At 35.7% G+C, this 144,179-nt stretch overlaps 7 protein-coding genes, 1 non-coding gene and 1 pseudogene across 11 annotated transcripts; 2 read left to right on the top strand and 7 right to left on the bottom strand.

The window, feature by feature from the left end:
- Positions 1-10,363: 10,363 nt before the first annotated feature.
- Positions 10,364-13,481, bottom strand: LOC117931890 (probable carboxylesterase 8). The gene is made up of 3 exons (XM_034852965.1): positions 13,437-13,481; positions 11,638-11,731; positions 10,364-11,519 (listed from the first exon to the last, which is right to left on the bottom strand). The coding sequence occupies exons 1-3, from the start codon at positions 13,479-13,481 to the stop codon at positions 10,480-10,482; spliced, it is 1,179 nt and encodes a 392-aa protein (XP_034708856.1). The 3' UTR covers positions 10,364-10,479.
- A 7,883-nt stretch (positions 13,482-21,364) lies between these two features.
- Positions 21,365-21,437, bottom strand: TRNAK-UUU. The gene has a single exon. It is a non-coding gene; the product is annotated as a tRNA-Lys (tRNA).
- A 9,104-nt stretch (positions 21,438-30,541) lies between these two features.
- Positions 30,542-31,835, bottom strand: LOC117932749 (probable carboxylesterase 8). Its single transcript, XM_034854042.1, has one exon. The coding sequence runs from the start codon at positions 31,670-31,672 to the stop codon at positions 30,692-30,694; it is 981 nt and encodes a 326-aa protein (XP_034709933.1). The 5' UTR covers positions 31,673-31,835; the 3' UTR covers positions 30,542-30,691.
- A 30,306-nt stretch (positions 31,836-62,141) lies between these two features.
- On the bottom strand, positions 62,142-63,361 carry LOC117931613 (probable carboxylesterase 8). Its single transcript, XM_034852598.1, has one exon. It carries the CDS (start codon positions 63,295-63,297, stop codon positions 62,296-62,298), a length of 1,002 nt encoding a protein of 333 aa, XP_034708489.1. The 5' UTR covers positions 63,298-63,361; the 3' UTR covers positions 62,142-62,295.
- Positions 63,362-75,407: 12,046 nt separating this feature from the next.
- LOC117932499 (receptor-like serine/threonine-protein kinase At2g45590) lies at positions 75,408-80,547 on the bottom strand. Its single transcript, XM_034853769.1, has one exon. It carries the CDS (start codon positions 80,386-80,388, stop codon positions 78,394-78,396), a length of 1,995 nt encoding a protein of 664 aa, XP_034709660.1. The 5' UTR covers positions 80,389-80,547; the 3' UTR covers positions 75,408-78,393.
- A 1,940-nt stretch (positions 80,548-82,487) lies between these two features.
- LOC117932150 (synaptotagmin-5) lies at positions 82,488-100,701 on the bottom strand. Of its 4 annotated transcripts, none has more exons than XM_034853235.1 (12): positions 100,565-100,698; positions 100,323-100,441; positions 98,910-99,011; positions 97,220-97,270; positions 91,422-91,542; positions 89,547-89,668; positions 89,331-89,429; positions 87,874-87,954; positions 87,694-87,779; positions 85,818-86,043; positions 84,389-84,553; positions 82,488-83,129 (listed from the first exon to the last, which is right to left on the bottom strand). In XM_034853235.1, the coding sequence occupies exons 1-12, from the start codon at positions 100,689-100,691 to the stop codon at positions 82,746-82,748; spliced, it is 1,683 nt and encodes a 560-aa protein (XP_034709126.1). In that variant the 5' UTR covers positions 100,692-100,698; the 3' UTR covers positions 82,488-82,745. The 4 variants fall into 4 exon arrangements, with proteins under 4 accessions (XP_034709126.1, XP_034709128.1, XP_034709127.1 ...); XM_034853237.1 differs by having other exon boundaries at positions 100,323-100,431; XM_034853238.1 differs by lacking the exon at positions 82,488-83,129 and adding an exon at positions 84,156-84,212 and having other exon boundaries at positions 100,565-100,701.
- Positions 100,702-103,733: 3,032 nt separating this feature from the next.
- On the bottom strand, positions 103,734-105,145 carry LOC117932758 (cucumber peeling cupredoxin-like). The gene is made up of 2 exons (XM_034854086.1): positions 104,853-105,145; positions 103,734-104,391 (listed from the first exon to the last, which is right to left on the bottom strand). The coding sequence occupies exons 1-2, from the start codon at positions 105,037-105,039 to the stop codon at positions 103,961-103,963; spliced, it is 618 nt and encodes a 205-aa protein (XP_034709977.1). The 5' UTR covers positions 105,040-105,145; the 3' UTR covers positions 103,734-103,960.
- A 25-nt stretch (positions 105,146-105,170) lies between these two features.
- Positions 105,171-133,381, top strand: LOC117932757 (annotated as a pseudogene).
- Positions 133,382-134,326: 945 nt separating this feature from the next.
- Positions 134,327-136,680, top strand: LOC117931889 (cytochrome P450 76T24-like). The gene is made up of 2 exons (XM_034852964.1): positions 134,327-135,220; positions 136,028-136,680. The coding sequence occupies exons 1-2, from the start codon at positions 134,327-134,329 to the stop codon at positions 136,631-136,633; spliced, it is 1,500 nt and encodes a 499-aa protein (XP_034708855.1). The 3' UTR covers positions 136,634-136,680.
- Positions 136,681-144,179: the final 7,499 nt, after the last annotated feature.

Here is a 144,179-nt window from a genome sequence, read left to right as displayed (position 1 = left end):
AATCAACCCAACATCCAGAACCAAACTCCAGCAACTTATTTTTTGGAATTCCAATAATATTTATTTATCTGAGAACCCATAAAAATTGGCTTCCGTCTTCAAAAACCTAAGCCATAACCTCTCATAAGCTTCCACCCACCAAATTAAGTGAGTCTCCAGTACCTTCAAAAATGTTGTCTCTGCCATGTGTCCAATACCTACTTTTGATCTCAAAAATATATTCACATCTCCATCTATATATCTAATATATACAACTTGGAATGAAATTTTCAAATATGACACAATATCCGTAGATATAACATTGAGATTCTCAAAATTATCAACACATCAACACATTCACTTTGCTTAGTGACAGACACAAATAATTATCAGTAATTCGATATCTTTAATGTTTCTTTATGAATTAAAATTCATATTGGCACTGAGGAAACAATTTCTACTACTTTATGGAAGAGACTTGATATTATAAAATGTTTATATCCAATATCAGAAAATGAAAATACCATTACTATTGCTTAAATGGAGTGCATGCTATTGCCACCTCTTCTATATTGTATTCTTGTGTATCTTTATCCTTAAAAATGATTTATTATCTAAATAATATAATTGAGATATCAATTATTTATGCATTTGATGAGTTTCAACCCATTTTTAAAACTTAAATCTATAGGAGAATTCAAACTAACATGTTGCTAACAACGTCGATTTCAAGTAACCTATTACTAAAAAAGCTAAAGAAAAGCATAATGCTCTCATATTCTACAATTGTTTTAAGTTATTAATTTGCTTCAAGCTATTTCCCACAACTCTGATAGTTAGACAATCCCTATAAATGCATCTCATAGTGTAAAACCCGGATCAAAGAAGCTATCTTCTCCATATTTGCAACATTTTTAGATGCCCCAACTTGAAGATCCTTTTAATCATTTTCTTCTTTTGGTGCTTGATCCTATTTTATTGGTTCCCAATACCATCCATATCAGATCCACTCCCACTCAGGCCAAAAAAATAATCTCTTTAGTATAGATATGTTCAAAAGCAAGTAATTTCTTGTGTTCATGTACTTATAGTGTATGGCTTAATAATAATGTGTATTTCTGTCCCCTTAGGTAATGAAAACTTTAACTCTATACAAACTCCAAGTGGCATCAATTGGGTTAAGCAACAATTTGCTTGACTTATATTTGGGTATGGTAGATGAATGTTTTGGTGGAATGATGATTTCTTCATATACCACACGGTGCTTAAAGCATTCAAACTCGAATTGCTTATTGTAGTTCCAATAAACATGCTTTTATAAAAAAAAAATAGAATAAGATCACATATATAAAGAAGGAATATACAAAGAAGGATGAGAAAATACTCAAAGGAGAGCTAAAAGTTTTCTTAATTGCTTTATATATGGTTTAAAATAAAAAGAATTATTAATATTAAACAGATTTATTAAATGTTTATTTGTTTTCATTTTTAAAATGTTTATATATAAACATATTATTTAATTTTAATATTAAAATAATGTTTGAAATTTTTTAAAAAGATGATTTTTTTTTTAAAGTTTGTTAAATGTGTTTTTTAAATTAAAATTAAAATTAAATAGATTTGTAAAATGTTTATTTGTTTTCATTTTTAATATGTTTATATATAAACATATTACTTATTTTTAATATTGAAATAATGTTTATATATATATATATATAAATGATTTTTTTTCTATAATTGTGTATTTGATATTTTATTAATATATTTTTTTAGTGGTGAGTTATCTTTTATTTGATTTTGAGATTTAAATTTTTTTTCTACTTTTAGATTTAATCAAATATCAAGTGATTTATGAATAACAACATAATTATTTAAATTAAATATTATTTAATGGTTGATAATATTTAATTTTATTTTAATATATGATATTTTATATAAAATAAAAAAAATATTGGTGGATTATTTTTTATTTAATTTTGAGATTCTTGTAATTGTTTAGCCTTTTAGGTTTCACTAAACATTTATTGATTTATAGCCCACTATCTAAGTTTTAAATAAAAATTTAATCAAACATTTATCTATGAATATATTTATATCATAGATAACTATTTAAATAAAAAATTTATTATTATGAAGTGATTTATATTTTTCCCCATAATGTGTAAGAAGGTGTTTTATTATACAATTGTGTATTCACGTGATAAAAGATTATACACAATTTCTCTTGAACATTCTTGTATGTGTGTTTTTGTAATTATTTTAATAAACAAGTATGTTAAGTTCAAAACACAAAGACTTGCTATTATTTTCATTGATTATTAAACCATTTGATATTGTATTTTTTGTAGGTAAATCATGTCTGAATCTATTGTTCCTATGATTTGATTTTGTAAATGAAAAATGTTGAGGATAGAAACAAATGTAAAATATGTTGGTGATCAAGCTGTAATTGTGTCTTTGGATGTGCCTGTTAGTTCAACATATGAACACTTGTTATCTATGATGTACTCAAGAACTAGCATTGACAAAAAATAATTTCAATTAGTCCTCAACTGTAGGTATCATTTAAAAAGGGAAAATAGGTTTCAACCTTATCCAATATGGGATGATAATACTTTATCCCAAATGTTGAAATTGGTTAACACATTTGGAATGGACGAAATTGAATTATATATTGAACAAGTGCCAGTACAACCATGAGTGAGAGGGCAATTATTGGGTAACTTGACACATTTATTACTTGGAGAAAATGATAATGTTGAGGAATTTGAGTATGGTTGTGGACCTATTAGTGCCCTAATTGCAATGACTTATGAGTGTAGAGAAGATGAAGATGAAGAAGAATGTGAATCCCAAGAAGGTGATGATGAAAGTGAGGGAGCAGAAGATGTTCAACATGATGGCAATGAGACATTCAAATTTATGGATGAGGAAAACGATAATGTTAATGTTGTTTCATCTTTCTTAGCTCTTCACGAAGCAATGGAAAATGAACAAGGGAGATATGTCTTCGTGGATAGGGAAGGTTTTGATGTGTCAAATAACCTAGATCCTGAGGACCCAATGGAGTTTTCCCCTGTTCAATATCACTCAACACCATCTTTGCAGTTTGAAAATGTAGAAAACATTAGTAATGTCGTTTCAAGTGACTAGACCCCATGGGGGAACACTAATATTGGAAACTCAGGTGGAGAGTTCATGGTTGACCAAGTTTTTAATTCAAAAGTAGGTTTAGAACATGCTGTGAAGTTGTACTCTTTTAGTGCACACCAAGAGTATGTTGTTGTTTCATTAACTAAAAAGTTGTTCGTCTTAAGATGCAATAAGACTGAACAATCTCAATTTCCATGGAAGCTTCGTGTTATGGTTGTAAAAGGTACATTTTTATTTGCAATCAATAAATACAATGGTCCGCACAAATGTGTAAATCATTGCTTGAATCGGGACCATTGACAATTAGATTTCAACTTGATTGCTGCTCGTATCAAAGGAATGATTAAGGCACAATTCACATTGTCAGTGGTTGCTATTCAAACAAGTATTATGGAGATATTCAAATATCAAATATCATACAAGAAGACATCTAAAGTGAAGCTTAAAGCACTTACAAACTTATTTGGTGATTTTTATAAGTCATATACAAAGCTGCCACGTTTTTTCATTGGCTTAGAGCAGGCAAATTCAGGATGTGTTGTAATTTCAAAAACATTTCCTGGTATTATGGAGAATATAGAGATATTTTAGTGAGTTTTTTTGAACATTTCATCTATCTATTGAAGGTTTCAAGCATTGTTGGCCCGTACTTAGTATTGAAGGTACACATTTGTATGGGAAATATACAAACACTTTAATGATTGCTATGGCTTGTGATGGAAATAATCAGTTATTCCCATTGGCTTTTGCTCTAACAGAGGGTGAGAATATTGATAGTTGGGGATGGCTTTTGGCATGCATTAGAACTAGAGTAACTCATAGGAGGGGACTGTGTGTTATATCATATCGACATTTAGGCATTATGGTTGCAATGAGCGATGTTCAGCTTGGTTGGTCTGAGCCATACGCATATCATAGGGTTTGTATGCATCATCTTGCTAGCAATTTTATGACTCAATTCAACGATAAAATATTGAAAAATATGATGTGCAAAGCAGCCTTAAACCAAGATTGAAAAATTCAATAAACATATAGACACAATTGGAAGGATTAATGCAGCCACACAACAATGGTTGGAAGCAATCCCTTTTGAGAAATAGGCTCTCTCTCATGACAGATGTTGAAGATACGACATCATGACTACAAACATGTCGGAGGTGTTCAATAGTGTGCTTAAAACGACTCGTAGCTTACCCGTAACTGCTTTGGTTCAATTGATATTTTTTCGGCTAAATAGTTACTTTGTTGTGAAAAGGGAACAAGGTGTTAATTAACTTGCTTTGAATGAGGAATACACTCCATATGTCGATACTAAGATTAAGGCAAATGTGGTTAAGGCGGGATTCATGAGATTGTTTTATATGATCACATCCAAGGATGATTCCATGTGAAGACTAGTAAGGGTACTAAGAGTAGCTCAACTGGTGGTTGAACATATCACTTCAACTTACATGAGCATGCATGCATGTATGGTAAAACACTCATATATGGATTCCCATGTAGCCATATTCTAGTAGCATATCATTTTTGTTTAGTTGATTTTAGACCACTTGTTCAACACTACTACAGTACACAATCATACTATAATACTTAAGCACCTTTGTTCCATCCCATTTTCAATGTATATATATGAGTGACCTCCTTATGATGGTCCGATTATCGTGCCTTCTAAGTTGATGAAACGTGCATCAAGTGGACGACCTAAATCAAGTCATTTACATAATGAAATGGATTTTAGAGAGGGCAAGACTTCTATTACATGTGGGTAGTGTAAACAAAGTGGCCACAATCGCCGCTCTTGTCAAAATAGTAATAGAGTTGATTAGACCATGTGATGTATGCATGTAATTTTCTTGGATATTGTGATGTAAGCTACTACGATACTATTTTTATGCAATTATTGGCTTTGGTTTGATTATAAATATTGATGTTATTTGTATAATTAGGTGATTTGTATTTGGGATAATTTCCATACTATAGGGGAAACTCTATCAAAATTTTGAAATTTTCTATTAAAAATGTTAACAAAATGCTCCATTGTATTTGTATCTTTAATTTTAATTTAGACTAGTATGACTTGTTTATTGGTCATAACTGAATTGATCTACTTAAATTTATTAAATCGATATATACTCAATATAAGGGAAACTCCATAATTTTTTAAAACTTTTTCATTATAAATATTTTTATTTAAAAAAAATAAGTATTATTTAGTTATTTTCACAATTTTGTTATAGATATGGAGTATAGAGGACATAGTTTTGATCCAGATCCATTGTATACATCTGTTTTGGTTCTATAGGATAGACATAGGTCTTATTTAGTTGACTTTGGTTAGGTATGTATATGAAAGCATATAATATATTTTTAAAGAATGAAAAAAAATTGAAGTTTATTATCTAAATGATTTATTTGTATTTTTATAGCTTGTTATAGTCTTAACTTGTCGACAACATATATCTAGGTTTATGTGAGATTGGGAGATGGATCCTCGTCTTCAACCTTATATTATCCGATCTGGATTTTATGGTGTATGTCGTATTGGACACATTACACTAGATTGGGGACTAATCACTAATCTAGTTGAGATATGGCGTCCTGAGACACATACATTTCACCTACTTATTGGAGATATGACCATTACTTTATAGGATGTTGATATCATATTAGGACTTCGTATTCATGAGCATCCCATCACTGACACATGTGACATAGATTGGTCACTGCTATGTTATGAACTTTTAGGTGTGACTCTCCTTACATATGAGATTAAAAGGTCAACGATATCAACACGATGGCTATGTCACCAATTCTCTCATCCACTGATTGATTCAGATAATGCCATATTAGAGCGGTATGCATGAGCTTTCATATTAGCACCACTAGGCTCAACACTATTTACAAACAAGAAGGGTACCCACATCGATATGTGTTATCTCCCACTGCTTAGAGACTTAACTCAAATATCTATTTATAGTTGGGGTAGTGCAGTATTAGCACATCTATATAGGGAGTTGTGTCGAGAGAGTTTGGATGGTGCCACTGATATTGCTGGATGTGTCCCACTATTACAAGTATAATTAATTATTCACATTAGATTAAAATTTCTAGTTGCTTCAAGTTTATAATTTAAGTCAAATTTGAATGTTACATTTTATTTAGTTGTGGTCTTGGGAGAGACTCCACGTGGGTCGACCCGATTTTGGTCAACCACCAGCCCTTCCAGTAGCTCAGCAGTTAGATCATGATGTAGCCAATGATTTACCAGCTGAGGGTCCTATTGGGGTACACCATGGATTATTGGATAAGGACCATGGATTATACGATAAGACATTGTTAGACGAGGGTTTACCAATTGATCCGTTGGGATGTAGGTGGAAAATACCTTTATCATGGGCTTAGAACCCATCACGTGTGTTGACATTTTATCGAGACCAATAAGATGTAATGTGATATTATTAATCATATAAACATTAACATTATTAATGTCAAATGTTGATTTTAACAAGTTTTATGGGAACCTTACATGAGAGACTTAGTTACCCATCTTCCAGCCATATCTCTAGCAGACTAGGAGATTTGGCGGATGATTTCACCTCTTATCTACTTTGACATTGTCGAGTGGTATCAACCAGAGCGAGTATTGCCACAGTTTGGCCTCCAATAAGGGATACCTCCATCTTGTTCCATAGAACATGACCTTTATTTTGTGGATAGGCGAGGATGACATAAGTACATTCCATGCACAATATATTACCTTATGGGTTAGTAGTGTAGAGCGTATTGAGACGGAACCACCTATGGAGGGTGCTATGCAGTTTCATGATCCATATATGGAGTGGTATTGATGTATTACATGACATTTGATCACACCCTCTCTCTATAGAGATCAGATGCGGTATCATAATATAGCAACAACTATTCAGTTGTTGGTAAGATTTTTTAATTTAGAAATGGTTTATTAAATTATAATTAATAAAAAATCATATTTGTCTGTTTTACGTTTTTTTTTTAGATCACTGGGATGGTTGAGATTGCTAGTCGATCTGCTGGGCTTACTTTAGGTGCATTAGGTGACATTCATCGGATTGCTATTGATATTTTGCATGTTATTGGAGATGAGCATCGCATATATTCAGTTCGTCAGTCACCTACATCATTAGACCCATCCATGAGACCACCTGTGTCAGCCATTAGATTTAGGATGCAGCCTATTCGAGGTCAATGGAGAGGTGGTAGGCGAGTTGGTTTACAACCTCAACGATCTATGCATTCACCCGAGACCATGTTAGCACCATCCACATCATCTACCCCATTTGCACCTGAGACTTCCACACTTACCCCTACCATCACATTCACCCAAACCTTCTCCCTCAGAGCATGTCGTATTAGATACCACCATACCATCATTTGTATTTCTTCCCATAGAGGCCATTATACCTAATGTCACTACACCAGAGACTACTTCACTATCTACTAATCTACCATCACCAATACCTTCTCTTGAGGATACCACTATACCACATGTCACCTCGCTATCATCACTTATATCTTCTCTCCTTAAGCACACTATATCAGATGTTATTGCACCAGCTAGCACTACACTAGATGTCATTCTTCCATCTCCTATATCACCTCTCCTAGATGCTACCATATTAGATATCACTGTACCTGAGATCGCCCCACCATCTACCACTTTACCATCACCTACACATCTTCCCATAGAGACTATCATGCATCATACCCTTACACATGTTACACAATTAGATGTATGCCCACCTAGGCGACGTCATGGTCCATGTAGATGTCGAGTCTTGCCTCCATCAACTCCATCTCAACCTATACATACTGAGACATGATAGATTGCACAGATTCAACAAAGATGTCTTTGTATCGTAGGCGTTCGCTGAGAAAGAGGAAGGCTCCATCATGTGGCACTCATTGATGACTGTTTTTTAGTTGTTGTTTTATTTTCATTTGTATTATATTGTTTACTTTTTTATTAAGAACAAATTATTATAAATTTAAATGAAAATATGATAAATTTTAAACTTAAATTGACCTTATATATATATGATATTATATACCACTTACATATAGCAATCCGACAATCAAAACCTCCAACCAAAATAATTCTTAAACTAATTATATTTATAACTAATTAGTTACATACAATAGCTACACTATATTGATATAGAAAAAAATTATAATGCATTCAAAAAAATTTACAATCTAAACCTCCAACCAAAATAATTTTTAAACTAATACTACTTACTAACTTGAACATTCACATGATTTGAAATTTAAACTTAAAAAGTTGGTTTTAAGTTTAAATTTAAAGTTATGATCACCAACTACTGTTTTGATTATTTTTTTTTAAAATTCAAAAACCATGATTACCGATTACGGTTTTATGATGTGAATACCCACATGAATAAGACATGTCACTTTGAAAATTATTTTGAGAGTAAAATTAATTTATGAATTTGTTGTTTTAAAGAAATCATTTTTGGCCAAAACTCTTGTTAGTACCTGATAAGGAACATTTTTCTTATTCTCAATGAATTTACAAAAATATTCCAAAAACATTTTCATATATTTATCAAAACAATTAAACTAAATAGTGAATTGATTGGAAAAACAAAGATATTTTCTTTCTAGAATTCTATATTTTAAGAAGTGGAAGAACAAATTCTATTAGGTTACATGGTATTTTAAGTTTAAAATTTCAAGCCTTTCCATTTCATTTTGATCCCATTTTGAAAGGAAAAAAATGGGAAAAAAAAAATATTTTTGTTGTATTTAAGTCATTTTCCAATCGTATAATATGACTTCACTTAAATCAACGAAGAAATAGTTTTTTTTTTTTTATAAAGATAATTGCACATCTATTTTTTTTCTTGTAAAATAGAAAAGAGATCCCCAATTTGTACAAAATTTTAATTTAAAACTTCTTGAACATCGTTGTATACTTATTTAATTAATTTTTTTCCTCATAAAATAGAAGATAAAATCAAGGATGATAATGTGACAAATTCATGACGGGTTGCACCCATCCCAACTTTGCCTTATTAATTGAAAAAAACTCTCATCCCTATCTCGTTAAAAAAATTAAATAGGCGGGGTGAGGATGCAAATTTCCCATACCCGTCCCACCTTGTTTCATTTAACTTTTTATGAAGTTTTTTTTTAATTATTTAAAAAAATTAATTACATTAAAATCAATATTTTATAAATAATTAAAATATTATAATTTTTTTTATAACTTATTGTTTTATTATTATTATTGATTTTATAACTTATATTAAAAATAGGTAAATTAAAATTAATTTTATTTATAATTAGGGGTAAGACAAGACAATACCTGAATCCACCCCGAACCTGTCTCAAGTTTTAAAAATGATCACAAATTTAAGAGTATGAAAAGTACCCGAAAAAACTTGACTTATTGTCATCCCTAAGAGAGATCCTCTATTTATTGAAAATTTTAACTTAAAAGCTTGTTAAAGCTTATGATATGCTTATTTTCTTCTCTTTCTCATAAAAGGATCCTCTATTTTTTAGAATTTTTTTTAATAAATAGATAATTCTCTCTAACACTTAGATTATGTTTGGCTAAAAAAAAAAAAATACTAAGAATGCAAATAAAAGGTAAGGAAAAAAAATACCGAAAAGATGAAGCTAAATATTTTAATGTGTAATTTAATTTTCTCTCCATTAATTATTCCATCGATTATCAAATAAGAGAAAATTTTTTAAAAAATTTTCTTATTTATTTATTTTGGTTATGTTTTTCTTATTTATTTATTTATTTATTTATTTCTTTAGGTTATGTTGGGTTTATAAAAGATTTAAGAAATAAAATAAAAAAAAAACGTAAAAGAAAATAAAAAATAGATTTATTAGAGACATGAAGATTCGCAAGAATATTATGAGGGCTTTGGTTAGGTTGCCAAGTCGGGATCGAAAGCTCCTGTACACCCACCAACTCCAAAACGTTAGAAGTGCTTAAAGGTATGTAGTGAGGCAGTGGGTAGATTTTCAAATTAATCAAAAACAAACTTTTTTGGCCAAGTGTTTTTTCGAGATCCATCCAAATTTATGTAAGATGGACCCATATCATTTTTCAACCATGTGGACCACACCGGCAACTGTGCTCCTCTCCCCTTCAAAGTATAGGTGTGTTTGTTTCCCAAGAAAATGATGTTTTTTTCTCTATTGGTGATATAACTTCGTGAAAATGCCATTTTAATATGTTGTATTAAAATAGAGATAAACAAATAATTAATACACTCCATGACCCTTCTGTCTCAAAATTTGTTTGATATAAAATGAAAATCCAATTTATTAATGCTTTGGGTCAAAATTATGGAGCGTGGAGTCAATGAAATCCTTGACATCATTATCCATGGCTTCAGCGTGTGAGGGATCATAGCACTCTATGCCATGGTGGCCGCCATCTTTGAATTTCGCCACCACGTGCACCCCACGCGCCTCCATCATCTCCACAACCCTTCTCTGTCTGTCAACCAGTGGATCTCCACCGTACCCTATCACCAGACACTTCTGTAGCCGTCCGATCTTCTCCTGGTAGGACCCTCCCGCCAGTGGATTACTGTACTCATGATCACGATCAGCGCCGTCGGGCAATGCAAGTGCCCATAGCAGATCGGTCGCCGGCAACGGCAAGATCCGATCGTCCGCCAGTCTCAGTTCCGATTCGGTCCTCTCCACCCCACCGAAGTAGGGCTGATTCAGTACCAGCCCTTGGATCTTCATCGCCCCAAGATCAGCATCAAGTGCACGTACACCTGCGTGGAACACCATGTTTGCTCCTGCACTGCCCCCCATCAAAAAGCACTTGGAAAAATCAGCGTACTCTCTCAACCACGGCTCACCGCCGTCAATCTCCGCAGCCGCCTGGCTCCGGACCCACATGATGGCTTCGGCGGCGTCTTCGTAGGCCGCCGGGAGACGGTGCTCCGGCGCGAGACGGTACTCGAGGGACAGGACCAGAGCTGGAAGCTTAGCCGCCATGGAGTTGCAAGTTTCATGGAAAGGCAGAGTAGAGACGCTGGCGACAACGAACCCACCTCCATGAAAGTACAAGATGACGGGAAGCTTGGTGTTTGGAGGAAGAAGACGAGGCCGGAAGAGGCGAAGAAAGGTGTTATTGGCGGGGTTGAGAGGCACATCTTTGGAAAAAGCCACGGCGGAGTCGGAGGCGGCGGGTTCATCAGTAGCAGCTACGGAGAGATGTGAGCTACGGCGAGTGAGAGAGCCATCTGGGTTAGGGACGAGGCCGATGTACTTATAAGCGTCCATGGAGGATGGTGGTGGCGCAGAGTCTGGCTGTTTGAGCGGTGAGAGTTTGTTTTGAAGAAGATATACAAAGAAGGAGTCTGGCTGGGTAGCCGTATAGGATATTAATGGAGCTATGGTTGGTGTATAATTTATATAAGGAGAATGGCTGTTTGAGTGGTGAGAGTTTGTTTTGATGAAGATATACAAAGAAGGAGTCTGGCTGGGTAGCCGTATAGGATATTAATGGAGTTATGGTTGGTGTATAATTTATATAAGGAGAGGAGGTGAGCAAATTCTAGTTTTGGGATCGATCGATGGATCGACCGAGAGCAAAGTTTTTATCAGAATTCTTTAGGTCGAATACTTGACCAATTTTGGCGGCTATACAATTAAAATCAATAATCTTCCTACGCAAGTAATGATTTTGTTGCATGTTTTCAAATCTTAACTGCACTTTTTTTAAAAAGTACAAAAAAATCTTCAACATGGGTTGTTTTGTCGGTCAACAAATATAGTTTCTAATGGCTTGCAACTTAAAGGAAAATTATTGGAGTTTTGACTTAAAATAGGATATTTAAAAAAAGAAAAAATCAAAAAGTAAATTGACTTTCAAAATAATGTCCAATTTAGTGTGTCTGTACCACGTAGAAGTCTAGGTCATGAAATCGTAGTCACTAATTATGGTTTTGAATTTTTTTTTAAATAAGTCAAAACCATAGTTACTAACTACGATTTTGAATAATTTTCAGTTCCTTTCTCTTTTCGTTTAGGTTTCTTACCTTTAGATTTTTGCCTTCTTATTTGTCTTTTCCATTGTCTCTCATTGCATTTGGTTGTCTTTAGTTCATCATTGGCTGAAATTCAATATTTTCCAAATTTTCATCTTGTTCTATCATTGGTCAAGTAAGATTTATGAGTTTTTTTAGTTTACGTAAATTTTAATTTTTTTATTTTTGTAAATCTATTTGGCTTTCACATATTTTAGTTTGTTGTTGAAGATGTGTTGGTTTATGATTTTATTTTCATCTTGAGTTTGGTAGAGATGTGTTTGGTTTTTTATTTTATTTTTATTGTGAGTTTGGCAGAGAAAAAAAGTTTTTTTTTTTTTTTTAAAAAAGAAAACTGATATGGAATAGAGGGCCACCATGGATTTTTTTTGTTAAAGATACATAAAATGGAGAAGACCACTGTTAAGAACTCCAAAATTGTAGGGGACCACAATTAAGAACTCCAAAAATGTAAAGGACTACCGTTAAGAACTCCAAATATGTAGGGGACCACAGTTAAAAACTCAAAAAATGAAGGAGACCACTCTTAAGAACTCTAAAAATTAAGGGGATGAGCATTGATTTTTGTTATAGGAACAGAAAAAATTAGAGTCCATGAGAATGGTGGTGGCGCAGAGTCTGCCATGGCTGTTTGAGTGGTAAGAGTTTGTTTGGAAGAGGATATACAAAGGAGTCTGGTTGGGTAGCTGTATAGGATATTCATAGAGCTACAAGGAGAGGAGTGAGCAACTTTTAGTTTTGGGATCGATGGATCAACCGAGAGTTAAGTTTTCATCACAATTCTTTAGGTTGAATACTTGACTAGTTTCGGCGGCTATTCGATTAAAATCAATAATCTTCCTGCGCACGTAATGATTTTGTTGCATGTTTTCAAATCTTAACTGCACTTTTTTGAATAAGTACAAAAGAATCTTCAACATGGGCTGTTTTGACAGTCAACAAATATAGTTTCTAATGGCTTGCAACTTAAAGGAAAATTATCGGAGTTTTGACTTAAAATCAGATATTTAAAAAAAGAAAAAATCAAAAAGTAAATTGACTTTCAAAATAATGTCCAATTTAGTGTGTCTGTGCCACGTAGGAGTCTAGGTCATGAAATCGTAGTCACTAATTATGGTTTTGAATTTTTTTTTAAATAAGTCAAAACCATAGTTATTAACTACGATTTTGAATAATTTTCAATTCCTTTCTCTTTTCGTTTAGGTTTCTTACCTTTAGATTTTTGCCTTCTGATTTGTCTTTTCCATTGTCTCCCATTGCATTTGGTCGTCTTTAGTTCATCCTTGGCTGAAATTCAATATTTTCCAAATTTTCATCTTGTTCTATCATTGGTCAAGTAAGATTTATGAGTTTTTTTAGTTTACTTAAATTTTATTTTTTTTTTCTTTTTGTAAATCTATTTGGCTTTCACATATTTTAGTTTGTTGTTGTAGATGTGTTTGGTTTATGATTTTATTTTCATCTTTAGCTTGGTAGAGATGTGTTTGGTTTATTTATTTTATTTTTATTGTAAGTTTGGCAGAGAAAAAAAAGTTTTGTTTTGGAAAAGAAAACTGATATGGAATAGAGGGCCACCATGAATTATTTTTGTTAAAGATACCAAAAATGGAGGGGACCACTGTTAAGAACTCCAAAAATGTAGGGGACCACAATTAAAAATTCCAAAAATTTAAAGGACTACCGTTAAGAACTCCAAATATGTAGGGGACCATAGTTAAAAACACAAAAAATGAAAAGGACCACTCTTAAGAACTCAAAAAATGAAAGAGATGAGGGTTGATTTTTGTTACAGGAACAGAAAAAATCAAAGTCCATGGAGAATGGTGGTGGTGCAGAGTCTGCCATGGCTATTTGAGTGGTAAGAGTTTGTTTTGAAGATGATGTACAAAGGAGTCTGGTTGGGTAGTTGTATAGGATATTAATGGAGCTACAAGGAAAGGAGTGAGCAACTTCTAGTTCTAGGATCGATGGATCGACCGAGAGTTTAGTTTTTATCACAATTCTTTAGGTTGAATACTTGACCAGTTTTGGGGGTTATTCGATTAAAATCAATAATCTTCCTGCGCAAGTAATGATTTTGTTGCATGTTTTCAAATCTTAACTACACTTTTTTGAATAAGTACAAAAGAATCTTCAACATGGGTTGTTCTGCCAGTCAACAAATATAGTTTCTAATGCCTTGCCACTAAAAGGAAAATTATCAGAGTTTTGACTTAAAATAGGATATTAAAAAAAGAAAAAAATCAAAAAGTAAATTGACTTTCAAAATAATGTCAAATTTAGTGTTTTTATGCCACGTAGGAGTCTAGGTCATGAAATCGTAGTCACTAATTATGGTTTTAATTTTTTTTTTAAATAAGTCAAAACCATAGTTACTAACTACGATTTTGAATATTTTTAAGTTCCTTTCTCTTTTCGTTTAGGTTTCTTACCTTTAGATTTTTGCCTTCTTATTTGTCTTTTCCATTGTCTCCCACTCCAATTGGTTGTCTTTAGTTCATCCTTGGCTGAAATTCAATAGTTTTCAACTTTTCACCTTGTTCTATCATTGGTCAAGTAAGATTTATGAGTTTTTTTAGTTTACGTAAATTTTAATTTTTTTTTTATTTTTTATAAATCTATTTGGCTTTCACATATTTTAGTTCGTTGTTGTAGATGTGTTTGGTTTCTGATTTTATTTTCATCCTTAGCTTGGTAGAGATGTGTTTGGTTTTTAATTTTATTTTTATTGTGAATCTGGCAGAGAATTTTGGAAAAGAAAACTGATACAAAATAGAGGGCCACAATTGGATTTTTTTTGTTAAAGATTCCAAACATGGAGGGGACCACTGTTAAGAACTTCAAACATGTAGGGAACCGCAATTAAGAACTCCAAAAATGTAAAGGACTACAGTTAAAAACTCCAAATATGTAGGGGACCACAGTTAAAAACTCAAAAAATGAAGGGGACCACTCTTAAGAACTCCCAAAATGAAGGGGATGAGGGTTGCCTTTTGTTATAGGAACATAAAAAATCAGAGTCCATGGAGGATGGTGGTGGCGTAGAGTCTGCCATGGCTATTTGAGTTGTAAGAGTTTGTTTTGAAGATGATATACAAAGGAGTCTGGTTGGGTAGCTGTATAGGATATAAATGGAGCTACAAGGAGAGGAGTGAGTAACTTCTAGTTCTAGGATTGATGGATCGACCGAGAGTTAAGTTTTTATCACAATTCTTTAGGTTGAATACTTGACCAGTTTTGGTGGCTCTTCGATTAAAATCAATAATCTTCTTGCGCAAGTAATGATTTTGTTGCATGTTTTCAAATCTTAACTGCATTTTTTTGAATAAGTACAAAAAAATCTTCCATATGGGTTGTTCTGACAGTCACCAAATATAGTTTCTAATGCCTTGCAACTTAAAGGAAAATTATCGGAGTTTTGACTTAAAATAGGATATTTTAAAAAAGAAAAAAATCAAAAAGTAAATTGACTTTCAAAATAATGTCAAATTTAGTGTTTCTGTGCCACATAGGATCATGAAATCGTAGTTTCTAATCATGGTTTTGAATTTTTTTTTAAATAAGTCAAAACCATAGTTACTAACTACGATTTTGAACAATTTTTAGTTCATTTCTCTTTTCATTTAGGTTTCTTACCTTTAGATTTTTGCCTTCTTATTTGTCTTTTCCATTGTCTCCCATTGCATTTGGTTGTCTTTAGTTCATCCTTGGCTGAAATTCAATATTTTTCAAATTTTCACCTTGTTCTATCATTGGTCAAGTAAGATTTATGTGTTTTTTTAGTTTACGTAAATTTTAATTTTTTTTATTTTTGTAAATCTATTTGGCTTTCACATATTTTAGTTTGTTGTTTTAGATGTGTTTGGTTTCTGATTTTATTTTCATCTTGAGCTTGGTAGAGATGTGTTTGGCAGAGAAATAAAAGTTTTGTTTTGGAAAAGAAAATTGATAAGGAATAGAGGGCTACCTTGGATTTTTTTTTGTTAAAGATACCAAAAATGGAGGGGACCACTGTTAAGAACTCCAAAAATGTAGGGGACCACAATTAAAAACTCCAAAAATGAAAATGACTACCTTTAAGAACTCTAAATATGTAGAGGACCACAATTAAAAACTCAAAAAATGAAGGGGACCACTCTTAAGAACTCCCAAAATGAAGGGGATGAGGGGTTGCTTTTTGTTATAGGAACATAAAAAATCAGAGTCCATGGAGGATGGTGGTGGCGCAGAGTCTGCCATGGCTATTTGAGTTGTAAGAGTTTGTTTTGAAGAGGATATACAAAGGAGTCTGGTTGGGTAGCTGTATAGGATATAAATTGACCTACAAGGAGAGGAGTGAACAACTTCTAGTTCTAGGATCGATGGATCGACTGAGAGTTATGTTTTTATCACAATTTTTTAGGTTCAATACTTGACCAGTTTTGGTGGCTCTTCGATTAAAATCAATAATCTGCCTGCGCAAGTAATGATTTTGTTGCATGTTTTCAAATCTTAACTGCACTTTTTTTAATAAGTACAAAAAAATCATCAACATGGGTTGTTCTGACAGTCAACAAATATAGTTTCTAATGCCTTGCAACTTAAAGAAAAATTATCTGAGTTTTGACTTAAAATAGGATATTTTAAAAAAGAAAAAAAATCAAAAAGTAAATTGACTTTCAAAATAATGTCAAATTTAGTGTTTCTGTGCCACGTAGGATCTTGAAATCGTAGTTACTAATTATGGTTTTGAATTTTTTTTAAATAAGTCAAAACCATAGTTATTAACTACGATTTTGAATAATTTTCAGTTCATTTCTCTTTTCATTTAGGTTTCTTACCTTTAGATTTTTGCCTTCTTATTTGTCTTTTCCATTGTCTACCATTGCATTTGGTTGTCTTTAGTTCATCCTTGGCTGAAATTCAATAATTTTCAAATTTTCATCTTGTTCTATCATTGGCCAAGTAAGATTTATGTGTTTTTTTAGTTTACGTAAATTTTAATTTTTTTATTTTTGTAAATCTATTTGGCTTTCACATATTTTAGTTTGTTGTTTTAGATGTGTTTGGTTTCTGATTTTATTTTCATCTTGAGCTTGGTAGAGATGTGTTTGGCAGAGAAATAAAAGTTTTGTTTTGGAAAAGAAAATTGATAAGGAATAGAGGGCCACCTTAGATTTTTTTTTGTTAAAGATACCAAAAATGGAGGGGACCACTGTTAAGAACTCCAAAAATGTAGGGGACCACAATTAAAAACTCCAAAAATGAAAATGACTACCTTTAAGAACTCCAAATATGTAGGGGACCACAGTTAAAAACTCAAAAAATGAAGGGGACCACTCTTAAGAACTCCCAAAATGAAGGGAATGAGGGTTGTTTTTTGTTATAGGAACATAAAAAATCAGAGTCCATGGAGGATGGTGGTAGCGCAACGTCTGCCATGACTATTTGAGTTGTAAGAGTTTGTTTTGAAGAGGATGTACAAAGGAGTCTGGTTGGGTAGCTATATAGGATATAAATTGAGCTACAAGGAGAGGAGTGAGTAACTTCTAGTTCTAGGATCGATGGATCGACCGAGAGTTAAGTTTTTATCACAATTCTTTAGGTTGAATACTTGACCAGTTTTGGTGGCTCTTCAATGAAAATCAATAATCTTCCTGCGCAAATAATGATTTTGTTGCATATTTTCAAATCTTAACAACACTTTTTTGAATAAGTACAAAAAAATCATCAACATGGGTTGTTCTGACAGTCAACAAATATAGTTTCTAATGCCTTGCAACTTCAAGGAAAATTATTGGAGTTTTGACTTAAAACAGGATATTTAAAAAAAGAAAAAAATCAAAAAGTAAATTGACTTTCAAAATAATGTCAAATTTAGTGTTTCTGTGCCACGTAGGATCATGAAATCGTAGTCACTAATTATGGTTTTGAATTTTTTTTTAAATAAGTCAAAACCATAGTTATTAACTACGATTTTGAATCATTTTCAGTTCATTTCTCTTTTCGTTTAGGTTTCTTACCTTTAGATTTTTGCCATCTTATTTGTCTTTTCCATTGTCTCTCATTGCATTTGGTTGTCTTTAGTTCATCCTTGGATGAAATTCAATAATTTTCAAATTTTAATCTTGTTCTATCATTGGTCAAGTAAGATTTATGAGTTTTTTTAGTTTACGTAAATTTTAATTATTTTTATTTTTGTAAATCTATTTGGCTTTCACATATTTTAGTTTGTTGTTTTAGATGTGTTTGGTTTCTAATTTTATTTTCATCTTGAGCTTGGTAGAGATGTGTTTGGCAGAGAAATAAAAGTTTTGTTTTGGAAAAGAAAATTGATAAGGAATAGAGGGCTACCTTGGATTTTTTTTTGTTAAAGATACCAAAAATGGAGGAGACCACTGTTAAGAACTCCAAAAATGTAGGGGACCACAATTAAAAACTCCAAAAATGAAAATGACTACCTTTAAGAACTCCAAATATGTAGGGGACCACAATTAAAAACTCTAAAAATGAAGGGAACACTCTTAAGAACTCTAAAAATGAAGGGAATGAGGGTTTATTTTTGTTATAGGAATATAAAAAATCAAAGTCCATGGAGGATGGTGGTGGCGCAGAGTCTGCCATGGCTATTTGAGTTGTAAGAGTTTGTTTTGAAGAGGATATACAAAGGAGTCTAGTTGGGTAGCTGTATAGGATATAAATTGACCTACAAGGAGAGGAGTGAGCAACTTCTAGTTCTAGGATCGATGGATCGACCGAGAGGTGAGTTTTTATCACAATTCTTTAGGTTGAATACTTGACCAGTTTTAGCGGCTCTTCGACTAAAATCAATAATCTTCTTGCGCAAGTAATGATTTTGTTGCATGTTTCCAAATCTTAACTATGATTACCAATTACGGTTTTATGATGTGAATACCCACATGAATAAGACATCACTTTGAAAATTATTTTTTGAGAATAAAATTAATTTATGAATTTGTTGTTTTAAAGAAATCGTTTTTTGCCCAAAACTCTCGTTAGTACCCAATAAGGAACATTTTTCTTATTCTCAATGAATTTACAAAAATATTCCAAAAACATTTTCATCTATTTATCAAAACAATTAAACTAAATAGTGAATTGATTGGATAAACAAAAGTATTTTCTTTCTAGAATTCTATATTTTAAGAAGTGAAAAAACAAATTCTATTAGGTTGGTATTTTAAGTTTAAAATTTTAAACCTTTCCATTCCATTTTGATCCCATTTTGAAAGGAAAAAAATGGAAAAAAAAAATATTTTTGTTGTATTTAGGTCATTTTCCAATCATATAATATGACTTCACTTAAATCAACAAAGAAATAGTTTTTTTTTAAAGATAATTGCACATCTATTTTCTTCTCTTTTTTTTCTTGTAAAATAGAAAGGAGATCCCCAATTTGTACAAAATTTTAACTTAAAACTTGTTGAACATCGTTGTATACTTATTTAATTAATTTTTTTCCCCTCATAAAATAGAAGAAAAAATCAAGGATGATAATGTGGCATATTCAAGACGGGTTGCACCCATCCCAACCCTGTCTTGTTTATTGAAAATAATTTTCATCCCTATCCCATTAAAAAAATTAAACAGGCGTGGTGGGGATGCAAATTTCCCATACCCGCCCCACCTTGCCTCATTTAACTTTTTATGAAGTTTTTTTAAATTATTTAAAAAAAATTAATTACATTAAAATCAATATTTTTTATAAATAATTTAAATATTATAATTTTTTATAACTTATTGTTTTATTATTATTATTGATTTTATAACTTATATTAAAAATAGGTAAATTAAAATTAATTTTATCTATAATTAGGGGTAAGACAAGACAATGCCTAAACCCCCCTCCCGAACCTGTCCCAAGTTTTAAAAAAGATCACAAATTTAAGAGTATGAAAAGTGCCCGAAAAAACTTTACTTATTGTCATCCCTAAGAGAGATCCTCTACTTATAGAAAATGTTAACTTAAAAGCTTGTTAAAGCTCATGATATGCTTATTTTCTTCTCTTTCTCATAAAAGGATCCCCTATTTTTGAGAGCAAAAAAAAAATTGAATAAATAGATAATTCTCTCTAACAGTTAGATTATGTTTGGCTAAAAAAAATAAATACTAAGAATGCAAATAAAAGGTGAGGAAAAAAATACAGAAAAGATGGAGCTAAGTATTTTAATGTGTAATTTAATTTTCTCTCCATTAATTATTCCATCAATAATCAAATAAGAGAAATTTTTTTAAAAAAATTCTTATTTATTTATTATTTATTTCTTTTGGTTATGTTTTTCTTATTTATTTATTTTGGTTATATTGGGTTTATAAAAGATTTAAGAAATAAAATAAAAATAAAACGTAAAAGAAATGAAAAAATTAAAAGAAAATAAAAGATAGATTTATTAGAGACATGAAGATTCACAAGAATATTATGAGGGCTTGTCTCTTGAAGATACTATTTCCCTGCTTTTCCATACCAAACTTACTCTTTACTCTAAAATCTTCTCATTGTTTAACATTATAACATCAGGACTTTTGTTCAAAGCTAATCACACTCTAAAGACTCACTCCTTTCTTCCCACTGTCTGCACTCCATACTTCTGTACTCTCTGTTTAGCTCATTTCTTTCCATCCACCCTGAATCTTCTCCACACCAATCTCATATTCTCAACCTCTATAGTCTATATATATATATATATATATTCCATTTTCCACATTTCTTGATTTTCTCAATCAATATAGTCTCACAAAAAAAAAAAAAAAAAAAATCCACCAATTTGCTAATTTTTGTTTTGGTGGAAATTGTAAGACGATTTCCAATTATTATTATTTTTTTGAAAATAGGCAATTTCTACTTAATTTCTTGTTTTTAGGAAATCATTTTTTTCAAGAGACAATTTCAAATTTGCTTAATTTTTTTTTTTTTTGGAAATTGTCTTTTTAACAAACGATTTCTGAGTGGTTAATTATATATATATATATAATGAATAAGGGGAGGCCTATCGATGACCGAACCACTCTTATACTACTCCTTACCTCACACCCCTTCACACTTAAAGGGCGAAGTTGCTAAAGCGAGTCTAAAGGCCGAAGAGTGTGATCTTTGAACACTACTACGCATCCTTATGAAGACTATAGTGTAAGGTAGGTTTGGGTATAGCAGGACTTGAACCTGCGACCATTAGGTTAAAAGCCCAATGCTCTACCAACTGAGCTATACACCCCAAAAAAGATGTAGTAGTAAATAAGGATTGGTGCAGAAAATAAAAGAGGACGACCTCTCTTCTTCTCATCATATTAGCCAATCTGGTACATCAATACATGTTCCTATGCCCATTCCAATCTTGTATAACTTTGCTAACTCCCCATTCTCAACTCGTATCTTGTTCGTTCTGGAAACACATCTTCCTATTCTTTTTTTTCCCTAATCTAATTTAACGGAAGAAATAGAAGTTTTAGAAGGAATACCAAAACCTAGTTCACTTGCTGAGTCTTTTTGCATCCATGGCAGAATGGTTAAAGCGCCCAACCTATACTAACCTAATAAAGGGGCAAATTCGTAGGTTTGATTCCTGTTGGATGCAAAGACGATTTCCAACTTGATAAAGAAAACAAATATCATTTCCTTCTACCTAACAAAAACTATTGTAGATTTGAAATTATTTTTTCTATTACGGTAATTTAAGAATTATTTTTTAAAATTACTGTACTCTTATAAAAAATCTTAAGGAAATGAGTGAGCAAATTCTAGTTTTGGGATCGATGGATTGATCGAGAGCAGAGTTTTTATCAAAATTCTTTAGGTTGAATACTTGACCAGTTTTGGCGGCTATTCGATTGAAATCAATAATCTTGTCGTGCAAGTAATGATTTTGTTGCATATTATCAAATCTTAACTGCATTCTTTTGAATAAGTACAAAAAGAATCTTCCATATGGGCGGTTTTTGACAATCAACAAATATAGTGTATAATGGCTTGCAACTTAAGGAAAATTCTAAGGTACCTCCTTCGGTACCGTACTGAAAAGTTTTTAAGCCATTGGATGTCCAAGATTACATCTTGGCCATCCATTTTAAATTTGAAAAAAAAAAATCCACTTAATCGGTTAAAGGAAGAAAGAAGAACCGGTTGTGGCCTTCCACTCTCTTCTTTAATTTCATCTTCCTCCATTCTCAACAATTTTGGGTTTAAATAAAATAAATATGAGATAAATATTGATATAAAATTAGAATTGAAAAAAAATAAAATGAAATTGATATAAAATTTGAAAACATATTTATTAACAAAAAAAAAATCATCATGTATCATAAATACATTATTTCATTTTTAACAAATTATTAATCATTTTAAATTCGACATAAAAATGAATATGATAATATTTTAATATGAAATGAATATTTATATTAAAATTCAGCATTTTGATGATCATATGTAAAGATTAGGTAATTAGATTGCCTTAATATTTTTCACTCTCCAAATTTTACATTATTTGAATTTAAGGTTTTTAAATTAAAATTACAATAAAATAAATTACTAATAATCTTTTGAGTTACTAATGATAATATTTTTGAAAATAAATTTGTAATTTCAAAAAATAAAAAAATAAAAATTGATATGAAAATTTTGATAAAGGTACCAAACATGTATTTATCACATTTTTCATACCATTCTTATCTTTTTTGTATCCTAAATTATTTATATTTATAAATTTCAGATTTAACTTGAAATGACAATAAAATAGTTTAATAATATTTTTTGAGTTATTATTGATAGAATTGTTAAAAAAATAAGAATGAAAAAAAATTTAAAATGGAAATGATGTAAATTATCTTTAAAAAAATTAAAAAATTAAAAAACTAAAAAATTGGGAAGAATACAAAGAATGCAAGGAAAAGTATGAAGAATATAAGAAATCCTAACATTTTTTGTATCATTCTTCATTATAATATTGTCTATTGATAGTAATTAACCTTAGTGATACTAATTAAGCTTAGAAATGATGGAAATTGTTTTAAAAAAAAATTAAAATACTAAATAATTGTAAAGGGTATGCGAGCAAAATTTAACAACTTTTTGAATTTTTAAAAATTTTTTGCCACTTAGAAATACAAATAATATTGTATATTAATACTAATCAAGCTTAGAAATGATGAAAATTATTCTCAAATTATAGAAGGTACGAAGAATTCCCTCACATTCTTTATACCGTTCATCACATTTTCTTTATTCTCGAAAATTTTACAATTTTTTTTAAAAAAATTTCCACATGGAGGAAATTTTACAATTTTTCAAATTTCCACTTAAAAATACAATAATATTGTTTATTGATAATAATTAAGCTTAGAAATGATGAAAATTATCCTTTAAAAAATTAAAAATTAAAAAAATTAAAAAATTGGAGAGTACAAAGAATGTGAGAAAAGGTACAAAGAATGTGAGGAATCTTCATATTCCTCATATACTTCTTCACATTATTCGTACCTTTAAAATTTTACGATTTTTCAATTTTTTCAAAAAAAAAAATTCTACTTGAAAATACAATAATATTGTTTATTTATATTAATTAAGTTCAGAAATTATGAAAATTATTCTTTAAAAAAAATTAAAACACTAAGTAATTATAAAATGTACAAAGAATGTAAGGTTACGAAGAATATGAGTAAGAATATGAAGAATGTGAGAAAATCCTTACATTCTTCATACTCTTCCTCACATTCTTCATACCTTGAAAATTTGACAAATTTTCATTTTTTTTTTAAATTTTGTTTTCACTTTGAAATATAATAATATTGTTTATTGATACTAATTAAGGTTAGAAATGGTGGAAATTATACTTCAAAAAAAAAAAATGCTAAAAAAATTGAGAAAGTACAAAGAATGTGAGGAAGGGTATGGAAAATGGAAATTCCTCACATTCTTTGTACCCTTTAAATTTTATAATTTTTTGAATTTTTGAATTTTTTTTCCAACTTGATGGAATTTTTCATTATTTTCTAGTAAAAGCAAGTAAAAATTATTTTTTATAGTCAAATTGAAATTTTATAATAAATTCTTTTGATAGAATAAGTGCGAATAATTTTCTTGAAAATAAAAATTGAATACTACTAAAATTGAATAACTCCTTTATTGGAAATAAATTGACTCTTTTGTAAATAAATAAATTGAAATCATTAATTTGAAATTGTTTTTAATAAACTTTTTTGAAATTTCTTGAAAAAATAATTTTTGAAATATTTTTTTAACCAATTCAATAAATTAATTTACATAATTCTCATATCATTTTTGTATATATTGATTTATGTCCTTAATCTCGGTACATATGATTACTTAATTAATTGTCACCGTTCCTTCAATTCATTTAGTAGAGATCCTAGATATACAAACTTTGAGGGATACGACGGTTCATCGTTATACTTTCCTGATAAGTAACCTGATCTCGATAAGTAAATTCAAACTCGGTTTTCGCAAACATGTCTTTTCTAAATAGGGAGTCACACATGGTTTTTTTTTTTTTTTTCCTTATTTTGTTTTCCCTTGAAAAAAATAAAGACCAAAATAAATTACGATTCTAAGTCTTTTTTAAAAATCAATTTTTTTTACCAATAAAAAGTAAGTCTCGTCGTTTGAGTGAGAACACACGTGAAAAATGTGAATCCATAACATGATTATTGAAATTTTATAATTTTAAGAATTTTTTCACTTGGAAATTCAATAATATGGTTTATTATACTAATTAAGCTTTGAAATGATGAAAATTATCCTAAAAAAAAACATTAAAAAATCTTTTTCCAATTTTAAGATTTTTTTTCTTAAAAATATAATAATATTGGTTATCCATACTAATTACCCAATTGATGAAAAATATCCTTCAAAAAATTTAAAAAAATGATACACTACAAAACTAGAGAGAGCTCAAATTATGCTTAGAATTAATTGAAATTATGCAATTTCTTTTTTAGCTTCAATTAGCCATTGTATTGTTTTTCCTAGTTTCAATATTTCATCCAATCTTGTCCAGAAAAAAAAAATTACAATAAAAAATTAATAATATAATTTTCAATTACTAATTAACAATAAATACTTGTTTTAATTTATTTAAAAAAAATTATGACTCCAAATAGTTATAATATTCTTTAAAAAGGCTACTTACACTCACATTTTTCCTACCTTCTAATTTTTTTAATTTTAAAATTTTGTTTGTTACTTCTAAGAGCATCAATATTGCTTACACATACCAATCATATGATGGAAGTTAGGCACAAAAAAATTGAAATTAAAAACATAGAAAAATTTCCTAGCATTTTTGTACTATTCCCACATTTTGGTACTCTCCAAAATTCTCAAATTTTTTATTTAAAGAATTTTTTTTCCACTTCCAAAAAATGCTTTCAATATTTAATCCCATCTTCTCCACACACAAAAAAAAAAAAAAAAAAAAAAAAAAACCGATTAATAAAAAAAAATATTACAATTTTTAATTAATAATTGTATTATTACTTGTAATTTATTTATTTTTATGGAGAAGATTGGATTAAATATTGAAGACATATTTTGGAAGTGGAAAAAAATTCTTAAAATAAAAAAAAAAATGAGAATTTTGGAGACTAACAAGAATGTGAGAATGGTACAAAATTGTGAGGAAAATTTTCCGTATTTTTAATATAGAACTTTTTTTGTGCCTAACTTCCATCTAAAGATGATTAGTATGCCTAACCAATATTGATGCGATTAGAAGTGGCAAAAATTAATTAATTAATTAAAAAATAGAAAAATTAGAGGATACAAAAAATGTGAGTGTAATTAGTCTTTTTAAACAATATTATAACTATTTGGAATTGATTTCTTTTTAAATAAATAAAAATAAATATTGAAATAAGTATTTATTGTTAATTAGTAATTGAAAATTGTATTATTAATTTTTTATTTTAAATTTGATTTGATTTTATTATTATTTTTTGGGGGGAAAAGATTGGATGAAATATTGAAAGTATGAAAACAATGCAATGGCTAATTGAAGTGGAAAAAAAAATTGCTTGATTTCAATTAATTCTAAGTGTAAATTGAGCCCTTTCCAATTTTTAGTGTATCAATTTTTAAATTTTTTGGAGAATATTTTTCATCATTTCTAAGCTTAATTAGTATAAATAAACAATATTATTACATTTTCAAGCAAAAAAAAGTCTCAAAATTGGAAAAAGATTTTTTAATGTTTTAATTTTTAATTTTTTTAAGGATAATTTTCATCATTTGTAACCAAATTTCAAAGTGAAAAAGATTCTTAAAATTATAAATTTCAATCCTCATATTCTTAGTATATTCTAGAATTACTTAGTGTTTAAAGTTTTTAATTTTTTTAAGGATAATTTTCATCATTTTTAAGCTTAATTAACATGGATAAACAATATTATTGCATTTCTAAATGAAAAAATATATATTAAAATTAGAACAAAAAAATGTAAAAATTTAAGGGTACGAAGAATGTGGAAGATAATAAAAATAATGTGAGGAGGGTACAACTTTTATAATTTTTTGAATTTTAAGAATTTTTTTTTCCACTTGGAAATACAATAATATTGTTTATTGATATTAATTATGCTTAGAAATGATGGAAATTATTCTAAGAAAAATTAAAAATTAAAACACTAAAAAAATTTGAGAAGGTTCTCACATTCTCTATACTTTCCTCATATTCTTCGTGCTCTTTCCAATTCTGTTTTAATTTTTTTAGGATAAGTTACATCATTTTTAAGCTTAATTAATATCAATAAACAATATTATTGTATTTCTAAGTGAAACAAAAATTTTAAAAAATTCAAAAAAAATTGTAAAATTCCGAAGGTACGAAAAATGTGAGGATTTCTCACATTCTTTGTACCATTTCTAATTTTTTAATGTTTAAATTTTTAATTTTTTTTAAAAAATAATTTTCATCATTTCTAAGCTTAATTAGTATCAATAAACAATATTATTGTATTTTTAAGTGGAAAAAAACTTTGAAAATTTGTAAAATTTAGAGAGTACAATCCTTATATTCTTTGTACCATCTCCAATTTTTTAGTGTTTTAATTTTCAATTTTTTTAAGGATAATTTATATCATCTCTAAGCTTAATTAATATCAATAAACAATATTATTGTATTTCTAAGTGGAAAAAAAATTAGAAAAAATGTAAAATTTTAATAGTACAAGAAATGTGAGGAAGGGTATGAAAAATGCGAAGATTTTTCATATTCTTCGTACCCTTTGTTACATTCTTTGTACCCTCTCAAAATTTTTAGTGTTTAAATTTTAAATTTTTTTAAAGATAATTTCCATCATTTTTTAACTTAATTAGTACCAATAAATAATATTATTGTATTTCTAAGTGGAAAAAAAAATTCAAAAAATTGTAAACTTTTGAGGGTATAAAGAATGTGAGGATTAATTAGTAAATCATTTTCTATACATTTATTAACATTGAATATTTCTTGACTGACTTCTTCCTATGCCCAAGGTTGTCTATCTTAATTTGATGGTCAATCTTTGCCATCAAATTAAAAACATGTTTCAGTAGAATTGTCTAATATCACTTTAAGTTGAATAAAAGAACAAAAATGAATTCATGAATGATTTATCTTTTCTAATAATATGTTTCGAGGTTCTTTAGATAATTGAGATCTTATTTTAGGTTATATTTGAGGTAAGAACATAGTATTATACCTATTTTATTACACTATAGAGTTCAAATTGAAGTAAGTGTTGAGATTTAATTGAGCGTTTTTATAATTTATAGATTTCACAAGATGGGTAAGGAAAAAAGTAATCAAATCATGAAAAATGTGACTAAGATATAAAAAAGTTATTGAAGTATAAAAAATAGAAATAAAAAATCAATCATGATTTTAGAAGTACTTGCTTAGGTAATTGAAATAATTGAGATACGAAAACACATCATGCATGTATTTATTAATTTACTTGCTCGTGATATTATCATAAGTTTGATTCCATTAATTTTAGCATTTTATGCTACATATTTTTGTGTACATGATTTCACATCATATAATAGAGTATGGTATCATATGGTTATATGGGCCCTGGTCCGTCCATGGGCCTAGGTGGCAAGGCCCAGCAAGTTGCCACCTTTTCCTGCTATGCCACAAGGAACAAGCTCATCTACATTCCATGTGTTAGGAAGTGTCCCAAATTCCTAATTAGTATAGATTCCTTTTTGTAAAGAATATTATATAGAATATTTCTAGATTGATATATTATTGTAATATTAGACTTCCTTATAGAATAAGGAAGGTTGTTGGAAATATCTCTATAAATATTCTAGGTCATGAGGGGAAAAAGTTATGAGATGGAGATGGGCCTGTAGAGACTATACAAGGTGGATAGAGATGTGAGGAAGAACGGGAGGTACCCGGTGGAGCGAGATGGCTCGTAGTAAGGTATGGATACAAGGAGTGGGGAAACATGGGATGTTTCGGGAACCCAATAGTTGTATCTGGTTCTGTCCTCTGTAATATTCTCTATTGTATAGTGGAATCATTATCTCTCATCCGTGGACGTAGGCATGGTTGGCCGAACCACGTTAAAACCTCGTGTACCGTATGTGTGATTGTTTAATCTTTGTGTTCTTGAACTAACATTGTTGGCATCAAAGCTTTCGTTGGCACTACACCATAGCATGTCCTCCAAAAGTAAAGAACAAGAAAAATAGTGCCCAAAATCAATTTCTAACCATTTGAAAAATCTTAAGGTGTGGGTATGATCTTTTATACATTCTAATTAGAATTTTCAAGTTTGTCTTAATGGTTGGATGAGAACCATATATACTTGAATCAACAACCAATTAAGAGTTAATTAGATTTGGTTTCAATTATGTTAATGTAAGTTTGATGTTTGATTAAGGATGGTAACCATATGTTTTTTAATCTAGGGTGTAGGCCAACACAACTAGGCTTCATTTTGATTTTTTGTCATGTTGAATTTGGTCTTGGTCTCGAGAAATATATGAAGGGTATTTGTTTTTTCGCTTAGAAGACTACACTTCAAATCAACAAGAAATACTTATAGTTTGTTGAAGTAATTGCACTTTTATTTTCTTCTCTTTCTTGAAAAATGGAAAAGTGATATTCTATTTATAGAAAATTTCAACTTAAGTTTATTGAAGATCATTGCATGTTTATTTTCTTTTCTTTCTTATAAAATAAAAGATAGATTAGGTATTACAACTAGTTGGGTTTGGGACAGGTTGTACCCATCTCAACCCTATCCTATTTATTGAAAAATAATTCTCATCTTCATCCTATTAAAAAAAATTAAATAGGACTTGATGAGGTGGGATGAGTATGCAAATTTTTCATACCCATCCCACCTTATCCTATTTAACTTTGTTTTGAAAATTTTTATAATTTTTTTAATTACATTAAAATAAATATATTTTATAAATAATTAAAATATTATAATTAACTTATTTTATTGAAAAATATTTATTATTATTACTATTATCATTATTATTATTATATTAATAATAGGTTAAAAAAAATTATATATAATTAGGGTGGAGTAGAGCAAGACAAGACAATGCTCGAACTGACCCCGCACATGTCTCGGGTTTTAAAAAAAATCTCAAACGTGCCTCAAACCCGTTTATTTAAATTTCAAACACATTCCATTATGAAAAGGGTGGGTACCCAAAAAACTTATCTCATTGTCATCTTTAAGAGAGATCCTCTATTTATGGAAAATTTTAACTTAAAAAGCTTGTTGAAGCTCATTTTATACTTTTTTTTCTTCTCTTTCTCATAAAAAGATCCTCTATTGTTTAGAAAAAAAAAATTAATAAATAGATCATTCTCTCTCACACTTGGTGTATGTTTGGCTAAAAAAAATACTACGAAAAATGTTGTTCCTAAGGTGGTTTGGTTACTATAAATAATAGGTAAGGAAAAAAATACCGAAAATATGGAGCTAAATATTTTAATGTGTAATTTAGTTTTCTCTTCATAAAAAAATAATAATAATAAAGAGAAAAATTAGAAGAAATAAAAATAAAAAACAAAAAATAAATAAAAAATAGATTTATTAAAGACTTGAATAATAACATGAAGATTCACAAGAATATTATAAATGCTTTGGTTAGGTTGACAAGTCCGGATGGAAAGCCCCTCAATGTACTCCCAACTCAGATCCTTCAAATCCTCTCTTGTATTATTTGTCTAATGAAGAACTTCAAAACGTTAAAAAGTGCTTAAATGCTATGTAATGAGGTAATGGATTGACGAAACCATGTGGAGAACACCATCAGCCACTGTGAGAGATACCTATCGTGATTCCTCTCCCCTTCAAAGTATAGGTGTGTTTGTTTCCCAAGAAAATGATGTTAAACATATAATTAATACATTCCACGACCCTTCTGTCTGAAAATTTATTTAATCTAAACTGATGTTTGGTTCCCGTGAAATCCAATTTATTAATGTTTTGGGTCAACACATCACATGGTTGATTTTGAAGCGGTGGAGTAGATGAAATTCTTGACATCATTATACAAACCTTCAGCCTGTGAGGGATCAAAGGCCTCCACGCCATGGTGACCGCCATCATTGAATTTAGCCACCACGTGCACCCCACGCGCCTCCATCATCTCCGCAACCCTCCTCTGTCTGTCAACCAGTGGATCCCCACCGTACCCTCTCACCAGACACTTCTGCAGCCGTCCGATCTTCTCCTGGTGGGACTGGGACCCTCCCGCCATTGGATTACTATACTCATGATCACGATCAGCGCCGTTGGGCAATGCAAGTGCCCATAGCAGATCGCTCGCCGGCAACGGCAAGATCCGATCGTCCGCCAGTCTCAGTTCCGATTCGGTCCTCTCCACCCCACCGAAGTAGGGCTGATTCAGTACCAGCCCTTGGATCTTCATCGCCCCAAGATCAGCATCAAGTGCACGCACACCTGCGTGGAACACCATGTTTGCTCCTGCACTGCCCCCCATCAAAAAGCACTTGGAAAAATCAGCGTACTCTCTCAGCCACGGCTCACCACCGTCGATCTCCTCAGCCGCCTGGCTCCGGATCCACATGATGGCTTCGAAGGCGTCCTCGTAGGCAGCCGGGAGACGGTGCTCCGGCGCGAGACGGTACTCGAGGGACAGGACCAGAGCTGGAAGCTTAGCTGCCATGGAGTTGCAAGATTTGTGGAAAGGCAGAGTAGAGACGCTGAAGAGAACGAACCCACCTCCATGAAAGTACAAGATGACGGGAAGCTTGGTGTTTGGAGGAAGAAGACTAGGCAGGAAGATGCGGAGAAAGGTGTTGTTGGCGGGGTTGAGGGGCACGTCTTTGGAAAAAGCCACAGCGCTGTCGGTGGCGGCGGTGGTTTCATCAGTAGCGGGTACAGAGGGAAATGGGCTACTGCGAGTGAGAGAGCCATCTGGGTTAGGGACGAGGCCGAGGGACTTATAAGCGTCCATGGAAGATGGTGGTGGCGCAGAAAGAAGATATATAAAGATGGCGTCTGGTTGGGTAGCTTTATAGGATATTAATGGAGCTATGGTTGGTGTATATTAATACGAGGAGAGGAGTTAAGCAAATTCTAGTTCTAGTTGTCACAGTGCTCAATATCCTACGTTTTGGTTGTTGGGAAAATGATTTAGAAAATGATTTATTTGGATCAATGGATGGACTAATAGCAGAGTTTTTATCAAGTGGCAGGACTTCTTTAGGTTGAATCCTTCACGAGTTCTGGTGGCTATTCAATTCAAATCGATAATCTTCCAGTGCAATTAATGACTCTTGTTGCATATTATCAAATCTTTTGAATACCTACTCTTCCGCATGGGCGGCTCTGACAGTCAACAAATATATTAATATATTTTCTAGATGGCTTGCAACTTAATTATAATGATGTTGTAAATGAAAAGGTAGTGAATGACCACATTGATGGTCATTATGAACTCCATTTACTCATCTTTAAGATGAGTAATGGGAGTTCATATTATGAAGCCTATAAAAGGCTTCTTACCCCCCATGTAAAAGCATCCCGAGAAAAAAAGAAAGCTCTTCCTCTCATTCTCTCTCTCTCTCTCTCTTTCTTTCACTTTCTCAATTCTCTTCTTTAATTCCTTCTTCTATATTATATATCAAAGTAAGATATATTTTATCTCTACTACTTTGATTTGCATTATATTTGTCTTTATTTTACAACACATTATCAGCATGAATTGCTCTGAAGGTAATTCTCGTATCTTAAACTTGAAGTTATTTATATAGAATACAATTTTGCATATTTATATTATTGTTGATTTGTTTTGTTACATATTGTTAAAAGTTATAAACAAATTATTTGATTTTGTTTATAATCAAAGTTATACCAATGCTATCAAGTTATTATAACTGATTTTAATAATATTGTTTTGTCATATATATGAAGTTATTTGACAATGTCGAATATCACAAAACTCGAATTTGTGGCACTTGACATTTCGGGAAAGAACTATCTATCTTGGATCCTTGATGCTGAATTACATCTTGATGCAATGAACCTTGGAGCTACGATCAAACAAGGAAATCAAGCATCCCTGCAGGATCGCGCAAAAGCATTGATTTTCCTTCGCCATCACCTCCATGAAGGTTTAAAAAATGAGTATCTTACGGTAAATGACCCATTTACTCTATGGAGTAATTTGAAATAAAGATATGACCACTAGAAAACTGTGATTCTCCCAAAAGCTCGATATGATTGGATGCACCTAAGGTTGCAAGATTTTAAAACTGTTAGTGAATACAACTCTGCACTTTTCAAAATCAGCTCTCAATTAAAGCTGTGTGGAGAAAAAATCACAGAGGAAGACATGTTAGAGAAAACTTTTACTATGTTTCATGCCTCGAATGTGTTCCTGCAGCAGCAATATCGAGAGCGTAGATTTACAAAATATTCTGAATTAATATCATGTCTTCTTGTTGCTAAACAAAATAATGAGCTTTTGATGAGAAATCACCAGTCTCGTCCAACTGGATCTAAACCATTCCCTGAAGTGAATGCAATATCGTCCCAAACTCGTGGACGTGGACGAGGACGAGGAAGTGGTCGTGGTCGTGGAAGACATCCCCGATACCATGGTTCTTATAGAAATAATTCTCAGAAAATGAAAGCCTCATTGCACCACCAGAAGTGGAACAATACTGAGACAATACAAGAAAATGGGAAGCGTATACAAGATAAACCTCCTAAGAACCATGAGAATAATTGTTATAGATGTGGTATGAAGGGGCATTGGTCGCGTACCTGTCATACGCCCAAACATTTGGTCGACCTTTACCAAGCATCAATAAAAGCTAAAGGAAAAGAGATAGAGATGAACTTTACCGATGGTGATGGATTGGACCTAACCTACTATGACATTGATTTCTTTGGAGGTCCAAATGAAAAAACAGACCATTTGATAAATGATGAAAAAATTAACATTGATTAATGTTACTTTATATATAAAATAATATATTATTATGTCTTATATTTACATCTGATTTACTTTGTTATTTACATTATGCCCTGTTTTTTTGTTATATCTGAAATCCATGTGTTATTTGGTCTCAAGATGAATGAGGATGATGTATGTCTCGCGGACTGTGCGACCACGCACACAATTCTTCGAGATAAAAGATATTTCCTCGAATTGACATTAATAAAAGCTAATGTAAGTACCATATCTGGTACTACAAACTTAGTTGAAGGCTCTGGAAGAGCAAACATAACGTTGTCAAATGGAACTAGATTCCATATAAATGACGCGTTATATTCTAGCAAATCCAGAAGAAATTTGCTCAGTTTTAAAGATATCCGCAGAAATGGATATCATATTGAAACTATGAATGAAGATAATGTAGAATATTTTTACATTACTTCCATTATATCTGGCCAGAAGCTTATAATGGAAAAACTCCCGGCTTTCTCCTCTGGGTTGTATCATACAACTATAAAGCCTATTGAATCATATGTTGTCGTAAACCAGAAGTTCAACGACCCAAAAGTTTTTGTCCTTTGGCATGACAGGCTAGGTCACCCAGGGTCTTCAATGATGCGTCGAATAATCGAACACTCACATGGGCATCCACTAAAGAACCAGAAGATTCTTTCGCCCACTGAATACTCATGTGCTGCCTGCTCACAAGGTAAATTGATAATCAGACCATCTTTTACTAAAGTCATATATGAGTCACCAATCTTTTTAGAAAGAATACATGGGGACATATGTGGGCCTATCCATCCACCATGTGGACCATTCCGTTATTTTATGATCTTAATAGATGCTTCCATTAGGTGGTTACATGTTTGTCTCCTTTCTACACGTAACGTTGCCTTTGCTAGACTCCTTGCACAAATAATCAGATTACGAGCACAATTTCCAGATTATTCAATTAAGACAATATGTCTTGATAATGCTGGCGAATTTACTTCTCAAACATTCATTGACTATTGCATGTCAGTAGGGATAAATATTGGGCATCTTGTTGCTCATACTCATACACAAAATGGTTTAGCAGAATCCTTCATCAAACGTCTCTAGTTAATGGCTCGACCATTACTAATGAAAACCAAATTACCTATTTCCTCCTAGGGTCATGCTATTATGAATGCTGCAGCTTTAGTCCGTATTCGACTTACAACTTACCATGAATACTCTCCTTCACAACTTGTGCTTGGAAAACAACCAAATATCTTTCACTTACAAATCTTTGGTTGTGCAGTAATTGCACCTACACAACGCACTAAAATGGGTCCCCAACGAAGACTTGGGATTTATGTAGGTTTTGATTCTCCATCTATCATAAGATATCTTGAATCTTTGACAGACAATGTTTTTATAGCCCGCTTTGCGGATTGTCATTTTAATGAGAGTGTTTTCCCGTCATTAGGGGGAGAAAAGTCAATTCCTGAAGAACGACGAGAAATTAGTTGGAAAACATCTACTATGACCCATCTTGATCCTCGTACAAATCAATGTGAACTAGAAGTTCAAAGGATCATTCATTTTCAAAATCTTGCAAATTAATTACCAGATGCATTCATTGATACAAAGAAAGTGACAAAGTCACATATCCCGACTGTAAATACTCTAGCACGGATTGATGTCCCTGTAGGACAATTAACAAATGAATCTAAGATACGCCTGAAGCGTGGTATACCTATCGTCTCAAAGGATGTAACTCCCCGGAAGAGGAGAACCCAAGAAAAACTTGGCACTCTAGAAGAGGTTATCAAAATGACTGATCAGTTTAAAATTGATAAATCTATAACCCTAGAAGAGGCACAAATAACGCAGAAAGCCCCTAAAGAGACACATATTGAACAAAAAGCCCCCGAAGAGGCACATATTGAACAAGAAACCCTTGAAGATCCACATATTGAACGAGAAGCCCCCTGAAGAGGCATAGGTACCTAAAAATTGTGAGATCTCAGTAAGTTATGTACACACGAGGGAAAAATGGGATCGAAATAATATTGTTATTAACAATATTTTTGCTTTCCAAGTGGCCTCTAATATCATAAGAAATTATGAAGATCCCGAACCACGAAATGTGGAAGAATGTCGACATAGAAATGATTGGCCAAAATGGAAAGAAGCTATACAGGCAGAGTTAAACTCATTAACAAAACGAGAAGTTTTTGGACCTGTAGTCCAAATACCTGAAGATGTAAAGCCTGTTGGGTACAAATGGGTATTTGTACGAAAGCGCAATGATAATAATGAGATCATAAGATATAAAGCGCGATTAGTAGCACAAGGTTTCTCGTAGAGACCTAGTATTGACTATGAGGAAACGTATTCTCTAGTCATGGATGCAATCACATTTCGTTTCTTAATTAGTTTGGTAGTCTCAGAAGGACTGGATATGCGTCTCATGGATGTTATTACAACATATTTATACTGATCCATGGATAATGATATATACATGAAAATCCCTGAAGGATTTAAATTGCCTGAAGCAAATAATACAAAGCCTCATAGCATGTACTCAATCAAGTTACAACGATCCTTGTATGGATTAAAGCAATCTGGACGCATGTGGTACAATCGTCTTAGCGAATACTTACTAAAAGAAGGGTATGTGAATAACCCTATATGCCCATGCATCTTCATTAAGAAATTAGAAACCGGATTTGCAATTATTGCAGTGTATGTTGATGACTTAAATCTTGTTGGAACTCCTGAAGAGCTCACAAGAACAACAAATTACTTGAAAAAGGAATTTGAGATGAAAGATCTTAGAAAACAAAATTTTGTCTTGGCCTGCAGATCGAGTATTTTCCAAATGGAGTTTTAATACATCAATCAACATACATAAAGAAAGTTTTGAAGTGTTTTTATATGGATAAAGTGCATCCTTTAAGTTCTCCAATGGTTGTCTGATCACTTGATGTGAAAAAGGACTCATTTCATCCTTGCGAAAAGGATGAAGAGTTACTTAGTCCTGAAGTACCATATCTTAGTGTTATTGGTGCACTTATGTATCTTGACAATTGTACACATCCAGACATTGCCTTTTCTATCAATTTATTAGCAAGATACAGTTCCACTCAAACTCGAAGACATTGGAATGGTATCAAACATATATTGCGTTATCTTCGCGGAACTACTGATATGGGTTTATTTTACTTAAGGGAATCAAAGCAACAATTGCTTGGATATGCAGATGCAGGATATCTTTCAGATCCACATAAAGGCAGGTCACAAACAGGGTATGTGTTTAATTGCAATGGTACTACTATTTCATGGAGATCTGTCAAACAAACAATGGTAGCCGCATCATCAAATCATTCAGAAATACTGGCAATTCATGAAGCAAGTCGTGAATGTATATGGCTAAAATCTATGATCTAGCATATTCGGGAATCATGTGGACTCTCCTCTATCAAAGGTGACCCGACAACATTATTTGAAGATAATGCTGCATGCATTGCACAAATAACAGGGGGTTATATTAAAGGAGATAGAACTAAACACATTTCACCAAAATTCTTTTATACACATGAACTCCAGAAGAGTGGTGAAATTAATGTGCAACAAATACGCTCAAGTGATAATCTAGCAAATTTATTCACAAAATCATTGCCAACCTCAACATTCAAGAAGTTAATACACAGGATTGGAATGCGTCAACTCAAGGATATCGACATGAGGGGGAGTATGCTTGTAAAAGGGTGTTAGTGTACTGTACTCTTTTTTTCCTTCGTCCAGGTTTTGTCCTACTGGGTTTTACTGGCAAGGTTTTTAATGAGACAGTCCTAATATACCAAGAAAAGAATATTGTACTCTTTTTCCTTCGCTAGGTTTTTCCTATAGGGTTTTTTACTAGCAAGGTTTTAATGAGGCATATTCTTTTAATATGGTGGTCATCCAAGGGGGAGTGTTGTAAATGAAAGGGTAGTGAATGACCACATTGATGGTCATTATGAACTTCATTTACTCATCTTTAAGATGAGTAATGGGAGTTCATATTATGAAGCCCATAAAAGGCTTCTTACCCCCCCCCCCCCCCCCCATGTAAAAGCATCCCGAGAAAGAAAGAAAGCTCTTCCTCTCATTCTCTCTCTCTCTCTCTCTCTTTCTTTCACTTTCTCAATTCTCTTCTTTGATTCCTTCTTCCATATTATATATCAAAGTAAGATATATTTTATCTCTACTACTTTGATTTGCATTATATTTGTCTTTGTTTTACAACAAATGACATGTTTTAGAAGTTATTAGTTACTTCAACATTTGAAGTGTTGGCATTCAACATTATAAAAACATTATATTTTTTTCTTCCTCACATTACGTGACATCTCATATGCTAGCGCTATAAATTCTTTTCAACTATCTAGAAGTGTTTTACAGTCGTGAGAACCTTACTAAGCTCGAAATAGACAATATCTACATGATTAAGTTCGAGTTATTATAAATAGTACCAAACTGATTATCAACCTTGATGTGAAAATTAATTTAACCCCGTGAGAGATATCTATTTATTTGGTTTTACAATTCCATGATATACAATGAAAATAACGTGTCTATATGAAAAGATGATTGTGATATCCCATATCAAATATTGGAAAAAGTTCTTTAACACTATATAAGTATGAACTCATATTCACTATACAAATGTTTGTTAAAATAATGAGGACTTTATTAGATTTAGAATAGACAATATTCACATAATTGAGTGCAAGTTATTACACCGTTTAATAAATATTCAGTATAAGCATTAAACATTAATGATTCTATATAGTGCGGAGGATGAACTAAATTTATTGAATTCAAATGCGGTCTATGTGTTCTCCCTCCACCATATTTATTGCAGACGAGATTTTACAAGAAAAAAAGACGAGTGGAGAGAGGGATGGAACCTTTTTGGGGGTCTTCATTTATAGAAATCCTACTCAATAATTGTAGAATTGTTGGAAATAGCTTTATCATAACTATGATGGAATGTCTCCATGTCATGAATAAGTAAAAATAAACATTTTTTTAATAAAAAATTATTAAGATACCGCTATAGGTGGTAGTTTGGTGTGATCATCAAATTTTAAATAGGGAAAATTTCCCTAATAATTAACTAGTTCCAATATGAAGAATTTTTAGTGGATAATTTTATCCTTAAATATGTTTTTTATATTATCTATAAACAATTTTGAGATCATCAATAATACGAGACTCACAAATGATAGTAGTTACTGTTAATCAATAGTACATATCTTGTCCCAAAAAATTGTTTTTCACCTTTAAACAATCAACATATTGTATAATAAAGTTTTACTTATAAAAGTTAATGATAAGAATAATTTTATTATTTACTTGAATGACTTGGAAATGAGAAGTCCAATTGAAAGTTAGATTTTTTATAAAAAATAATTTAATGAACATAGCATTATCAATCTAGTTTATTATTTTGAATTAATTATAAATTATTTATATTTTCACATCAATATGATATATTTAATGAATTTGTTTTTTTTTTTTTTACTTTTATAGCAACGTGGGGTTGAATGAAAAAAAGAATACATATGTATATATAAAATAATTTTCAATATCTTATAAATCAGAACTCTGAGGTTATTATGTGGTTTTATATATATAACATATAATTAAAAACTTTATTAACCTAATGGAATGAATAGTTATTTTTCATGAGCACTCATCAATTGAATAATATACAAATATTCAATTGAATAATACAACTATTTAATGGAATAACATGCAACTATTCATTGGGTAATATAGCACATGAAAAAATTAAACAAAAATAAATTAAATTATGTTGTAATATATTGTAAAGTTAGTGTATTTGTATTGTAAGTATAATACATTTATGTTGTACTTATATTTCATTATAAAATTAATAATTTTATAAATGCTTATCGGGTCTTATGAATTCAAATTAGTATTTCATTTGTTTTTAAAAATGATTCATAATATAAGTATGTTATGAAATACGGTATGATGGTATAAAACTATCACTTTCATAAAAAAGTTCAAAATTTTCCCAATTAGGTTTTATTGTAATGTATTGTAATATAAGTCTATTTATATTGTAATTATAACATATTTTTGTCGTACCTGTATTTTATAATAAAAGTAATAATCTTAGAGATCACTTTTTATGCATCATTAATATTAAACATTAAAACACTAAAAAATTTGAGAAGGTTCTCACATTCTCTATACCCTTCCTCATATTCTTCATGCCCTTTCCAATTTTGTTTTAATTTTTTTTAGGATAAGTTACATCATTTTTAAGCTTAATTAATATAGATAAACAATATTATTGTATTTCTAAGTGGAACAAAAATTCAAAAAAATTCAAAAATTTGTAAAATTTCGAGGGTACGAAAAATGTGAGGAAGGGTATGAAGAATGTGAGGATTTCTTACATTCTTTGTACCCTTTCGAATTTTTTAGTGTTTTAATTTTTAATTTTTAATTTTTTTAAAAAATAATTTTCATCATTTCTAAGCTTAATTAGTATCAATAAACAATATTATTATATTTTTATGTGAAAAAAAATTTCGAAAATTTTGAAAAATTGTAAAATTTCGAGGGTACAATCCTTATATTCTTCATACCATCTCCAATTTTTTAGTGTTTTAATTTTCAATTTTTTTTAAGGATAATTTACATCATTTCTAAACTTAATTAATATCAATAAACAATATCATTGTATTTCTAAGTGGACAAAAATTAGAAAAAATGTAAAATTTCGATAGTATAAGAAATGTGAGGAAGGGTATGAACAATGCAAAGATTTTTCATATTCTTTGTACCCTTTATCACATTCTTTGTACCCTCTCAAAATTTTTAGTGTTTAAATTTTTTAATTTTTTAAAGATAATTTCCATAATTTTTAAACTTAATTAGTATTAATAAATAATATTATTGTATTTCTAAGTGGAAAAAAAATTCAAAAAATTGTAAATTTTCGAGGGTATGAAAAATGTGAGGATTAATTAGTAAATCATTTTCTATACATTTATTAACGTTGAATATTTCTTGACTGACTTCTTCCTATGCCCAATGTTATCTGTCTTACTTTGATGGTCAATCTTTGCCATCAAATTAAAAACACGTTTCACTAGAATTGTCTAATATCACTTTAAGTGGAATAAAAGAACAAAAATGAATTCATGAATGATTTATCTTTTCTAATAATATGTTTCAAGGTTGTTTAGATAATTGAGATCTTATTTTAGGTTATATTTGAGGTAAGAACATAGTATTATACCTATTTTATTACACTATAGAGTTCAAATTGAAGTAAGTGTTGCGAGTGTTTTTATAATTTATAGATTTCACAAGATGGGTAAGGAAAAAAATAATCAAATCATGAAAAATGTGACTAAGATATAAAAAAAGTTATTGAAGTATAAATAATAGAAATAAAAAATCAATCATGATTTTAGAAGTACTTGCTTAGGTAATTGAAATAATTGAGATACGAGAACACATCATGCATGTATTTATTAATTTACTTGCTCGTGATATTATCATAACTTTGATTCCATTAATTTTAGCATTTTATACTACATATTTTTGTGTACATGATTTCACATCGTATAATAGAGTATGGTATCATATGGTTATATGGGCCCTCGTCCGTCCATGGCCTAGTTGGCAAGGCCCAGCAAATTGTCACCTTTTCCTGCTATGCCACAAGGAACAAGCTCATCTACATTCCATGGCATGTCCTTCAAAAGTAAAGAACAAGAAAAATAGTGCCCAAAATCAATTTCTAACCATTTGAAAAATCTTAAGGTGTGGGTACGATCTTTTATACATTATAATTAGAATTTTCAAGTTTGTCTTAAAGGTAGGATGAGAACCATACATACTTGAATCAACGACCAATTAAGAGTTAATTATATTTGATTTCAATTATGTTAATGTAAGTTTGATGTTTGATTAAGGATGGTAACCATATGTTTTTTAATCTAGGGTGTAGGCCAACACAACTAGGCTTCATTTTGATTTTTTTTTCATGTTAAATTTGGTCAAGGTCTCGAGAAATATACGAAGGTGTGGACCCCGCATTTCGCTACTCAATGCGTTTCCCACTCGAAGGCGAGACTCGATTTTTATTTTGAAAAAGTGATTTTATTTATGAAATCAAAAATGACTTGGAGTCGCCACTTATTTTTGTTTTATTTTTAAAGGGTAAACAAAATAAGAAAGAAAAACCCTAAGTGTGACTCCTTGTTTGGAAAAGGTCGGTCTCCGAGAAATCAGATCGGGTTCGGGGGTCAGGTTACTCATCGGGAAGGTACGGTAGAGACCGTAGCACCCCTCTAAGCCCCTAAAATGGGTCTCTACTAATAAAATGAAGTAATCAGGGCAATTAATTAGGAAATCAATGAATGCTCGGAACTATCATGCACATATGAGAATCAGAATATGCATAGACAACAACCAAAGTAGAAGTGGAGGCGTACCTGATCAGCAAACGGCAACGCACTATCACAAAATAGGGTTAGTGCACAAACACGGGTTGATTACATGCATATCATGGAACATAGCGAATCAATCAATTAGTCATGAATTCTCATATGTAGGGCCCCCACCAAAGCCCATTTTATCTTGCTTGAATCAATTCCGATAACTCCATTGTCCGGAGTTACGGAAATTGATTCATTGCTTACTTCAAAACATTTTTTTTTTAAAAAAAAAAAAAAAAAAAAAAAAGAGGAAGTATGAAAAGGGCTTGCCAGAAATAAAAGTGGCAGCAAAGCTTTGTTGAAAATGTGATTTTGGAACTTAAAGGAACTCTAAGGAAGAAGCGTGAGACAATTGGGACTATTTGAATACCAGGATTTAAAAGAACTTTACAAAACGGGATTCCGGATGTGAGGTGTCCAGGGAAGGCGGAACGTCGGTCAAGCAGAATTCCAGATGCGATATGTCCAGGTAGAATGGCGGCGGAGGGAGATTTCCGGATGTGAGATGTCCGGGTAGGATATTGGAAGAATTCCGAATGCGATATGTCCGGGTGGAATGGCGGCTGAGGCATTTTCCGGGTGAGAGATGTCCGGATGGAATGTAGGCGGGAGGAAATCTGGATGTGAGATGTCCGGGTAGGATGTTGGTGAAGAGGATTCCGGATGCGAGATGTCCGGGTGGAATGTAAGCGAGAGGAATTTCGGATGCAATATGTCCGAGTAAGGTAGAATGTGGTTATGAGTAGCGGGAAGGATAAGTATGGGTTGTATGGACATGGGGGCTTGGGTGAGCGGTTTTAATGGGTATGTGAAGGAGTGAAGGATGGCATGCACCCGTGAGACTCCATGTGAGTGAGGGAGTGGGATGGGGAATGAATGAGAGGAAGATGGGCGTGATGGAGGATGCTTAGTTCCAGCGAGCTTGAGAGAGGAAATGGGTATGACGACCTAGAGAGAGAGAGGGATAGATGGACGATGGGTATGGGCGTACTGGGTAAAACGATGAATAATAAACGAAAATGGGTATGGAGATGCTGAAGAGATGAGTTTTGCTACCCTGACAACTACTCTAGGTTTTCTAGGATCTCTTTTGAGCAGGGATGAGAAAATAGGTGCATACCATGGATGGATATCCAAAAACAGGTGAAGTAAAGAAACAGAGTGTGAAAGAAGACGGATATATAAAGAAAAATCTCAGAAAATCCACTTCATGAATCATCCATGAATCTTCTGAGCAAGTGGGTAAACCATATCAGACACAACCACCCTCACGATTCTCAAGCACTTCATAACCACAACAGGAGCATGTCAAATTAAAAGATGGACAAATCTACACAAATGCATGCATACATATCGATAAACAGATCGGTGGCCTTCAACATCCACCCAAAACAGCATCATGTTATGGAAAAGACAATGAATAATGAGAGACGAGGATAAAACTATGTACATACCTGGTTCCTCAAGCAAAAAGAAATCAAGCCTCAACTTTCTCAATCGCTGACTCTTGGCAATAGAAGACCTCCTAGAGAAAATCTTCTCTCCTCTCCCCTTTTCTCTAGTTCTTTTATCTGTTCCCCCCTCCCTATTAACCTCTTCTTTTTTCCTTTTCTCCCTTAATCCTCCTCTAGCAACCTCTTCCTTTTTTTCCTCCTCGTATCTTCCCTTGCAAGCCACTCTTTGCAATGTTGTCTCCTCAAACGATCTCTGCAGCAGCCACCTTTTCTACACCACACCTTCTGCAGCCACCTTTTTGTCTGTCCTACTCCTCCTGCTGCAGCCACTTTCTCTGCTTCACTCCATTTGCCGCCACCTTTTATGTCGGCCTCCTTCTGCAGCTTCAAAAAGCGAGGTTGATTCCTTATGACCATTAAGGATGTGGCAAATGGCCCGCTGGGATAATGGCACTTAGCTAAAAATGTGATCTGCAAAAACAAACAGAAAAAAGTGACTCATGCCTAAATGGGGGTCTACAAATATGCCCCTCTTCGGTAGAACTCACGAATGTAGGGAACATGAACACTGAAATGAAAGGTAAGTGTGAATAGTGAGTGCAATGAAGTGAACTCTACCGAAGAACCAAGGAGACCCCCATAGGGACACTAGCAAAATGCGAATTCGCTTAAGCTGACAGACTAACACAAAGGCTTTAATCCTAAGGGAAAATGATGACTCAAAATGCCTTTGAAGCCATACTAAGGATCCGGGCTCCCTCTAAGATGTCCCCAAAGGTGACTCGAAGATCGATGCCAAAGATGAGTAACGGTCAAACCACCCTGGAGTACGAGATGAATACGTGATAAGCACCGAGTAACAAAGCGAGGGAAACCGAGGACAGATGCAAAACCATGAAGGTGAGATATGCAATGCCAGAGAATATTGAATGCTGGGAGCTAGGACTCGGAATGGCGGGACTAACCTTAAACGCTAAACTGAGAAAACAAAAGCTCTGGAAGCCAAACCAAAAGCTAACTCTAAACACTGAACTGAGAAAATAATAGCTCTGGAAGCCAAACCGAAAAACTAACTCTAAAAGCTAAACTAGAAGACAACAGCTCTGGAAGCCAAATTAAAAAGCTAACTCTAAGCACTAAACTAGAAGAAATAAAAGCTCTGAAAGTCAAACCAAAAAACTAACTCTAAAAGCTAAACTAGAAAATAATGGCTCTGGAAGCCAAACCGAAAAACTAACTCTAAAAGCTAAACTAGAAAATAATGGCTCTGGAAGCCTAAACAAGATGACAGAAATGGCTCTGGAAGCCTAAACAAGATGATGGTAATGGCTCTGGAAGCCTAAACGAGATGACAGAAATGGCTTTGGAAGCCTAAACGAGATGACAGAAATGGCTCTGGAGGCCTAAACAAAAACTAACTACAAAAGCTAAACTAGGAAATAACAACTCTGGAAGCCAAACCAAAAACTAACTATAAAAGCTAAACTAGAAAATAATAGCTCTGGAAGCCTAACCAAAAAAACTAACTCTAAAAGCTAAACTAGAAAATAATAGCTCTGGAAGCTAAACCAAAAACTAACTATAAAAGCTAGACTAGAAAATAACAGTTCTAGAAGCCAAACCAAAAACTAACTATAAAAGCTAGACTAGAAAATAACAGCTCTGGAAGCCAAACCAAAAACTAACTCTAAATGCTTGACTGAGAAAATAACAGCTCTGGAAGCCAAACCAAAAACTAACTATAAAAACTAAACTAGAAAATAAGAGCTCTGGAAGCCAAACCAAAACTAACTATAAAAGCTAAACTAGAAAATAAGAGCTCTGGAAGCCAAACCAAAAACTAACTATAAAAGCTAAACTAGAAAATAACAGCTCTGGAAGCCAAACCAAAAACTAACTATAAAAGCTAAACTAGAAAATAAGAGCTCTGAAAGCCAAACCAAAAACTAACTCTAGATACTAGACTGAGAAAATAATAGCTTTGGAAGTTTAACCAAAAAAACTAACTCTAAACGATTAAACTTAGGAAATAACAGCTCTGGAAGCCGAACCAAAAACTAACTCTAAATGCTAGACTAAGAAAATAATAGCTCTGGAAGCCAAACCAAAAACTAACTATAAAAGTTAAACTAGAAAATAATAGCTCTGGAAGCCAAACCAAAACTAACTATAAAAGCTAAACTAGAAAATAAGAGCTTTGGAAGCCAAACCAAAAACTAACTCTAGATGCTAGACTGAGAAAATAATAGTTTTGGAAGCCTAACCAAAAAAACTAACTCTGAACGCTTAAACTTAGGAAATAACAGCTCTGGAAGCCGAACCAAAAACTAACTCTAAATGCTAGACTGAGAAAATAACAGCTTTGGAAGTCAAACCAAAAACTAACTATAAAAGCTAAACTAGAAAATAATAGCTCTGGAAGCCAAACCAAAAACTAACTATAAAAGCTAGACTAGAAAATAACAACTCTGGAAGCCAAACCAAAAACTAACTATAAAAGCTAAACTAGAAAATAATAGCTCTGGAAGCCTAACAAAAAAAAAACTAAGTCTAAACGCTAAACTAGAAAATAATAGCTCTGGAAGCCAAACCAAAAACTAACTATAAAAGCTAAACCAAAAAGTAACAGCTCTGGAAGCCAAACCAAAAACTAACTATAAAAGCTAAACTAGAAAATAAGAGCTCTGGAAGCCAAACCAAAAACTAACTATAAAAGCTAAACTAGAAAATAATAGCTCTAGAAGTCTAACCTAAAAAACTAACTCTAAACACTAAACTAGAAAATAATAGCTTTGGAAGCCTAAACAAGATAACAGTAATGGCTCTGGAAGCCTAAACAAGATGACAGAAATGGCTCTGGAAGCCTAAACAAGATGATGGTAATGGGATGCTCTAGGTGATAACACATAGAGATCAGCAAATGGGTCTGATAATCATGAAATTAGCACAAGACATGGCAAACCCAAAGAGAGGAGTGTATGACCCAGTAGGAAAAGCGATGAAGAGGGGATGCCACGGTATGACGACTCACAAAGATCAAGAAATAGATCGAGCAGTGAGGGAGTACACAAAAGGCCTGATAAACTCAAGGATGGGGATATGCCCCAGTGTGATGACCCATGAAGATCAAGAAGTAGATCGAGTAGTGAGAGAATCTGCAAAAGATCCGATGAACTCAAGGACGGGGGTATGCCCCAGTGTGGCATGCCGCTGCAAATCTCAATCCGTTGGAAATGGCTGAAAAGGACTCTACGAGTCTCAAACGACACTCCACTAAGAGCTCACATCGCTGAAGAGCTTAGGAATAATGGTCAATGAGGCGAATACAATATATCTCGGCCGCGTGGTGGAGACTGTAACGGATGTGAGAAAATGAATGCCTTCATGGCTGAATGAGGGAAATATGCCCCAGTATAGCATCAGGTGTAACCGATCTGTCCGGATGACTCATGAGCAACTCGATGGGAGTGCATCGAAAATCTGACACATGCTCCAACGAAATGATGATGTGAGAGTCCATGAGTCTCAGACAATTCCATCCAAAAATCACAATGACATCGGGAAGTGTGAGCCTGATGAAACGAATCAAAGGAAAGTCATCCGGAGAGTCATGACAGAATGAGATCGAATCCTCAACCCGACACGTATCCCATAACTGGGGATGATCATGCAAATCAGAGGAGGTCTATAAATCTCGTCCGAAAACGGAAATATGCCCCTGTATGGCGTCGGACGTACAGTAGATCAGAAAATCAGGCGGCATCAAATCATCCATCAACAAACGCATGATCCAGGTAATCCAAATGCAGCTGAAACGAAACTAATCCTCAGAAAGGCGTTTCCCAAAAGAAAAAGCATGACGATATATAAAAGGCAACCAGATCTCAAACACCTGTCCAAGCAGAGGCTGTCGAAGACGACATCTGATCCCATGGCCTCAGGGTGGTCTTAAGACACGGGACGTAACGTAGGCTAGGGTGATGGGGTGATAGAAATGAAAGGAAACTAGGCCCAAATACCCAATGATTAAAACTCATGCCCTCATGTATGAAATGCAGCAAGTATAGTAAATCCCATGAGCCAAGGACCCAATGGTGCCTATTGTGAACATGATGTAAATGAGGAAACAAATGAAGCGAATCAAACTGATAGTGAGATGTGTGATGATGACGTGAAGGAAGTATCGAACCCGAGTTGGGTCACTGTAGGAAAAGAATAAGAGGTGAAGTGAGAATGATGGATCAGGAACGAAAACAAGGATGATGATAATGAAACACATAACACCAAGAGGAGTAATGATCAACTCAGATCAGACATGGAGTGAAGTCACATCAACTATGAGCATAATGATGGAATGGACAATAACCCAGAGCTCCTAAGAGAAAGTCACTCATCTCGCTCACAAGACATATGATAAAATGAATACAGAGCAAAAGGGGGTCTCGAGAAGCCCACATACGAACTCCCATCAACAAACATACTCAATCAAGCGACCCTCGAACATCAACATACACAATGATAGATAATGAATACACATAAGCATTTTTTTTTTTTTTTTACATATATATCAACTGTACATGCTCTGAACACATACAAATAAGATCCAAAGACAGGATCAAAACAAATAAACATATTCTCAAATAGTGATGTACCATAGACTCTCTCTGATGAGGTGACCCTCTTAAACTAAAGATCTTTGGATCAATGTCCGTGGGATAGATGGTGGAAATGACATGACTACCCTCCATGTAGCGAACTGAGGGGGATCACCACTCAGGGTGGAAGAAAAGAATGCAGATGAGTAGCAAATAAGATAAACAAGATGAGACGAATAACACAATCAATTAGGTGAGAAGAAAATGCAGTGATGCAAACATATAGAGAATATAATAAGGAGAATGCAGCCCTAGGTCCAAGGCTCATGAGATTCCTAAATAATGATGCATGCGTACACTAAAGGGCCCCCAACCTAGTGAGAAAGTGTGAGCAAGGCAATCAAGAAAGAAAGGTCATAATGCACGTGTGAGGCTCAATGGGCTAGCAATAGTTTACACGTTAAAAGGGAATAACAAGGTATACGGCTAAACCGAAATGATGGCCACCCATCCTGCAACCATGGACTCAAACATAGTACCAAGGATTGAAATATCGGTTTTTACGGATATATCGGTACTTCAATTTTACTGATATATTGGAAATATCGGAGAAATATCGGTGGATATTTTTTCATAAATATCGGTGAAGTGAAAATTATTTAAAATTAATAGGAATGCTTGAAAAAATTTCAAAAAATGACAAAATAAGAATACACATTTTAAAGTTATCTTGTAAGTGTAATTGATATATATATAATTAAGAAGAAAAATATCGTAAACAGATATATAGGTAGATTTGATATTTGAATTTTAAAAATAATATATATGAATTTTGAAAGTGTATAAAGTTAAAATTGAGTTAAGAAATATTTAATTTTATTGAATAAAAACAATTTATATACAAATATAATACATATGAGATTGCAATAGTTCTTATACTAAGGAAGATATCGATGTGGTTTCATTATATTATTAGATGAAGAGAGTTCATCTTGTTGAAGACAGTATTTATTTTAAAAATTTTTAAATACTTTTATTAAAACATATTTTATTATATTTTAAATGAAAAATTAAATTAATTTATATAAAATATCTTATTTGAGATTTAATTTTTAAAATTTTATTAAAAATATGTTATAACAATTTTTTCTATTAATATTAATTTATTTAATAATCAAAATAAAGGTTGATAATTAATAATTATTTATATAAAGAGTGGAAAAATGTTCTCATGATTTTTTTATTTTTTATTTTTTATCTCCACTAAATCTAAAAATAAAAAAATAAAAAAGGCACCCACTTCTCTCTCGGGCATCAAGAACCATTTTCTGAAGTTGTCATCCAACAAGAGAATCCCTAAAAAAAACCCTATTTTCCTCTGCTACTCTCAAATCTCAATCCTCGCAGGTACTAATCTAATCATGTTATTATTATTTTTTTTTTGCAACCCCCGTTTGAGTCCCAAGAAAATCCATCCCCCATTTGATTTCCGAGAAAATCCATTCAAAACCCCCAAAGAAAACCAAAACAAATTGCTTTTCTTTTGCTCTCTGTGTTTTCTGGATCTGTTTTAGGGGTCTCTTTGTTGTTGTGCCATTGGATTTAAATTTCACGAACCCTAAATCCACGATTCTTGAGCCAGGCTGAAAAACACAACTGCGCGGGCTGGACTGGTAGGAAATATTGGGAATTTTTTCGAAAAATCGGTAAAAATACCTCCGGTTGCTCCGTGCGTCGTATCCACTCGCGATTTTTCTCCGATTTATCGGTGCTTCACCGATATTTCGCCGATATATCGGCGATTTTGCCGATTTTTTGGCGATATTTCCGTGGATCGATAATCGGTGGCGATTATCGTTTCGATGACGACCGATATCCGATATTTCTTCGAAATATCGGCTATATTTCTCAATTTTTCAATCCCTGCATAGTACCTCTTTAGCTGATCCACATTGGTTGGCTCTGAGAAATGGTTTCCATCTAAATCCATCAGCCATGCAGCGCCCTCTGAAGTCAACTCCCTGATGAAGTAAGGTCCGTTCCAGTTGGGTTTGAACTTCCTTTTAGGATCTCTGATCAATCCCCTGATGACTCTCAAAACTAAGTCACCTACATGCAGTGGTCTGGGCTTGACTCGCTTTTTGAAAGCGCGGGCCATCTTCCTCTGATATGCACGAACATGGTCTGCTGCTCTCAATCTCCTCTCATCTAGGAGATTGAGCTGATCAAATCGAGCCTGAGCCCAATCTGCCTCGGGAATCTGCTGCTCTTGTGCTACTCTCAATGAACCCATCTCGATCTCAATGGGTAGCACCGCCTCCATGCCATATACCAATGAGTAGGGTGTGGCTCCTGTAGAGGTGAGAAAAGAAGTCTGATATTCCCACAATGCGAAAGGGAGCTTCTCTGACCAATCCCAAGAAGTCTCGACCATCCTCCGTAATATCCTCTTGATATTCTTATTCGCGGTCTCTACTACCTCGTTCACCTACGGCCTGTACGCAGACGACCTATGATGTCAGATGCTATATCGTTGCACCAAGGTGTCAACCTCTGCCCTGAAATATACCCCTCTATCCGAAATCAACTCATGAGGGACTCCATAGCGACAAATAATGTGTGATCTGATGAAACTAGCAACTCCAGCTGATGTCAGTCTCGCATAGGAGGCGGCCTCCACCCACTTGGTGAAGTAATCAATGGCGACCAAGATGAACTCATGACCACTGGAAGATTTCGGTGAAATCTTCCCAATGATATCGATACCCCACATTGAAAACGGCCATGGTGAAGTCAATGCATGCAACTCTGAGGGCGGCACGTGAATGAGATCCCCATGTATCTGACACTTGGGACATCTCTGAACAAACTAGTAGCAATCTGTCTCCATAGTCAACCAGAAGTAACCAGTCCTCATGATCTTACGGGCCAACATATGTCCTCCCATATGTGGTCCGCAGACTCCCACATGAACCTCTCCCATCACTCGATCTGCAGAGGTGCGGTCTAAGCACAATAGTAACATCCCATCAACTGATCGCCTATATAATGTCCCACCACAAATCACAAATCGGGCGGCTAACTGTCTCAATGCTCTCCTATCCTTGGTTGTGGCAGCCTCAGGATACACGCCAAGTCTCAAGAAGTGATATATGTCATGGTACCAGGGCAGTCCATCGTCCGGCTCCATATCATCAATCAGGCAATAGTAGGCAGGAGCGGATCTTGACTCGATCAACAAAGGTCGAACAGTGGCGTCAATAGGAATGGTAATCATGGAAGCTAGAGTAGCTAAAGCATCAACAAACTGGTTCTGCGCTCTAGACAGATGGGTATATCTCAAATCATCGAATCTCCCAACCAATAGCTCCAAATATGCGTGGTAAGGCCTAAGCTTCATATCTCTAGTCTTCCATTCGCCCTGAATCTGTCTCAACACTAGATTGGAGTCACCAAACACCTCCATCTGTCTAATCCCGAGTTCGAGGGTTGTCTCTAATCCCAAAATACAAGCCTCATACTCAACAATGTTGTTCGTGGCCGGATGTCGATCTAAGAATGCCAAACAAACAAATCTGAGAATGTGATCACCATGAGGGGATATCAACAAGACGCCTATCACATATCCGGAATGGTTGGTCGCACCATCAAAGTACATGCGCCAGCCTGACAGACTAGTCACAACTGCAACATCCTCGTCTAGAAAATCATCGTCAAAAGCTCTAGCATCAGGAACTGGTAAAGAGGCTAAGTGATCTGCAACAATGCTCCCTCTGATGGACTTCTGAGTGACATAATGAATGTCAAACTCAGTCAGAAGTACCAGCCATCTCATAAGGCAACCAACTAGAGCAAGCCTGTCAAACAAATATCTCAGAGGATCAAGACGAGATATCAAATGCACTAAATACTCGGTCATGTAATGTCTCAATCGGCGAGTGGCCCAAACCAATGCCAAGCAATAACGCTCAATCATGACATATCTCGTCTCATAGTCTAGCATCCTCTTGCTCAAATAATAAATGGCTCGGTCTTTGCCCGAATAGTCGAGCTGGGCTAACATGCATCCCAAAGCCACGTCTGAGACTGACAAGTACAGGAGTAGAGGGCGGCCTGGTGTAGGAGGCGCTAAAATTGGAGGTGACAACAAGTACTCCCTGATCCTATCGAATGCGCGCTAACACTGATCATCCCAAACAGTAGGTTGACTCTTCCTCAAGAGTCGGAAAATGGGCTCACAGATGTCTGTCAATCTGGCGATGAATCTGCTGATGTACTGAAGTCTGCCCAAGAAGCCTCTGACCTCTCTCTCTGTCCTCGGTGCAAGCATGTCAAGGATGGCTCTAATCTTGTCTGGGTCTATCTCTATGCCTCTCTCGCTGACCATATACCCCAAGAGTTTCCCAGAAGTCACTCCGAAAGTGCATTTCTTGGGATTCAGTCTCAATCTGAACTGCCTGATCCTCTCAAAGAACCTCTCCAGAGCTGCTAAATGATCTGATCTACCTCGGGATTTCACTATCATATCGTCTACATAAACCTCGACATCCCGATGCATCATGTCATGGAAAAGGGTGGTCGCTGCTCTCTGATATGTGGCTCCTATATTCTTCAATCCGAATGGCATGACTCTATAGCAATAAGTACCCCACTCGGTAATGAAGGACGTCTTCTCCATGTCATCCGGAGCCATCAAGATCTGATTGTACCCGGAAAATCCATCCATAAAGGACAACATCGCATGACCTGTTGTACTGTCAACTAGCATGTCGATGTGTGGGAGAGGAAAATCATCCTTAGGACTGGCCTTGTTGAGATCTCTAAAATCAACACAGACTCTCACCTTGCCGTCCTTTTTGGGAATAGGGACGACATTGGCCAGCCACTCCGGGTACTCGACCACTGATAAGAATCCTACACTGAGCTGCTTCTGAATATCCTCTTTGACCTGCAGGCTCCAACGAGGATGCAATCGTCTCAATTTCTGCTTAACCAGTCTGGCATGGGGCAAGAGTGGCAAACGATGTTGGACGATAGATGGATCAAGGTCTGACATGTCCTCATAGGACCATGCGAAAACATCCAAGTATGATCTGAGCAGCCAAGTGAGGCCATCCCTCTCACCTGTAGCTAAATCTGATCCGATCCTCAACTCCCTAGGCTGGTCGGCTGTGCCGAAATCAACAATCTCCATGTCCCCTACAGCAGGTGAAACTCTCTGATCAACGGGATCCGAATTGGAAACAGAAGAAGAGTCATCAACTGAGTCATGTTGTGCAATCTCATCATCAATATCCAAAATCTGTGATGTGGGTGAAGATGGTGCAGATAAACCAATATCACAAGAGACAGGCAAATACTCAAAGATGCTCAAATCCATAAATGAAGAGTCAGAAACATAGTCAGAACGGGAGACAAACCCCGACAGAACGTCAAATGAAAGAGGTGGGTCCACAAAGTCAGACGCTCCCTCGATAATGCCAACATGGCTATCAAACAAATCATAAAAAACTATAAGGTCCTCAGCAGACTCATGAGCAGGGGCAGTCTGGACCTCCTCAGCGATCTCGATGAAGGATACCCCGAAAAGGTCAAATGATGAAACAAGCCCCGGCTGAACAGTTTCCTCAATCTGGCTCAGGCTCAGTGCGAGCATCTCGTCGATATACTCGTCATGCGGCATGGCTCCGTCCACTATGTCCCCAACCTCGGCAAATGTCCCGTGCTCATCAATCTCATCAGGGAAACAAAGAGTCATAAGGCTCGTGCGATCCGGAGAGGCAGGGGCAGTCAATGTAGCTGTCGACGTGCCAGGGGCTCCATCACTCAAGCGTAACTGGCGGACGAGGCGCTGTAGATCGGCCTCCTGAGTGATGCTAAGTCCTCGGATGATCCCATCAGACAGTGCATGCGGCTCTGATGCCCTCACAAAGTAATCTGCCAGGCTCCGGGTATATGGGCGAATAGGATAATAAAACGACGTATGAGTCAACCGAGCCCTCACCCTCTCCCTGCGCAACCGCACCATATATCTATAATAAGCCTCAGTGGGGATGAACCCGGGCCCAAATGGTACGTCATGATCAAGAATGGTGATGAACTCTCTCGGTCCACATTGACGTCGACCCAACCCCATGCCGGGTAGATAGGACATGCCTCTCATGATGTCAAGTACCACCGTGCTGCCATGCTGATCAAAGGACATGGCGACGAAGTCCTGACAAAAGTCCCCCAACTCAAGAGTCTGTACCTCATCAAAAGTGAACCCGGTCAGCAGTAAATCATCGTCACTGTGGCTGATCTGGAGCACGGGCTCAGCGAAAATGATCATGTCCCTTGCCGACTGTACGGCGACCACCTAACCCTCATGAATGAACTTCATTTTCTGATGAAGTGAAGAAGGGATGGCTCCGGCTCGGTGGATCCAAGGTCGGCCCAAGAGCAGGTTAAAGGATGTAAGAATCCTCAAAACCTGAAATACAATGACAAAAGTCACCGGACCGATCAGCAGCTCGATCTCCAAAGTGCCCATGACCTCTCTCCTGGTACTGTCATAAGCTCGAACTGTCTGCGTGGAAGGATCGAAATCAGAGGGAGCATACCAAAGGGCGATGGTAGTGGCAAGAAGACACACGTTCAGGGCCGACCCATTGTCCAAAAGGACAGATGGAACTCGGCGACCTGAACAGCCAATAGAAATGTAGAGAGGACGGGTGTGGTCTGAGCCCTCTGGCAGCAAGTCATCATCGGAGAATACGATGCAAGTGGCTCTGCCAACCGTCATCATGTGAATCAAACCCTCAGGAGTAGTGGTGGTCTCAACTCTGATCTAGCTCAGGGCTCTAATCAATGCATCTCGGTGAGTACTCAAAGATGCCAACAAACTCAAAATGGAGATACGAGCCTGAGTGCTCTGTAGCTGCCTCAAAATCTCATCGTCTTCTGCTCTAAGCTCCTCGAAAGCAGATGTACCCTCAACTGGCCTAGCTGCTGCAGGAGGTGGCTGTCGTATCACTCTACCCCCTCGGAGAATATACCGGATGTCCGGAGTCTGAGAAACATCAACATGCGGAGCCCGAATCTCCTCAACATCTGGGGCTAAAACGAACGGCATCTGAATGCTATAGCGCGTGAAAGTCGAAGGCTCGACAATGGACGTATGTACTGAGGCTGTCTCAGGAAATAATCTGAATGGAGTGGGCACCTGAGGCTCCAAAGACATGATGCTCATCTCATAAACATCCCCTAACTCTATGGGCTCTAGATCCGTGTCGTCCCAGCTCATCATGCAGACATGGTCATCAAAATCCAGGAAATGAATACCTCCGTCTGGCGGAGGAACTGCATGCGTGGTATGGGCCAGTAGTGGGTTTTGGGTTACACTTTGCTGACCCAAGTGAACCAAACCCTGATCAATCAAGTCCTGGATGGCGTGTCTTAGCGCGGTGCATCGATCAGTCTCATGCCTTGACCCCTCATGATATGCACAATGCAAATCCATCCTGAAGTGAGGAGGTAGAGGCTGAGAGGGCAGTCTCGGAGCGAGCGGAGTCAACAAACCGGACTCCGTGAGCTTCCGAAGAGCCTGGCTCAACGGCATGCCTATCTGTGAGAACTGTCTCTGCATCCTCAAAGCAAATGGTGCAGAGGTCTGCTGAGCCCGGGGCTTGGGGTATGAAGGCGCGGGCCTCGAAGTGAATTATGCAGCGTAGCATGGCTGTCCAGTGGTCGTGTATGAAACAGGAGGCCTCTCAATGCCCTGACTGGCATAGTAAGGTAGAGCCAACGGCTGAGCCTGATATGTCTGATCAAAAGTCGGGCAAGGTGCCCGTGGCCTGGACTGTTGAGGTGTGTAGGACGAATGAGTCTCGAGGAGCTGTGGGTCCGGCTGATGACGCCTAGGAGGCCTCTGACTAGATGAACTGATGGCACTAACATCTGTCGACCTCTATCCCATGAATGGTTTCTTCCTCTTAACATCACTAGAGGAAGAATCTGTCCATAAACCTCTCGAGATGCCGTCCTCGACATCATACAGAGCCATAACCAGAGACCCAAAATCTACGAACGGGACCCCGACCATGTGCCTGGCAATCCTCGGCTGTAGGCTCTTTAAGACCATCTGAATCTCGTCTCTCTCTGATGGCCTATCCACTATCTCAGCTATCTTCTCGCGCCAGCGGGAAATGAAGGAAGAAACAGACTCTCTGCCCTCTGTCTCAGAGCCTCAAGCTCTCTCCTCGATACATCCATGACAGTGTTAAACGAAAACTGTCGTAGGAACTCCTGGGCCAAGTCATCCCATGTACGGCGTCGTGAGGACTCCAGAGATGCAAACCAGCGCTGACTCACCCCACTCAGAGATAGGGGGAAAAGAGTAATCATCTGAGGCTCGTCCAGTCCATGAGCCCTCATCACCATGCTGTATAATCGGAGGTGGATGCGCGGACAACCAATGCCAGTGTACCTCTCAATATCCGACATCCTGAACTTAGCCGGCAAACTGGCTACCGGCATACCCTCCGAGTCATCCCAAACAGCAAATCCATCATCCATCCTCAACCGCCTCATGTGCTGCTCGATGCGGTCCATGCACGCATGCGTGTCATCAACAACTATGGCCTGGGCGACTACGGGTTGAGCGATCTCAGAATGCCCGTGTAATATATAGGGTGAGGCCTGATGCACTGAAGGAGCGGGTGGGGGTGGTGGAGGCGGATGTGAGTCATACGGTGTCTCATCCTGAGTCACTGGTGGTCTACTCTACTGACCACTGATCTCCTGCCTGAGGCTAGCCAAAGCCTCCTGAATAGAAGCCATGGCGGCCGTGAACTGATCGACAGTGACGACCTGCTGATCCATACTCTATCTCTCTGAATACCGAACTAATCTCCCCTCAACTCTGACCCAAGAAGGTGTGTCCAAACTGTGAACGAAATCCGATCCTGACAAGGTGAGAAACGGAATGAGGATACGATATAGGAAAGGTACGAAAGGAATGATAGTCTGAACTGAAAATGGCAAATGCATCCAAGACGAAGACGAACTGTCCGACCGCACTCAAACTCATATCGATCTCCAAGCACTCTCAACTGGAGACTAAAAAGAGGGAAAATCGAATCCGAACTGTAACTAAAGAGGCTCTGAAGGCCCTCAGATGCACCCACGTGTAGGGAGAAAGTCCTAATCGGAGGATCTATGGCTCAACCTACATGGTCAAGGTGACTCTAAATGGGTATGGGTGGATTCTTAAAGATCCCTAGCAGAAGCGATCATACCCTCCAGCGGTACGCAACCCTCTGCACGCCTCCGAAAAGACGGGGCGTTTCCATGCAAGGTGGTCATCACCTCCACACATGCACTACCTCGCATCCTAGGGGGTTCCTATGGTGAAACCTCTCAAACTCTCAACGCTCAATGGTCAGTTAGAGTGCACAGTGAGCGGTGTGGGTGCATCCGAAAACCCTATGAATCTAGAGCAGAAGAGGAAACACACTGATCGCACAACTATCCATGAAACCTAGCTCAGGGCTATACAGGTCTTCAATGATCGGACTCCAATCAGCATCGATATGTCGGTCTCCTCCAGAATGCTCTCGTACATCGATATAGCCCGTTGCTAGACCCTACTCCTAATCTCTAGCTCGGTCAGAGAGCAAGCACATAGAAGGCCTCACACTTGCAACAGTGAGAGCCGGGATGAAAGGAATGATCGAAACCAAGAGAATTGGAGGTAGGGGGATAGAAGTGCGACCCACATGGACAAGCGACATGCAATCAAGCAAAAGAAAGGCAGTCATGCGACATACAGTCAGGTAGAGCAGGATATATCACTCATGTCCACACAAAAAGCTACAACTATCAGGATGAATAGCGATATGAACATCATGCTCAAAAGACGATCAAGATAATATACAAGTCAGAGAATCAACATGTCAAGCTGAGTGATATACAATGGTGAGTGTATGCATGTGAAGTGATCAGAACAATCACGTCAAAATCAGAATCAATACGCTAAGCAATGCAATAAGATCAATCATCAATAATCCAGCATGTCAAAATCTCAAATGAATACGACATCTAAGCATGCATCAAGAAATCCTCAATGTACAATCAAGAGATGAGCATCCACTGATCGTCCAATCAAATGCCACGTTTGTTTCACTCTAAGTTCAAGCTTGACCCTCTAAAAATCCCCAGTGGAGTTGTCATTTTGTGGACCCCGTATTTCGCTGCTCAATGCGTTTCCTACTCGAAGGCGAGACTTGATTTTTATTTTGAAAAAGTGATTTTATTTATGAAATCAAAAATGACTTGGAGTCGCCACTTATTTTTGTTTTATTTTTAAAGGGTAAACAAAATAAGAAAGAAAAACCCTAAGTGTGACTCCTTATTTTGGAAAAGGTTGGTCTACGAGAAATCAGATCGGGTTCGAGGGTCAGGTTACTCATCGGGAAGGTACGGTAGAGACCGTAGCACCCCTCTAAGCCCCTAAAATGGGTCTCCACTAATAAAATGAAGCAATCAAGGCAATTAATTAGGAAATCAATGAATGCCCGAAACTATCATGCACATATGAGAATTAGAATATGCATAGACAACAACCAAAGTAGAAGTGGAGGTGTACCTGATCAGCAAACGGCAACGCGCTATCACAAAATAGGGTTAGTGCACAAACATGAGTTGATTACATGTATATCATGGAACATAGCGAATCAATCAATTAGTCATGAATTCTCATATGTAGGGCCCCCACCAGAGCCGATTTTATCTTGCTTGAATCAATTCTGATAACTCCATTGTCCGAAGTTATGGAAATTGATTCATTGCTTACTTCAAAACATTTTTTTTAAAAAAAAAAATATGAAGTATGAAAAGTGCTTGCCAGAAATAAAAGTGGCAGCAAAACTTTGTTGAAAATGTGATTTTGGAACTTAAAGGAACTCTAAGGAAGAAGCGTGAGACAATTGGGACTATTTGAATACCAGGATTTAAAAGAACTTTACAAAACGGGATTCCGGATGTGAGGTGTCCGGGGAAGGCGGAACGTCGGTCAGGCAGAATTCCAAATGCGATATGTCCGGGTAGAATGGCGGCAGAGGGAGATTTTCGGATGTGAGATGTCCAGGTAGGATGTTGGAAGAATTCCGGATGCGATATGTTCGGGTGGAATGGCGGCTGAGGCATTTTCCGGGTGAGAGATGTCCGGATGGAATGTAGGCGGGAGGAAATCCGGATGTAAGATGTCCGGGTAGGATGTTGGCGAAGAGGATTCCGGATGCGAGATGTCCGGGTGGAATGTAAGCTGGAGGAATTTGGGATGCAATATGTCCAAGTAAGGTAGAATGTGGTTATGAGTAGCGGGAAGGATAAGTATGGGTTGTATGGACATGGGGGTTTGGGTGAGCGGTTTTAATGGGTATGTGAAGGAGTGAAGGATGGCATGCACCCGTGAGACTCCATGTAAGCGAGGGAGTAGGATGGGGAATGAATGAGAGGAAGATGGGTGTGATGGAGGATGCTTAGTTCCGGCGAGCTTGAGAGAGGAAATGGGTATGACGACCTAGATAGAGAGAGGGATAGATGGACGATGGGTATGGGCGTACTGGGTAAAACAATGAATAATAAACGAAAATGGGTATGGAGATGCTGAAGAGATGAGCTTTGCTGCCCTGACAACTACTCCAGGTTTTCTAGGATCTCTTTCGAGCAAGGATGAGAAAATGGGTGCATACCATGGATGGATATCCAGAAACAGGTGAAGTAAAGAAACAGAGTGTGAAAGAAGATGGATATATAAAGAAAAATCTCAGAAAATCCACTTCATGAATCATCCATGAATCTTCTGAGCAAGTGGGTAAACCATATCAGACGCAACCGCCCTCACGATTCTCAAGCACTTCATAACCACAACAGGAGCATGTCAAATTAAAAGATGGACAAATCTACACAAATGCATGCATACATATCGACAAACAGATCGGTGGCCTTCAACATCCACCCAAAACAGCATCATGTTATGGAAAAGACAATGAATAATGAGAGACGAGGAGAAAACTGTGTACATACCTGGTTCCTCAAGCAAAAAGAAATCAAGCCTCAGCTCTCTCAATCGCTGACTCTTGGCAATGGAAGACCTCCTAGAGAAAATATTCTCTCCCTTCCCATTTTTCTCTAATTCTTTTATCTGTTCTCCCCCTCCCCAGCAACCTCTTCTTTTTTCCTTTTCTCCCTTAATCCCCCTCTAGCAACCTCTTCCTTTTTTTCCTCCTCGTATCTTCCCTTGCAAGCCACTCTCTGCGATGTTGTCCCCTCAAACGATCTCTGCAGCAGCCACCTTTTCTGCACCACACCTTCTGCAGCCACCTTTTTGTCTGTCCTACTCCTCCTGCTGCAGCCACTTTCTCTGCTTCACTCCATCTGCCGCCACTTTTTATGTCGGCCTCCTTCTGCAACTTCAAAAAGCGAGGTTGATTCCTTATGGCCATTAAGGATGTGGCAAGTGGCTCGCTGGGATAGTGGCACCTGACTAAAAATGTGATCGCAAAAACAAACAGAGAAAAGTGACCCATGCCTAAATGGGGGTCTACAGAAGGGTATTTGTTTTTTCGCTTAGAAGACTACACTTCAAATCAACGAGAAATACCTATAGTTTGTTGAAGTAATTGCACTTTTATTTTCTTCTCTTTCTTGAAAAATGGAAAAGTGATCTTCTATTTACAAAAAATTTCAACTTAAGCTTATTGAAGATCATTGCATGTTTATTTTCTTTTCTTTCCTATAAAAATAAAAGATAGATTAGGTATTACAACTAGTTGGGTTCGGGACAGGTTGTACCCATCTCAACCCTATCCCATTTATTGAAAATAATTCTCATCCTCATCCTATTAAAAAAATTAAATAGGACTTGATGAGGTGGGATGAGTATGCAAATTTTTCATACCCATCCCACCTTATCCTATTTAACTTTGTTTTGAAATTTTTTATAATTTTTTTAATTACATTAAAATAAATATATTTTATAAATAATTAAAATATTATAATTAACTTATTTTATTGAAAAATATTTATTATTATTACTATTATCATTATTATTATTATATTAATAATAGGTAAAAATAATAATTTTATATATAATTAGGATGGAGCAGAGCAAGACAAGACAATGCTCAAACCCACCCCGCACATGTCTCGGGTTTTAAAAAAAATCTCAAACGTGCTTCAAACCCATTTATTTAAATTTCAAACACATTCCATTATGAAAGGGGTGGGTACCCAAAAAACTTATCTCATTGTCGTCTTTAAGAGAGATCCTCTATTTATGGAAAATTTTAACTTAAAAAGCTTGTTGAAGCTCATTTTATACTTTTTTTTTCTTCTCTTTCTCATAAAAAGATCCTCTATTGTTTAGAAAAAAAAAATTCAATAAATAGATCATTCTCTCTCACACTTGGTGTATGTTTGGCTAAAAAAAATACTACGAAAAATGTTATTCCTAAGGTGGTTTGGTTACTATAAATAATAGGTAAGGAAAAAAATACCGAAAATATGGAGCTAAATATTTTAATGTGTAATTTAGTTTTCTCTTCATAAAAAAATAATAATAATAAAGAGAAAAATTAGAAGAAATAAAAATAAAAAACAAAAAATAAATAAAAAATAGATTTATTAAAGACTTGAATAATAACATGAAGATTCACAAGAATATTATAAATGCTTTGGTTAGGTTGACAAGTCCGGATGGAAAGCCCCTCAATGTACTCCCAACTCAGATCCTTCAAATCCTCTCTTGTATTATTTGTCTAATGAAGAACTTCAAAGCGTTAGAAAGTGCTTAAATGCTATGTAATGAGGTAATGGATAGACGAAACCATGTGGAGAACACCATCGGCCACTGTGAGAGATACCCATCGTGATTCCTCTCCCCTTCAAAGTATAGGTGTGTTTGTTTCCCAAGAAAATGATGTTAAACATATAATTAATACATTCCACGACCCTTCTGTCTGAAAATTTATTTAATCTAAACTGATGTCTGGTTCCCGTGAAATCCAATTTATTAATCTAAACATATAATTAATACATCACATGGTTGATTTTGAAGCGGTGGAGTAAATGAAATTCTTGACATCATTATACAAAGCTTCAGCCTGTAAGGGATCAAAGACCTCCACGCCATGGTGACCGCCATCATTGAATTTAGCCACCACGTGCACCCCACGCGCCTCCATCACCTCCGCAAACCTCCTCTGTCTGTCAACCAGTGGATCCCCACCGTACCCTCTCACCAGACACTTCTGCAGCCGTCCGATCTTCTCCTGGTGGGACTGGGACCCTCCCGCCATTGGATTACTATACTCATGATCACGATCAGCGCCGTTGGGCAATGCAAGTGCCCATAGCAGATCGTTCACCGGCGACGGCAAGATCCGATCGTCCGCCAGTCTCAGTTCCGATTCTGTCCTCTCCACCCCACCGAAGTAGGCCTGATTCAGTATCAGCCCTTGGATCTTCATCGCCCCAAGATCAGCATCAAGTGCACGCACACCTGCGTGGAACACCATGTTTCCTCCTGCACTGCTCCCCATCAAAAAGCACTTGGAAAAATCAGCGTACTCTCTCAGCCACGGCTCACCACCGTCGATCTCCGCAGCCGCCTGGCTCCGGACCCACATGATGGCTTCGAAGGCGTCCTCGTAGGCAGCCGGGAGACGGTGCTCCGGCGCGAGACGGTACTCGAGGGACAGGACCAGAGCTGGAAGCTTAGCTGCCATGGAGTTGCAAGATTCATGGAAAGGCAGAGTAGAGACGCTGAAGAGAACGAACCCACCTCCATGAAAGTACAAGATGACGGGAAGCTTGGTGTTTGGAGGAAGAAGACTAGGCCGGAAGATGCGGAGAAAGGTGTTGTTGGCGGGGTTGAGAGGCACGTCTTTGGAAAAAGCCACAGCGGTGTCGGTGGTTTCATCAGTAGCGGGTACAGAGGGAAATGGGCTACTGCGAGTGAGAGAGCCATCTGGGTTAGGGACGAGGCCGAGGGACTTATAAGCGTCCATGGAAGATGGTGGTGGCGCAGAGTCTGCCATGGCTGTTTGAGTGGTAAGAGATATGCTGTGAAGAAGATATATAAAGAAGGCGTCTGGTTGGGTAGCTGTATTGGATATTAATGGAGCTATGGCTGGTGGATAATTAATATGAGGAGAGGAGTTAAGCAAATTCTAGTTCTAGTTCTAGTTGTCACAGTGCCCAATATCCTACGTTTTGGTTGTTGGGAAAATGATTTAGAAAATGATTTATTTGGATCAATGGATGGACTAATAGCAGAGTTTTTATCAAGTGACAAGACTTCTTTAGGTTGAATCCTTCACGAGTTCTGGTGGCTATTCAATTCAAATCAACAATCTTCCAGTGCAATTAATGACTCTTGTTGCATATTATCAAATCTTTTGAATACCTACTCTTCCATGGGCGGCTCTGACAGTCAACAAATATATTAATATATTTTCTAGATGGCTTGCAACTTAATTATAATTACATGTTTTAGAAGTTATTAGTTAGTAGTTACTTCAACATTTGAAGCGTTAACATTCAACATTATAAAAACATTATATTTTTTTCTTCCCCACATTATGTGACATCTCATATGGATACCAATTAAAATTTGTAACGTTATAAATTCTTTTCAACCATCTAGAAGTGTTTTACAAATAGCCTTACCAAGCTCGGAATGAATAATATCTACATAATTAAGTTCGAGTTATTATAAATGGTACTAAAACTGATTATCAACCTTGGTGTGAGAATTAATTTAACCCCATGAGAGATGTCTATTTATTTGGTTCTACAATTTCATGAGATACAATGAAAACAATGTGTTTACATGAAAGGATGATTGTGACATCTCATATCAGATATTAAAGAAAGTTCTTTAACACTATATAAGTATGAATTCATATTCACTATATAAACGTTTGTTAAAACCATAAGAACTTTATTGGAATTAGAATAAACAATATCCACACAATTGAGGGCAAGTTATTACACCGTTTAACAAATATTTACTATAAGCATTAAACAATAATGATTCTATATAGCGTGGAGGATGAACTAAATTTATTGAATTCAAATGCGGTCTATGTGTTCTCCATCCACCATATTTATTGCAGATGAGAGTTTACAAGAAAAAAGACTAGTGGGGGGAGAGGGATGGAACCTTTTTGGGGTCTCCATTTATAGCAATCCTACTCAATAATTATAGAATTGTCTGGAAATAGCTTTATCATAACTATGATGGAATGTCTCCATGTCATGAACCAGTAAAAATAAACATTTTTTTTAATAAAAAATTATTAAGATATCGGAGAATTTCCGTAATAATTAACTAGAAGAGTTACCATATGAAGAATTTTTAATGGACAATTTTATCCTTAAATATGTTTTTTATATCATCTATAAATAATTTTGAGATCATCAATAATACGAGACTCACAAATGATAGTAGTTACAGTTAATCAATAGTATATATCTTGTCCCAAAAAATTGTTTTTCACTTTTAAACAATCAACATATTGTATAATAAAGTTTTACTTATAAAAGTTAATGATAAAAATAATTTTATTATTTACTTGAATGACTTGGAAATGATAAGTCCAATTGAAAGTTAGAATTTTTATAAAAATAATTTAATGAATTGTGCATTATTAATCTAGTTTATTATTTTGCATAAATTATAAATTATTTTATATTTTCACATCAATATGATATATTTAATGAATTTGTCTTTTTTTTTTACTCTTATAGCAACACTGGGGTTGAATGAAAAAAAGAATACATATATGTATATATAAAATAATTTTCAATATCTTATAAATCAAAACCCTGTGGTTTAATTTAATATATGTAACATATAATTAAAAACTTTATTAACCTAATGGAATGAATAGTTATTTTTCATGAGCACTCGTCAATTGAATAATATACAAATATTCAATTGAATAATACAACTATTTAATGGAATAACATGCAACTATTCATTAGGTAATATAACACATGAAAAAATTAAATAAAAATAAATTAAATTATGTTGTAATATATTATAACGTTAGTGTATTTGTATTGTAAGTATAATACATTTATGTTGTACTTATATTTCATTATAAAATTAATAATTCTAAAAATGCTTATCGGGTTTTGTGAATTCAAGTTAGTATTTCATTTGTTTTTAAAAATGATTCATAATATAAGTATGTTATGAAATACGGTTTGATGGTATAAAACTATCACTTTCATAAAAAAAGTTCAAAATTTCCCCAATTATGTTTTATTGTAATGTATTGTAATATAAGTTTATTTATATTATAATTATAACATATTTTTGTCATACTTGTATTTTATAATAAAAGTAATAATCTTAGAGATCACTTTTTATGCATCATTAATAGTAAACATATTATATATATTAACATCATCCACTCAATGTATTGGGAAAAAAAATTATATATGAAAATTAAAATAAATAAATAAAACACTATGCAAAGGAAAAAAATATAGAAAAATCATATAAATTTTTTAAAATTATTTTATTATAAAAACAATGATTAAACATTCTCCATCATTTTCTTATTCTTTTTAGATAATTCGAATGAAAAATTAAATTGTTTATCTTCCTCGAATTTAATACAAAAACATAATTTATCAATTTAAAATTAAAATATATATATGAAAAAATCATCATTTTTATTATATAATTATGAAACTTGTTTTTTGCTTCATAAAATTTAAAATTAGAATAAAAAAATGAAAAAAAAAAACACATTAAATCGTATTTTAAAAATATTTTTAGAAGTATTTTTTGTTTAAATATTGAATTTAAATAACAAACCATTATATCATTATATATAATAATTCTAAGGGATAAACCCAAAATTTTGATTTAAATTTGAATGTCAATAACTACAATAATGTGGGGCCCACACACAATAAATGTTTTGATTAAGTAAGTGAAGCGCTTTAAATGCTTTTAAGATGAGTCTACTAACACCGTGCATTGATGCATGATGAAGACCCATATTGACTATTATGAGGTCTTCTCTTGTAGCGGGTACATTCATAGGTTTTCCCTAGATTCATTCTTCCATGAATGGTTGAAAACAAAAAGAGGTTCATCTAAATTCAAGATCTACTAAATCAAATAATTCAAGAAGACTCTTCAAATTAACGAATTTTTGTCTCCCCGAATACCCAACTAACCAATTAATTATTTATAATGTACTATCCTCCCTATGAATTATCAAAAGAGATCGCCCTATCCAATGATTCTCCCTCTTAATTATAATTTGAGGTAGCTAGGCTTATTAGAATAGAGGGCTATATGTTGGAACCCACACAATTGGGTATTGATAATATTTTTGCTAAAATAATAAAATTATTGCATTCTTTAATTTAACATAATAATAAGCTTATTTATAATAAATTAATCATACTTGTAATAGCACTCCGATTCCTATTAGACTAAAAGTTCTAATTAACATAGGAAACCCAAATAAATAAAAATTCCTAATATTTATCAAATTCCTAAACTTTTTCTAATTTGACTTGAATTATAATTTCAACAGTCTACCTTAATCCAAATTATAAAGTCAATCACACCAAACATTATTTTCAACTTTTCAGATACATCTGTCTTTAGTGGCTTGGTAAAAATATCTGCAACTTGATCTTCTGATCTACAAAACTCAAGTTCAATCTCTTGACTTTTCACAAGTTCCCTAATATAATGAAATTTGATGCTTATGTGTTTGCTTCTACCATGAAACATCGGATTTTTTGTCAATGCAATAGCAGACTTATTATCACACAAAATCTTTGTAGAACCTTTCTATTCATACTTCAATTCACTAAGCATCCTGCGAAGCCAAACTGTTTGACATGCTGCGGAAGTAACTATCATATATTCAACTTTTGTAGTTAATAATGCTACAACTTATTGTTTTTTTGATGACCATGAGAATTCTCTTGTTCCAAGATAAAAAAAAACATATCCAGCAATACTCTTTCTAGTCTCTATATCACCTTCTCAATCATTATATGTGTAACCCAATAAACTGAAATTGTTTGAGTAGGAGTAAAAGATTCCATGGTCATAAGTACCATTTACACACCTCAAAATTCGTTTTGCTGCTTGCAAATGTGACTAATATGGTTTTTCCATAAATCAACTAATAATTCCCACTTTATAAACAATATCTAGTCTAGTAGATGTTAAATAACAAAGACTTCTTACTATGTCCTTGAAATATGAGAGATTTACTAATTCTCTAGTGCTTTCATTTTTCATCTCTAGTCGCTCTACAATAAGAGTATGGATTGTTAATGATGATTCCATCTTGAATTGCTTTAGAATGTCTAAAGCATAATTCTTTTGTGAAATAAAGATACCATCATTTGCTTGTTGGACTTCAATTCCAAGAAAATAGGACATTAATCCCAAATTTGTCATTTCAAATTGTTGTTTCATTACCTCCTTAAAATCTTCAAACATTTGTTAACAATTTCCTGCAAAGATTAAATCATCCACATAGAGGCATATAATAATTACATCACCATTAGAATTTGACTTAATGTAAAGTGTGTGCTCAAATGACTCTTTTGAAATCCATGTTGTAATAGATAAGTATCAATTCGTGTGTGCCAAGCACGTGGTGCCTGTTTTAACTCATATAATGCTTTGTTGAGTTTGTAAACTTGTTTCTCTTGCCCTTTCTTAATATACCCTGGTGGTTGTTTAATAAAAACCTCTTTTTCAAGTATACCATTAAGAAAAGCTGACTTTACATCCATTTAGTGAATTTTCCACCTTTTCTAAGCTACAAGTGCAATTATCATGTGAACAGTATCTAATATAGCAACTGGTGCAAAAATTTCAAAATAATCAATACCTGGCTTCTGTTTATAGCCTTTTGCAACCAATCTTGCCTTAAATCGATCAACATTACCATTAAGTTTATATTTTGTCTTATAAATCCATTTAACACCTATAGACTTCTTTCTAATTGGAAGAGAAGTTAACTCCCATGTATTGTTCTTCTTTATGGATTGAATTCTTCATTCATTGCTTGAATCCACTTCTCACCACTTGTTTCTTCTTCATATGAAATAGGATCACAATTTGCAAATAAACAAAAGTTAACTAGACCTTCATTAGTAATTTTAGTATATTTCATAACTTCATAATCCTTTAGATGTGTAGGCATAATATAAGAACGTTTTGGGCGACCTTGTGATTTAGACTCCTGCCATGTTACTGTTTGCATAGGAGAACTTCTAATAGGAGAAGAAGTATTTGAAGTAGAAATATATGTTGTAGAATCCTTTTGATTCTCAAAGTCTTCTTCAATGACAACTCATTTTTCCTCACTTTGTGTTTGAGTCCATGTCCAATTCTCATTCTCCAAGAATTGAACATCTCAACTCACAATTAACTTTCCTATTTTTGGATTATACAGGTTGTGACCTTTAGTTACATCACTATAACCAATGAAAATACACTTCTCACTTTTATCATCAAACTTTTTTCTATTCTCATTTGGTATATGGGAATATGCAACACACCTAAAAATTCGCAAAAAAGAAACTTGTGGCTTATGATCACTCCAAGCTTTCTCAAGTGTTTTTCCAAAGACTGTTTTATTAGAACACCTATTCAATAAGAACACTGCACATGTAACAACTTTTGTTGAAAAAGTTTTTGGAAAAGACTTGGCCTTCAACATGCTTCTTACCGTTTCAACAATGGCTCTGTTATTCCTTTTAGCTATGCCATTTTGCTAAGGCGTATAACTAGCTGTCAATTGTCGTTGAATACCCTAACTTTTGCAATAATTAGAAAATTCATTGGAAGTGAACTCCCCTCCTCTATCATATCTTAATATCTTAATATTACAACCACTCTGTCTTTCAACAAGAACTTTAAATTCTTTAAATTTGTTAAAAGCCTATTTTTCTTTTAACAAATAAAACCAAGTCTTTCTTATAAAATCATCTATAAAGGTTAAAATATATATGTTATGACCAAGAGATCTTACCTCACCAAGATCACATATATCTGTATGCACCAACTCCAAAGGTTGCTTAGCTCTTTTGGATCTTCCAACTGAAAAAGAATTCCTATGTTGTTTCCCAAGGAGACATCCTTCACATGCACAATCTAGAATATCAATCATAGGTAATCCTATTGCCATATTCTTCTACACTAACAACTTCAACCCACGAAAATTGAGATGACCAAACCAAAGATGCCAAAGCCAATTGTTGTCTTCTACTGTTGCCTTCAAACTAAATAAAGTTTCTATTTAACGAAACATAGGAAAATCTTGTTCTTTGTCATTTGTACTTTTGCAATCATCTTCTTATTTTTATCACTAAGGGTGCAAACTCTATTAAAGATATTAATGATATGTCATTTTCTGTTAATTGTCCCATACTCAACAAATTCCAAAAAAAATCTGAAGCAAAAAATACATTTGCTATAGTAACATCAATACCATCTTTAGAACATAATTTAACATTACCTTTGCCAATGATCGAAACTTTAGATTTGTTTCCAAAATTAACATCGCATCGAATTGATTCATCTAATTGTGAAAACAATTCTTTCTTACCGCACATGTGACTACTGCATCCTGTATCAAGATGCCAAACATCTTATTGATCTACATTTGATGTTGCCACATTGCAAGCCAATACCAAATTCTGCTCTACCTCAACGGTGTTTGCTTGCACATCTTGTTCATTTTGCAATTTTGTTCGACATTCTAACTTATAATGTCCATACTTTTTGCATCTAAAACATTATATGTGTGACTTATCTTTAGGTTTAGAAGTGTTACCCCTTCCTTTAAAAGAATTTGTGTCACCATCTCCATCTTTATTGTTGAAGTTGTTATGTCCTCCTTTACCGCTACCACGACCACAACCTCTACCACCTTGTTGGCCACCACGACCTCCAGTAGATGCTCTACTCTGCAAGGCTTGCTCTAAATTTGTAAAGTTGATTTTCTGATTTATTCGTTGTTCATGCAAACACAATGAACTCATCAACCCTTCAACTATGAGAGTGAAAATATCATTTCCTTCTTCAATTGCTGCAACAACATAGTTAAATCTTGCACTTAAAGAGTGCATAATTTTCTTTACTATCCGTTGATCATCAAGCTTCTCACCATTAACTCGAATCTGGTTAACAATAGTTTATACCCGATCAAAATAATCTGACTCGAATTCATTTCTTAATGTTTGCAACTTCATTTGCTTGACATGTTCATCACCTTTGTATAATTTTTGTAGAGTAACCTGTGCCTCTTTTGCTAATTTCACCTCTGGGATTTTCTCAAATATGGATTCATCCACTGCTTGGAAGATTGCATAAAGTGCTTTTTGATCTTTCTTTCATCTTTCAATGAATCTTTCTACTCATTTGATAGTACCTCGAACTCTTTTGAATCAATCACTTTGTTGTAACCAATATTCACTAGATCCTATAAATCTTGAGATCTAAATAAGACACACATCTGAATACACCAATTATAAAAAAATTTACCTATGAATTTTGGGAGTTGAGGATGAATTGAATCATCATTTGTAATCATAATTTCATCAACAAGATTGCAACTTTGTTATGATTCCGCACATTCCCTGGTATTCTAACTTTGATATGACATTTTACCTTCTATGATCTTTTGGCTCTTATACCAATTATTGGAACCCACACAATTAGGTAATATTGATGATATTTTTGCCAACATAATAATAAACCTATTTATAATGAACTAATTATACTTGTAATAAGACTCTAATTCCTATTAGACTAAAAGTTCTAATTAACATAGGAAGTCTAAATAAATGATAATTCCTAATATTTATCAAAATCCCTAAACTTATTCTAATTTGACTTTAAGTCGGATTATAATTTCAACACTATCTAGATTAAAAGATGTTAGAACCACAGCTGGAAGTTTAGCTGCCATGGAGTCGCAAGATTATTCATTAAAAGGCAGAGTTGAGACGCTGAAGAGAACGAACCCACCTTCATGAAAGCCTAAGACGACGGGAAGCTTGGTGTTTGGAGGAAGAAGACGAGGCCGGAAGAGGCGGAGAAAGGTGTTGCTGGCGGGGTTGACAGGAACATCCATCTTTGGAAAAAACCACAGCGGCATCGATGACGGTGGTTTCATGATTCATCAGTTGCGGATACAGTGGGAAATGGGGTAAGGCGAGTGAGAGACCGAAGAACTTACAGGGGTCCATGGAGGAGGAAGGTGGTGGCGCCGAAGCTTGGTCTGCCATGGCTGTCTCAGTCTGAGTGGCAGAGGTTTGTTTTGAAAGAAATATATAAATAGTAAAATTCTTGGTTACAAATCATAGCGCCCTGGTATTTTTTGATATATATATATATATATATAAACAAAAGTACAATTTGATGTGAAGAAGATTGGTTGGCAATTGGCATTGTATATTAATGGGAAGTTGGAAACTATGGTTGGTGTAATGATTAATACGTGGTGTGAGCTGCTTCTAGTTCTCGGTGGCACTGCCCTTTTTCATAGGGTTGGTTGTTAGCAAAATGATTTACTTTTGAGATCAAGAAATTGTAAAGCTTTTTCCTCGAGATTTTTTCAAAAACACTCTTACATGATTTCTTATAAATCAATTTAATGACTTAATAACTTAAGTTTTAATCCAAATAAATTAAGCATGTTTAAATCAAAGTAGTTAAAGACTTTATTTGGTAACTATTTTTTAATAAAGTTTTAAAAAATAGTTTTTAAGAACGGTGTTTGAAATTGTTATTTGATGTTTTGTAAAACAAAAATTTGTTTGAGAATCTAAAATATTTTTAACCTACTTTTAATATTTTTAAATATATTTTAAAAATAATTTTTATATTTACAAATTTATTTTAAATCATTATATATATATATATTTATATAATTATTTTTAAAGCAACTTTCAAAAAACAAGTGAAAACAACTAAAAAAAAAATATGTTTTCTAAAAATACTCTATTTTCTGTTTTATGATAACAAAAAACATTAATGATTGTCAAACATATTTTTTAATTTTTTTTATTATAGAAAACAGAAAACCTCTTGAAACAAGTTCTCAAACAAGACCTAGTTTATTATTAATTTTAAATATATTTTTCACTATATTCTTTATATTTTTATCATATTCTTCATATTTGTTACTATTTTTATTATATATGTATTTAAATTAAGATAAAATATGTGTTTCATGTCAAAAACTTGTATTAAATAATAAGATCATTCGAAAATATTAAAAAGCTTAAAACAATAAAAACATATTCTCAATCAAACAATATTATATATACACTTATGTATACTCAAATCTCATTTTTTTTCACAATTTTTATATTTATTTGTATCTTCTTCCCCCTTGGCCATCGTGGATAAGAGGCTCGTGGGATTGACATGAGGGGATAGGCATGACTACATTTTTGGGAGCAAACTCCAAGTGAATATGAAGTGAATGGATACAAGTTATATCTTGAAATGAAAGACAATTTCAAATTAGTTTTATTTACGAATAAAGAAGTTATAAGTAATGCAATTATAAATCTCATGGAGAGTTTGATCCTACTCTAGGATGAACGCTGGCTGCATGCTTAACACATATAAGTCGGGCGGATGATATAAATATATGAGAATGTGTATATATATATATTGTTGGATTTTAAGGGTATGGAAACAAAAATTAGCCCAAAAGATACAAACAAATAACAAAATGAATAAAAAGAAAAACTTATCGGATGAGACGTGGCAAGCACTATCCTTAAAATAGATCCACCCTCCTCGAAGATTAACTCGGTTACCAGTGGTCTACCTCTAGGATTCAACAACCAGATCTAGCCTTGGGTGTCCTCTGAGCTTTTGAATAAATTCCTCCAAATAGATGTTTGAAAATACTCCCTGAAAAACTCTCTAAAAAAATTCTTTAGAAAATTGGTATACAAGTATTGAGAGGGGTGACCTACTTTTATAGGTCACTAACACAATCCCAATGAGAATCTATTTGTAATTAGAAGATGGAAGGTGATTCTGCTTTTATAATGACTCCACTAGTACAATTTCAATGGAACTCTTCCAAAAAATATAACATTAATAGAATAAAATAAAATAAAAAATAATGTTGAATAGGACACTTTCCAAAAATAGAAGATTAATAGAATAAAAAATAAATTAATTAAAAGTAATTTTCAAAAATAAAAATAGAAATTATTTACACTCTTCTTACATATATATTCTTAAATAATAATTAAAAAAAATTACTAGTTTTGGCAGCCATTCAATTGAAATCAATACCCATCTAATGCAGTCAATGGTATTCGTTGCTTACCATCAAATCATCTCAACTGTTCTCCTCTGAACAACAAATATATTAAATATTTGCTAGATGGCTTGCAACTTAATTATCATTATATCTTTCGAAAGTTTGGTGACACATATTCAAATTTCTTCCACATTTAAAGTGGTTGATATTCAACATTATAAAAACACTTATGCTTATATGTACATGTGGTTGTGCCTTTTTCTTGCTCACATTAGTTCTTTGGGGGTCTTCATTTATTGCAGTCCTACTTAATAATTAAGGAAACGTTCCGAAATAACTCATCATAATTGTGGTTGAATGATCTCGTCACCGTGTCAAAAATGGGTAAAATTATGGTATGGTATCACTATTTTCAAGAATAATTTTTTATTTTTTAAAATAATAAATCAAAAAATTTGTTTCACAATTAATAGAAATTATGATGTTTGTTGTTTTCACTTATTTTTTTATAATTATTTTAAAAAATAATTATATATATATATATATAATTAAAAATAAAATATTAACTGTTAAAAATATTTTTTGAAATATATTTAAAAATATTTTAGGTTCTTAATCAAATTTTTATTCTACAAATATTATAGAATAGTTTTTAAAAACCGTTTTTAAAAACTATTTTTCAAAATTGTATTAGAAAATAATTACTAAATAAAACCTAAACTCTATTTGTTTTTTCTTTTCATAATTTGATGATAAGGTTAAAAGATGGGAGAAAAAAAATACAAAGAAATATATGATATTTCAAATTCATGTAATTTATTTTAACTATTCCTAATAAAGATTAAATTATTTGAAACTATATAAATTTTTAATTAATTTCAAGCATACTTGATTTTTATTTTATTTTTTTAATTTTTCATAAGAAAACAAAAAATTTCATTATGATATTTTTCCAAAAAGAGGAGAAAGAATTGAGCTTTGAGTAAACATTCAAATTCTTCTAAAACTTTTCATCATTTCATTAATGTCTTTTCCATCAACCATGGCCACATTCTGATGAGATAAGATTAATAATGCTCTATCAATTTTATATGATTCTTATATAAACAGGAAGGGTTGGGCTCATGGTGGACAACTAAGAAAATGCTGGTTGTTTTTTTTTTTCCCCCCATTTTAAACTTTCCTCTGTCTTCACTTATTAATTAATGAAAAGACCAGGGCCCCCAAAAAAGTGGTCATCTCAGTTTGTTTCTCTATGAAAAATATTAAAAACAAAATTCAAGAAAGGAATCTCTACTTGTTAAAAAAAGAACATAATGCAACAATAGCTCCAAACAATTACTATGAATGTGTTTGATTCCCCCATGTCCTAAAATATACACCAGACAAGGAAAAATCTCTTATATCGGATGGCAATTTTTTTTTTTTTTTAATATTATAGATGTAATAGATTCACGATATACACATCGAAGACTTGTTTAAAACCCGTAAGAGCTTAACAGTTTAATGAGGAGAGAGTGAGTCGTTACAAATAGTATCAAAATCAATCCTTAATCTCAATGTGAGACTTTATTTATCTTGTGAAAATCTATATAAGACGGAACGGATTGACATCAAAGTCAATCCTTGATCACAGTGTGGAATTTTTTTGTTTGGTCACATAAAGGGTATTTGTTTGTTTGAACTTGTAATCTACAAGATACAATACGGGCATTGCAACGCAATTGTAATATTCCATATCAAATAGTTCTTGATACTAAACAAGGTTATGTCGGTGATTGTGATATTCTATTTGACATGAGGGAAGAAGTTTATAATACATTTTTAAAAGCCATCATGGTCCATCGAGCTCAAAGCAAATAATATTCAATTAGGAGAATGCAAATCATTACAAAAGAATGAAAAGAAGGAAAGAAAAGGGAATGCTTTCTGATATCTGAGGATTATAGGAACATTATTTACTTTGGAACACCATCAATATAGAAACAAAATTAAGCAGCCATGACCCATAAGATAAATCAAGAATCACTGTACTTGAGTAACCAACAGAATCTTGAGTTTACTGTTGGAATGACATGATTGAAAGATACAGAGCCTCATGGTTGGATACAATTAATCTTTGAGTCTTCTTCTGCACTCCTTGAATCAGAATCCCCTGTTACAAGTACAATATCTACATAGACAATCAATATAGCAGTTCCATCAAAGTATTTTTCATTCCCATTTGAAGTGAAGACAAAGTGGCTTTCATATGATTTCACTTGCTTCAAGTTCCAAAATCACATAACAGTTCACAAAACTGAGCTTGGAAGCTTTGACAATACATCACCTATGGTTTTCTGGAGCCAGGACTTCTGCTATTATACTATAAGGAACAAAACACTGACTCCATCATCATCATTCTCCAACCCCTAGAGTTGTGTTTATGGAGAAGACAAATGTTTGCTGTTTTAGAGGCAGCTGCCCATGTGCCTAACCCTTGCTCTTTGAGAGCCGGACAAAAGGTCTAACAACTTCAGTATGGTACAGACAACAGAAAAGGCCACACACCAATGTGCAACCTTGCACCCCACTTATTAAGAGGCAGCATCAACACAGCTAGAAACTCGATGAGCTCAACTTTTGAATGGTGAAAAAACATAAGCTATCTCAATGGAGAAAAACCTAAACTTACAGCAGTTAAATTCTATATCAAAGAAACTAGAGAGGTGAACACAAGCCTCATTCTAATAAACATGCTTCTCAATGTTTACTAATAATATAATCGATTCTTGGTGGTGGTTTAGTTATAAGAATGATCTTAGCAACACAGAAAACAAGCCTTGATGATCTTAGGTCTGTCTAGCTATTCAAGTGTGCTTTGAAGATATAACAGCATGGTTCTATAGTATATGTCATGTTGTTTGCAGTTTCAGGTTGGCATGATGTGTTGTTGGCATTGTTGCTTATATGGATTGAAGCTTGGCAATTAGAATTGGCTAAGCCAATTTGGAGCATTACATGCCTTCAAAGCAATATCAGGGGTGATGCTATGGGCCAAAACCTCAATCCTATAACATCTGAACTCCTTTTGGAGCTATCTAAGTGATAGTTGGGAGCCCTGAGCTATCTAAGTGGTATTAGCAAGTCTAATACTCCTTGCTCATAAGTACCGACAAAGAAGCAATACTAATACCAAATTCAAAGTTACATGTACATGGAAAAATAAAAAATAAAAAATAAACAGACGTACTCTAATGATTCTTGAATCAACTTTACAAACTGCAAGGAAAATGTAAATTCGAACTTAGTTCAGATCATCCACCTTAAATATATAATAACAAGGGTAACCTTCATGACAAGTCCCAATAGTTATTTAGCTTACAAAATAAGCAAACCGAAGCCCAACATGAATATCACAAAATCATTGCTAAAGTGATATAGATACTCTAAACATTATATTCTCTACCAGAGCTGCCGCCCTTTTCTGGATCTCATTCATTTTAACAGAAGTGGCCAGATTGGAATAATTAATAATTTTCCCTAAAGCCTCTGCAATTCTTGCTTCTGTTTTTGTGTATCATGAACAGTAACAAATTTTGCCTATGTTTGCAACATCTTTCCTCATCCAGACAACCACAATTTGAATCATATGAGAAGTTAGACACTATACTTTTTTTGCTATGAATAACGATTCCTTATGTAAAAACTAAAATGTTGAAGCCTTGTGAAGAAGTGCCATGGGAACAAAACCCAGCAGTTCTTGTGACCCACATGGGAACAAAATCTTCCATAACCTACTGGGCTCTTAGGAACATTATACAACAATATTATATAGCAGTGTGATTGGAATATGCAATGGACAATTTTTGGGCTTCAATGTCATTAAAAAAGTTATCAGAGAGCAAAGATCGTGACATCCAAACAAAAAAATTCACATGTTAAAAGTGGGGGTGGTGCAAATAGGATTATATTCTTGTGCTGTCAACACACTCTGAAGGTTCATAGTAAAACAAACAACCAAATGTGCTATGTTAGTAGACACCAAACTCTCTGATTTTATTTTATTTTTAATTTTTTTTTGTATAATTTATAATCCAGTAGACAAGTAATTCCCCAAGCAATACTCAATTGAAAAATTCAGGCCAACAATTTATCTATGCAATTTCACTTCTAAATTTAGAAGAATTTGGGCATTTAGTATGTAGATGATAGTAGATACTACCCAGTCTTCTCCCATTTGTTTTTCGTGTTGTCTGTGTTTCATGTTGTGTGTACGCATGCTACATGACTATGACCATTTTACAAAAGAAGAGATTGGGACCAACACCTGTTCCCTTCTACTGAAATCAATGCTACTTTGGCATAAAGCTTACCTGGCTTTTAAAAGATAGAAGACAACAGAAAAAGGAAACATTGTTCTGGGCCCAAACAAGTTTTAAAGTCAGAAAAAGCAAGCCATTGATTCAAATCTAAGGGCACCCAAGGCATTTGTTGATTAAGAAATGGCCTCACCACTTTAAAAAGTGAGACCAACGTCTTCTTACCTTTACAGTCTCCATTATGCATGAGCTTCCTAAATTTCAACAACTTACAGGATCAAAAGGTCAAGTGGGCTGGTAGCTGAATCATGGTACTCCAAAAAAGGTAACGGTTGAACCGTTGAAGAAGAAATTATAGGGCTAGCAACACATCTAAACAACCAAGTAAAAGGAGAGTTTGAATTCATGAAATATGTATATATTTTTTTTTCCCTGTTTTTTGGATGGATTTCTACAAAGTTAATTGATTAATTTAAAAAGCCCTACAACAGTACATTCTACTGCTAATGAAAATGGTAGCAGACATCCAGTTAACTCACCGAGCCATCTTCTTCCTGGATTTGAAAGGAAAATTGGAAGGTGGTGATGGGGAAAATTCAAATGGCAGGTGGGGTGGTTCAGTCTCACCAGAAAGCATCCCAACAATTTCATTCATGGAGGGCCGCTTAGCCGGTGACCTCTGTAGACAGAGGAGTGCAATTGTGATGCAGAGCAACCCCTGTTCTCGATCCAATGACTGAATTGAAGTATCAACAAGATCCAAAAGCTTCCCATTGCGAGCAAGCTGACGAGCCCATGAAACGAGGTTCGCCCGCTCGAATTCTGACATTGGTGAGGCTGTTACTTGGAGGGGTCTTCGACCCGAAATCAAAACTAATAGCAGAACACCAAAACTGTATACATCACACTTCTCGGAGAGCTGCCCTCCTCCACCATATTCAGGGGCAATGTAGCACATCGTTCCTCTCATACTAGGTGTACTACTAACCCCACCGCTCTTGGGAATTTCTCCGCTCATCCAATCCTGGCTATTCCTTCGCCCATTTCTAAGCTCACCGCTCAGCCCATCCAACCACCAATCGATACTTCTACTACTCCTGCTTTTCCTTTTCTTCCTTGTCTCTACAGATTCTTCATCCCTCTGCCACCACAGATCCCCATCGCCACCAATACTCGACTTAAGGGTTCTCTTTTTCTTGTTCTTCCTGGAAAGTTCCTCACAGAACTCCTCCTTCCACCACTCCCTCGGCTTCCTGTTCTTCTCCTTCTTCCTAATTTTGCCCTCGTCCAATGAAGCCCACCATTCCAACCTCTTCTTCCTTTTCTTCGGCTCATTTTTTGTGCTCAAACCATGATCCTCTAGGGGTCCTGATGACTCAACCCACTCGTTTTTCGGCCTCTCCTTCCTTATCTCACTCCCAATCCACTCCATTACGTAATCCTTCACCCTCCCAGATTCAGACCCCCATCCACTGTCCTGTCTCCACCACCAATCCCTCCCGGAATCGCCCTTTTTCCGGCCACCTTTCCCCTTCCCACAACCAATGATTTCTTTCCCACTATCAACACTCATCTTATCGAAACAGCCCTCCAATGTACTCGCCTTATCCAACCCCATATCTATCTCCGGCAAAGTCGCCGTTTCCACATCCTGAGCTCTCACGCAACTCTCCGGCGACGGATCAGGATCGCCGGCACCAGCACCACCGTCCTCAATTCCCACAGTCAAGACACTCTCAGTCTCTTCAAGAATCGACCCATTATCCTCCACACCCACGGCATCCAATCCCTCTTTCTTCTTCCTCTCGCCTTCCACCAGACCCTCTAAATCACCATCTTCACCCGTACACCTTGCCAATCCAAAATCAGCAATTTTCGCATTGAAATCGCCATCAAGGAGAATATTACTGGGCTTGATATCGCCATGAATGATGGACGGGTCACAATAACTGTGCAGATACTGAAGACCCTTTGCTATATCGATTGCAATAGCGAACCTCTTCTTCCACTGCATCAGCTCCACGCACTTCCGATCCAACAAGGCGTCTTGCAAGCTTCGGTTCGTCATGAGCTCATACACCAGAACCAGTCTCCGGCGCCGGCGGTCAGAGGAGAAGCCCTGGATCCTCACCACATATTCACAGTCGACGACTTTCCCGGCGAGCGAGAGCTCGTTGTTGAACTCCCGCTCCCCTTGGAGCGAGCCGGAGTCCATGAGCTTCACAGCAACCTCTTGACCGGATGGCAGAACACCCTTGTAGACCGATCCGAACCCACCCTGCCCGAGCCTATTCGACGGCGAAAACGACGACGTGGCGCGACGGAGGAGCGAGTACGAAAACCGATGCGGTGGTTTGAGATCCGCCGGAACCGTGCGGCTTCGAGAAAGTTTCCGGTACAGGATGACAACAAGGAAGGCGAGGAGTGAAAGAGCAACTGTCCCACCAACGACTGGTGGGACAAGATTGGGCCGGTGGCGGTGGGTCACCGGCGACGGGGCCGGCGAAAATGGCGGTTGGCGTGATGGCATAGTGGTAAATAACTGGAAAAGAGAAGGGGAAACGTCAGAAATGCATGGGTTGAGTGAGAGTAGGAGCAGTGTTAGTATTTGAGAAGACAGAGACTGGTTGAAGAGAATAGAGTCTCCCACTCTGCGTATCTTCTCTTCTTCTACTCCTTCTCCTCCACCTTCTTCTCACACAAAAAATAGCCGTTTTTTTAATGTTTTTTGTAGGGAGAAGTTGGGGTGACAGGGCTGTCACAATAACATTTCTCAAAACTTCGGATAATGCATGCAAATGTTATTAAAAATTGGCCCCAAATGCTTGTGGGTTACGTCCCACTTCAAGTAACATTTATCATTTCTAATTATTTGAACTAATAATTGTGAATTAATATTTTCCTTTTTTCTTTATCCAAATATTAAGATTGAAAATATTATTTAAAATGTAAATTTTCTGAATTAAATAAGGAATAAATTATTAAAAAAAGAGGGGAAATTAAAGTAATTTTGTAAATAAATAAATAAATAAATATATATATATATATTTTTTAAATGTGGGTTACTTAAGTGTGAATTTAGCGGACACCTTTTTACATAGGATTCTTGAAAGTACACGTGGGCCTTTGTGATTGGAACTTGACGACAACTTCGTAACTGTTTCATGTGCATCGCCACTGTCAATTTACTGTGAGAGGTTGGGTTGGTTGTTTCTGGTCAGAAAAATGTCAACCCACCCGCCCCTCTGGGCGCGTGCAAAAGCGATCGGTCACGTGCACGTAGTCCCCGGTTTACTCATTTTGGTGGGCCCTACTGCTTCAAGCATGGTCAGCCAATCAACGCGCCTCTCCACGAGAGTGGATACTGGGTGAGCATTGTTACCAATGGCCATGCTCAGATGTTGGATGGGTTTGACTCCTTGAGTTCCGTTTGTATGGCGATGACGCCCTCTTCAATCAGCTTTTCTTTCTATTAAAAAGACTAGAATACCCTCAAGCCACTTTTCATATATATATATATATATAAATAATTTATAAATTAAAATCAAATAAACCAAAAATCCTAATTATTATTTTTTAATCATTTGGGTTCTGAAATATTGGTAGATAATTTTGCAACCAAAGCCCAATCTAACCACACACCTAATTTAATACAGTGGATTAGACTAATGCCCAACTCTAACTGTCCCCAAATATAATGAGTAAATGAAAAAAAATTATTATTATCTTTAATTAAAAATAAAATTTATAAAAGTAAGGGAAAAGGGTAGAGAAGTAAAATTGAGTTGGGTAGTTTTTTTGACTTTGGATGAACGTAACATAGTTAGGAACTTAGGAATCCACAAACAGATAGGGTCGTAGACTCGTAGGCTTTACACCTTACGAGATTATTTTATAAAGGGATAAAATAAATAAATAAAATCAATACGAGTGAAGACTGAGATCATGTGAGTCCCACCAAACACACCCTCTCTCTAAAAAGTCCAACTCCTTATTGATACCACCAAGGTGAGGGTGTCCTGAAAGACTGTGCACCGGCATTCTTGTGAATAAGAAAAAAAAATGTTTTGTTTTTCTTTTTTTGATCCCAAAAATATTATTCCCTACGAGATGGCCCATGGTACGGCACGGTGGGAGTTGGCCACGTCATAGATCCGGAGTTTGGAGTTTGTGAGTCTGTGACAGCTTGGGCTGATTCGATTTTCACGTGAGAGGTGGTGGGGTGGAGTTAGGATCCGGTGTGCTGGGTCTCATTCATGAAGCGTGGGTCGGCGCTGAACCACCTTGACGTTTGCTCCTTTATGATAAAAGTCAACAAGGCGGGGATCGTAAAATAATGGGCAAATAGGCTTAGACTTTGGAGAAATTGTTTATTTATCTTGCTTATTAAGTAAGCGACGTGACAATGCGAATTTCTTATAAGATAAAATACCCATATTTATTAACTAACTAAATTTTAATTTAAAAAAATATATTAATTAGAAACTCTTTAAATAAGTCAAATAAGCACAATGAAGTGGGAAAAAACTGGCAGCTATTCAGTAGTGGGAATAAACCAGACCTCTAAATCAGTAATTCCCCAGGAGAAAGCCAAGAAACCATGACAGATGAGTACGGAGAGGAAATGAATTGAGTTGAGAAGCAATAATGGAATAAATACAGAGACCATTAAAGTTTGATTTTTTAGGTATTAACACATTAACACAAAGTGGGATTCAGGTTGCTACACAGCTGAAAGCAACTGATATTTTATGTCATTTGATTCCAAACTAGCAAATAGAATTGACATTGGGGCGGATGGAAGCGAAAAAGAAGAACCCACAAATAACTTAATTTCAATCTAATTATTATAGTGTGCAGAGGATGGATGAAATTCAGACTTTGGCACTATGTTGGCTTCACACCGCCATTTTCTTGGGTGTTGTTCACTGGAGTTGTGCTGCCATTCCTCTTGTTGCTGCTAGATTGGCCGGTGATGCTCCTGCCCATGAACTTTCCGGCTTTGCTCAGACCGCTGCCTACAGCTCCAAGGCCGCTTCCCACAATCCCAACTCCAGCCCCAAGGCCGGTGCCCACAAGCCCAACTCCAGCGCCAACTCCACTGCCTACAAGGCCAATTCCAGACCCGACCAGCGATGCTGCTCCATCAAGTGCATCCATTGTGCTCCCTATGACTCCTGCTTCTTTCAGTTTCTTCCTCTCCTCTAGGATTCTCTTCTCTTCTTCTAGAGCTGCCATTTGCTCCTCCTTGTTAAATGCATGATACAAAACCTGAAAGCCCAATCCAGAAGAACCAGAAAAAGAAATGAGAAAAACTAATCCTCACGCAGGCATCATGAAGGAGAATAAGCATAGATCATCACTTCCATCCTTTGGAATTTTTTATTATGTTAGCTACATTCCATGTGACTAAATTGTTCAAAGTGCAGATAAATCACATTCTACTGCCCCTAACCCAATCACATACACTGGAAAAGTGAAACGCAATCTATACATTTCAACAGGATACAACATGATGAAAGAAGATTCTTCAGAAGCAATATGCAAGTCATAATACAACCAAAGGGGTTCCCCAGTGTGATGTGAGCTTTGACAACAAAGAAAAAGAATGTTTGTTTCAAACAGAGTTAAATTCTTGAACACTTGTATGCATATCTCTGGGGTGTCTCTCTTCGCAGTTCTAATGTAGCCAACAATAATGATTGGTTTTGTAAACATTACCCTGTGGAATATTTGAAAGAGTAATAAAAAGCTAGAAGGTCCTTCAGGGGAGAGTAAATAAGTTTATTGGGCTTAAGTCAGCATTTCTTCACAAGTCAATGGTAGCCTAAATGTGATATACACTGAATTCCAAAAAGCTTCAGAAGCAAGCTGCCAATGATAGTTCATTATTATTCTTTAACACATTCGAGAAAGTACACTTACAAAATCAACAAATATTAGCAGTAATATTATTGACAGCCTACATGTACACACCTGTGGATTGTCCAGTTTAGTTACTAAATTTTCTGAAATGTAGCTTTAAAAATTTCAGATTTATTTGGTCATGAGTTTTAGAGAGCATTTGATAGGAACTGTTTTTAGCTTTTCTACTAAGAAATTTTTATCTTTCAACTATTAGAAAGGTTAGAAACACTTTTTAAAATCACTACTAAACGCACTCTTAATTTTCTTGAATTCCCAAAATTTCCCACAAACATTTGACCATAGTTCAAACAATCTAGTAACAAAAAAGAAATAGTAAAACAATAAACTGGCAGGATTCCCCTTTCAAAAGATCGAATTATTTCTTATTTCCCCTCTACTACCAACCTGAATTTATTCATGTATTGTGTGAATTTCACCACAGTTTACCTAATTGGCCAAAACAAGGAATAGAAAAAGTGAATAAATAAAGTACTATTAAACTTTGACATATTTAACTGGAATTATTGAGGCACAAATATATTTCAAACCACAACAGTGTGAGGGAAAAAGAACCTCATCTCTATGGATGGAACAGATTTAACAACATTAGATGAGAATGTTACCTTAATGGTGATGGTTCCTCTATCCTTCTTATCTTTTATCTTAAGCATATCAAGTGACGGAAGCAGTCTCAGTTCAATCTCTTTTGGGTTTTCAGCTTCCAGATCATTCAAAGGTAACTTTGCTATGCCCAACCGCTTATCTTGTGTGATGTCCTTGTCAATAACCTGTTTGAAGGGTCCATGAACATTGCTTACCTCATTAGCTACATTTTAATCATACTAGTGGCAAATCCTTCATTTTATTCATTGTAATTACCAAGTTCAATGCGATGAATTATCTTGTTTATCACTTTTTTCAGGAAAAAAAACATATATCATACTAGTGGGGAAAACACAGCATTGTGTGTGTAAAAGAGAGGTGGATAAAAATTTGTAGTTGGAATCGGAGAGAATCCCCAAATAAATCCAAGTTTCTATGCAGTCATGAAAAGCTAATATTTCATAACCTAATCCCCTAAACAATAACCCATCAAAAAAAAAACGTAGAATATAGATGCAAGAGAATATCAGCTAAAAGTAACAATTTCTTTAAGATACCATCATCACTTCAAACCAGTGAGCTTGGAGGCTCTCAAAAACATAAAATATTGCCCAAAGAGCACCTACAGTACCAACCCGTTTAGCTTGCAGCACCAACACTAGTCCTGGAAAACAGCTGGGTTTCAGGAGCAGAATGAAATAAATCCTCAGAAGATTAAAGCCCTAGACTAAATTGCAAAGAATTTTTTCATTTTCTTTTCCCAATTTCTGTTCAGTGGACCTAAAAAGAATTCTTTCTCCTCTTTCCAACAATAATAAACTGAAAAAAGAATGATTCAGCAATCATATTAACTAGCTCAGTTTAATCAATCTATGAATAGAGTCATGGTATGTTAACTGGTTGAATCTTGGTGCAAGCTAAATACTATTTCTAAGTCACAAAAATCTGTCTTGAATCTGACAAATTCATTTTGCTACTTCTAATATCTCCCAAAACTTTCTGTAAGTTCAATCCAGAACATTTCTTAGTTCAGAAAAGTACTCAAATGTGTTAATCTAGTTCACTCTTGCCACTTCTACTAGTGTTTCCACCCTTATTCTGCTCCCTAGCTCCAACCTACAAAGGTTCAATGGGCCCCAATTGAACAAGAAAATAGTCATGAACTGATACTAGATGAGATATGAACTATACCTATCATTAAATATGAGAACCATAATTACAAACTACATTTCAGCTATTAAGTAATGAGAAACTCAAAAATGTTCAAATTAATTCTTGAAAATATCTAGATTCTTTCTTATAACAAATGAACAAATCCACTGTGATATCCACTAGAGGTATTATACACATGCTAATTTTGCATGACTTCTGATAAGAAGTGAAGCACCATATTCAAAAACAGGCAAAAGAGAACCAAGATAAAAAGGAGAGAGTTTTGGGGATCAAAACCTCAAGGATTAGCGATTGTGTCTCCTTATCTTCCGCAATCAACTCAAATGTTTGATTCCAAACAGGATTCAGGTTGTTTTCAATAACCTTTGTTTTAATTTTGAATAGTGGCCGAATATGTACAACTACATACGGATCAGATTTTCCAATCATTTCCATGTTCTTCAGATCATTTGCTTTTACTATTGTCAAAGTAAGCTTCCCTTGTGGTTTTAGCTCTAGTTCACTGCATAATAAACAAAGTAAAGAATTTTAATTAAGCACAACTCAGGAAAAGAGTTCTACTTAACATTAATGTGATGTGAAAATGTAAGAAGTATCCGAGGCCAAAGGAGTTGAAAGTTGGTGCCTGTTCAAGTAGCATGAAGAAATACAAAAAAGAATCAGAAATTATTAATTCTATTATTATCAAGATCTCAATCCTAATTCCATATTTCTAGAGAGGTTCAGCAACTGTTCAAACAAACTGTTCATTGTTGATGATGCGTCTCTGTGTGTGTCCTGTGGCTAAACGATTCGGTAATAATAAGGTTGTTGCTATTCTCTTCAGTCAACTTTGCACCAACCATAGAAACCTAGTTTCACTAGTTAAAAGAACGATGCATCTCAGGGCATGCAGTTTTTCATGTCCGCATATTTCTATAAATATTCCCTCCCAAAGGCTCCATGATACAGTGAACTGCACATTCCCTAATGAGCATTACTTTATTTTCAAGAAAAAGCCACAGGCCAACACCAAACACCTCTAGGACAATCTGGAATTGCATCTCCTTTAGCTAGCTCTGTGAGACTCGAGACACTAGTAAATTTAGCACTTCTAAATTTCAGTACACCTTTCCATAAGCTCCTCCTTTTTCTTTTCAAGGAACCGAGATGGATGAAGCATATTCATGTATACCAGAAAGGACTGAGGTTTCCTTTTCAGCTTCAAGGTTAGCGGGAGAGGTCACAAAGGGGTAGAGGTGTTCCATCTTTGTGGATGATACTGTTACTTTCTGGGATGCGTGTTAAGACCAATTGGTTTATTTAAGTTGACTGCTCATGTAGTTTGAAGCTATCTCAGGATTAAAAATAAATTCGGAGAAGGGTGAGTTAATCCCAATTGGAGAGGTTGGTATTGTGGATGGATTGGTGTTGGGTCGAACAGTGGAGGAGCTTCTGATTACTTACTTGGGGCTCCCTTTGGGTGCTCCCTTTAACTTGATGTTATTTCAGACAAGGGTGGAGGGGAGGTTCCAAAATGTTGTCAATGTGGAAAAGGAAATATATTTTGAACAATAGGAGGCTTACTCTAATTAGAAGCACCTAATCTAATTTGTCTATCTATTTTATGTCCTCATTTGTCCTTCCTAGGAAAGTTAACTTGAGGCTTGAAAAGATTCAAAGACACTTCCTTCAAGGAAGCAAGGCATAGGGGAAAAAGCTACATTTGGTGAAGTAGTCAATTGTTTGCATGAACAAAAGTAAAGGGGGGCCTTGGCATTATATGCCATTTTTCGCTCAATAAGGCGCTACTCAACAAGTGGAGTTAGAGATATGCAACTGAAAAGAAACAGTTTATTAATGGAAGTATAAGGGGGAAGAAGGGTGTTTTGATTAAGTGCAAGAAGGGTATAGATTTGGGTTATAGAAAGTTATCAGGAAAGGATGTGATCTTTCCAATAATAGAACATCCTTTGTGGTGGGAGATGGAAGGAGGACGAAGTTTTGAAAGGATAGATCAAGGTCAAAGTTTATAACGGTCAACAAACTAGCAGGAAGTTTGTAATTTCATATTATCACATGATTTGAGATTGAAGCAGAAAAAGTAAATGAAGAAACCACAAACTAGAACTCTAATAAAATATATGACAGTAAATAAAAAATTCTAACTTACCTTGTATCCAAAGGCATACCACCAATTGGAACAACAATCCTGTGGGGCCATTGGAGCATATCTGTGATAATGGTATTCACAGTATCCTACTCGATGAAACATAAACAGCATTACTAGTCTATAAACAAAAATCAATCAGAAATAAGAAAGCAAATGTTTTGACAACATAAAGAAACTTACATCAATCATATCTGAAATTCCAGGGAGAGCTGTTAAACTTCCACCAACAGCCTTCAGAGTATAATCAATTCTTGGCTTTGGCTGATTGAACAAACGAGTATTAGTCAATTCCAAAACAACTGTAATTAATTAAAGTGTTAACAATTACAAAATAGATCTACTAGCTTGTGATATACTGGAATATAAAAGAATATCACCTACAAAAAGAAAAAAAAAAATATATATATATATATATATATAAAAGAATATCTCACTCGCGCTACAGGATGTGCTAAAAAAATGCTGCTTAGTCTTGACAACTTTACCATGGAAAAACCAAATATAATTCCTGAGAAAGAATGTTAAACGATAATTTCAACAAACTGGGCAGGGAAGGACATCTGGATAACCAGTCATCCTTCAGGAATATGATTATGACTAGCAGAAATTATGTACCTGGCTAAGATTATATTTTTTTAAAAAAGATAGCTAACTTTAGATAAAAGGGTAAAACTAGCTCATATGCTTCCCTCACTTTTTTTTAGAGTACCACCTGATTCAATTGTCATCCTCCACATCAATGAAGTACATCAACTCAATGAAGCCTTGACTGATTCAATTCCCTTTTCTTCTCTCCCTCTTAATTAAGACTTTCATCATCCAAAAACTATAAAAGGCACAATTCTAGATCAGCCACATTAGTTTTCAGGCTTGCTTTTGCTACTTTTACTACCTTGCCTTTGTGCTCAGTTTTCCAATTTTGCTATTTGTCTCAATACTTCTTAGCTCTTCTGCACTTAAATCAGCTATGTTATTTTGAATGTTATTCCCTCACAAGACTTCATTTTGTCTCTGCTCTTAGTCTATGCACTTTTAGAATTTGGATTTCTTGCCTATCATCCTTCCTTGGTCCTTTCAGCTTTTATCTTTAAACTTCGAACAAACCAGACTAAATGGAACAGTTTCACTTTCGAAGGAGTCTTTGCAACCATAGCAGATATGGACCAGTGATGAGTCTGGCCACTGAAGCCTAAGCACTTTCTACAATATCCACAGCAACAAAGTCTTCCATATGAAAGTCATCACTTGAGAATCCAAATTTATAAAGATCCCTCAAAATATTTGACCAATTCTATGCCCCCAGATTGTAGTTCAGTGGTTGTTCAATCTGCCAATGAACTGGAGGTCCCAAGTTCAAGCCTCCCCGGTATTTAAGTAGTACAAGTAGAGGGAGTGCCCATATTATCACAAGTTTGCTGTAAACATCTTGATGTCAGAGTGGACTACTGTTACAACAACAACAAAAACCTAATTCTATGAAACAAAAATTCTTTCCTGAGTTGAAAATACACCTCTATCAAACTCAACACTTCATTTGAAAGATATATGATATGTATACCACAGTTAAGATTATGTACAACAACTGGGTTGAATTGCAAAAAAATTTCAAGCACTTAAGCATTTTTTGTAAGATGTACCTCAGAAAGTAGAGCAACAATAACAGCAGAAATACAAGGTATCTCTTCTGCAAGTTGGAAGATAACACGAGCAACAGTGAAAACTTGGAGATCCTTCAACTGCAGAAAGCAGCACAATAACAAGATTCAAATTACATCTATGTTGTATGCTAGGATTGAAAATGATATCCAGGCATGGAAACTATGGAACAAAGAAGGAAAGAATAATTCACCAACCTGAATGGGTATTGAAGCAACAAGAGCAGCTTCAACAGCTAAAATAATGCTTGGATCACCACCCCATCGCAAGTCGATATCCATTATAATTTGCCCTTTCTTAAGGCTTTGAACACGAATTCCTGCATTGATTCAGTAATTATGCAAGCACAAATGCTTAAAGACAAATGCATTGTGATTTATAAGGCAGGCTGAACTTTCATATGGCGACATGTGAATTGGTGAGTTTAACCAAATTAACCATGTCAACCCAAGGGTTAGGTAATGATAGTTTTGAAGATTACGAAGCAAAGGTTAAGAATACTAATAATTTTATTGTCAAAGTGCATAGACTCAAAAAGATCACATCAAATTATCTGCCATTCAATTCGAATGTCTGATTAATCTTCTAGAAGCAAGTCAAAGATCATTTCAAGAAGGAAATGACTGTTAGCGAGACTTGAAGATCAAAATAAAGAACTTAAGTAGGGACCTAGCATATTTGTTAGTCTTTTTGCATGTGAGTGATGGTGCACCACATGCAAGGATTGAAAAATCAGGAAAATCATCCAAAATGTCGCCAATTTGTCCAATTCCAATTCGGTTTGACATACAAGGAGAGGACAACCTTCCATCAGCCAAAAATAATTATTTAATGGCAAAAAGCCACCAAAATTTCATGAAAAAGTTGGCAACAGCATAAAAGGTATTTTATTGTGAAAAAAATACTGACACTATGGGGATTTTTTTTTGTGATTTTTTTTTAAAAAAAAAATCAGCCCATTCCATTATCTGTGCTGTTATCCTTTTCAAGATATCCAAATTTTTTCAATAATTATCACTTCAAATTTGGTAAAAAAAAAAAAAAAGTTGAAAAAGAAACCATCACCCAATTCAACACCAAACCCCACCCTCTCTTTAGGTGATTACCTAGGTTTTAGCAAGACTTCTCAAAACAAACTAATCATGCATACAAGGGAGCAGAGGAAATTTGAAAGATAGGAAATAGTTAATTAACAAAATCTTAAAAATATAAATCACTATATTTGTCAACATGGAATGTTTTCCTTCCTACAAAATAATCAAATCAGGATTCTCAGACTTTCCAAACAATGACATTAAATTTCCATCTGAGTCCAGATTACAATTGTAATTTCACTGAAAAGCAAGATTATTTAATTCTGCTTCTTAAACCAGTAGTTCTAGTTTTCCCTTTCCTTCTCCCTAATACAGTAAGAGATACTGCAGTTCAGTTCAGACTGGTTCTCAACAAATAAAAAAGAAATGAGACAAACAGAACATGAGAACTAAAGTTATGCAAGAAAAATTAACACCAAGACTTTAACTAAGAACCACTTGCTACACTTTCCGTCCTTATTTAGACAATTTTCTTTGTTGAGCTACCTCAAATTTTCACTTAAACTAAAACCCATCCTTGAGTATCAACCTCTTCTTCATCCAGCAACGACTGGTGATTTGTTCCTTATCTTCACAAGTTTTTGCAAAAATTAATAAAATAAAGACCCTTTTTTTAGGAGGTAATACAGCCATATTAGAATTAAATTTTGCTAATTTTTTTAATAGAAATTATCACTTTTTGCTATTTTCTGGACAAGTGAAATCTCTTGGATTTCCTTAGCTTTTCACAAAGGGATATCAATAAAAATTGGGTACATGGCACAATTTCACAACCTGGCAATGTATTGAGGCACTACATTTAACACTTCACATTGCTAAAGTTCAATCACCAAGCTACAAATTTTATGCACTTTCAACATTGGAAACAATTTTTTTTAAAATAAAAAATAAAAAATGAAAGCAGAATAAAGATGAATAAGAACTCCAAGCAATATAAGCAGGAAAAATGACCGCTGTAGAGACAAGTAGCTATCATACCTTCAATCTTGGGTGCCACATTTCCAAGAGAGAGCTTACTGAACTTTAATGAAGTAATTCCTGGAGGCCGGTAGTCTTCCAGAAGGGGCTCAACAGATTCTCTAATTACCAATGTTGCTGCCTGAGAACAGACCCAGCCAAAGAAGTTACCCTTCAAACTTCAGAAAGAGAAAAATTGTTCTATGGGCCATTGGAGTTCATGTCTTTGTATTTTTTATTCCCTTTATTTTCCATTACTTTCTGTATCATTCTTCCATACTAAAGAAATTTATTTTTAAAAGGCACATTATCCACTTTCATGCAAACATATACATAAATTTAATACCTGGAAAATAAGGATAAACAACAAGGCATTTCAAATACCAAATAACTATACAAACACATGCAGAACAAGCAAACCCAAATATATAGTAGGCTCCCTTATTACCACTGTTTCTACGACAAATAATTGTTTATATCAATAACGTTTCAAGTTGGGCCTAAGTGAGAGTGTCCTACCAAAACCAACTTTTTATCACTCTCCTATTGTTCTTGACAGTGGCGGCATGAGGAAGGGTAAGTCTCCTTTCAGATTTGAAAATATGTAGCTTAATGCAGAAGGATTCAAAGATCTCATAAGGAGGGGTAGGTTATAAAGTGAGTGGCTCTTTTAGTCATATTCTACCAGTGTAGTTAAAGGCCCTTAAACAAGAAATAAAATTGTGGAACAAAGAGGTTTTTGGGAATGTCACAACGAAAAAAATGGAGGCCTTAAACCAGATTGGATTTTTGTATTCCAAGGAAAGAGCAGCAGTCCTTTAAGTTGAAGAGGCAGAGGCTAGAAGGGTGACAATTGAGGAGTTTAGCAAGTGGGGTTTCAATGGCAGAAACTGTGGAGGACGAAATCAAGAGAAATCTGATTTAAGTGATGGAGATAAAAACTCCAAATCCTGCCACAAAATGGACAATCAGCACAGTAGAAGAAACTTCTTGGTCAAAGTTAGAGTAAATGGAGATTGGTTGTCCGAGAAGGCTGAGATAAAGGATGGGGTGTCTAGGGCCTTTCAAACATGTAGAGATCAATCGACACTTTATAAAAAAGCTGGAAAATGGACAAATTTGCATTCCTTTAATCCCAACACAACTGGATAAAATATTAAACAAAGGACTACCTAAACCAGTTGACATATTCACCAAAGGACTTCCTAAACCAGCATTTGATTCTTTAACTAAGTTGGGTTTTATTCATATCTTCAAACCAACTTAAGGGAGAGTATAAAAATGTCTGACTGTTTTAGGAGCTATTTTTCTAGGAGAATTAGTTGTGATAAGACTGGTTAGTAAGCCTAAAAATCAGGGATAGTTATATCCTATTTTAAATTAGTTTCCCATTCAGATTAGGATAAATAGTGTAACAAATCACAATCCTATATGTTTGTAAAGTCTATATGTATTTATATATGCATATATATTATGTATTAGCCGTATCCATTCTTCTTTCTTAATATCAATAAAAATTAACTTTTCCGCACCTATGTACAATACTAGACTCCAATACTTTTAAGTGGGTACCCAATCCATTTAGATTTGAGCATATGTGATTGTCCCATGCTGATTTTAAGGTTAATGCTAGATCTTGGTGGGGAGAAGCACTAGTTAAAGGATGGGAAGGTTACAAATTCATACAAAAAATGAAAAAAAAAAAAAATTGAGAGATAAATTTTGTCCTCATTAGGACTTGAACCTGGAACCTCCCACAAACCCTTCTCATCCCTTTACCACTGCAAAAAATGAAATTCATCAAAACAAAACTAAAAAGAGAAGAAAGACACTACCTTAAAAAACATTGCCATGGTAGGCTCTTGTGAAGGGGAAGGTGCTTTGATAAACGCATTAGCAGCATTGAGGTGTGCTCAAAAGATTGAACTTGAGGAATTGTTGTTAAAGGAGGAGGTACACTAGAGACAGAGAGCTAAGGTAAACTGGGTTAAGGGATTATAACTCAGTATTTTCATAGGATGGCAAATGGAAAGAGGAAAAAGAAATATATCAAGAATCTAGTGTTTGTAGAAGGGGTGGTGTTGGAGGATCGACAAAGCATGACAAAGGAGATTTTGAATTTCTTTAGCATATTATACATCAAACCATATGAGAATACTTGGAGGTTAGAGGGTTGAATTAGTCTTCAATCTCTAAGGGGGGGTGCTAAATGGCAAGAGCATTCTTTTACAGGATATGAAATTTGAGGAGCTATCTTTCAGATGGATAAAGAAAAAGCTCCAAGTCATGATGGTTTTGCCATAGCATTTTATCAAGAATGTTGGGACACAAGCAAGGAAGAAATGTTGAAGGTTTTCTCAGGATTCTACGATAGTAGTGTTATAAATAAGAGTACCAATGCCACTTTCATTGTGCTAGTCCCTAAGAGAAATCAGATATCCATAGTTGTTGATTTTAGACACATTAATTTGACTACAAATCTTTACAAGGCCATAGCCAAAATCTAATCTCACCACATTTGATGGGTTTGGCCATCCACTAGTCTCAAGGTACTTTTGTTAAGGGTAAGCAAATCCCAGATGCAGTCTTAGTGAATGAAATCATAGATGAAAGAAGACGTTTTGGAAACTCAAGTGTTGTTTTTAAGATAATTTTTTTTTTTTTTTGATAAGTAAGCATAAATTGTATTAAAGGGCAAACCGCCATAAAGCATACAAGGAGTATACAAACGCAGCCACACCCCAAAAAACAAAAGGAACAAGCAGCCTCAAATGGCCCTTAAGAAGCCGCTAGCCACTCCAAAAAGGTTAAAAGCGAAGAGGACTCCTCTCCCATGTACACTCTAGCCCAACTCCACAAGTTACAAACAAAATAATTTTTAAGTTTCTGTATGTCTAACGAGCCCCCCCTAAAGGCTAATCTATTTCTCTCCTTCCAAACCGTCCAAAAAATACACACCGGTATGGAATTCCAGATTTTTTTTCTCTTTTTCCCCACAAAGGAGCCCCTCCAACTAAGTAAAACCTCTAAGACCGTCTCTGGGAACACCCAATGAACTCCAAACAAAGCAAGGATGATATCCCAAAGAACCCTAGCCACTATACAATGTAAAAGAATGTGATTTACACTTTCCTCTTCACAACCACACAAAAAACAGCAATTAGGAAGCTGCCACCCTCGTCTTTGGAGCCTATCCAAAGTAAGGATCTTCCCCCATGTAGCTTCCCCAAGCAAAAAAGGCAGCTTTAGTAGGGACCTTGCCCACCCAAATGCATTTAACCAGGAAGGCAAGGGTATTAGGAGCAGCCAGCAGCTTGTAAGCATGTCTGACTCCAAAAATACCTTGACCTCCGCCTCTCCAAACCACCGAATCCTCTTCTTGGGAGATCTTGACGTCCCTCAGCATGTTAAACAAAGCTCCTATTAAATCCAGCTCCCAATCATTTGAGTCCCTAGCAAATCTGATGTTCCAACCCCCTTGACCAAGGCTAGAGTCCCCAACCTCGTTGATTGTTGCATTTTTATGATAAATTTTGAGCTTCTTTGTCCCTCAGCATGTTTTTAAGATAAATTTTGAGAAGTCTTGTGACCATGTGGGTTGGGATCTTTTTTATCATGCTTTACAAAAAAAAGATTTTAATCCAAAGTGGAGGTTGTGGATTTATGGGTGTTTATCATCAGCTAGTTTTGTTATTCTGATGAATGGGTGTGCTGGAAGTTGTGTTAAAGCTTTTAATGGTTTAAGGAAAGGTGATCCTCTCTCCCCTTTTCTCTTCACTATTGTTGCAGAGGTATTGAATAAGATGGTAGTAAGAGTTGAAGATAATGGTTTATTGGAAGGTTTTTTACTTAGTAAAGATAGAATGAGGATGTCTCTCCTTCAATTTGTAGATATATTTTTTCTCTCAGGCTAACTGTGTTGTTGGTGCTTGGATGCATATCAAGCTTAAAGATTAATCTAGAAAAAAGCTCATTTGTAGGAGGATTATATCCATGATTGAGCTTCTTTGTTTGAATACATAGTCTCAAATTGGCCTCTTACCTACTTGGGTATCCCTATATCCCTTTAAGGGAAATCCTAGAGTTGCCTCTTTCTAGGATTGAGAATTAGATAAGATTTCTTGTCACTTGGATGGCTAGAAGAAGGCCTTCTTGTCCTTGATAGGTAAAATAACCCTTATGCAATCTTGTTTATCAATTGTCCCCTCATTATTTTCTTTTGATTTTTAAGGTCTTAGTAAAAGTGGCCTATAGGATTGAGAAATTGTAGAGATACTTTCTTTGATCAAGACTTGGGGGGGAAGAAAGACCACCTAGTTGGCTAGGAACATGGGTGCAAACCGAAAAAGGAGGGAGGTTTGAGATTAGGGAGAATTCTAGGTAAGTGCTTGTGGAGGTTTCCTAGAGAAAGCAATGCTTTTTGGCACAAGGTCATCTTAAGTATCCATGGGTTGCACTCCAATAGTTGGGATGCCAACACTCTTGTTAGGTGGTTGCATGTTGCCCTTGGAAGGCTATTTCTCAAGTTTTCAACGATTTTTCTAATTTCACTCGGTACTTGGTGAGAGATGGCACAAAAATTCTTTTTTGAGAGGATACTTGGCTAAGATCCACCTATCAAGCTTCAATATCCAAATCTTTTCAAAGTTATAAGCTAGAAATTTGTTTGTTTCCTCAATTATGGATAGTTATTTTACCTATCCATTTTGCAATTTCAATTTTCGCCCAAATCTTTCTAATTCAGAGATTGAGGAACTAACTACCTTCCTTTACTTCCTGCTACATGTGTACCTATCACCTTAATAGATTAAAGGGTTTGGTTATTGACACCATCAGGACTCTTCTCAATGAGCTCATTCTATGAAACCCTCTCAGCCTCCTGTCTTGACACCTTTTGTTCTTACTAATTAATCTAGAACTCAAAAGCTCTACCCAATGTTAAAGCCTTTGCATGGATTATGGCTAATAAGAAGGTTAATACCAATGACTTGCCTCAATTAAGGCCTCACAAAGCTCTTAGCTCGGACCAATGTGTAAATCAATTGATTATCTTTCTTCATTGTCCCACAACACTAGAAATTTGACAGAGATTGTTCCACATAGCCCATGTTGTAAGGGTTCCTCTTAAAGGCATAGCAAAGATGTTGGGAATATCTTTTAAAAGCTTTGGCAACCTAGCAAAAGAGAAGACTCTTTGACAAGTGGTTGTTTTATCCTTGATATGGTTTGTATGGTTGGAGAGAAATGCAAATCCATATGAGGATAAATGAAGATTTGTAGATGCCGTTTGTGATTTGATTTACTTTTTCTCTATCATTTGAGCCTCAATCACTGAACCTTTTATGGATACTCCTATGTAGATTTTCAATGCTAGATTACAAGCGTGTTCACTACTTATAAGGAGAGTTTTTAAGGATTTTGAAGATGGGATTTATAACTTTGTACATTAGAAATGTTGAACATGCAAAGCATGGCTTGATATAGAATACTCTGACAATTTATTGGAATGTCTCTACATGTACGCATGTCTGTATGGGTGTGCGGAAATATTTAGGGCTCAAGCAAAAATAGTAAGTGCCTGATGACTGAAAACAAACAGATTTCACCATGATTGTTATTTGAGGACTTGTGATACAATAGGGGTGCCAGAATCTTATTTTATTCTTTAAAAAAGATAGGGAAAAAATAAGACTGCATGATATTCAGTAATTACAGATTACAAGGAAATATATTTTATGGAGAAATCCATAGACAATGATATTTATATGATGATAAAGATGATGATGATGATGATGACAAAAGAAAATAAAGAAGCTTACATCTGCAACAAATGGCCATAATTTGGTAAGTTGCTTGTTGAGCCATTTCACCTGAAAGAGCAAGTAAAAGAAGATATAATAGATCAATAACATGAAACTATACTTATTATTGAAAAAAAAAATTAATCAAAGGCGCCATAGTATCAGGCATCTTCTCACATAGAAATACCAGAGCAACACATAACAAGCATATGTTGATGCAGAAATACCAAAGCACAGCATTATCAGGAATCTATTGATTTATAACAACATATCACCACAGTATCAGGCACTATTGAGGAATGAGAATGTATTGTCATGATACATGACATCCTCATGGCATTATGCTGCTGGTATCAGATATTAGAACTACATCCAATACCTGATGGCTATGACTCTAGGCAAAACCATCCTGGTTGTGGGAAATAACTTGCCACCACCTTTTCAGTATCCCAGAGCCAATCTATTTTCAGGCACCAAAGAAATGGATGTACTATTTATACTTATTTCCTCGTCTCTATTTTCATAAAAAAAACTCTAACTAATCCTCTCTTTTCTCCTCAATTGTACATTTGACCCTACTCCCCTAACAAACCTCCCTCCCCTTAAAATCCAGCACCAACTGTCCTTTTCCTTTTTGGTTTTTTCACACCAACTCCTTGCCACCTAAACCAAACCTCAAGGACAAATTTCTTCTAAAGCTCCTTAACATCCAACCTTTTAATTTTCATTAAGGCTCTTATCACCACGTCCCGGTTAACTCCCCTGCTCCTCTTCTAACCCACCTTCTGATGTCACCTTTCTATTTATTATTAGAAAATTTTCCTTGGGTCTCTATACAACAAAATGAAAAGCCCGGAAGGAACAAATCCTCCCCTCATTTAGGGAGGATAGTGAGCTTCCAAGTGATGCATTACCTATGGGGGAGGATTCCCATACCAACCTCTTGCCACTTGAACCAAGCCTCAAGACCAACTTTCCTACACTCCTCAACATACAACTATTAATTTCCTTTATTAATTTCATATCCACTTTCTTAATTGAATTCCTCACCTTATGTTGTCAAATACTTCTCCCGTCCAACACCTTTCTTTGAAATTAAATTCATGACAAAAATAGAGACAGGAATCATCTACACCTCAGAACAACATAGCATTCCCTCACTATGTACACAAATCCTTCCCACTTAAACAGTTGAATACACAATTTTCATTTATAAAACAAAGCCTACCACAACACAAAACCCCATCACACAAGAAATTAGGGTATGATTCAACAGAAACATAATGGAGTAAATATGGGTCCAACAAGGGCTGTATCAAACCAATAATTACAGTGAATTTGTTCAGCAACAAAAATAAACATGAAAACAAAACTCAAAGACTCTAAAATTAAAAAAAAAAAAAAAAAAAAAAACTGTAGAAATTCTGAATCTCCAAACAGTCAGAAATATTTTCTTCAATATAAACTATAAAATTATAAATAAAAATAAAAATAAAATAAAAAAAAAGTACTTACCAAGTGTATGATGGCTATCAAACCAACATTAAAGGCGACTTTAAGATTATAAAACATTGAGAATAACGTGGAAAAGAAATGCTTCCAAATTGTGCAGAGCAGAGTAGGAAAGAGAATTCCATCAAAGGCTTCATTAGTGAATTGACAAATAATTTTGAGATAAAGAAAAAATAATTAAAAGCTAACAGCTAACCTGTTCATACACAGGGAAAGATATCCATTCAGGAAAATTATCACCACAAATTTTCTTCAAATCTTCTCTGTTAAGGGATCCAAGGAGTTTTATATCAACTGCCTGTGAGAAAAATGAAATGAAATGAATGGGATCAGAACAAGGTACAAGTCATCTGGGAAGTGAAAAATAACTCCTTAGAGTATAATTTAAATAAATTAATTTAAAAATAAAAAAATCCTAATGCATTCTCTGTTCTACCTGCTAACTATGAAATTTGTTGTTATGAATGTGGGGTTGCCAGTTGAATAAACTAAGTTTGTCTCATGATAAATAAAGGATATGAAGTTTTACAGGCTTACTCATGCAAGGAAAGAAGCTTGCATCATAGTGATCAGAGAGGAAAGCAGATGCACAAGCACAAAATGCAGGGAAAAGGGCAAAGGGTCATACAGTCCAAAAATTAGGTGGAAAGAGGAAAGTAGGAAATGATTCAGACAATAAGTTATAGGAAAACTTGATAAGCTAGAATAGCTCCATCTAAAACCAAAATGAAATCTTTAGCCTCTGTTTGCTTCTCCAAAACCTCCTGGGAAAGAAAAAGTAAAGGGACAAAATTGAACCCAAATACAATTCTAAAATCCATGATTAGATGCAAGCGTTCATCAACTACATTCATCCATTTCATCTGATATGAATTTTTTAATAGCTTCTCTTCTTCCTCATTTACTTACATAAAATGCAAGTGGTATTTTATTCTCAGTTGTTTAATAGAGGGTATCTCCATATTGGGTCTGAAAGTTTTTCAGTATCTTTCACTTCTGGACAACTGTTGGGAGCAACCCTTTGAGAAATTCATTGTAGCTCATTACAAAGAAGTATATTACACGAAGATACATTTTTTTTTTTTTGATAAGCATATTACACGAAGATACATGAAACACAAATCCATATTTTTTGAAAAAAAAATATATTGTTTTGGTAGAATTATAATCAGGGACTGGCTGTATTTTCCCTCTCATTTTTCCGTCACTTAAAATAAAAAATAAATGGAATTAACTAGAAGCCGCTTTAAAAAAAAAAAAGGGCAGAATCTGAATACTCCAAATAAGTCCTTTTCCAACTTCTAACCGCTTTGAGACAGTGCAAACCAATAATAATGCCCATTTCCAAGTATTCGATTTAGGCCTCCAACCTCAAAATTTCCAAGAAAATTCAGACCCATATCCAATCTTTCCCATAATTAACTCACTATGCAGTGAACGAAAACCATTATTCTCACTACTACCGCTTCAAGATATGATCACAAAAAAATATATATATATACCAAACACCGCCAATTTCAAGGAAAAAAAATTAACAATTAAACCCCCCCAACCCACCAAAAAGAAAGAAGAAGAAGAAAAAACTCAACAGCACAATCAAATCACCTACCTTGGCAACGCGCTTGATGCTCCGGTATCTCATCATATGAACCCACCCCGCCATCAATGCGATCCCAAAGATCGTCCCCATCAAAATCCCAGAAATCAAACCCATGTTCCTATAGTTCACTCCAAATTTTCCCGAGAAAATCAGAACATTCCAAGAAAATATCAAAGAAACACGACCAGAACACAAATTTAAAAAAAAAAAAATACAGAAATGTTGAGGGAGAATGAGAGAGAGAGAGTTACAGTGGAATTGAAGAATGAGGGATGATCCGTTACTCTTGTGTTTTTGAAGTATCCCTTTTTTTTTTCCTTCCTTTCTCTCTCTAAAATATCCTTTGGCTTTCTCTCTAGAAACGGGTCGGTATCGCATTCCCCTCCACAAGATTGGAAATTTTGAGAAAGAAAGAGACAACCCTTTAAAGGACGCTGGCCCACACCTTCCAACCAATATCATCTCCATTTAATTTTTTTTTTCTTTTTTTTTTTAATTTTTTTTTATTCCTCGTTCATTGTCCATTTTGTTTATGCTTTTTTTTTTTTATAGAAAAATTCAAATAAAAATGATTACTTTTATAAATACTTCATCACGACTTGAATCATTTTCTCAAATATAGAAGTTATATAATTTATTATAAAATCACATTTATTTTCTTTTATATTTAAAAATGATGATTTTAACAAACAATTTTAACTTGAAAATTATTTTTGAAACAAAAATAGATATTTAAAAAAATTTAAGAAATACTTTTAAAAATCTAAGTATTTTCTGAAGACAAATTTATAGATGATTCTTTTAAAAACATAACTGAAAAAGACCGTTTCGATTAAAAATATTTTAAACAAAAACACTCTCAAATACACTTAATATAAATAAATATATAAGATTACTCAAATAAATATAAAAATCATTGTTAAGTTTTAAAAAACAAACCTCTTGTCATTGTTAAGTTTTAAAAAACAAAACTCTTACTAAAAAATAACTAAAAGTCTATTTGATAATGATTTGTAGGAAGCGTTTTTATATTTTTAATACTTGGAATTTTTTATCATTCAAATGTTAGAAATACCATAAACGTTTTTTAGAATCACTTTCAAACACACTCTAATAGTTATAGGATCTGGTAACTATTTTCAAAAATAGTTTTCTATTTTTTAAAACAAAAAAACACGTTTACTAATAAAAAAATATTTTCTATTTTCTATATTTAAAAATATAAAATATGATACTTTCATGAAACATCTTTTAGTTATTTTTATTTATTTTATGATGATTATTTAAAAAAAATAATTATACAAACACAATGAATAATTAAAAATAAAATAATAGATATAAAAGATATTTTTAAAATATTAAAAATAAATTAAAAACAGTTTAAATTTTCACAAAAGGCATTTGTTTTATGGAACATCATATTTTCAAAAACTGTTTTTAGAAAAATTTATCAACCCATATATTTTTAAAATAGAAATTATAAGGATATATTAAGGGAAAATAAAGGCTTTCCTTCTACACTATTTTTTTTATTTTTAAAATTAGAATAATTTAGAAATTACGTTCAAATTTTTTAAAATTTAAGATAGTAAAATTTGTTAAACAATTTTTAAAAATTATTACATTTTTAATATAAATCTCTAAAAATTATTATATTTTGGATAAAAATAATTACTATTTTTTATTTTTAAAATCAAAAAATAAGAAATGCAATTTAAAAAAAAACTAAATTTAAAATTTTTTTTTAAATTATTTATCATTTTATTTATTTATATATCAAATTATTTCTTAATAAGATAATAAAATCATTTTTTTTTCAAAAAAAAATTGTGTTTTTAGAATTTTATGGAGCACTTAAATATAAGATTTAAGCAAATTAATTATTTGAAATCAATATTACTAATTATAAATAAATTTATTATGATTGATAATTTATAAATTTAGTTTTCAATGCCGACATAAACAAGGGCACGACGTGTCCGGTCTTGGACAGCTAGTAAAGTATCATAGTGAGGTGGAGCCAGGAGCCTTGGACCATTCCCACGTCACTGTGTGAGATGTTTACATTTGAGGAAATTCTGGACTCTAGAGGAGAGAAAGGGACATTCACCACTTCTTTCTCTTTCCCTTTTTGGCCTTTTGTCTTTCCTTAAATAACCAGATAAAATTCAAAAATTTTGATCAAATTCACGGTACACTCTCCTATGTTCAAGGTTGCAGAGATGCACACGTGACTCACCGGTCGATCCAATTTTGTTTTTTTATTAGATAACTTTAAACTTAAAGAAAATGTCTCATGATGTGTTATAAAAGTCTTTCGTATATGACTCTTCCTCATTTACTAGAACATTATAAATAGAGACTTCCAAATAATCTAGCTAGAAAAAAAAATGTTAGATGCAAGAAGCGGTTTTTAAAAATGTATTTTAATTTTTAATAAAAAACGGTTTTTCGGATAATCAGTTATGAAAAATGACGTAGAAATTAAATATAAATAATTATTTGAAACATATGACCTCTTACAAAATCAAATTCGGATGACATATTAAATTATCATTTTCCTTAAAAACTTAGATTTATAAGATTTTGATTTGATAATCTTAGCAAAAGTTAGATAGATAAGTGTGATTTTTAAGAAATATTTAAAAATATATAAAACACAAGTTGAAAATATTCCAAATTTACAAATGGATTTTTTATTATAGATGATATAATAAACCTATTTTTGAAAACAGTTTCAAAAATTGTTTTTTAAAACATTCCTAAACAAATCCTCAAATTAAGCACTTATTTGTCGATTAAAGGTAGTTGAAAAAGATTAGACTTTGAGCCATTTGGGAGTTGTAGATAACTTTAAACTATTTTACGAGAAGTTTGAATTGAATGTTGTAACGGTGGTGGTGGTTGTTGTTGTTGATGTTATTTTTTCATCTTAATTCTCCAAATAAATTGCTTTTGAGACTTAACATTTTTTTAATATTTTGTTTTGTAATTTATTTTTATTTTTTAAAATAATTTTATATTAATAGACAAAAGTGATTTTTTTAAAAAAAAATTATATTAATAAAAAAAGATACTTTTGTCTTTTTTAACCTTTTAACTTTATTATGATAATTAAATTTAATTTCTAACAAAAAAATCAAATACTTTTTTGTAAAAAAAAAAATTAGAGAAAAATTATAATAGTATATAATAAAAAAATCAGGGGAGAAAAATGAATATTTAATATGAAAAATATGAAGAAAATTAAATATAATAAAAATAATTAAAAACTATTTTTGCTCGCATTTTCCTAATTTTATTTTATTTTTTTGGAAAACCAAAGCCTAAGACAAGTGTGTTGTCATTTCAATTTTCACAACTGTCTTATTTATTTAAATGTAGCAAAACGTTGATAAATGGTAGACCCAAAGACTCAAATGTTCTAAATGAAGTCGTATATCTGAATTGAATGTTATAAAATGGGTTTTAAATTTTAATGAGTAGAACCAAGACAGAATAAAGAACAAAACAGGAATATGCTCAACCCACCCCGGAACCAATCAGACCTGAGAACCAAACACGTTACAACCCTCTACCCGACACGTGTACTAAACGTTCGCAGGCTAACCTCCGAACCGTCCAAAAATACGATTATACCCTCCTCCTTACACCAAAAGCAAGAGGAGGACACCCAACACCGCGCGCATGTTAGCAGCATTCCTTGAATCACCGTTGCCAGAGGGCTGGCGTCCAGCGACTGCCACCGTCGGCGAGGGAGGCGAATCCGCCGACGGAGGCTCCATGTACGGGGGCGGCGGAGGCTGGTTCAGGCTTGGAGGTAAGCCTTGCCCGTGCTTCACGTCTATCGCGAAGGACAAGCCGTTCTGACACTGCACACCGTCGTCGGCGTCGGATAAGTAATAGTTCGGACCTTCGATGGTCAATGCCACGGCGATTGTCCACGCTTCACCGAACTCGTTACTTCCGGCGTCGTAGTGGAAGGTGTCGTCGTCGGACGCGTCGTCGGTGTTGCAACTTTGGTACGTCGTCTCGTTGTAGGTCTGGACCACCGTCTGATTGGTATTCGTTTTGAAAACTACAGATCACGGGAAATTAAATAAAATAAATGCTCTGTTTGGCTGTAGAGAAAGCGAAGGAAAAGGAAAGAATATCGGATTTCCAATTTAATAGACTAAGCAGATATTTTGCGAAGTTGACTCAGACATAAGATCAATAATCAACATAATTGCTCAGCCACCAAAGGGAGATTTATCTCATCATGAGAAAAAATCGAAGCTATTGGAGTTGGAGTTGCAGTTTGCAAACTAGATCAAGAGAGAGAGACAAAAGAAAAAAAAAAAAAAAAAAACTCTGTTTGGTTGCTGAGAAATTGAGGGAAAAGAACACCATAAATGATTATAGCCTGAACATTTGTCATGAATTGAACATGAGAAAACAAAAGTCAACTTCAAAAAAACATAATCCAGTCATTTTCCTCTCCTACATTTTCTCAGGAACCAAACAGGGGAAAAGATGTGGACATGGAATTCAGCTTACTTAGGAAATCACCGAGACTGAATGTCTGATTAGCGGCCCATTTGGAGTAGTCGATGATGGAAGTGTTGGTGGTGGTGTTGAAGAACCACCCGGCGTCGCCGCCGACGGTGTGATTGGTATATGACGCCGCAGGAGTGGCCGATGCAGCGATAGCGATAAGGAGAGCGACGACCGTTACATTCACCATGATGTGGGTGCAGTTGATCTGAATTTCAGTTCTCAGGTGGGGCTGCCTTGTGGACTTTACTTGTTCATCAACCAGGGTGTAGCTTATTAATAAACGACGAGGAGTACAGAGTCATATGGCGACCGCCGTGCTTTGTGGGCCTGCGGCGGTGGCCCACGGGGGAACGCGTTCCCACGATGGATCGACAATCAGGTACGGCCCCTAGCACATTCTTTAATTTCTTTAGCCTGTGTTTAGAAATATATTTATGAAAACACCTTACTTTTGTTTTTTAAACTTATATTATTAAAACCTGTTATTAAAATCTTTAAAAATTGAGATATTAAATAAAAGAAATTAAAATTTTAAAAAAAATTGAAAAATATGTATAAACATCTTGTTGGGGTGCAATAATACTGCTCTTAAACTCGGGAATGAATTACCCAAATGATGACTCTTAGAAGAAACCTACGTGATGCAATATCGAATGTCATAAAAGGTTTGTCATATCCTTATTGATTTAACAACTGGTATTAGAGTTAAGGGTCATGAGTTCGAGTTATGAGAGCATTATGTCAAATGTCGGTTAAACCTGAGAATGAATCACCTAAATGATGTTTTCTTAGAAAGCTTAATCCAACACATCCAAATGTCGTGTTGGGGTCTTCAAATGTTTTGTAGGGGTGTTTAGAGACCAATAGGACATCGAACATCCTCTTTCAAATGTTCACATTTAAACGCTTACTTTTTCAAATGTTCACATTATTTTATTTTTTATAAAATAAAAACAATTATATTATGACTCCAACCTATTAAAAATATCTCAGTAATTAAAACATTAGTCAAGAAAATAGAGAGAGTGGATTTTAGAGAAGAAAATAATTTCAGAGGAGATTTGAAACATTGCAGAGGTCGGGCTTACAGTTAGATGAGATTTGAAACATTGCAGAGGAGTTTATCTTGTTTTTATTAATAAATCTATTTATATTTATTAAATTATTGGGCTTAAGGCAGGTCTTGGACCACGCCCAAATCTAGCTGTTTGCATGCCTGGATATCATTCAACCATCAACACCTACTCCAACCTTCATTGACAGGAAGGTTCCCACTTGAAAAGCCAATAGAATTATACTGTTGAGAAAAACTTAGGAAAAGGAATTGTGATCAGCGGAAAATTTCTTTTCTATTCTTCCTGGGTCATAGACAAATTTTTATTATTATTTTCCAAAGGCCCTAGAATTTGTGGGACTTGCTCCAAAGGGAAGTCAAAGAGTTCAAGCTTTTCTAGCGAAGCTGCAGAAGGGCTGGTTGATGGTGGAAAGTAAGAGTTATCTTTCCCAATACAAAATTTTCTTTCATTTCATTCTTCCCATCTTATGTCAGAAAGGGAATATATTGAAATTACTTGTTAGATTATCTGGTTCTTCGGAACAAATAGGATATATTTTTAAATTTTGTAAAAAACAGTTAAAATAAGTGAAATCAAAATAACATATAAAAATAATTTATTAATTTTAAGTTTTTTTTAATCATTTTTCACTTATTTATTTTCTATTTTTCCACTATATTTTCTTGTCTTAGCATTTTCCTCTCACCCAAACATACCCTTTGGCAATCAGTAGAAGGATTCCACCGTCAGAACGAGTAAAATTAGATGACTCAAAGGATCCTACATTGACCTAATTATTATGATTAAAGCACATCTGGAACTCTCAAATCACACAGCTACCTTTCTCCAGTACACTCCAAGCCAATTGATGAACAATGATCCGAAAAGAGAGGCTTCTAAAGTTCTTGTTGTATATGAATTGACTCAGACATTCTTTTCTTTTGAGTGCTAGTTTCCATCAGCTACTAACCAAATCATGTGACTACTGGCTGGAAAGAGATCTTCACACCCATGTCTTCTTGGCTCGAAACCCAAGCTCAGACAGGCAGTAATGTGGCAGCCGGACCCATCAACCTGCTGTAGGTATCAAATCAAGAACTCTCTCTTAGAGCTGGGAATTGACCGTTCTCGGCTGACTTTTGGTCCTTTGGGGTGTGAATCGTGATTGCTCGTCTTCTTTCGGTTTCCTGCAAGTTTGATTGGCTCTCTCACCTTCGTCTCCCATTACAATCTCTTCACGCATCCAATGAATGAATTTTTCTGTCACCTGCTTCATTCCTTTTTGCCTACCCTGTATATTCCCTTCTGTGCATATATTATCTTGTTTTTACTAAGATGATGCTTTGGAGTCATGTGCTGCCAGATGACAGAATGTGATTAAAGCCAGTGGCGTGCTAGTTGTATGAGAATATGTGCGTTGTCTGTGCTTGCTGTTTCCTCCCAAAAGTGGAACAGTATTAGCCTGTTTGGTAAACAGAAAATTGAAAACCCAATTTGAAAAAAATCATTTGGTCGACCACCCATTTTTTTTTTTCCTTAAAATTTGTTATGAAAATATGGTGTTTATTTTCTAAAATTATTTTTAATTAATTTATATTATTTTCACTTCTTTTTTAGAATGATTTTAAATACATAATTGTACAAATGGTATGTGGAATGATTGAAAATGCAGCATTATATAAAATTTATTTTTAAGAAATATTTGAAAATACAAAAAATGGGTTGAGAAGATCCAAGTTTTAAAATAATTTCTGTTTCAAAAACATCAGTTTTTCAAGAATTTGTTTAAAAAATATATTTCATTTTTCAGAATAAATTTTGTATGTTTTTGATTAGTTTTTGTATAATGTTTTAAATAATAATTAAAAATATAGAGAATAAATTTGATTTTTTATTTTTGAGAAGTGAATTGTTTTATCACTCGCTTTGGTAAGTTCAAATATTTTTTTAAAGATTAATGAAAGCTACAAACCAAACAATTTAATAAAGATTTACATTTAAGTAAGAAGAATTTTGATAAAATTTTAGGAAATATTTCTAATTTTTTTTAATATTTAAAAGTTTTTATTATTTAAGTGTTAGAAATGTTAGAAACATTTTTTTTTAATTACTATAAGATATACTCTAAAAATGATATGAAAGTGTAGACCCCTCTTTTCAAGCCATGCTGTGATTATTCCATGAATATTGGTTTTCATAACTTAAAAAAGAAAAGGGCACCTGAAGACCCGAGGGGGAGAGAGAGTTTTTTTAGTAGGAGGGGGGGACCCCCTTTCTGAAAAGAATGAGAGACCCGCTGCAGCATGGTGGGCGATGCTAGTAGTCAGAGACGCCATGCTGGCTGATGGAGGAATAGTGGAGCTAGTAGTGGCTTCCTGGGGAAGATAGAAACAGGAGAGAAAAGGCATATACGAGGGGTCTTGGAGGGTGAAGCTGGAAGAAGGCGGGATCAGGAAAGGAGCAGCTGCAAGTGAGTTTGAAGTGATTTTCTTGCTTACTTTGATTCATATTTTTCTCAACTCTTTCTCATTTTAGCTTGTTTTGCATAGCTCATCAGTTGGGTTGGTTTATATGTTGAATCCCGTTGATTTTTCTTTTGGATCATTTTCTTTGTTGTTGTTGATCTTGCTGTTATCCTTATGGCTTGGCTTGGAGCTAATGAGACTCTATTTCTCATGTATTTTGTAACTTAGCTTGAGGTTTCCTCACCCGAACCAGCTCATGGATATCACCTGAAAGGATGCATGACACACTCAAGTTCTTTTTTTTTTTTTTTTTTTTTGCCTTATTCTCCTTTTATTATCATTCCTTTTGTTTGCTTTTGGGTCTTTGGCTCCTTCTCTGCCATTTGTGTTCCTCTGTTACTGGAACCTGGGAAGACCAGCAACTTCCCCTCACTCTCGCAAGGCCATGCATAGCCATGCATGGCCACCACCTTTCATGCCCACCTCTTCAAGCTCACTCAGTCGGTTGAATTAATGGCGGCATTGGAGCTTCCCCTCCCTTCATCCTTCCCGTAGCTCCGCCTCCTCTTTCCCATCTCTCTTCCTCCGCGGTTCGCGACTTCGACTCCATCTCCATCTCCAACGCTCTGTTGCCTCCTAACTCCGACGCCGACAACACTTGCAGCAGCGGCGGCTCCTCAAGCTCCCTCACCACGAGTTACTCCACTCTGAGACCGAGTTCCGTCCAGAGGAGTATGAGCAGTCACTCGCTTCAGCACAACCACGGCCACGACTTTCCTCTCTTCCCCGCGCCGCCGCTGCTCCTCTCTTCCCCACGCTGCCATGGCTCCCTTCTTCCTTGTGCCGCCAATGGTGGAAGGCTCTCTTTGGTGTTGACGCTGCAGGTGGAGACTTTGCCTGAGGGAGTTGCCCAGATGGATGGGGCTGCCTTGGGCTGTGAAGGGGCTTGTGGATGACGGGCTTGGTTTTGCCCTTGATGGCTTTGGGCTTGGGCTTAAGTTGGAGCCCAGGCCCAAGCCTATGCTGAAGATGGAGCCTTGGTTTTGCTCATTGAGTTTTGCCCATTGATGTCATTGGACCTGGGCTTAAGTTGGAGCCCAGGCCCATTTGTATTGATGAGGGCCTCATGCCCCTTGTACTATCCACTCTCATGGCCCATGCCCACTTGAAGTTAGCCCATTAGGCTACCCAATTCCTAAATAATCCTTTTTAAAAGAAAACAAAACCTCTAATATTTATAATTAATTAGTCAAATCATTTCCTTTTATTTGTTATCTTATTTTTATCCATTTAGCTAACTCATCTTCGAGACAATTAAAAGACATTATTATTGTTAATTATATTTTTATCTTGAAGCTTATAGTATTCGATTTCACTAATTTAAACATCATGGTTGTTAATTATTGCCATTACTTCGTACGCATCTATTTATCATCTTTTAAAGAATTTTAGTCATTAAAGTTAAATTCTAATCCTTGAAAAATCCCATATCCTAATCTAATATTTTAATAATCTATTTAAATCCCATTTTCATCAATTAAGAATTATCACCATATATGTCTAGCTATTTAAAGTCTAAAGCTTTCAAAGAATTCATGTGTCTTAATTTAATTCTTCAATAATTAGTTCAAATCTCGTTATCACCCATTAGAGTTAGTATCCCATATTTATATACTAATTTAAAATCCAACCCTTCCGAAATCCAATCTCCTAGCTTAATTTTCAAACTCCTAAAAATTCCACTATTCTTTTTATCCCGTTTTAAATGATCATTTTAGTTAATTAGTATTATCATCCTGTATCAGTTTATTTATCCAAAATTCAATCCTTTTAAAAAAAAAATTCCAATGTCATAATTTAATTTTCAATCCTAAAATTCTACTATTTGTCTATATGTTATTTTCTTTGATTTGACTTAACATCCTATGTTCATTTACTTGTTTAAAGTCTAAGCCCTCAAAGATCCAACTCCCTGACTTAATTTTTCGATTCCAAAAATTCCACAATCCGCTCAAATCTTATTTCCGTTAGAATTATTCTCCCCTATTTACCCATTTATTTAAAGGTCTAATCCTTCGAAAATCCCGTGCCTTAACTTAATTTTTCAACAATTCGTTTAATCCTTGTTTTCGTCAATTAGAATCATCATCCCATATTTATTTAGTAATTTAATTCTTCAAAATACTCGTTTAAACCTTATGTTCATCAATTGGAATTATCATCCTATACATCCATTTATCTATCTAGCCTAATCCTTAAAAAATCTCATGTTTTTTAATTTAATTCTTCAAATACTTGTTTAAATCATATTTTCATAAATCGAATTATTATCTCAGGTTTATTTAATTATTTAAAAATCTACTCCTTCAAAAATCCTCTGTCTTAATTTAGTTTCTTAGTAATTCGTTTAAATCTTATTTTCATCAATTAGGATTGTTATCTCATATTCGTCCATTTATTTAAAACCTAGATCTTCAAAAATCTCGTCTTAACTCAATTTCTCAAAACCTAAAAATTCTACAGTTCGCCTAAATTTTGTCTTCATCAATTAGTATTATTATTTTATGTCTATTCAAAATCCAATCTTTCGAAAACCCCATGCCTTAATTAAAACTTCAGTCCCAAAAATTCTATTATCCATCTTTATTCACCCCAATATTATTCTCGTTAATTAGTATTATAATCTCATACCTATCTATTTACTCAAAGTCATATCCTTTTAAAAATCCAACGCCCTAATTCAAATTCTCAATTAGAAAAATTCCACTATTCTCTTTTTTATTCGTCTAAACATTTTTAGTATCATTATTCCGTGTTTATTTATTTACTTATTTCAATCATTAAAATTCAACTCCTCAAAACCGGATTTCCAAATTTAACCTTTAGACTAAAAAAAAAAAAAGTCCACCATTCACTTTTATTTATTTAAATATCATCTTTGTTATCATTATTATAAATTCCGCGTTTACTTATTTTTTTCTTCTAAAAATTCCAATAATTAGAGTTCAATTATTCAAAGGTCCGACTTTCAAACTTAATTTTCAAAATCCCACTATTCACTTTCATCCATTTAAATATCATTTTCGTCAAAATCCGATTTTCCAATTTAATTTTTAATCTCACAAATCTCACTATTCACTATTCATCCATCCAAATACCGTTTTGATTAATTAGTAACGTTATTCCATACTTACCCATTTATTTCTCTTAAAAATTTCAATCATTAAAGTCTAATTTCTTCAAAATTCCAATTTCTAAATTTAGCTATTTGAAATTTCAATTGTCCTATCTCCGAACTTAATTTTCAGTTTCCCATGCTCCAATTCCCGTACTTATCCTTCTACTTATTATTGTCATTATCATTATCATCTTATTCATTATTTCTATAAATTCTGCATTCGAATGATTTCTAAGATTTCCAATTTTTGCGCATCAACTTTCATAATTTCTACGCCTCAAATAACTTACGATTCTGATCCCTTTCGAAGTTTAACCCCCATAATCCCAATTCTCGTAACTTAATTTTTCTTAAAAATCCCGAACCTTCAAATAATTTTTCAAAATCTCGATTTTCTCTCAAATTTAATTTCTAAAAGTTCTCATTTCTTACATATAATTCCTAAGAATCTAATTTTCAAAATAATCTCTAAGATTCTGATTCTCAAATGAATTTAAAAAATCTAGCTTTCCTTCGAACAATTTTAATCCCTGCTTAGTGATGCATGTGGTATGTTTTGTGCTCTATATGGTGTACTAACCCTCTCTATTGATAGTGCATGACGGTTTGTTGCCCAGGTATGTACCTATTTCCCCTCTAATCGTTGTCTATGCATGTCTCGACTCTTACGTGTGCATGATCACTCTGAGTATTCATTGATTTTCCTCATCAATTGCCATGATTGCTTCATTTTATTAGTAGAGACCCGACTTTAGGGACTTAAAGGGGTGCTACGGTCTGTACCGTACCTTCCCGATAAGTAACCTGACCCCCGAACCCGATCTGGTTTTTCCCAGACCGTCTTTTCGAAAATAAGGAGTCACACTTAGGGTTTTTCTTTCTTATTTTGTTTACCCTTTTAAAAATAAAACAAAAATAAGTGGCGACTCCAAGTCATATTTCTAATAAATGAAATAGTTTTTCAAAATAAAAATCGAGCTCGCCTTCGAGTGGGAAACGCATGAGCCGAAATGCGGGGTCCACAAAATGGCGACTCCGCTGGGGATTTTTTTTTAGAGGGTCAAGCTTGAACTTAGAGTAAAGCAAACGTGGCATTTGATTGGACGATCAGTGGATGCTCATCTCTTGATTGTACATTAAGGATTTCTTGATGCATGCTTAGATGTCGTATTCATTTGAGATTTTGACATGTTGGATTATTAATGATTGATCTTATTGCATTGCTTAGCGTATTGATTCTGATTTTTGGCATGATTGTTCTGATCACTTCACATGCATACACTCACCATCGTATATCACTCAGCTTGACATGTTGATTCTCTGACTTGTATACTATTTTGATCGTCTTTGAGCATGATGTTTGTATCACTATTCGTCTTGATTGTCGTATTCTCGCTTATCTTGTGTGTACATGAGTGATATATCCTGCTCTGCCTGACTGTATGATGCATGACTGCCCTCTCTCTGCATGATTGCATGTCGTCTGTCTATGTGGGTCTCACTTCTATCCCCCTACCTCCAACTCTCTTGGTTTCGGTCATTCCTTTCATCTCGGTTCTCACTATTGCAAGTGTGAGACCTTCTGTGTGCTTGCTCTCTGACCGAGCCAGAGATTAGGAGTAGGGTCTAGCGACGGGCTATATCGATGCACGGGAGCATTCTGGAGGAGAGCGACACTTTGATGTCGATTGGAGTCTGATCATTGAAGACCTGTATAGCCCCGAGCTAGGTTGCATGGATAATCGTGCGACCAGTGTGTTTCCTCTTCTGCTCTAGATTCTTAGGGTTTTCGGATGCACCCACACCATTCACTGTGCACTTTAGTTGACCATTGAGTGTTAAGAGTTTGAGAAGTTTCACCATAGGAAACCCCCTGGGATGTCGAGGTAATGCATGTGTGGAGGTGATGACCACCTTGCATGGAAGCGCTCCGTCTCTTCGGAGGCGTGCAGAGGGTTGCGTACCACCGGAGGGTACGATCACTTCTGCTAGGGATCTTTTAAAGTCCACCTATCTCCTTTTAGAGCCACCTTGACCTTATAGTTTGAGCCTTAGACATTTCAATTAGAATTTTCCTTCCCAAAACACGTGGGTGCATCTGTGGGCCTTCAGAGCCGGTTCAGTAGTAACAGGTTTGGTTACCTTTGCAGTAGTCTCTTATATATCTGCTCAGGATTGGATATCAGTTTGATTGCTTCCAGGCTACCTTTTGACACATTTGATAGACATTCTTTGTGAAGTTTCCCTTACCTTGCACCTTATCTAATATTTCCATTGTTGTAGGAGTACCGATACGCTCAGTCTGGGTTCGACTTCTTGGATCAGAGTTGGGGGTAGATTGATCAGGGCATCGGACCAGTTAGACCAGAGATCAGATCAGAGGGATATGGATTCACAGATAGTCACAGTCGATCAGTTCGCTGAGGCCATGACTTCGATTCAGGAGGCTATAGCTAGCCTTGGTCGGAAGATAGATGGGCAGCAGGCCCAGCAGGTCCTGGTCCCGGATGGTGCCCAGTATGACCATACAGTACCACCACCCCCTCCACCCAGTCAGTCAGCACCACAGGCCATGCCGTTCACCCTACATAGTCAGACCGAGGTTGCTTCGCCTCCCGTCACCGTGCCTACCCCGACCTCAGAGGACCCACATGCTCGCATGGATAGGCTTGAGCAGGGTTTGAGGCAGTTGAGGACTTCCGACAGAGCCATTACTTGGGAGGATTTTGATGGAGTGCCAGTGGCCAGTTTACCGGCCAAGTTCAGGATGCCAGAGATCGAGCGATACACGGGGATTAGGTGCCCCCGCATCCATTTGAGGCTTTACAGTACGATCATGAGGGCTCACGGATTGGACGGGGCTCAGATGATCATGCTTTTCCCCATGTCTTTGGGTGGCGCTGCACAGTGTTGGTTTGCTTCTTTGGATGTATCACGTCGTCGGACTTGGGATGATCTGGCCCAAGAGTTCTTGAGACAGTATGCATTTAATACTGTCGTTGACGTATCGAGGAGGGAGCTCGAGGCTCTTAGACAGAGATCAGACGAGTCAGTTTCTTCATTTATCTCCCGCTGGCGTGGGAAGATTGCCGAGATAGTGGACAAACCATCATAGAGAGATCAGATTCAGATGGTTTTGAGGAGCCTACAGCCGAGGATTGCCAGGCATGTGGTCGGGGTACCTTTTACAGATTTTGGATCTCTGGCTTTGGCTTTGTATGATGTCGAGGACGGCATCTCGAGGGGTTTGTGGGCAGATTCTTCCCCTAGTGATGTTAAGGGGAAGAAACCCTTCGGAGGACAGAGATCGATAGATGTGAGTGCCATCAGTTCCTCCAATCAGAGGCCTCTCAGGCGTCATCAGCCTATCCCACAGCTTCTTGAGGCTCCTCCATCTTACACGCCTCAGCAGTACAGGCCACGGGCACTTCACCCGACTTATGATCAGACATATCAGCCTCAGCCATTGGCTTTGCCCTATTATGCTACTCAGAGCATCGAGAGGCCTCCTATTTCTTATACAGCCACTGACAGCCATGCTATGCTGCACAGTTCACTGCGAGACCTGCTACTTCTTACCCTAGGCCCAGAGCTCAGCAGACCTCTACTCCATTTGCTTTGAGGACGCAGAGACAGTTCTCCCAGATAGGCATGTCGTTGAGCCAGGCTTTTCGGAAGCTCACAGAGGCCGGAGTATTGGCCGCTCTCACTCCGAGACCACCACCTCAGCCTCTTCCTCCTCAATTCAAGATGGACTTACATTGCGCCTACCATCAGGGGCCTGGGCATGAGACTGATAGGTGTACCGCATTGAGGCACGCCATCCAGGACTTGATCGACCAGGGTTTGGTACACTTGGGTCAGCCGAGTGTGACCACGAACCCGTTACCTGCCCACACCACACATGCAGTCCCTCCACCAGCCGATGGCATTCATTTCTTAGACTTTGGTGAGATCGATGACCGCATTCACATGCTGAGTGATGATGATTCAGACCTAGAGCCCATCATGCCAGATGTGATTTATGAGATGAGTGGGGTGACTCTGGGTCCTCGGTTGCCTGCTCCATTTCGATTAGTTCCCGAGGTGGCGTCAGTGCAGACTGCCACCGTTGAGCCATTGATTTTGCCGCATTACAGTGTCCAGACGCCTTTCATCTTGATCCCGGATGTCGAGGAGGTTTAGGCTCCATACGTTGATGATTCTCAGACTCTGGACATTCAGTATGTTCTCCGAGGAAGTAGAGTGATGCGACAACCACCTCCCGTGGCAGCTAGGCCAGTTGAGGGTACGTCCGCTCCCGAGGAGTTCAGAGCTGAGGACGACGAGATTTTGAGGCAGCTACAGAGCACTCAGGCTCGCATCTCCATCTGGAGTTTGTTGGCGTCTTCGAGCACCCACCGAGATGCATTGATTAGAGCCCTGAGCCAGATCAGAGTTGAGACCACCACCACTCCTGAGGGTTTGATCCATATGATGACAGTCGACCGAGCCACGTGTATCGTATTCTCGGACGACGACTTGCCACCGGAGGGCTCAGACCACACTCCTCCGCTCTTTATATCCGTCGGTTATTCAGGCCGCTGAGTCCCATATGTCCTTCTGGACAATGGCTCGGCCCTGAACGTATGTCCTCTTGCCACTGCCATCGCCCTCGGATACGCTCCTTCTGACTTCGGTCCCTCCACTCAGACCGTTTGCGCATATGATAACACTCGGAGGGAGGTCATGGGTACGCTAGAGATTGAGCTACTGATTGGTCCAGCCACTTTTGCCGCCATATTTCAGGTTTTGAGGATTCCTACATCCTTTAACCTGCTCCTAGGCCGACCATGGATCCATAGAGCCGGAGCTATTCCTTCTTCCCTTCATCAAAATGTGAAGTTTATTCATGATGGCCGAGTCATCGTGGTGCAGTCTGCGGGTGATAGGTTCATCTCTGCCGAGCCTGTACTCGAGATTGGTCACACTGATGATGATCTCTTTTTGACCGGATTCACCTTTGACGAGGTGCAGACTCTGGAGATGGAGGATTTTTGCCGAGACTTTGTAGCCATGTCATTCGACCAGCACAACAACATAGTGGTGCTCGATATTATGCGGAGCATGTCTTATCTTCCCGGTATGGGCCTGGGGCGGCGTCAGCACGGGCCTAGTGAGTTCATGGCCTTTCCGGACCGCGACGTACCATTCGGGCTCGGATTCATTCCCACTGAGGCTGACTATCGTCATATGGCGCGACTGCGCAGGGAGAGGGTGAGGGCTCGCTTGACTCGTACGCCTTTTTATTATCCTGTCTGCCCATACACCATGAGCCTGACCGATTACTTTGTTAGGGCATCAGAGCCACGTGCACCATCTGATGGGGTCATCGGAGGACTCAGCACCACCCAAGAGGCCGAGCTTCAGCGCCTCGTCCAGCAGTTACAGTTGAGTGATGAAGCCCCTGGCCCTTCGACTTCTGTGTTGATTGCTTCTCCCTCCCCAAATCGCACGAGCCTTATGACGCTCTGCTTCCCGGATGAGATCGATGATCACGGGACTTTTGTCGAGATTGGGAACGTAGTGGACGGGGCCGTGCCGTGTGATGAGTACGTTGATGAGATGCTCGCGATGAGCTTGAGCTAGACCGAGGAGATAGCCCCGCCGGAGCTCGCTTCGTTGTTTGATCTCTTCGGGGTGTCCGTCCTCGAGATCGCCGAGGAGGTCCAGACTGCCCCTGCTCAGGAGTCTGCTGAGGACCTTGTAGTTTTTTATGATTTGTTTGATAGCCATGTTGGCATTATCGAGGGAGCGTCCGACTTTGTGGACCCACCTCTGTCATTTGACGTTCTGTCGGGGTTCGTCTCCCGTTTTGACTATGTTTCTAACTCTTCATCTATGGATTTGAGCATCTTTGAGTATTTGCCTGTCTCTTCTGGTATTGATTTATCTGCACCATCTTCACCCACATCACAGATTTTTGATATTGATGATGAGATTGCACAGCACGATTCAGACGATGACTCGTCTTCTGCTTCCGATTCGGATCCCATTGATCAGAGGGTTTCACCTGCTGTAGGGGACACGGAGATTGTTGATTTCGGCACCGTAGATCAACCTAGGGAGTTGAGGATCGGGTCAGATCTATCTGTAGATGAGAGAGACAGCCTCATCCAGTTGCTCAGAGCATACTTGGACGTTTTTGCATGGTCCTATGAGGACATGCCGGGCCTTGACCCATCTATCGTCCAGCATCGTTTGCCACTTTTGCCCCATGCCGGGTACTCGACCACTTGCACCCTCGTTGGAGCTTGCAGGTGAAAGAGGAGATCCAGAAGCAGCTCAGTGTAGGATTTTTATCAGTGGTCGAGTACCCAGAGTGGCTGGCCAATGTCGTCCCTGTTCCCAAAAAGGACGGCAAGGTGAGAGTTTGTGTTGATTTCCGAGATCTCAACAAGGCCAGCCCTAAGGATGATTTTCCACTTCCACACATCGACATGCTAGTTGACAGTACGGCAGGTCATTCGATGTTGTCCTTTATGGATGGATTTTTCGGGTACAGTCAGATCTTAATGGCTCCAGAGGATATGGAGAAGACGTCTTTCATTACCGAGTGGGGTACTTATTGCTACCGAGTCATGCCATTCAGATTGAAGAATGCAGGAGCCACTTATCAGAGAACAGCGACCACGCTTTTCCATGACATGATGCATCGGGATGTCGAGGTTTATGTAGACGACATGATAGTGAAATCCCGAGGTAGATCAAATCACTTAGCAGCTTTGGAGAGATTCTTTGAGAGGATCAGGCAGTTCAGATTGAGACTGAATCCCAAGAAGTGCACTTTTGGAGTGACTTCTGGGAAACTCTTGGGATACATGGTCAGCGAGCGAGGCATAGAGGTAGACCCGGATAAGATTAGAGCCATCCTTGACATGCCTGCACCGAGGACAGAGAGAGAGGTCAGAGGCTTCTTGGGCAGACTTCAGTACATCAGCAGATTCATTGCCAGATTGACAGACATTTGTGAGCCCATTTTCCGACTCTTGAGGAAGAGTCAACCTACTGTTTGGGATGATCAGTGTCAGCGCGCATTTGAGAGGATCCGAGAGTACTTGTTGTCACCTCCAGTCTAGGAGCCTCCTACACCAGGCCGTCCCCTACTCCTATATCTGTCAGTTTCAGACGTAGCATTAGGATGCATGTTGGCTCAGCTCGATGATTCGGGCAAGGATCAAGCCATTTATTATCTGAGTAAGAGGATGCTAGACTACGAGACGAGATATGTTATGATTGAGCGCTATTGCTTAGCTTTGGTTTGGGTCACTCGACGATTGAGACATTACATGACCGAGTATTCAGTGCATTTGATATCCCGTCTAGATCCTCTAAGATATTTGTTTGACAGGCCTGCCCTGGTCGGTCGCCTCATGAGATGGTTGGTACTTCTGACTGAGTTTGACATTCATTATGTCACTCAGAAGTCCGTCAGAGGGAGCATTGTCGCGGATCATCTAGCTTCTTTACCGGTTTCCGATGGTAGGGCCATTGATGACGACTTCCCGAACGAGGATGTCGCTACTGTGACTAGTCTGTCAGGTTGGCGCATGTACTTTGATGGTGCAGCCAACCATTCTGGATACAGGATAGGCGTCCTGTTGATATCCCCTCATGGTGATCACATTCCCAGATCTGTTCGTTTGGCATTCTCGGATCGACATCCTGCCACGAACAACATTGTTGAGTATGAGGCTTGTATCTTGGGATTAGAGACAGCCCTCGAGCTCGGGATTAGACAGATGGAGGTGTTTGGTGACTCCAATCTGGTATTGAGACATATTCAGGGCGAGTGGAAGACTAGAGATGTGAAGCTTAGGCCTTACCACACATATTTGGAGCTACTGGTTGGGAGATTCGATGATTTGAGATATACCCATCTGCCTAGAGCGCAGAACCAGTTTGCTGATGCCTTAGCTACTCTGGCTTCCATGATCGACATTCCTGTCGATGCCACTGATCGCCCATTATTGATCGAGTCGAGATCTGCTCCTGCATACTGTTGTCTGATTGAGGATACGGAGATAGACGATGGTCTGCCCTGGTACCATGACGTATATCACTTTCTGAGACTTGGCGTATATCCTGAGGCTGCCACGGCCAAGGATAGGAGAGCATTGAGACAGTTAGCCGCCCGATTCGTGATTTGTGGTGAGACATTATATAGACGATCAGCTGACGGGATGCTATTATTGTGCTTGGACCGTGCCTCCGCCGATCGAGTCATGAGAGAGGTTCATGCGGGAGTCTGCGGACCACATATGGGAGGACATATGTTGGCCCGTAAGATCATGAGGACTGGTTACTTCTGGTTGACCATGGAGACGGATTGCTGCCAGTTTGTTCAGAGATGCCCCGAGTGTCAGATACATGGAGACCTCATTCACGTGCCACCTTCAGAGTTGCACGCACTGACTTCACCTTGGCCGTTTTCAGTATGGGGTATCGACATCATCGGGAAGATTTCACCGAAATCTTCCAGTGGCCACGAGTTCATCCTGGTCGCCATCGACTACTTCACCAAGTGGGTGGAGGTCGCTTCGTATGCGAGATTGACGTCTTCCGGAGTTGCCAGTTTCATCAGATCACACATTATTTGTCGCTATGGAGTCCCTCATGAGTTGATTTCGGATAGAGGGGTACATTTCAGGGCAAAGGTTGACACCTTGGTGCAACGATATAGCATCCGACATCATAGGTCGTCTGCGTACAGGCCGTAGACGAACGGGGCAGTAGAGGCCGCGAATAAGAATATCAAGAGGATATTATAGAGGATGATTGAGACTTCTCGGGATTGGTCGGAGAAGCTCCCATTTGCATTGTGGGCTTATCGGACCTCTTTTCGCACCTCTACAAGCGCCACACCCTACTCATTGGTATATGGCATGGAGGCGGTGCTACCCATTGAGATTGAAATGGGTTCGTTGAGGGTAGCATTAGAGCAGTAGATTCCCGAGATAGATTGGGCTCAGGCTCGATTTGATCTGCTCAATCTCCTAGATGAGAGGAGATTGAGAGCAGCAGACCATGTTCGTGCATATCAGAGGAAGATGGCTCGCGCTTTCAAAAAGCGGGTCAAGCCCAGACCACTACATGTAGGTGACTTAGTCTTGAAAGTCATCAGGGGATTGATCAGAGATCCTAGAGGGAAGTTCAGACCCAACTGGAGAGGACCTTATTTCATCAGGGAGTTGACCCCAAAGGGCGCTGCATGGCTGATGGATTTAGACGGAAACCGATTCTCAGAGCCAACCAATGTGGATCAGCTAAAGAGGTACTATGTTTGAGACCATGGTCGCAAGATGGGTGGCCATCATTTCGGTTAGCCATTACCTTGTTATTCCTTTGTGATACATAGTCCGTTGCTAGCCCATTGAGCCTCACATGCGTATTATAACCTTTCTTTCTTATCGCCTTGCTCACATTTTCACACCGGGATAGGGGCCCTTTAATGTATGCATGCATTGTTTAGGAGTTTCATGAGCCTTGGACCTAGGGGCATGTTTTTCTCATCATCTTTTCCTATCACTGCACCTCTGCATTTTCATCTCATCTTATTGGTTGTGTTATTCATCTTTTCTTCCTTATCCTATCTACTATTTGTTTGTCTCATATTCTTTCCACCCTGAGTGGTGAGCCTCCTCAGTTCATCACATGGAGGATAGTCACATCATTTCCACTATCTATCTCGCGGACACTGGTTTAGAGATCCTTAGTTTGAGAAGGTCATCTTGTCAGAGAGAGTTTGTTTGTTACCTTAGCACTTGGGAGTGTGTCCATTTGTTACTGATATCATCTTTGGGGTTCATTTGTTCATGTTTAGGGTACGCGTGTTTGTATATATGTAAAAAAAAAAAAAAAAACGCAGGTGTGTATTATTTTTTTATTTTTATTTTTATTTTTTTATCATTGAGTATGTATATTGATGTCTGGGGGTCATTTTTATCGAGTATGTTCGTTATTGGGAGTTCGTATGTGAGCTCTCTGAGATCCCATGTTGCTTGTATTGTTTCGTCATATCTATTTGTGAGAGAGATGAGTGACCTTCTCCTAAGGACTCCGAGTCATTGTCCTTTCCATCATTACATTCATTATTGATGTGACTTCACTTCATGTTTGATCTGAGTCGATCACCACTTTTCTTCACATATTCATTGTTTCGCTGTCGTTTTTATCGTTGCTTGTGATTCGTCTCATTCCCTTCACATCTTATTCCCTCCTTACAGCGACCCATCTCGGGTTCGATACTCATTTCGCGTCATCATTACACATACCACTATCAGTTCATGTTGCTTCATTTGTCTCCTTATCGACATCATATTCACGTTAGGCATCCTCAGGTCTTTGGCTCATGGGGTTCACTATACATGTTGCATTTCATATATGAGGGCATAAGTTTTGATCATTGGGTATTTGAGCCTAGTTTCCTTTCATTTCTATCACCCTATCACCTTGGCCTACGTTACGTCCCGTGTCTTAAGACCACCCTGAGGCCATGGGATCAAATGTCGTCTTCGGCAGCCTCTACTTAGACAGGTGATTGAGATCTGGTTGATATTTAGATATCGTCATGCTTCTTCTTCTGGGGGTCTTCTCTTTGATGTGCAGGTTTGATTCAGTTGTGTTCGGATCACCGGGATCGCGAGTTTGACGATGATTGATTTGGTGTCACCTGATTTTTGACCTATCATACCTCTGGTGCCACACTGAGGCATATCCCATTTCATTTAGAGGTTCATGGATCCTCACGGACTTGCACGATCATCACTTACTGGATGCTCACTGAGACGTAGACATGATCGTTACCTTACGGAGCCCCTGAGATCCACCCGACCAGGTCCGCACTTCTCGACACTTAGATGCCATCATGCCTCTCCATCAGGGAGGCACATCTTGGATTTATGTGCATGATTCAGTTATGGATTTGGACGACCAACGTCACGTGTTCGATGATAGATGATTTCATGACACTTGTTCTTTTGACCTGTCACACATCTGATGCCCATACTGGGGCATATTTCCGTTTTGGGTGAGATTTACGGATCTTCACGGATGTCACGTGCTCAACGATAGATGATTTCATGACACTTGTTCTTTTGACCTGTCACACATCTGATGCCCATACTGGGGCATATTTCCGTTTTGGGTGAGATTTATGGATCTTCACGGATGTCACGTGCTCGACGATAGATGATTTCATGACACTTGTTCTTTTGACCTGTCACACATCTGATGCCCATACTGGGGCATATTTCCGTTTTGGGTGAGATTTACGGATCTTCACGGAGGTCACGTGCTCGACGATAGATGATTTCATGACACTTTTTCTTCTGACCCGTCCCACATCCGATGCCATACTGGGGCATATTTCCGTTTTGGGTGAGATTTACGGATCTTCGCGGAGGTCACATGCGCGACGATGGATGATTTCATGACATTTGTTCTCCGGACCTGTCGCGCACTTGATGCCATACTGGGGCATATTCCGTTTCGGAGGATCTTTATGGATCTTCGCAGAGGTCACATGTTTGAGGATAGATGATTCTGTGCTATTTGATCTCCGACCTATCATACATTTCGATGCCATACAGGGGCATGTTTCGGTTTGTATGAGATTTACAGATCAGGAGGGAGTCACGTGCTTATCCTTATTTGGCGAGATGTATGCAGAGATGATGATATATTCGCTATCCTCACGATGATTCCTTAGGGGAAGCCTATCGAGAGCCATCTAGCCAGGTCCGCACTTTTAGATGCTTGGATGTCGTCATGCTTCCTTCCGAGGGATACCTCTTCGATATGTGGGTTTGATTCAGTTGCAAGCATAGATGATCTGAGCTCATCTGATTTTTTCGACATGTTACATTCTCGATGCCACACTGGGGCATATTCCCCATCTTGATCTAGATTTATAGATCCCCACTGGTTTACATGATCATCCACGGTTATGAGATACACGCCAGGTCGATGTTTGATTTCATTTTGTCCGGATACTCCGAGAAGCCTCTCTTGAGTCATTCAGCCAGATTTATACCCTTTGATATAGTCGTGATTCCTGGATGGAGTTGTCTCTAGTGCTTGGATTTCCTACGTCGTCATTTCAGTGGGGTACATATCAGATCTGTTATGCGGCCCATTGGTGTTTCTCGGGTCATCAGGGCAGATCGGGTACGTCTGATGCCATACTGGGGCATATTACCCTCATTTAGCCCTGGAGGCGATCGTTCTCTCACATATCCGTTACAGTTTCCATCACTCGGCCGAGATATATTGTATTCGCCTCACTGATCATTATTCCTGAGCTCTTCATCAATATGAGCTCTCAGCGGAGCGTCGTTCGAGACTCGTAGAGTCCCTTTCAGCCATTTCCAGCGGATTGAGATTTGCAGCAGCATGCCACACTGGGGCATACCCCTGTCTTCGAGTTCATCAGCTGTTTTGCAGATCTTTCTCACTACTCAGTCCATTTCTTGATCTTTGCGAGTCGTCATACTGGGCAACCCCCCACTGTCATTTCGTTTGGGGCATCCCCCCATTGTCATTTCGTTTGGGGCATCCCCCCACTGTCATTTCGTTTGGGGCAACCCCTCACTGTCATTTCGTTTGGGGCATCCCCCCACTGTCTTTTCGTTTGGGGCAACCCCCCACTGTCATTTCGTTTGGGGCATCCCCCCACTGTCATTTCGTTTGGGGCAACTCCCCACTGTCATTTCGTTTAGGGCATCCCCCCACTGTCATTTCGTTTGGGGCAACCCCCCACTGTCATTTCGTTTAGGGCATCCCCCTTTGTTTTAGTTATTTCACCACCATAGATCGGACATCTATGGGCATTTCAGATTCACCACTATAGATCAGACATCTATGGGCATTTCAGTTATTTCACCACCATAGATTGGCATCTATGGGCATTTCTATTGTATCACCACCATAGGTTTGCACCTATGGGCCTTCTAGTTTAGCATTTAGAGTTAGTCTTTTTGGTCTGGCTTCCAGAGCCATTATTCTTCTAGTTTAGCATTTAGAGTTAGCTTTTTGGTTTGGCTTCCAGAGTTATTGTATTCTCAGTTTTGGCGTTCAGAGCCATCACTATTTCCAGTCTTGGCGTTCAGAGCAGTTATCACTTCTCGGTTTTGGCGTTCAGAGCCATCACTATTTTCAGTTTGGCTTTCAGAGCCGTTATCATTTTCCAATCTTGGCGTTCGGAGCCATCATCGTTCTCAGTTTAGGCGTTCAGAGTCATCACTATTTTCAATTTGGCGTTCAGAGCCGTTATCACTTCTCAGTTTTGGCGTTCAGAGCCATCACTATTTCCAGTCTTGGCGTTCAGAGTCGTTATCACTTCTCAGTTTTGGCGTTCAGAGCCATCACTATTTCCAGTCTTGGCGTTCAGAGCCGTTATCACTTCTCAGTTTTGGCGTTCAAAGCCATCACTATTTTCAGTTTGGCGTTCAGAGCCGTTATCACTTCTCAGTTTGGCGTTCAGAGCCATCATCGTTCTCAGTTTTGGCGTTCAGAGCCATCACTATATTCAGTTTGGCGTTCAGAGCCATCATCGCTTCCCAGTTTTGGCGTTCAGAGCCATCACTATTTTCAATTTCGCGTTCAGAGCCGTTATCACTTCTCAGTTTGGCGTTCAGAGCCATCATCATTCTCAGTTTTGGCGTTCAGGGCCATCACTGTTTTCAGTTTGGCGTTCAGAGCCTCCATCGACATTTCCAGTCTTGGCGTTCGGAGCCATCATCACTCATCCGTTTCGACGTTTAGAGCCATCACCATTTCCAGTTTCGACGGTCAAATTCATTGTCATTCTCAGTTTTGGCGTTCGGAGCCATCATTGCTTCTTAGTTTCGGCATTCAGAGCCATCGACATTTCCAGTCTTGGCATTCAGAGCCATCACCACTCCTCCGTTTCAATGTTCAGAGCCATCTCTATTTTCAATTTCGTTGTTCAGAGCCACCACCTCTTTCCAGTTTGGCATTCAGAGCCACATTTACACTTAGGCGTTTAGAGCCGTTAGTCATTCTCGGTTTGATGCTCGGAGTCGTACTCTCGTATCCACATCCATTAGCCATCACCATTTTTTCTTTAGTTTTGGCATTTAGAGCCGCTTTTCGTACCCATTCATGCATTTTGATCCACTATCTTTCGTAGTTTGGCATTCAAAGCCATTCTTCATGCCCATTCATGCGTTTTAGAGTCACTTTCTCTTTTGGTTTTGGCGTTCAGATCCATTTTTCATACTCATTCAGGCATTCGATGCCACCATCTTTCTTTAGTTTGGCATCCAGAGCCATTGTACACGTCCCTTCAGGCGCTTTAAGTCATCACCTTTTCGTGTTTTGACGTTCAGAGTCATTCCTTCTCACCTGTATTATTCAGAGTCACAGGCCCCGACATTCATATTCACTGGCATTGCACATCTTACTTTCAGGGTTTTGCATTCGTCCTCAGCTTTCCTCACTTCGTTACCCGGTGCTTATCACATATTCATCTCGTACTCCAAGGTGGTTCGACCGTTACTCATCTTTGACATGGTCTTTCGAGTCATTTTTGGAGATATCTTAGAGGGAGCCTAAGTCCTTAGTGTAGCTTCAGAGGCGCTTTGAGATGTGTTTTTTATTTTAGGATTAGAGCCTTTGTGTTCGTCTAGTAGCCCGAATGAGTTTGCGTTGCACTAGTGTCCCTATGGGGGGTCTCCTTGGTTCTTCGGTAGAGTTCACTTCATTCCACTCACTATTCACACTTGTTTTTCACTCCAGTGTTCATATTCCTTACACTCGTGAACTCTACCGAAGAGGGGCATATTTGTAGACCCCTTTTTTCAAGCCATGCTAGGATTATTCCATGAATATTGGTTTTCATAACTTAAAAAAGAAAAGGGCACCTGAAGACCCGGGGGAGGGGGGGGGGGGGGGGGGGGGGAGATAGAGTTTTTTTAGTAGGAGGGGAGAAACCCCCTTTCTGAAAAGAATGAGAGACCCGCTGCAGCATGGTGGGCGATGCTAGTAGTCAGAGACGCCATGCTGGATGATGGAGGAATAGTGGAGCTAGTAGTGGCTTCCCGGGGAAGATAGAAACAGGAGAGAAAAGGCATATACGAGGGGTCTTGGAGGGTGAAGCTGGAAAAAGGCGGGATCAGGAAAGGAGCAGCTGCAGGTGAGTTTGAAGTGATTTTCTTGCTTACTTTGATTCATATTTTTCTCAACTCTTTCTCATTTTAGCTTGTTTTGCATAGCTCATCAGTTGGGTTGGTTTATATGTTGAATCCCGTTGATTTTTCTTTTGGATCATTTTCTTTGTTGTTGTTGATCTTGCTGTTATCCTTATGGCTTGGCTTGGAGCTAATGAGACTCTATTTCTCATGTATTTTGTAACTTAGCTTGAGGTTTCCTCACCCGAACCAGCTCATGGATATCACCTGAAAGGATGCATGACACACTCAAGTTTTTTTTTTTTTTTTTTTTTTTGCCTTATTCTCCTTTTATTATCATTCCCTTTGTTTGCTTTTGGGTCTTTGGCTCCTTCTCTGCCATTTGTGTTCCTCTGTTACTGGAACCTGGGAAGACCAACAACTTCCCCTCACTCTCGCAAGGCCATGCATAGCCATGCATGGCCACCACCTTTCATGCCCACCTCTTCAAGCTCACTCAGTCGGCTGAATCAACGGAGGCATTGGAGCTTCCCCTCCCTTCATCCTTCCCGTAACTCCGCCTCCTCTTTCCCATCTCTCTTCCTCCATGGTCCGCGACTTCGACTCCATCTCCATCTCCAACGCTCTGTTGCCTCCCAACTCCGATGCCGACAACACTTGCAGCAGCGGCGGCTCCTCAAGCTCCCTCACCACGAGTTACTCCATTCTGAGACCGAGTTTCGTCCAGAGGAGTGTGAGCAGTCACTCGCTTCAGCACAACCGCGGCCACGACTTTCCTCTCTTCCCCGCGCCGCTGCTGCCCCTCTCTTCCCCGCGCCGCCGCTGCTCCTCTCTTCCCCGCGCTGCCATGGCTCCCTTCTTCCTCGTGCCGCCGGTGGTGGAAGGCTCTCTTTGGTGTTGACGCTGCAGGTGGAGACTTTGCCTGAGGGAGTTGCCCAGATGGATGGGGCTGCCTTGGGCTGTGAAGGGGCTTGTGGATGACGGGCTTGGTTTTGCCCTTGATGGCTTTGGGCTTGGGCTTAAGTTGGAGCCCAGGCCCAAGCCTATGCTGAAGATGGAGCCTTGGTTTTGCTCATTGAGTTTTGCCCATTGATGTCATTGGACCTGGGCTTAAGTTGGAGCCCAGGCCCATTTGTATTGATGAGGGCCTCATGGCCCATGCCCACTTGAAGTTAGCCCATTAGGTTACCCAATTCCTAAATAATCCTTTTTAAAAGAAAACAAAACCTCTAATATTTATAATTAATTAGTCAAATCATTTCCTTTTATTTGTTATCTTATTTTTATCCATTTAGCTAACTCATCTTCGAGACAATTAAAAGACATTATTATTGTTAATTATATTTTTATCTTGAAGCTTATAGTATTCGATTTCACTAATTTAAACATCATGGTTGTTAATTATTGCCATTACTTCGTACGCATCTATTTATCATCTTTTAAAGAATTTTAGTCATTAAAGTTAAATTCTAATCCTTGAAAAATCCCATATCCTAATCTAATATTTTAATAATCTATTTAAATCCCATTTTCATCAATTAAGAATTATCACCATATATGTCTAGCTATTTAAAGTCTAAAGCTTTCAAAGAAATCATGTGTCTTAATTTAATTCTTCAATAATTAGTTCAAATCTCGTTATCACCCATTAGAGTTAGTATCCCATATTTATATACTAATTTAAAATCCAACCCTTCCGAAATCCAATCTCCTAGCTTAATTTTCAAACTCCTAAAAATTCCACTATTCTTTTTATCCCGTTTTAAATGATCATTTTAGTTAATTAGTATTATCATCCTATATCAGTTTATTTATCCAAAATTCAATCCTTTTAAAAAAAAAATTCCAATGTCATAATTTAATTTTCAATCCTAAAATTCTACTATTTGTCTATATGTTATTTTCTTTGATTTGACTTAACATCCTATGTTCATTTACTTGTTTAAAGTCTAAGCCCTCAAAGATCCAACTCCCTGACTTAATTTTTCGATTCCAAAAATTCCACAATCCGCTCAAATCTTATTTCCGTTAGAATTATTCTCCCCTATTTACCCATTTATTTAAAGGTCTAATCCTTCGAAAATCCCGTGCCTTAACTTAATTTTTCAACAATTCGTTTAATCCTTGTTTTCGTCAATTAGAATCATCATCCCATATTTATTTAGTAATTTAATTCTTCAAAATACTCGTTTAAACCTTATGTTCATCAATTGGAATTATCATCCTATACATCCATTTATCTATCTAGCCTAATCCTTAAAAAATCTCATGTTTTTTAATTTAATTCTTCAAATACTTGTTTAAATCATATTTTCATAAATCGAATTATTATCCCAGGTTTATTTAATTATTTAAAAATCTACTCCTTCAAAAATCCTCTGTCTTAATTTAGTTTCTTAGTAATTCGTTTAAATCTTATTTTCATCAATTAGGATTGTTATCTCATATTCGTCCATTTATTTAAAACCTAGATCTTCAAAAATCTCGTCTTAACTCAATTTCTCAAAACCTAAAAATTCTACCGTTCGCCTAAATTTTGTCCTCATCAATTAGTATCATTATTCTTTGTCTATTCAAAATCCAATCTTCCGAAAACCCCATGCCTTAATTAAAACTTCAGTCCCAAAAATTCTATTATCCATCTTTATTCACCCCAATATTATTCTTGTTAATTAGTATTATAATCTCATACCTATCTATTTACTCAAAGTCATATCCTTTTAAAAATCCAACGCCCTAATTCAAATTCTCAATTAGAAAAATTCCACTATTCTCTTTTTTATTCGTCTAAACATTTTTAGTATCATTATTCCGTGTTTATTTATTTACTTATTTCAATCATTAAAATTCAACTCCTCAAAACCGGATTTCCAAATTTAACCTTTAGACTAAAAAAAAAAAAAGTCCACCATTCACTTTTATTTATTTAAATATCATCTTTGTTATCATTATTATAAATTCCGCGTTTACTTATTTCTTTCTTCTAAAAATTCCAATAATTAGAGTTCAATTATTCAAAGGCCCGACTTTCAAACTTAATTTTCAAAATCCCACTATTCACTTTCATCCATTTAAATATCATTTTCGTCAAAATCCGATTTTCCAATTTAATTTTTAATCTCACAAATCTCACTATTCACTATTCATCCATCCAAATACCGTTTTGATTAATTAGTAACGTTATTCCATACTTACCCATTTATTTCTCTTAAAAATTTCAATCATTAAAGTCTAATTTCTTCAAAATTCCAATTTCTAAATTTAGCTATTTGAAATTCCAATTGTCCTATCTCCGAACTTAATTTTCAGTTTCCTATGCTCCAATTCTCGTACTTATCCCTCTACTTATTATTGTCATTGTCATTATCATCTTATTCATTATTTCTATAAATTCTGCATTCGAATGATTTCTAAGATTTCCAATTTTTGCGCATCAACTTTCATAATTTCTACGCCTCAAATAACTTACGATTCTGATCCCTTTCGAAGTTTAACCCCTATAATCCCAATTCTCGTAACTTAATTTTTCTTAAAAATCCCGAACCTTCAAATAATTCTTCAAAATCCCGATTTTCTCTCAAATTTAATTTCTAAAAGTTCTCATTTCTTACATATAATTCCTAAGAATCTAATTTTCAAAATAATCTCTAAGATTCCGATTCTCAAATGAATTTAAAAAATCTAGCTTTCCTTCGAACAATTTTAATCCCGCTTAGTGATGCATGTGGTATGTTTTGTGCTCTATATGGTGTACTAACCCTCTCTATTGATAGCGCATGACGGTTTGTTGCCCAGGTATGTACCTATTTCCCCTCTAATCGTTGTCTATGCATGTCTCGACTCTTACGTGTGCATGATCACTCTGAGTATTCATTGATTTTCCTCATCAATTGCCATGATTGCTTCATTTTATTAGTGAAGACCCGACTTTAGGGACTTAAAGGGGTGCTACGGTCTGTACCGTACCTTCCCGATAAGTAACCTGACCCCCGAATCCAATCTGGCTTTTCCCAGACCGTCTTTTTGAAAATAAGGAGTCACACTTAGGGTTTTTCTTTCTTATTTTGTTTACCCTTTTAAAAATAAAACAAAAATAAGTGGCGACTCCAAATCATATTCCTAATAAATGAAATCGTTTTTCAAAATAAAAATCGAGCTCGCCTTCGAGTGGGAAACGCATGAGCCAAAATGCGGGGTCCACAGAAAGGTTGTTAGGTTGTGAAAATTATTATTTTAAAATTTATAAATTATAACTCAAATCTCAGAGTTAAGTATTATTAAAGTATTGTCAAACGTACTCTTAAAGTATGTTTGATAGTGATTTTAGGAAATGTTTTTAGTGTTTTTAATACTTGAATGATAAAAATTTTCAGGTGTTAGAAATATTAGAAACATTTTACAAAATCACCACCAAATGGGTTCTAAATACACTTAGGTTTTGAAAAGTGTTTTTAAATTGTAATAGAGCTAAGTTGTATGAGAGTAGGAGTGCATGATATCGATGGCCATGAATATTAATTTTTGACTTATTGATGTAAAAACATGTGCATTCATCTAAAACATCATCTGAGGTAACCAGATATGAAAATCTTGAAATATACATATGTTTTGGGCAAGATCAATAATGTTTGTAGTTTTTTCTTTTGAAAGCAAAGTGTGAATATGATATGGATGGATTGGAAATTTCCTTTTTACATTTTAATTATTAATTATTATTATTATTTAGGAAACAAACATTGTTTCTTAAAATGTGTTTCAACTAATATTACCAAATCTTTGATCTGTTCCCACTCCAAGCTGCTCGATCGGCGGCCTTGGAAGCAGTTCTTGTGAAGGTTAAATAAGCTGAAATGCCAGCAGCTGAGACAAAGAGATTGAAAGCAATGGATATCACAGCACTTGTTCTTCTACTTCTTCTTCCTTGCTTTGTTTGGTTATGCTTCCATTTCCTCATCCTTGGCTCTACCCATCGGAAATCCTTCCAAGCCAGGCTTCCGCCGGGCCCCCGCCCTCTACCCATCATCGGGAACCTCCTTGAATTCGGGGACAAACCCCACCAATCACTCACAACTCTTTCCAAAACGTATGGCCCTCTGATGTCTCTCAAGCTAGGAAGACTCTCCAGAAACAGCCCAACAAGTGCTAACCAAAAAAGACCAAGCCTTTTCTGGCAGGACAGTCCCCAATGTCTTCCAAGTAGCCAACCATCACCATTTTTCAATGGGATTTTTACCAGCGTCGGCTCTTTGGGGCAACCTCAGGAAGATTTGCAGAATGCAGATATTTTCCCCGCAACGTGTTGACGCCGTCCATGGCCTAAGCCGAAAAGTTGTGCAACAACTTCTAGACCATGCCCATGAAAGTTGCAGCAGCGGTCAGGTAGTCGATGTGGGCAGAGCAGCCTTCACAACCGCCCTCAATATGTTATCAAACACTTTTTTCTCTGTTGATTTGGCTCACTATGATTCCAATTTGTCACAAGGGTTCAAGGACCTTATATGTAGTATAATGGTAGAAGCTGGAAAGCCTAATCTAGCAGACTTCTTTCCGGGCCTCAGATTGGTTGGTCCACAAGGAATACAGAGAAGGCTGACGGTTTCTTTTAATAAACTGGTAGATATTTTTGACGGTTTTATCAGTTAAAGGTTAATGTTAAAAGCTTCTTCCACGGACAACGATGTGCTAGATGGCCTCCTCAATCTCAACAAACAACATGACCATGAGTTGAGCTGCAACGATGTCAAACATTTGCTTCTTGTAAGTATCATATCTTCGGGTCTTTAATATTCATTTCTAGTCCCCTCCTTTTCAGTTAATTTAATTCTAGTGCCTCCATATATGACCAGGGAGCCTGGTGGTGAGACTTAGCGTGACTTTTTTTTGGGTTAAAAGGCTACTAGTTTAGTTAATGTATGTACCATTCTTTCTGATATTATCCTCCATGCCAGGACCTATTTCCTGCGGGGACAGACACCACAGCGAGCACGATAGAGTGGGCAATGGCTGAGTTATTAAAGAACCCCGAAGCAATGGCTAAAGCTCGAGAAGAACTCAGTGAAGTCGTAGGCAAAGACAAGATAGTTGAAGAATCAGACATCTCAAAGCTGCCTTATTTACAAGCAGTAGTAAAAGAAACCTTCAGGTTGCATCCAACGATCCCATTGCTGGTTCCTAGAAAGGTCGAAACGGACTCAGAAATACTAGGTTATGTAGTGCCCAAGAATGCGCAAGTACTTGTCAATGTGTGGGCTATTGGCAAAGATTCGAGGACATGGTCGAACCCAAACTCCTTTGAGCCTGAAAGGTTTTTAGAGAGTGAGATTGATGTCAAGGGCCGAGACTTCCAACTCATTCCCTTCAGCGGTGGAAGAAGAATCTGTACTGGATTGCTATTTGGCCGTAGGATGGTGCCCTTGATGTTGGCTTCTCTTCTTCACTCCTTTGATTGGAAGCTTGAAGATGGTATGAAACCAGAGGATATGGACATGGATGAGAAGTTTGGGTTTGCATTACCAAAAGTCCAACATCTCCGGGTTGTTCCCACCAAACCATGATGTTGGAGAAATTTGAAAAATCTCATAGGATTATCATATTACATATGACAAATAATGTTTTTATTTATTAAAGTTCCTGAAATTATGCAGCATAATTAATGAATAAAATTGCTGCCCTGTCAATTTACTATTTCATATACGTTGGGGACCAACATTCATTTCATTAAGCTTCCCTCAGCTTGCTCTGTGTTTCACCACTCGCTGTGTATTCTTGTTTTGTGCCTTATTTAAAAAATACCTTGTTTGTTTTAAAGAAAACAAGTGTTTTATTTTTCGTTTGTCAATTATGTTTTCTCTTGTTTCTTTTTTTTTTTGGAGAACATAAAAATGTTTTAAAAAATAATTACCAAACAAGCCTTAACATATATATATATATATATATATATATATATATATATATATATATTTGAGAAATGTTGATTTACCTCACTTGTGATCTCACTCCTTGAATATCTAGGGTTGAATGATACATGTAAGGTAATTAAAATTGCGGGTCATGAGCTTAATTATGATTAAAGGGTAGTTGAAACCATAGTAAAATATGATGGGGAATATGGGCTAAGTATGCTAGGAAAGATGGTAGTTTATATTATACAGACGGGTTCATTATTTCATTCTAAGAATTGACATGATAAATGGTTACATATGAGGATAAAAAATTGATGGGGGTATTTTTTATATTTGATGTTTTTAAAATATGGAGGTTATTTTTTCGGATATACTTCAGAAGATAAGGAAGGCATACAAAAAGATAAATTGACAAAAAAGGAAAAAGGGTGACAAGGAAGACACATGACCAGGAAGACAAAAATAGAAAAAGGAAGACAAGGAAGACAAATAGAAAAAAGGAAGGCAAGGAAGACACAGGAAAAAATGACAAGACAAAGAATGAGCTTTCATTCTGTCATGTTTTAACTTTTACCTAATCTTGGATCTGTTCCCACTCCAAGATGCTCCACCAACAGCCTTCTAAACAGTTATTGTAAAGGTTATATAAGCTGAAGTGAAAGCAGCTCGGAGATTGAGAAGCAATGGATTGCACACCACTTGTTTTTCTACTTCTTCTTCCTTGCTTTGTCTGGTTATGCTTCCATTTCCTCATCCTTGGCTCCAGCCATCGGAAATTCTTCCAAGCCAGGCTTCCGCCGGGCCCCCGCCCTCTACCCATCATCGGGAACCTCCTTGAACTCGGGGACAAGCCCCACCAATCATTCACAACTCTTTCCAAAACGTATGGCCCTCTGATGTCTCTCAAGCTAGGAAGCATCACCACCATAGTCATTTCCTCTCCAGAAACAGCCCAACAAGTGCTAAACAAAAAAGACCAAACCTTTTCCGGCAGGACAGTCCCCAATGCCATCCAAGTTGCCAACCATCACCATTTTTCAATAGGATTTTTACCAGCATCGGCTCATTGGCGGAACCTCAGGAAGATTTGCAGCATGCAGATATTTTCCTTGCAACGTGTTGACGCCTTCCATGGCCTGCGCCGAAAAGTTGTGCAACAACTTCTGGATCATGCTCATGAAAGTTGCAGCAGCGGTCGGACAGTCGATATTGGCAGAGCAGCCTTCACAATCTCCCTCAACCTTTTATCGAACACTGTTTTCTCTGTTGATTTGGCTCACTATGATTCCAATTTGTTACAAGAGTTCAAGGAACTTATATGGAGTATACTGGTAGAAGTTGGAAAGCCTAATATTGCAGACTTCTTTCCGGGCCTTAGATTGGTTGATCCACAAGGAATACATAAAAGGATGTCGGTTTATTTTAATAAACTGTTCGATGTTTTTGACAGTTTTATTAATCAAAGGTTACAGTTACGAGCTTCTTCCACAGACAACGATGTATTAGACGCCCTCCTCAATCTCAACAAACAGCATGACCATGAGTTGAGCTGCAATGATATCAGACATTTGCTTGTGGTAAGTATAGTATTGAATTTTTGTTGGGTCAATGGAAAGTTTAATACAAATACATCAATGGAAAAACATGAAATACACAGTTAGAAGATGATATTCGACTGAATAATAGAACATATTATAAAAAAATAGAAACAGATACATATTGGTCCCCAAAAATCCTGAGCTTACCATTATTTGTATCTCCTCTTGAATCACGAGTCTTTGTAGTTTGTATAAGCTCATCCTTCTCTCGTAATTTTTTCCTCTAATAACTTAAAATATTTATGAAGATATTCTTATTAGTTCTCCTTATTCATATAAATATATTTCAATTAGGAATTTGATACACTCCCAATAATCTTAAGGTTTTTATTCGGTTCTAGTACTCTCTACTATCTTTTTCAGTTCAATTTTATTCTGGTGTCTCCTCATATGACCATGGGTGTGAAATCATTTTGCCTTTTACACGGCATCGTTCATGTTTTCTATGCTTCTTTCCTTTGTTTCTCAATAATAGACTCCATCAAATGACAATTCCAAGTTTCCGGAAATCATGATATCTATCTTCTCCAAATCTATCATATAAAGCTTTGCAGTTTTTAACAAATGGGAGACTTTTGTCCTTTTCTGGAAAGCTAGTACGGAGAAAGTGTCGGAAAAGAGCAGTGTCACTTCATAATTGATATGTAATTATTTTCTTCCTGTCCTGAAGTGCAGTGGAATATCAATATGAAGAACTTAATTGTGAGCCTGGTACTGAGACTAAGCTTGGCTTTTTTCGGTTAAAAGACTGCTAGTTTAGTTAATATATGCACTGTTCTTTCTCAGGACCTATTTTCTGCGGGGACAGACACCACTTCGAGCACGATAGAGTGGGCAATGGCTGAGTTATTAAACAACCCTAAGGCAATGGCGAAAGCTCGAGATGAACTCAGTCAAGTCGTAGGCAAAGACAGGATAGTTGAAGAATCAGACATCTCAAAGCTCCCTTATCTACATGCAGTAGTGAAAGAAACCTTCAGGTTGCACCCACCCGCTCCATTCCTACTCCCCAGAAAGGCAGAAATGGACTCAGAAATATTAGGTTATGCGGTGCCCAAGAATGCACAAGTCATCGTCAATGTGTGGGCTATTGGCAGAGATTCGAAGACATGGTCGGACCCGCATTCTTTTGGGCCCGAAAGGTTTTTGGAGTGTGATATTGATGTCAAGGGCCGAGATTTCCAACTCATTCCCTTCGGCGCTGGAAGAAGAATCTGTCCTGGATTGCTTTTAGGCCGTAGGGTGGTGCACTTGGTGTTGGCTTCTCTTCTTCACTCCTTTGATTGGAAACTTGAAGGTGGTATGAAACCGGAAGACATGGACATGAGTGAAACGTTTGGGTTTTCAGTACGAAAAGCCCAACCCCTCCGGGTTGTTCCTATCAAACCATGATTTATCTTCGGCTAAGGATCAACTCAGAGAAATTTGAAAAATCTCACATGGATCATTATATCATGAAGTAATTTCTTTATTTATTAAAGTTCCTGCAATTATGCCGCATAATTAATGAATAAATTTGCTTTTCCTGTCAATTTACTATATTCATGTATGCTGGGACCAACAAGATCATTCAGGCTTGCCTAAGCTTTGCTCTCTGTCTCACCACTGGTTTTGTTTATTCCTCAAATAAAGACAGTTCTGTTGAAATAATAATTCGACTTAAAAGGATTTTAGGAATTTGAGAAACATTAAAGTTTCTTATGTTAAATAGGACTTGTAGTTAAGTATCAATTGAAGTCATAATACAAGTATGATTAATTTATTATAATAACAAAAATATTATCAATACCCAATTATATGAGCTCCAACTCGGGCCATAAGATCGAGGAAGGTGAAAGGCCAAATCAAAGCTAAAATACTAGGTAATATGCAAAATAACAAAAAGATTTCAGTTTTATTGGTGAAGTTATATAAATAATAACTTAATTCATCTTTAACTCCTAAAATTCACAAGTAAGAATTTTGATAATTGATGTATTAAGACGCATGTCTTGTTTATGTCTCATGATTTATGGATCTAATGAATGATGGTTATAAATAACAATAAAAATATTGGTAATTACGGATATATCGATACTTCGATTTTATGAACATAGTGGTGAATATTTTGAAAAGAAAATATCGATAGACCTAAAATAGATCAAAATTCATAGAAATGTAAGAAAAACCTCATAAAAATATAATTAAAAGTATAATAAATATTTTAAAGTTATTTTATTGAAGAATTTGATATACGTAGGATATGATTTATTATATTTAATAATAATATTGTATGTATCGATAAAAAATATATATTTTATAAATATACATTTATTATTAAATTATATCAAATATTATTTCATAATATTATTGTAATATTTAATTATAATATGTCTAATTTTAAAATATATTTAATATTAAAATTATGATCCATTTAATTTAATTATATTAAGAAATATAAAATAAATGATAATATATGTTCAATATTTTAATATTTAATTAATCTATTAATGATATTAAAAACATTATGAAAAAAATTATGATGATAATTTTTATATTTTTGATAATCGATTAAATGAGATTTTTTTATTTAATTATAAAACAATTATAATTAATTTGTTCTCTAAAATATTCTTTTAATATTTTATTTATATACTGACTTTTAATATGCATATGTTTGGTAAATTGATATTTACAAAGGGCATAGTTGCCCTAATGGTAGACATATGTTGTAGTATGAGGTTCGGTCCCATTACTTGCAAACAATTGGAAGATATTTTTTGAGCTGCAAAAAATTGAAGGCAAATCACTTTGACTAGGGGCCCGTCCGCTTTGACGGGGGGAGGGAGCCTGAAGCATGGGGTGCAAAAAAAAATTCAAGGTAAGGGCAAGCTTTGACAAATTGGAGCATTTTTTTTCCCCGAAATATTGCTAAAAAATCAATGATAAATTGCCTAAATATCGGCGATTTTCTACCATGACAACTGATTAATTGGAAAAATTGGCAATTTATCGCCTCCAATCAATATATTGATTATTTTTTTGATGATATTTACTGAATTTTCTCATCTTCGATATATCACCATGATATATTATGTTGAAGCCTTTCGATACATGATATATTAGTGATATATCGCAACATTTTTATCCATGGTTACAATGAAGTGATCGATTCAAAAGAGTTTGAGGCACTTTCAAAGGAGTAGAAATATTAGAAAGTGCTCTACCAAGTAGTATCTTAGAGGTAGATACAATAAAATATACATGAGCTACTCCATAAAAATTATATAAAGTTAATGATTGAGCCAAGTGAATGAGGTTGCATATGTTAAGAGATGAATTCGAGTCTTTTTGCATGAATGGCTTTAAATTAATCTATGACTATTTTGATTGGGGACAAACCATAGAAAACTAGATCTAGGTTAATGACAAGAAGCTTGATGAACACAAATTGTAGATTATACAATCTTTAAGTGCAAAATTTGACTATATCGTTGCAAAGATTGAAGAAGGAAAAAACGTATTTACCATCACAGTTGAAGGGTTGATGAGTTCATTGTATTTGCATGAACAATGAATGAATAAAAGAATTGACTCTACTAATTTGGAAAAAGTCTAGTACAGTTAAACATCTACAAGAGGACGTAATAGCCAACAAAGCGACAAAGGTTGTGATCAAGGTAGAGGTAGAGGAGGATACAACAACTTTAACAATAGAGAAGGAGGTGGTAACAAATTATTCTAAAGGTAGAGGTAACATTCCTAGGCCTAAAAACAAGTCACACATATAATTTTTTAGATGCAAAAGGTATGAACATTATAAATTAGAATGTCGAACGAAATTGCAAAGTGAATAAGCAAAGTAAGCAAACATCGTTGAGGTAAAGTAGAATTTAGTATTGGTTTTCAATGTAGCAACATCAAATGTAGACCACAAAGATGTTTGGTACCTTGATACAACATACAACAATCTCATGTGTAGTAAGAAATAATTATTTTCACAATTAGATGACTTAGTTAAAGGCAAAGTTAATTTTGAAAACAAATCCAAAGTTTCAATCATGGCCAAAGGTAATATTAAAATACGTTCTAAAGATGGTATTCGTGTTAGTATAGCAAATGTATTTTTTGCTCCAAATCTTTTTTAGAATTTGTTAAGCATAAGATAATTAATAAAAAATGACATATCTTAATATCTCTAATAGAGTTTACATCCATGGTGATAAAAATAACAAGATGATTGCAAACGTATAGATGACAAAGAATATGATATTTCCTATATTTCTTCAAGCAAAAACTTAATTCATTTTGAAGGCAATAATGAAAGATAACAATTGGCTTTGACATCTTTGTTTTGGTCATCTTAATTTTTGTTGGTCGAACTTATTGGTGCACAAGAGTATGGTCACAAGATTAACAATGACTGATGTTCTAGATCATGTTTGTGAAGGATGTCTACTTAGGAAATAACATAAGAACTCTTGTCCAATTGGAAGATCCAAAAGAGCTAAACAACCTTTGGAGTTGGTGCATACAAATATATGTGTTCTTGGTAAGGTCTCTTCGTCACAACAAATATATTTTGTCCTTCATAATGATTTTATAAGAAAAACTTAAATTTATTTGTTAAAAGAAAATTTGAGACTTTTAACAAGTTTAAAAAATTCAAAATTTTTGTTTAAAGACAGATTAGTTGCAATATTAAGATATTAAAATTGGATAGAGGAGAAGTATTCACTTCTAATGAATTTTATAATTATTGCAAAAGTTAGGATATTTGGTGACAGCTGACAACTAACTATATATTTTAACAAAATGGTATAGTTGAAAGGAAGAATAAAACCATTGTGGAGATAATAAGAGGCATGTTCAAGGCCAACACACTTCTAAAAGCTTTTTGGATAGAAGTTATTAAATGTGCAGTGTTCTTGTCGAATAGGTGTGTTACAAAAGCAGCATTTGAAAGAACACTTGAGGAAACTGAAGTGGTCATAGGCCACAAGGAACAAACCAAAAAATGAATGAATAAACCAAAATTCATATTCCTCGAGAAGGTATGGAAGATGACATAATTCAAGGCAATATGAAAGGGAAATGTATAATAAATCCTAAATTCAATGTTATAATTATAATAAATATACTCATTATGCTTATGAATGTAGAAGTTCCACTAACAGTGTGAAAAGACAATTTAACTATGTTGAAAAGAAAGATTAAAAAGAATAAAATCATGTTCAATTATATTTCCTTTTTATAATTTTTCTAAATTTCTCTATTTTAAAAAAAAAAAATTGGTGAAAAACAATTTCTGTTTGTTCTTTATTTCACTTTATTTTTAAAAACTGAAAACAATAACAAAATAATATTATGAAATTTTAAAATAGAAAATTGTTTTTTAATTACATGACCAGACAAACTCTTATTTATCAAACAAGTTGTATAGGTCCACATAAATTTGATCCAAACAAGATTACACTCAATCCCAACTTAGGAGAAATGTGTCAAGTTTGGGCCATATGGGCAATATTGGCGAATCGTAACAAAATTTGATACAAGAATTATGGGTATAAATTGAGCTTATGAGCCTGAAGCCCAGTCTAAGCTTACCCGAAAATTTTGGGTCATGAGCCATCTTGCCATCCTAAGTATAAGGGTTGCAAATTGGGCAAGTGAAGATGAAGCCCAGTCTAAGCCTGCCTGAAAATTTTGGGTCATAGCATGGCTCACACAACCTGATTGGTTCCTTGAAGTCCAAGTCCAAGTACAAATGTAGATCTTGGGCTAGGACTTAACTCAGACAAGCCCAAACTTAGCTGTTTACATGCCTGATATCATTCAACGTCCACCTCGAATATCATATGCAACAGCGCCTACTCCAGCCTTCACTAAAAGGAAGGTTCCCACTTGAGAAGAATTATATGGATTTTCCACTCTGATTGGTTGCTGAGAAAACATAGGAAAACAAATTGTGATCAGCAGAAAATTTGTTTTCTATGCTTCCTCATAAATATGACCTTACAAGCTCTCACATATGTAGAGAAGCACAAACACTGACATATGAAATAAGTGAGGGACCATAAATTTTTGTTAGAGGAATAATGATAAAAATAATATATTATATTCACCATCTATAAATTATAAAGTGATTAATTATATTCATTATTATTTAAAAAATTAAGTAATTTTAAATATTAGTTATGATAATGTTTTAAATTAAGTAAATAAAATATTGAGAACATTGAAAAAATATTTTAAATTTGTATAAAAATTATCAAGATCATCTAAAGGACATTTAAAAAAAAATTACAAAAATAGTAAGAAAACTCATTAGAAAATTTCAATAAATTTAGTAAATTTTATAGCAAAAAAATTTAATTTTTAAGGAATTTAATAAATTCCCTAATAGATTTTAAATAATTTTAAATAAATATGAAATGACAACATTACCCTTTACTTACTCCTTTTTAACCCAACCCTAATTTTCTTCATATTGTGCACCTTTTAGCTTTTGGCCACTCCACTTCCTATTTATTTTTTATTTTTCCAACTTTTGACTAAGAGAGGATAATTGAGAAAAAAAAATGTGGGTAGACTATACCCGCCTCTTTATTTTGAAAGTAGAAAGAAAAGAGAAGAAAATTAATTAAAGTTCGGTCAAAAGGTGGGAAGGTGAGAAAAGAAGAAGGTTAAGATTTGAACAAGTGAATTAAAATATTGTAGAAATTAGGTTGATGCGTCCAACATTAATGCTCTATGCAAAATAAATTAAGAAAATGGTTGCAGAAAAATGAAGAAAAATAAAAAAAGGGAAAAAAAAGTATGAATATTGGAAAAGATGAAAAATTTTCATTTATTTTTAATTTTAGCTAAATTGTAAAATATTATTAGTACTTGATGGTACGTGTAATTTTTTATGCCACGGAAGGTAGCAAATTTTTTTACAATTGCTTTCAAATAAGGGAGCCTAGAGATGTCCGACTTTTGAACCATGTTGTTTTTGCCTATCTTTGAGTCCATTTTGAACTTTCGCCATTGTTTATATATATATAGAAGATATGGTTATGAATGTGACGACCAGTTTGATTTGCCTATTTTGGTTCATGTTTTATTCTCATATATTGTAAAATAGGGAGACTATTAATGTTATATTAGTATGATTAGATTAAGTTGATAATTTATTGTATTCATTCTAATTTAGCACTTTTTATATTCTTCTTGTGACTTACCCTTTATTAAAGATTTAAGATCGGTGTAGAATCAACATATATAAGTATAAATAGTTATAAAAAGGCTAATAACTTTTAATGAGTAGTATAAAGTAGACTTAGGAAATAATAGTTTGAACGACTTTAAATTTAATTGATTTTTTTTTTTTAAATCAAAAGCTCAAGCGCTCATATATGGGATTCAAGTGTTACCGTTCACTAGAGTGTTCAAAGGCTGAGTTGCCAAATTCTCCGGTCTGCAAAGTAATCTACAAAGTTTTATTCTTTATTTTTTCATATTTTGACAAGCTCATTTTATAAAATTGAGATTTTGAAAATAACATAAGTCCATTAAGATTTTAGTTTTAGATATGTCAATAGCCTAAGAGTCATTAATTGGTTCTAGCTCATGTACCCTCATAAGTACCTCTCTTTGCATTTTTTCGATACTCTTAATGTTAGTTTATAATTCATTTTTAAACTTGTGAGAGAAATTTGCATCCCTCGAAAAGGTTGAAAAGTTCATTAAGAATCATGGTAGTATTCGAGATTAAATTGTTTAGGTGATAAGTTGAGCAACAATAATAAGGTAAATATATGTATCTATTCTTAAAATTGATTTATTTATTATTGTCAAGGTAAATTTAATTTTTATCATTAAATTTTAAAAATAATAAGGGAACCAAGTTTTCAATCGTGATTTTCAATTTTTGTTTTTGAAATGCAATTGAGGCATTCTAAACTATTTATTGAGATGTTGATTATAATAGCCTAAATACCATAGATCCATTTGGAATTTATTGTAAAATATTTTTAACCTCTAATGTTTCTATTAATAACATTCTTACTATAATTATTTTTTTTTAAAACTAATTTAATATTGACAAAAAAAAAAAAACTAAAATAAAAAATCGATTTATATAAAAAGTATTCCAAATATAAAATATAATTTGTGAGATTTATAAAAATTTATCAATGTCTGAGCTTTATTAGAAATCATATTTCAAACATTAACAAACACTTTTAATCACCCAAAAATCACTCCTAAACATATTTTTAAATACAAATATGATAAATATAGTATGTTATAAATAATAAACTTTCTTTCTACAAATACAATATATAAATATTTTTATTTTTTAAAAGTTTATATTTTAAAGGAATTTTGAGTCAACCTTCTGTTATATAATTGATTAGGATTCCAAGATTGCCAGCTAGTTTGGAATCATTTTAGTGGGGTAAGGAAGATTAACAAATAAATTTCTATTAATTTACAATATCACTGTCAAACCTTTATTAATTAATTAAGATGGGTTGCTCAGTTGCAAGAAGATTATCATTTAAAATATTTATTAATTAAGATATCTTAGAAGATGTGGTAGATTGCTATTTTTGGGTCACGTTTACCCGATCGTTGATCTGCTCCCACCCCGATAATTATTATTATTTCTTTTCCTCGAGCGATCACGTTTTACCTAATTTTGGATCTGTTCGTACTCCAAGCTGCTCGATCGGCAGCCTTGGAAACAGTTATATTCTGAAGATAAAAGTAGGAATGGCGGCGGGTTCGGGACGGGTCGCCCCTATCCCAACCCTGCCCCGTTTAGCAAAATCAATTCCCATCCCCGTCCCATTAAAAAAAATAAACGGGGCGGGGCGGGGCGGGGCGGGTATGGGAAATTCCCATACCCGCCCCGCCCCGTTTAGCTTTTTTTTTTTTTTTTTTTTTTTTTTTTTTTTACTTTAAAAATTTT

This window comes from Vitis riparia, chromosome 15 (genome assembly GCF_004353265.1).
Source record: "Vitis riparia cultivar Riparia Gloire de Montpellier isolate 1030 chromosome 15, EGFV_Vit.rip_1.0, whole genome shotgun sequence".
In the NCBI taxonomy this organism is placed as follows: Eukaryota; Viridiplantae; Streptophyta; class Magnoliopsida; order Vitales; family Vitaceae; genus Vitis; species Vitis riparia.
Note: the sequence above shows the minus strand (reverse complement) of the source record. Positions and strands in the feature narration are given on the sequence as shown.

Coding starts and splice junctions, on each gene's coding strand:
- LOC117931613 (XM_034852598.1), bottom strand. CDS start 63,297: ATGGCAGACTCTGCGCCACCACCATCTTCCATGGACGCTTATAAGTCC.
- LOC117931890 (XM_034852965.1), bottom strand. CDS start 13,481: ATGGGAGACAATGGAAAAGACAAATCAGAAGGCAAAAATCTAAAG. Junction 11,732..13,436: donor CAGAAGGCAAAAATCTAAAG/GTAAGAAACCTA, acceptor TCCCAAAACTAG/AATTTGCTCACCTCCTCTCC. Junction 11,520..11,637: donor GCCAGACTCCTTCTTTGTAT/ATCTTCATCAAA, acceptor CCTTCTTTGTAT/ATCTTCTTCAAAACAAACTC.
- LOC117932749 (XM_034854042.1), bottom strand. CDS start 31,672: ATGGACGCTTATAAGTCCCTCGGCCTCGTCCCTAACCCAGATGGCTCT.
- LOC117932150 (XM_034853235.1), bottom strand. CDS start 100,691: ATGCGATACCGACCCGTTTCTAGAGAGAAAGCCAAAGGATATTTTAGA. Junction 89,430..89,546: donor TTGCTTCAATACCCATTCAG/GTTGGTGAATTA, acceptor TGCTTTCTGCAG/TTGAAGGATCTCCAAGTTTT. Junction 87,780..87,873: donor GAATTTCAGATATGATTGAT/GTAAGTTTCTTT, acceptor TTCATCGAGTAG/GATACTGTGAATACCATTAT.
- LOC117932499 (XM_034853769.1), bottom strand. CDS start 80,388: ATGCCATCACGCCAACCGCCATTTTCGCCGGCCCCGTCGCCGGTGACC.
- LOC117932758 (XM_034854086.1), bottom strand. CDS start 105,039: ATGGTGAATGTAACGGTCGTCGCTCTCCTTATCGCTATCGCTGCATCG. Junction 104,392..104,852: donor CAGTCTCGGTGATTTCCTAA/GTAAGCTGAATT, acceptor CGTGATCTGTAG/TTTTCAAAACGAATACCAAT.
- LOC117931889 (XM_034852964.1), top strand. CDS start 134,327: ATGGATTGCACACCACTTGTTTTTCTACTTCTTCTTCCTTGCTTTGTC. Junction 135,221..136,027: donor ATATCAGACATTTGCTTGTG/GTAAGTATAGTA, acceptor GTTCTTTCTCAG/GACCTATTTTCTGCGGGGAC.